A 123,233-nucleotide genomic window follows, 5' to 3' on the forward strand; every position below is an offset into this window, starting at 1 on the left:
GTTCTGACCTCCCTTTGTCTCTTCAGCCTGGTCATCGGACCCTTGTCTGCATAAAAGAGTCCACGAGAATATCCTTGCAGAGTTTTATTCTTAAAAGTCTTTGTGCAAAACACAACTGAATAACTATACACACCAGCACCAACCAACCAACCCAAACACCAGCCTCAGCACCAAACTAACATTTCTCACTATATATATACAACCTGCTGCAAGCCGCTGAGTCATGCTGACCCAGCTTTATTCGCATTAAATAAACAGCGGCCATTTTAGCCATGACAAAATAGTACTGTACTGCGAACAGTCATCAATTAAATTAACTGATTTTTATATTAAAATACAGCCCCTGTCTCTCTGTGTCTATAAACTCAGGGTTGCAGGTTGCTTTGAGTTGCCTTGGGCACGATAAAACAACTAAGAAATTTATTTAATTATAAATTAAACACCTTTAGGCACCAGGCAAAAAGCTTCCTCTTTAACCAGGCCTTTGGGCTGATTGACATCCAAGGCCCTTTTAAAATGTGTCATGGGGGGTTATTGGAATGCTTTTGTTTTAATTTTGATTATGCATTTTGTGTTTTTATATCGTGGTTTTATCTTGTGAACCGCCCTGAGACCTGCGGTACAGGGTGGTATACAAATTTAATAAAGAATAATTATAATTATTGTAATTATGGGAGTGATTGCTACTCCTGCTTGAGTTGCTTGCCAACATCATTTGCTCCCCACTCCCCTTAAAGCTCAGTAACACTCCACTTCCCCATGTAGTTCATTAAAATTTTCGAACTGCACAGACAGCGGGAACCAGGTCACGCGATATCATTGAGATTTCAGCTGATTGACAGGCACATAGCCTGCCCACCTGTCAACATTAGCTTGGGGTGGGTGGAGCAGGTAAGGATCTGGCCCACTGGCTGGTGCTAGTATGGTCCTAAGAATTGCCCTAGGGACCCAAAGGGCACCCATCCTGACCGTGAAAGGGGAGCCTATAGAGGACGCTGGACACCTGCCTTAGTCAGGAAATGAGGAATGAGGCTGGTGTTGCAGGACCTTGGATAGCTCCAAGCAAAGCGCTTGCTGCAAGGAAGTTTGGAGCTCAGTTTGGAGACCTTGCATGGGGAGAGGTGGGCTATCCTTCCCAGGCCCCGCCCCCTTCCAGACCATCAGAAAACCTTAAAGGGGCAGGCCCCTGGGAGTGGAGTCTAGTAGTTGGCTCCTACCTTGTGCACTGCCTGGATACCTTCTCCCACTGTCATGTATCCCACGTAAAGTGATCAAGCAACTCAGGGAAACCTGGGTCCAAAAGTGCAATTTCAAATTCAGTCGCCTCAGGTTCCCGGCTCAAGCTTGGTGTCAGGGCCTCAGTCTGTGTTGAGCAGCTGCCCTGATCTTCCTGATCTGGTTGGTCCGTCCATCCACACACACACACACACACACACCGCTCTGTGTCAGAATCCAAGACCCTGTTTGTGCTGAGGATTGTAATTAGTTCCATGCTGAAATCTATCTTCAACTTTATCAAAAAGTGTTATTCCTCAGTGAAAGAGGCATCCCCTTTTTGTGCCTCATACTTGAGAATTTATTTCAAACATTGGTGGTTTTGTGCTTACCTTATTTTATTTATTTATTTATTTATACATACATACATACCCTGCCCATCTGACTGGGCCTCCCCAGCCACTCTGGGTATCTCTCAACAGAATATTAAAAACATGATAAAACATCAAACATTAAAAACTTCCCTAAACAGGGCTGCCTTCAGATGTCTGCTAAAAGTCAGATAGTTGTTTATTTCCTTGACGTCTGATGGGAGTGGGCACCACAACCAAAAAGGCCTTCTGCCTGGTTCCCTGTAACCTCACTTCTCACAGTGAGGGAACCGCCAGAAGGCCCTCGGAGCTGGACCTCAGTGTCCAGGCTGAACAATGGGCGTGGAGACGCTCCTTCACGTATATTGTTATGAGGTGACAGAGGGAACCTTTTAAGCCTGAGGGCCACATTCCATTCTAGGCAAACTGCCAGGAGCCACACGGCAGTGGCGGGTGGGGCCAGAGGCAAAAGTGAGTGGAGCAATGCATGCAAATTTCACCTCGTGCAGTAGACTAGTTTCTCACACACTCACATCAGCCTCTTTATCCTCCATCCAGGCAAGTGAGAAGCACTATCAGTGCAGGGTATGCCCTGGGGAGAAGGGCCATGACTGGGTAGGGGATATGCCACGAGGAGGATCCCAGGGATCAGAAAGAAAGAACTGGAGGGCTGCATTTGATCCCCATTAAACATTTCTCCAGCACGCTGCAGCCTCCCCAGGTGCCGATTGAAAAAAGCACCCAGGGAGGCTGCAGAGTGTAAACCATGGGTAGGCAAACTAAGGCCCAGGGGCTTGATCCAGCCCAATCACCTTCTAAATCCAGCCTGCGGATGGTCTGGGAATCAGTGTGTTTTTACATGAGTAGAATGTGTCCTTTTATTTAAAATGCATCTCTGGGTTATTTGTGGGGCCTGCCTGGTGTTTTTACATGAGTAGAATGTGTGCTTTTATTTAAAATGCATCTCTGGGTTATTTGTGGGGCATAGAAATTTGTTCATTCCCCCCCTCCAAATATAGTCTGGCCCCCCACAATGTCTGAGGGAGAGTGGACTGGCCCCCTGTTAAAAAGTTTGCTGACCCCTGGTGTAGACCACCAGGGAGATGATTTGTAGAATTAAAAGACCCTCACAAGCACCCAGTCAGCCACCTCAAAAATAAGTGTGACAAAATCCCACTCATGAGAATTTCAGTGAATTTCTCTCTCCCCCCCCCCCTTCATAGTTTTCAAATGGAATGGCAGAATGATGATGAGTGATATGGAAAAAATCCAGGAGAAATATTTGGCACAGCCCTAGACACGATAGCATCTTCTCAAAAGGAACTCTTAAGGGTGGAGTGCTACCCAGAAATTGTACAATGGGGGGGGGGAGGCATTTCCTGGTACTGGGGGACACTTGATCTCACCACTCACCACAGAGGTCTCCCCCCACTCCAGTGACAATAACTCAGTTACTTTGGACTAGGCCAGAAATGATCTGTTTCTGCATCATTTATATGTCCATGGTTTTCAAATTCTCATGACACCAAGATCATGGGAACGGGTGAAACTGTTTATTTTCCTGAAGAGTCATCCCAAAACATTGGCCCCAGCAAATAGCATTGTCAAGTACTGAAAATGGAATCTCCCTGGAGATCCATTCGAACTCTTTAGCCTCAGCTTATCTGGTTTATGACCATTTGGGCTATGAAGCAAATCAGCTTTGCCAAACTTTGGGATAACAACCGTACATTCTTTCCATTACCCAAAATAGCTCCCACTGGTTTTGACTGGTGGAGGGGGGGGGAGAAGCGATTTACCAACTCAGAGAAAAGGGCCGATGGAGGGAACATTTTTAAAGGGGTTATATATATCCTGCAGATATAATCACTCCCTGTAATAGTGAACTCAGCTGAAAGTTGTTTTCCTGTGTGAAGCACCTTCCAAGAATATATTGTAACCTGGCAGGGGGTGATTAAAGCAGCAAACCAGCGTGTGCAGTCCCCTAGTCAGTATTTATTTATTTGAAACATTTATACACCAGCCCTTCATTGGATCAGATTTCAGGGTGGTGTACAACATGATAAATCAGAAATTATAGTACAATAAAATAATAGCAGCAAACATAATACCTGGCAGCAGTTAACACCTCAAAACACACTGTGACTTGCAGTGTATGTTTTCACATGGCGTCTAAAGACTGGGGAAATAGACATCAGGTGCACCTTTTTGAAAAATGCATGAGATACAGCCTTAAAAAAAAACAAAAACTAGTAAAGGGACAACAATCCAAAGCTGTGTTAAGACAGCTGGAAAAATAAACGTTGGGGAGGGGGAGGGGAGATGATCATTGGTAGCTTTGCCAAGAAAAGAAAGGAGATGGCGATTTATTTTCGTTATGAATCACTTCCCATGAGGCATCCTGAAGTGATTTACTATATAATAAAAAACATCTATAAAACAGTTACGCACATAAGACCAGTTTAAACAATTGCATCAAATTAAGTAATTTTCAAGAAAAAATAAACAAACACCAATATACGTACTCCAATGTGCTCTACGTGGGGCTAACTTTGAAGGCGACTCTGAAACTATGACTAATCCAGAATGCGGCTGCCAGACTGGTGATTGGGAGTGGCCGCCGGGACCATATTACACCAGTCTACATTGGCTCTGAGCACAGTTCAATGTATTACTTTTAAAGCCCTAAACAGCGTCGGCCCTGCGTACCTGAAGGAGCGTTTCCGCTGCTGCCCTACAGGCCGCAAATTTGTTAAAGCACCTTGAACTGAGCCCTGAAATAAATAAGCTGCACAGATCTTTTAAAATTGGAGTCGCATGAGCAAACCTGGCTGTACAAGTTCAAATGCCAACATCCCAAAATTCTGCACTACTTGGAGCATTATGGGTGAAATATACTCGGAGTCGAGTGTGGATTTCATGCTCTTTGTTCAGCTCATAGTAGTGAGGAATGGAAGTTCCGCTGAAATGTCTGCTTTATATACATTATTTACACAATGGGCCCCACGTGATTGGCTGGTTCCGGGATTCTTTTGTAGGCCAATCAGGTTGCAGATTCACTTCCACCTGGAGTTGGATTGAGTGGCTCCTGCAGACCAATCAGACTGCTGCAATTTGGATCCTATTCAACTCAATACATAACAATGGGTCACCCCTCGTTGCTCCCCACCCCCATTGCCTCCCCCTTTGCTCTAGGTCTAAGCTAAGCACACGTTTAAAAACAGGTCTGGCATCAGTGTAGTTTGGCCCTGAACTCCACTCAGCTGGAGAAGGCAAGTAGCTTTAAGAGTGCCGTTGCATCTGTATTTACAAGACCTGCAGACATGACTGAAATCATTGGCCACATGCCAGCTGATTTTGATTAGAGGCAGACACGGCCTCTCATCTGTGGCCGCTGTACGCAAGCAAGTTTATTCGACAAGGGGCTTAAGTTCCAAAACATGCCTGTTTTTGCATGCAAGAAATCCATGCTCATGGGAATCTTTTTTTTCTTCACACGTTAGGTAGTTCTTTAAAAATCCAGTGTGTCATCCGTTCTCTAGTATATTAGATAATCATAATATGCGGCCCGTGAGGTCAACAAACATATCCCCAATTCGAGAACAGCTGCAAAGACATTGGGGCAGATGCCAAGAAACAGGGAGGGGATTCCCACCCCCCAAAAAGAAAGGAACAGAAAACCTCTTTTGTTAAAATACGTTTTGAACGGGATGACCTCGTAAAGATGTGTTGCATCATTCCCAGTGGTATTTAGTGTGGCCAACAGCTGCATCTTTGGAAAACAATCACCTCCTGCACATACAGGTCAGGTAAAATATGGCCAAAACGTTCCATGCAAGGTAGGTGAATCACCTTCCAATTGCCAAAGGTCATTTAGGAGCCAAGGGTGCATATGGAGGCTCCAATTTCCTTGCAGATGTTGACCACGCACCCCTTCTTGACACGTTTAGCGTGGGGGTCTGAAGGGAGTTTGGAAGCATGTTTTTGGCTTCCCCTGCATTCTCAGAGTTTCGGGTCACGAAGAGGCTCATCTAGAAGCTCAGTATTCAGCAGTGGCGTAGCGTGGGGGGTGCAGGGGGGACCGGCCGCACCGGGCGCAACATCGGGGGGGGACGCGCTCGCACTCGCAGCTCTCTGCCCCTACCTGGCTCTCTCTCTCATTGCAGTGCTGGCTGTGTGAATCCGATCCGAGCCGCCGGGTCGCCGCCCACTGTGGGGGGGGGGGCCAGGCATGCGGTGTGGTGCGGAGAGAGAGTGAGGGACTATCTGGGGGAGGGACAGTGCAGCGGGGGGGGGGGGCGCAAATTACTTGCCTTGCCCCGGGTTAGGGGGCGCAAATTACTTGCCTTGCCCCGGGTGCTGACAACCCACGCTACGCCACTGGTATTCAGCTAGAAACACTTACATGCTTATTGTTTTTGTATGCCACAACTGCAGCTAGACTTTTATTAGCCAAGAAATGGAAAACACAAGAAGTACCAACAGTGGAGGAATGGCAGATGAAGATGATGGACTTTTCGGAGCTAGCCGACCTGACCGGAAGAGTCCGCGACCAGAAGGAGAAGTACCAGGAGGAATGGAAGAATTTCAAAGACTATTTACTTAAATATGTCAAGATAATTTAAATAGAAATACTTGCAAAAAAACAGATAGGCTAAGGATTTAAATATGTGAAGTTATAGAATGATATGTTTAAAGCAAAGATGAAAAGGAAAGAAAGATGTTAAGTGATTAAGTAAATTTTATGTGAAATTTGTTTTGGAAAACTGTTAGTAAAGGTAAAGGGACTCCTGACCATTAGGTCCAGTCATGGCCGACTCTAGGGTTGCGGTGCTCATCTCGCTTTATTGGCCGAGGGAGCCGACATACAGCTTCCAGGTAATGTGGCCAGCATGACTAAGCTGCTTCTGGCAAACCAGAGCAGCGCACGGAAACACCGTTTACCTTCTCGCCACAGTGGTACCTATTTATCTACTTGCACTTTGACATGCTTTTGAACTGCTATGTTGGCAGGAGCAGGGACCAAGCAATGGGAGCTCACCCCGTCATGGGGATTCGAACTGCTGACCTTCTACAATGATATATATTGAAATTCAGTCAGGGGAATTCGAGGAAGTCACTTAACAATGTTATTAAGATTGGATTAAGTAGAGTTATGATGTTTGTTTGTTTGTTTGTTAATTTTTTTTGGAAAATTAATAAAAAAAATTGAAAAAAGAAGAAAAAAGAAACACTTACATGCTTAGCTCCTGGCAGACCTTTCTGCTCAATGCAGGAACCCCAGGGGAGCAGGGGGCAAGCCAAAATAACTCAGTTGGTTAGAGCATGGTGCTGATAATGCCAAGGTTGCAGGTTTGATCCTGATATGGGACAGCTGCAACCTCGGCCCTCTGGATGTTTTTGGCCTACAACTCCCATGATCCCTAGCTAGCAGGACCAGTGGTCAGGGATGATGGGAATTGTAGTCTCAAAAACATCTGGAGGGCCGAGGTTGAGGAAACCTGAACTAAATGATCCTCAGGGTCCTTTCCAACTCTACAGTTCTATAATAAAATACCATGTGGGGACATTAAAGGCAGAACTAGCAGGGCAGAGGGACGCGGGTGGCGCTGTGGGTAAAAGACTCAGCGCCTAGGGCTTGCCGATCGAAAGGTCGGTGGTTCGAATCCCCGCGGCGGGGTGTGCTCCCGTTGTTCGGTCCCAGCGCCTGCCAACCTAGCAGTTCGAAAGCACTCCCGGGTGCAAGTAGATAAATAGGGACCACTTACTAGCGGGAAGGTAAACGGCGTTTCCGTGTGCGGCTCTGGCTCGCCAGAGCAGCGATGTCACGCTGGCCACGTGACCCGGAAGTGTCTCCGGACAGCGCTGGCCCCCGGCCTCTTGAGTGAGATGGGCGCACAACCCTAGAGTCTGTCAAGACTGGCCCGTACGGGCAGGGGTACCTTTACCTTTACCTTTAGCAGGGCAGAACTAGCTGGAACTCAACAGAACTCAATTTTGGCACCTCTCAGGTGGGCGCTATTGCCATTATATGAAACAAGGGAGGCATTCATGGAGAGTTCCACCACCTCCTTTTCTAGAAAAATAGCACTAAAAACTTGCATATGGCACCTGGCACTCTAAAAATCTTTCGTCCTCACATGTTCAGGGTGAACATCTGTAAAGGGATGGGCTTAATTCAGGACTGATTTCCCCCACTGATTTCAATGGGACCTGACAGCAACAAAATGAAGTATGGATCCTACCCATAATGTCCACCAAAGATTGCACGAAGCAACATACCTTGGAGCAAAATCTCACGTTTGAGAAATTTCAAGGAATGCAAGAAAAATGGTTTTGGGGGAGACAAAACGTTTCTTAAAGAAAGCATTTCTCTTGCTATATTTTGGTTTCTTGTGATAACGTCTTGGTACGTGAGGAGAACAGAAACAGGCATGCTAAGTTTCCATCCACTTCCCAGCATTAAAATGTGAAGCAGTCAGTTTTATTTATTTGAGGAAAGCTGGAGAAGGAACACAACAATCTGGAGTGCAACTTCTGCATGGAATAGTAATTACTGCAAGTTAGAAGGAGCTGTGTGGGAGCAAAGTTACAGAAGATGGAGCCAGGGGATTGTAATCAGCAGAACAGATCGAAGCAATTTATCAGCATGAGAACTTGCTGTCTTTCTCCGTGGCTCTTTACAAAGAGGAATCATATTGATTTAAAAACCATATTAAACGTAAAGGTACCCCATATTAAAAACCATATTACAGCAATGCATTTATTAGGGCAGTCAAAATATCACAAGCTTTTGAGTTCTCCAGGACTTCTCATCACACTACATGGTCAACAAAGCAGATGGCCTGTGTGTGCGTTGATCTTGGCCGATGGTAGCACCATGAGTAGTGCAGTATGCTGCTTTTTGTATGCATTTTCAAGGGACATTAGGGGGCAGGGCTGTAGCTCAGTGGCAGAGCATTGATCTTGCACGCAGAAGGTCCCAGGTGTTATGTACTGAAGTTCTCACCCTGGGCCAGCAGGTGGGATACTGTAGATAGTTCAGGTCCACATATGCAAATAAGGGATCGAAAGTGACGTTCAGTGATTGGATAGTTACAGAAAATGGTTACTGTTGCGTTCTAGTGGAGCTCTATATAAGCACGCTGGCTGAACCCTTCAGTTCAGTTCTGTTCTGGCCTGTGAATAAACAAGAGCTGTTTGAAGAATCGCTGTGTCGTCTGATATGTTCACCCACAACTTAACACCAGGTTCATTCTCTGGCATTTGCAGGCAGGCCTGGGAGAGATTCCCTGTCTGAAACCCTGGAGAGATTCTGCCAGTCAGTGTAGACAAGCTACATGGACCAATGGGCCTACCTGTGTTCCATTAGGGGCTATACACCTTTTGCCGTTCCACATTCATGTAGATGCAATACCACAAAGCTGCAGCCCAATCGGATGCAAGGCATAGATTTGGGGTTCGTCTCTTTCCAACTGAGGCTGAAATCGTGCAATACCTTTAACCTTTGCTGTGACTTCAGCAGAAAACCACAAGCTGACCTGGCTTTCTCTTTGATGTGCCTCTCTTCTAGCTGTGCTCCAAGAACAGAATACAAATGAGGCTCCCTTGACCTTTTCTCTCGCCACGCCAGGCTCGCGCAACAGTGCTGAATCCTTGGACTGTCCCTGCTTCTCGTCAACTGCCTTGAATGCACCGTATGTTCCTCCCTCGAAATGAACTCACAAAGTGGAACGGGGTCAGCAGTTGAAGGCCGCAAATCAGAAAGAGAAGGGGGGGGAATGGTGTGGACTCTGACGCACATCTGTCAGACTTATGGCCGAAGAGCCACCTTCCTTCTCAATGGCTGGGATTAGTAGCACAGAAAACCCCTTTGGCTCCTACCTGAGCTATGCTACCCCTATGCACTCCTTTAGTTTCTCCCTCCTAGATACATAGCTGCCATTCTGTCTCATGAAGAAAATCACTGCAATGGGTCACAGCTTAATGTCAGCTCCTCCAATTGTCCCTAATTTCCAGGGGCAGTCCCGGATTTACAGAAGCCATCCAGGGAACCAGGCAGAGGGCCTTCTTGGTAGTGGCACCCGCCCTGTGGAATGCCCTCCCATCAGATGTCAAAGTGATAAACAACTACCTGACATTTAGAATACATCTGAAGGCAGCTCTGTTCAGGGAAGTTTCTAATTAATGACATTTTAATGTATTTTTAATCTTTGTTGGAAGCCGCCCAGAGTGGCTGGGGAAACTCAGCCAGATGGGCGGGGTACAAATAATAAATTACTATTATTATTAATTATTATCCCAGAATTTCCCACTTTTCCTTAGGATGTCTCTATTTTCAACAGAGATGTTGGTAGGTAAGGAGTTATGTGGCCCCTGAGCCAAGGAGATAAGTAACTATATAACTTATAGAAGACATCTGAAGGCAGCCCTGTATAGGGAAGTTTTTTTAATGTTTAATGTTTTATTATGATCAGATGGGTGGAATATAAATAACAAAATTATTATTATGGAGTAAGTAAAGTACCCCTGCCCGTACGGGCCAGTCGTGTCCGACTCTAGGGTTGTGCGCTCATCTCACTTAAGAGGCCGGAAGCCAGCGCTGTCCGAAGACACTTCCGGGTCACGTGGCCAGCACCAGCGCAGCACACGGAAACACCGTTTACCTTCCTGCTATAAAGCGGTACCTATTTATCTACTTGCACTTTGACGTGCTTTCGAACTGCTAGGTGGGCAGGAGCTGGGACCGAAAGACGGGAGCTCACCCCGCCGCGGGGATTCGAACCGCCGACCATACGATCGGCAAGTCCTAGGCACTGAGGTTTTACCCACAGCGCCACCCGCGTCCCTGTTATTATGGAGTAGGACCTCCCTATTTTCACCGGAAAGATGTTGGAGAGTATGCAATGATGGTACTGCAGAGAGAGACAGTTTTGTGTTCTGCTTAGAGAACTTACCTTCACACACACACCCCTCCAACACTGCCCAGGGAGCCAACTTTGACAGTTGGGTGGGGTTTTCCACCTGTCAATCACCTGATATTGCAATGCAGTCAAGTGGTCTGCTTCCCTTTGTGATTTGCAGTTAAACAGTACTTTACAAGCGCTGCCAATTAGCTGGTTGACAGCAACTGCAAGCCCCAATTTGGGCAATGAGGGAGCTTTCAATCACAAGAACATCCCTACCACTGTGAATTGGTACAGCCCAGGACCAAGTTTATCATCTTAATGAAAACCAGGTGTGAGACATTTGAGGCATAAGGCCTGTTCGTGTTTCCTGTTGGAAGTGCCTTTGGCATTGGCTGTTAGGTGAATTAATGTGACTGTGGCTCTGCTGCTCCAGTGTGTTATCACTAAGTAGCTGACTTGAGGTCAGGCGTAAGGCTGGCAGTTCCTACACTGCAATGGTTCCTTCTTATGAGTTGTTGTCAGCGCCACTCTTGTTGACAAAGATCACCTGCTTTAATAAGGAGAAGAAAGCAAACGGGTGAAACAGAGAGATGGAAGACCCAGCATTTCCTCATTTTGTTCCTATCCTGCTTGCGCCTGTCTAGAGGTCAGTAGGTCAACCAAAGCAGATTAAACCATGCAATAGATAAATCACATATGAGTAACAGAAACATACAACTGTGTGATTCCAAGCAGAAAACGAATTGGTGTCCAACATGATAGGTAGAGCTCCATCTAGTGGCGATGGGCACATTTTTTTCAAGGATAAACACTACAGTACAGTGGTACCTCGGGTTAATAACTTAATTCATTCCGGAGGTCCGTCCTTAACCTGAAACTGCTCTTAACCTGAAGCACCACTTTAGCTGATGGAGCCTCCCACTGCTGCCGTACCACCAGAGCACGATTTCTGTTCTCATCCTGAAGCAAAGTTCTTAACCCAAGGTACTATTTCTGGGTTAGCAGAGTCTGTAACCTGAAGCGTATGTAACCCGAGGTACCACTGTAGTATCACTAGAGCCAGTGTGGTGTAGTAGGTAGATTGTTGGACTAAAACCTGGGATAGGGGAGTTCAAAGCCCCAACAGGTCATGATGCTCACTGGGTGACCTTGGGTGAGTTACAGTCTCTCAGCTTAACCTACCTCACAGGGTTGTTGTGAGGGGAAAAATAGGGAGAACTATGTACACTGCCTTGAGCTGCTTGGGAGGAAAGATGGGGTATAAATGCAGTGAATGAATAAATGATTTTTAATAGGTTTAAAGCAGCCAGATAGGCATGGTTTTTACTATAGCCCAATGTTAATGAGCCTGTTATCTCCTTCCATTTGTGCTTCTGATATTATTTATGACTTTCCTTTGACTATTAGGAGGTTTATATCTCCCCAACTGGATATCATATGGCGGCTTTGCCTACAGGGCAAATTGTAGGCCAATTGCACAGAAAATTAAATTACAAGCCAACTGGTGGGAATAATCAAATCAAACTTTCTTGAGGAGCACACAGCTTGCTCTGCATTACCACTGCTGTTCAGGCTGCGTAGTTTGCACTGTTTACTTCAAGTTTTCCTACAAAGTCAGCTTTGCCGACCTTGGATTTTATTCTTTTCTCTCTCGGAGGCTTCACCACGCCGTTCTCCATAATAGTCAACCCAAGGGCCTTTTAAAAATTTAAGAAGACAGCTCCACTAATTAAGTCAGACACAATTCTCAGATGGCACTTGAAATCAACAAAAATAGATTGCATTTCTCATGAGGCTGAAGCGGGTGGAGGAGGGGGTGCAATTGAAAGGAATTGAAATGTCCTCCCCTTGGGTGAAATAATAGATAAATGGGTAGTGAAAGGTTTAAATGAATCTGTTTACTTATTCACCATGCAATGCTATACATCACTAGACTTCAACTGGCGGGTCTGGGGACCCAACCAGGGGATTGTGGCAAGGTAGGCCATAACCTATGCAAATAAATGGTGAAAGATTAAGAAATGGGCTCCCAAAATGCAGGTTTGAGTTATTTATTTATCCAAGGCTCTCAGGACGGTGGGTCCTAGGTCTTTAAAGGGTGAAGCCATCTGCTATGCTCAGATGTACTTACTCCCATGAAGCTGGGCATAACAGTGCAGCCACAATCATTTAGTTACATTTAGTTACATTTCTCATTTAAAAAAACAACAATCCCCCCCAAAACCCCAATGATCAACCTGACCTAATCAACATACAAAGGTGTTGTGAGAATGTGAATACAGTTCTTTGTGACTTGGGGAAAGTAAAACAAAGACAAAAAAACCTCAGGCCCAGCTGCTTTAGTTGTTGTTGTTTAGTCGTTCAGTCGTGTCCGACTCTTCGTGACCCCATGGACCAGAGCACGCCAGGCACTCCTGTCTTCCACTGCCTCCCTCAGTTTGGTCAGACTCATGTTTGTAGCTTCGAGAACACTGTCCAACCATCTTGTCCTCTGTCGTCCCTTCTCCTTGTGCCCTCCATCTTTCCCAACATCAGGGTCTTTTCCAGTGAGTCTTCTCTTCTCATGAGCTGCTTTAGTATTTTAGTCTATGTACTTGTTATCCTCACAACAACCCTATGATGTAAGTTAGGCTGAGATAAAGCAAGCGGCTCAAGGCTGCTCTGTGAGGTTCAGAGCTGAGCAGGGATTTGACCCTGGGTTCTCTCCAGTCTTACCTTGACCCCCTAACCACCTTTAACTGGTATTTTAATTGCTTTTGCATTTTCTTTTCATGTTAAGCTGCCCTTGAGGATTATTCATGTATTTAGTTTTTTTTAACAACAACAACAACAACAACAACAACAACGTTCCAGCCAGAAAAGATTGCATTTTGAAAGATGAATGAATAAATGGGTTAAAACAAACAATAGATGTCAACCTGTTTTGTTTTTAATGCAAGGAATTGTTCACATAAGAGTATTTCCCCCGCAGCTGTACGCTGAAGTGGTACAGTCCTCCCAACCACATGAGGACCCTATCGCATCCTTCGCTTTGCTGCAACCTGTTGCGTCAGAGTACGTAGGGCGGTGTGCGTCCAATGGGCCCACAGGGACCTGAGGAGGGTCCCTCCCCCTCTTAAAGAAACAGCCTCACAAAAGGAATTAAATTGGGGGGGGGGAGTTTAATACCAACAGTCGCTTTCCTATTTCTTCCACTTTCTTAGCTCCGGGTTTAAAATGATTGCGAGCTATATATATGATATGGGGCTGACAAAGCCAACTTTGCGGGTTCGAATCCCATACCTATCCCTGTTTGGAACATAGGACCCTCGGGGTCCATTCCAACGCTACATTCATATTTCTATAATTCATATTTCTATGATTCATATATATCCCTTCGTCATCTAAAATATATAGATATAGATCTAGAGAGCATGAGCGCCGCTCCATCCCCGAAACTCTGTGGTGTTCTAGGGCGAAACCGGAAGCGTCGCTATGGTTACCTTCGACATGGGCGCGGACTTCCGGCGGAGGCCATTTCTGACGACGTTGCTTCCGGCGCCGGCGCCGTCTCATCCCTCCCTCCTTCCCCTGGCGGCCAGAGTGTTGCGCGTGGCTGTGGGCGAGCGGCGTTTCCCCGGCGTGGCCGCCTTCTCCGTCCCTCCCGCGGCCTCTTTTCTCCCCTCGCCCTTCCTCGCGTCGCCCTCCTCGTCCTCTCCCCCCGCTGCTCCTTTCCTCGCGCCGCCGCCGCCATGGCGATGAGACAGACCCCGCTGACGTGCTCCGGCCACACGCGGCCTGTGGTGGATTTGGCCTTCAGCGGCATCACCCCCTACGGGTACTTCCTCATCAGCGCCTGCAAGGGTGAGGCGAGGGCCCAGCGGGGGCTTCCTTGCGAGGGGCCGGTGGGTGGCAGGCATGGAAATAATACTGCGAAATCTCTCTCGCCTTTTTCAATAATTATAATAATAATCTCAAGTTTTTATGTACAGGTATTCGGAAAATTAGGCTGCGAACCGCCTTGAGATCTATGGCTGAAGAGTGGTGTACAAATTCTATTATTAATAGTAATAAGCAAGTGACTTTTCGGTTTGGTGCGTTATTAACCGAGGGGAATTAAGACTAAGAGAGCTGAGTGGGGGGTGCTCGTGTACAAGTTGTACAAGTGAGAATTTCATTTCATTTCAATCTTCTGCTTTAAGGGAGCCTTCATAGCTGGGAACATAATCTTTCCTAACAAACCTCCTTCATGCCTGAGTGTGTCCACAGTCCTATCTTTCTTTTATGCTGCTTGACTTACCAACCTCCCCCAAAACATCTGTATATACTTACATGAGGCTGTTAATCACAAGATTGTGGGTTTGAGCCTCACACTGGGCAAAAACATTCCTGTGTTGCATTGAGTTGGATTAGTTGACCCTCAAGAGTCCCTTCTGAATACAATTCTGTGAGTCTATAAGTGTTGAATCAAACAATACTGGAACAATACCACAGCGGTTTATACTTTATCTGGGAAAGCTTTTGGAACAGCCTCCTTGCCCAAATGCCATGTTGAGTTAGTATTTAAGAAGTGGGTCTTCCAAGTTATGTTTGTGCTCAAGGTGCATCCTTCGCAGGGAAAGCTGTTAAGCTGGAGTGTGTGCAAATAATAATGCTTCTACCCCCTCTTTGTACCTGCTTTCCCTTTATTCCCTTTACTCTGTTTCTATTTCCAGATTGTAAGGCCCTTGGGAGTAGAGACCTGTTGAAGCCGACGTTTGTAAAAAACGTAGATGGTATTATGGAGACAATAATAAGCAATTTTGTTAGTCACTTTATTTATCTCTTGGGACATAATGTGTCTGTGCCTAACATTTAACTATATGCATACCATGGTTCTGGTTATAGAATCATAGAATTGTAGAGTTGAAGGAATTCCTAGTGTCATCTAGTCCAACCCCCTGTGATGCAGGAATCTCGACTAAATCATTCAGAAACATTGCTGAAGTCAAGCTGGCTAGTGCCTGGATAGGGTAATAGGGTATTGTCTGGGAAAGCTGTGTCTAATGTTTTGAGTCTTTAAAGGTTATTGTTACACTGTTAAATGATGCAAGGGCCACCAGAGCCTTTCAAATATTGTTGATGTATTAGTTCCATTATGGTATAAATTTTTTATATAAAAAGTACATGCATATCCATTATACACTGGGCACTTGAGCCACCATTCAGTGCTGGAATAAACATGCTTAATTGAGCTTGAAACACCCCTAAATCCTGTAATGGATTGTGGCCTTTCAATTAACTTTTTTGCTTGGCGCTCTTGCAAGCAGACAGGCAAAGCCATTGGGATTTGTTGGGGCGGATAGAGCAGAAATTCCTGGTGCCTCCCCTCTCCCCTCTGCACATATAAAACTATGTTGAATCTGTCAACCTGAGAAAAGAGACAAGTTTCCAAACATTTCCATAAACTTATTTGAAGTGCTGCCTTCAAAGATCATATGTGATTCCCCCCTACCCTGGCAACTGAGAGGTAGTAGGTACGATCCATCATCCTGGAATAACCTACCTTCAACCTCTGATTTACCACCTGAACATTTATTTAAATCAGAGGTTGAATATGAATTGTCAGTCCCCCACATGATCTTGCCTTGCTTTTCCCTTCTGTAAATAAGTGGTTGTGTAAAAGCAAGTGTTCTTTGATGGGTGAATTTCATAGAGAAGAATAATGACATATAGATGACCAAGGAAGCCTACAGTGGGTTTGCCCAAACCTCTTGCTGGATAATCTCTATTGAATTCTAATTTCACAGATGCTCTTTGTATGATAATTTGATATAGATTGTTGGTTGATAAACTAAACTCCTATGTTTTACTTCTTTTTTCTTTTTGTCTAGATGGAAAGCCTATGCTTCGCCAGGGTGACACAGGAGATTGGATTGGAACATTTCTGGGTCACAAAGGAGCTGTCTGGGGTGCCACTTTGAATAAAGATGCCACTAAAGCAGCTACAGCAGCTGCAGATTTCACTGCGTAAGTGAAAGTCTTCTCTCTAACACCAAAACCTACCCTGTTCTTTACATTTGCAGCTCACTTAATGCACTTGAATCTTCCCCCACCCCTGGTGTCTCAAATCTTAAGAGCTGTATAAAAGCTTTATTTCAAGTCTGGAATATATCATATCAATAACTATGTTTTTTCTTTCAGCAAAGTGTGGGATGGTGTTTCAGGAGATGAAATAATCACCTTAGCCCACAAGCACATTGTCAAATCTGTGGACTTTACTCAGGTAAAACAGACACTAAATATCTGAATGCCTGCCTTTGTTTGTCTGTGTTTTTCTCAAGGGCATGATACGAACAGCTTCATATTCCTAACTAATACTGATTTTATTAGTATTAAATAAAATAATGATAACTGAAATAGTACTGCTTTTAAAAACCAGTGTCTAAAAGTAGTGATGTTTAATTACTGTTGCACCAATGAAAACAATGGCTTTCGTTTTCTGTTCTAGGACAGCAATTACCTGCTGACAGGTGGGCAAGATAAACTGTTGCGTATCTATGACTTAAGCAAGCCAGAGGCAGGTGGGTTTTTACTGTTAGTAGGTGAAACTGATTATTATAATTTCTTTTTGAAATTCTTTTGCATCCAGTTATACTATTTGAGGGTTGGGAAGCCTTTTCGCAGACCAGCTTTGACAGGTGGGTGGAACAACCCATCTGTCAATCCCATTATTCTAATGTCACATGATTGACAGGTGGGTGTCCCACCCATTTGTCAAAATACTTGTGTGGGGTGTGCAGAAATGATGGGGATGGGAGAAGAGACAAGTCATTTTTGCCAGTAAAGGTAATGGAGGAAACACTTCTCCTTTCCTGAAACGGGAGAGGGAGAAAGCTGCCTTTTGCAAGCTGTTGCCTTTCCTTGCAAAGCACTCCCCTTTTCTCACCCCCCCCCCAAAAAAGTGTGTTTTGGATTTCCAGGCTGCATTAGGGATTGGGGTAGGGTAAGGGCACATCCTTACTTATTAGTCCTCACACCCTGCTGTATGTGGCAGTGAAGGCAGCAAAGAAAGTATACCATGCTTCCATTTCTGGCTCATTATGATGTCCAACAGAGCTTTCCCAGGTAGCTTGGATCCTCTCACAGTATGGTCCGAAGGAGGTGGTGGAACCGACTGTAGCTCACTGTGACTTGTTTGCAAAGCATTTTGAGAACAAACTTGTTGCATCAGCCGGAATCTTGACTATGCTGTTGTAGCAGATGAATCTCAAGAGGTGTCTGGCCCTGTTGTGTTGGGTGAGTTTCAGCTAGTAAGTCTTGAGGATGTGGACAGAAAATAACTCCTCAAGAAACCCTGCTCAGAAAATCACTCCTCAAGAAACCCTGAATTCGGAAAATCTTAAGTAACTACCAGCTCCTCTTCTTGGGCCATGTTCTTGAGCGAATGGTTGGGGACCAGATCCAGCCGCCCTAGGAGGAAACTTGATTTTCTAGATCCATTTCAATTGGGGTATATGCCTGGTTTTGGTACAAACTGCTTTGGTTGCCCTGTATGCTTCTGATCTACTTGTGGTTATGCTGCAGCTACTGCAGTTCATTCCTGTCACACTAAGTTTGGGAATTTGCACTGAAGATCGTTTCTCACAGCCCTTTACAATTACACAATGTAGTTATATGCAGGGAAATAAAATATCTCATGTGTAGTGCTTACCTGTATTGCCACTATTCTCTCAGTAAATCTGCTTGGTATTGATTGTAAGTCATGTAGAGAAAACCACATTGATGATGTGCATGGCTAGAAGAGATCTTTTGAAATAACACAGTATTTCCCCTACTGTTTAGACCCTCAAATCGTCAGCGGCCACACGTCTGGGATTAAAAAGGCTCTGTGGAGCAGTGATGACAGACAGATCCTTTCAGCAGATGACAAAACTGTCAGGTAGGAAGGAACAAATACCTCACTTCACCAGAGCTGCCTTTTGTGTTTCTGGATTTGGTGTTCATTATAAGGACCTCTTTTGAATTCAAATATATATATATATAATTAGCTTTTCAGCTAGTGTGCTCTGTCCTAGAACCATAGAATTGTAGAGTTGAAAGAGTCGTAAGAGTCATCTAGTCCAACCCCCTGCAGTGCAGGATTCTCCCCCCCCCCCCCCCGCCAGTGTGGGGCTCAAACTCACAACCCTGAGATTAAGAGTCTCATGCTCTATTGACTGATCTATTCGGCAGAGTATATGTCTCACAATACAGTACCCTGCACCAGGAAAGGACAGACTTAAATATTGCTGGATTTACATAAGGTATACAATGCTTAAGTTCATAAAAAGCTGCAATTTGTTTGCCAGGCTGAGAAGCAAGAAGAATCACAGAGCTTCTTGGGAGGGAAACCGTGAAATTCTCTTAAGCCATACTGTAAATGTCTTGGGGGAGGTGATGACAGTGCAGGGAAGCATGCGACCCAAAGGGATTTGGAGATCTAACCTATGGCGCTGGTCTTGTGATAAGCTAAACAGATTTTTACCTTTGTATCTCTGATGCAGACTCTGGGACAGAAATACATATACAGAAATAAAGGCAATAAATGTTGCTATGTCTGTCAGCAGTATGGAATATATTCCAGAAGGGGAGATAATCGTAATCACCTATGGAAAAACAATCGCCTTCCACAGTGCAGAAACGTAAGTTGAGTTTTTGATGTGGTTAGTTCTGAAAGAAACAAACTTAATTGGCAACTTTTTGGAGTAGCGTAAACAGATGAGAAGTGTGTGTATATTGCCATACTAGATCTAATATATATCCCTTCAGAAATACTTTGTTTTATCCAACTAAGTTCTTTTCGGAGGAGTCCCATTGAAATTGATCAACCCAGGTTAGTTATGACCATTAATTTCAATGGGTCTGCTCTGAGAACTAGCATCGGATATAATCCTTAGTTCTTTGAATTCTGCAGAAAGTCTCTGTAGTCTTGATTAAGGACGTGCAGTTCATCATTCAGATTGGAAAACTTTCACAACCTTGGTTTTTCTCCTGTGAGTGAAATGGTTTCATCTTACTTAATTTTAAAGCTTACCTTGCTTTTAAATCATAATTTCTGAACCTGCTGCCAAAACATAAACATCGCAAAAACACATCAGTATAAACACAAAGCACTAAAAACACCCAAAATGAGAGTGGCACTAAAGTCAGCCAATTAAAGGCCTGGTAATATACAATGAAATGCAGCCATAAAAATCCAGTTAATCATACAACAACTAGCACAAAATATTACTATTGCTAGAACAGGCAGAAAAATCTGAGAAGACCCTGGCTTAGTAAGTCGGTGAAAGTCCTCTATAGAATTCCCCCTTTTGTGGGTTTGGTTTTTTTAATGCATTGGTATATGGTTCTGTGGAGAGTCCAGTTCTAGCTTTTAATGCCTTTTCCTTCCCTTTTTTTAGTCTGGAACAGATTAAATCCTTTGAGGCTCCTGCAACAATTAATTCTGCATCCCTTCACCCTGAGAAAGAATGTCTAGTTGCGGGTGGCGAGGACTTTAAACTTTATAAGTATGATTATAATACTGGTGAAGAACTAGGTATGTTCCAACAGGTTTCGAAATACCTCCAGAGCATGTTTTTATCATTTGCATTCTTGTTAAAATATAAAACCTGCTTAACTGGTCATTCCAAAGGTTGGAGCCTTCAGGTTTTCTCGCGATCAGTATAATGAAGAGACGGTAACTTCCTAAGCCATTGTTATAAAGACACATTTCATTTTCCTTCTCTTGGTCTGTGTGTATGTGTGTAGGCTCACTTTCACAAACTTCCTCAGATTGTCATTGCACTTCAGTCAGAACAGCAGGCTTTAATAGGATTAGTTAAATTTGACCTTGACTGTAATTGCTGTCCAGATAACCAAAGTTGATCAGTCTTTGTATGGCTAAGATCCCAAAGAGACAAACGTGATGCGCAACCATCTCTTGTTACTTCCCAATCGTTCCCTTGGTGGTCTTTCCCTACACTCACGTCTTTTATTCAGTGCTGGCTGCTGGAAGAAATGAGGTGCAAGAAGAATGGGGGGAACCCTATGCATACTATTTAGTGGGGAGGTAAGGGAAACCCAAAAGAAGTACTGTATTTTTCGCTCCATAGGGCGCACCGGACCATAGGGCGCACCTAAAGAAGCCATAGCCCCGTGCAGCCTCTCCCTGCCGGAGGGGTTGTGCGCAGCTATGGAACAAGCCAAGGCAGCGAGCGGGACGGATCCTGCTTGCTGTTTTGGCTTCCTCTTTAGCCCCGTGCAGCCTCTCCCTGCCGGGGAGAAACAATCTGAGGAAGTTTGTGAAAGTGAGCCTAAAGAAGCCATAGCCAGCCCCGTGCAGCCTCTCCCTGCCGGAGGGGCTGTGCGTGGCTATCCCTGAAGCCTGGAGAGTGAGAGGGGTCGGTGCGCACCGACGCCTCTCGCTCTCCAGCCTTCAGCGAAAGCAACGCGAAGCCTCCGGAGCACGGAGGGAGCGCTTCCTCTACGCTTCGGAGGCTTAGTGTTGCTATCGCTGAAGCCAAGGAGCCTGCATTCGCTCCATAGGACGCACACATTTCCCCTCAATTTTTGGAGGGGTAAAGTGCGTCCTATAGAGCGAAAAATACGGTACATTCCCTGGCAACAACTTCTGACCAGTAGGAGGCATGTAGCCAGGCCAAGGGGAAATGAAATCTAAGAGCTTGCAAAGTGGCTCAAGTGTTGACTAAGAATTATTCATGTTCTGGGAACTTTTTAGCCTTCTAATGTTTGGCCCTGCAGGTTGTCTTCTGTGCATAGCTGTTGGGTGAGGAATATCTCAAGCTAAGCAAGTGCCCAGATTGAAGCTTGAGTTTCTGATTCTGGTGACCCTCTGACAGCTGCAGGCAGTTCTTTTTGATGTTTCCATGCTGAGAGTAAAATGTTCAAGGAAACTTTGTGGTTGCTGCAGTATCACATCCACGTTTGGGTGGCAATCCATACTCATAGTTGTGGAGGACCTCTCCATATCACACAAAGTAGGTGGGGGCTTCTTCATGTGGTAAATAGTTGGGGCCTCATTACTGTCCTCCTATGACTTGGACCCGTAAATTCATTTACAAAGCCCAACCGCTAAGGAACCAAGACATTATTTTTCTTCCTGAACTCCTAAGCCTACATGTTAAAGCACATGCATTCCCTGTTGCCTGGAAATTCATTGATTTGTCATTTCTCTGCAGAATCTTACAAGGGGCACTTTGGGCCTATTCACTGTGTCAGATTTAGCCCAGACGGAGAGTTGTATTCTAGTGGCTCTGAGGATGGAACGCTAAGACTGTGGCAGACGACAGTCGGGAAAACATACGGTCTCTGGAAATGTGTGATCCCTGGTAAGAACTGGTGGAAAAAAAGTGCACTGTAAAATCCAAGAAGCTAATATTGTCAGTGCAGTTTTATAGTAATAATAATCTTACTCCGTTACTTGAATAGCTTGTTGCCACCTTACTGAATTGCATACCAGCAGAACATCTTTTAACTGTTATCAGTTAAAGCCTAGGTGGTAAACCTCTGGACTGTCCCTGTTTATAGAGCAAGTGTGGGCTCACATGGTGTGCGCTCCTCTACACCAAAGAATGAAACAAATTTGCCCACACAACAGACTTGTGGGTGAGAAGTCTAGATAGAGCTTAATCTTCCTGCTTAACATTTAGTTTTCTCTTTGGTTGGTTTTTGTGTGTGTTATGGATCAGCCCTTATTACTGTGTGAGCCTACACAAGCCATCTTGAGGAAGAGGGTGCAGGCTGGACAAAGCTTTACTACCTTAGACGTATACATATTTCACTTTAGTTCCTGATTTTTTAAAAATTTATTTTTGCTGCTGTTGGCCTTCCAAAATAGGCAGAGGACACCAAGCCACCTTTTGATCACGTCAATGAGTTGCTTGAAATTGGCTCCTAAAGTATAGTATTCGTATAATGGAAAAGCACACTGGTGAATTCAACAAATACGGAAAAGCAGTGATGCCATTTGCTTGGTGAATTGCAGAATTCCTGCAGTTCCGCAGCAGACATTTACGCTTTTTACAACAAAGTTTGGCATGTTTGAGGATACGAAAAGAGGACTCTTGTTTTCTTTCCCTGTAGAAGAAGAAGGTGTAGAGCTGGCGAAATCAAAGGCCAACCTTCCAGGAACTGCAGAGGAAGACCTAGGTAATGAGCTGACAGCTGTGCTGGGGTCCGGCCAGAGTAATTAAGATAATGGCCTCAACATACGTTTTTATGGTGTAGTGTGTTAAGTCAGTTGGGGGGAAGCGGGTTGTGGGTGTGGAATAGGAACCAGTGTGAAATGTTAGAACACTACAAAGTAGTGGTCCATACCCCCTACCCCATGCTTAGCCATGTAGTTTCAGGAACTTCAAAAACCAAGTGAAAGAGTGCAAGGAAGACCCTTTTGGGGAAGCGAGTGGTGGCCGAGAAGCAGCTAGCTCCTTGTGATCTGAGATGGCTCCAAGGGCTGTCTAGAAGTCATAGCAGGGTAGTTTCCCTCCATTTTAACAGTGAACAGAGACAAGTATGTACCAGATGCTGCTATTGTGGCCAAAACAGCATTGCTAGAGCCATGATTGGGCTGCACACTTAATGAGTGCAATGCTGTTTGTTAAGTATAGATAAGAGTACCTGAAATAATTGCGTGACAGAATGCTTGAATAAAGTAGATGAATTTATCTGCCTGCTGAAAATTAATTATGTCGGTGTTTCCTTTCTTGACTCGGCAGAAGACCTTGGCTCTGAAAACTCAGATTCCATCTACAGCACAACTCCTGAAGTTAAGGCTTAAGTTCGCAGCTGTCAATGGCAACATATGGACATTTTGAGACTAAATCAAGGAAGCAGTGGAATGCAGCAGCGTCCCAGGGTGCACACTGTACCCCAAGGCAAAGATGGGCAGTAATTGATGAGAATGTATTGGAACTGGCTGTCTTTCAAGAGAGCTGAGAGTATTGAATGAGATGAGCAGTAACGGTTTTTCGCTATCTTCTAGCGCCACTGCCTGTTGTATGTCTGAATGTAACATGGCAGCCGAGACCCAGTTTCTCCAACTGTGGCTAACTCAGTATAGTGTTAATAATTGAGGAGAAATGTAATGGCTTCTAGTAGAGTGTTCTCTGAAAGTGGAAAGAATTGGCAAAAAAGATAGGGTTATGTGGGAAAACAGCGGATTTGGTTTTTTCCCCTTTTGTTGTACACCACATCTAAATAATCTGTTTTCAACCATCTAAATAAATAAAATGCCTCTACAACAACCCTCTTTAGAGAGCTTATAAATTGTACACGCTAACTCATCTGTTCACTAACAGCACTGAGCATTTTTGAGGTTTTAATGAGATCAGTCTGCTATAACTGGTGGTAGTTTTTGCATGTAGGTGGCTGAATTCGCTTCTGCTTCGGGCTTTTATTTTCCCCACTCCACCTTGGCGAATTTATTTAATCAACCTTCTCTCTAAAATAACAACATTGGGCCAATCTTCCATCTTAATTTCTCCCAGTAGCATCCGCTTTCTACACCAGAAATAAGTTTTGTTTCCCCCCGATTTAAATTTGGTCCTTTGTGTGTCATCAGATTATACATATGGTGTATAGGAATAAAGTTGTGGTTTTGAGGGGGCCATCTGTATTAACTGGAGAATAAATATAAATGAGCCTTTCGTATATATATATATATACAGGTGAGACTCAACTTATATGGGGTTATGTTCCAGGGTTAGTGTGTGAAGCCAAAATTGTGTATAGTCACACTGTGTTCAATTGGGGGGGGGGGATTGCCCAAGTCTTCTTTTTCCTCTATGCCCACCCCTTTTCTGCTTCGTTTTTATTTTTGTTTTTTATTGCCAAGTGCATAAAACTGAGTGTGCACAAGTTAAATGTGCATACATGCAATTATACAAGCAACTTGCAAATATCCTAATGTGTTTGGAATGCTTCATGTATTTGTGGCCAAAGCTGTACATTCCAAGAAGACCCTGATCTTCTAGATAACGACAGTTCTGTTTTGATAAGGTTTCCGAAAAGCGTTTTTAAAGGAATGAACGGGTGGTGGGAAGCCAAAAAAATCAAAGGATAGTATCGGGTAGGAGTATTTAAATACTTATCACTTTATGGGAAAGGTGTGAAAAAGATTGAAAAGGACGAAAACGCAGTTTGAGAACATAGAATTAATGGAACTCTGGGTTTGGGGGCCTGTTCAAGAGCATCTAGAATGTAGAATTATCTCGGGTAATTCAGAGGGTGTAGCTGTTCTTTAACTTGTACCACTGTGCCAATGGATGACGAACAGTAGAAAACAACAATCAAGGGTAGTACTGAAATTCTGCAGTTCCAAATCAAAATAACCAAACATGAGCTGTTACTTTGTGATAACGTCACTTAGGTCTAGACCAAGCTGTTTTTCAATACTAACCTTCCTCAGCTGTTGTGTAGCACAGCCGCTGCACATTGCTCCTGCCTCATTCTCCCTTCCAGTTTTTATATCTCAGTATGAGTTCTGCATGAGTGGTGGTATCTGTGTCCCACTGGGGCAGAGGTGGAATTGCATTTCAGATGATGTTGGATTCCCAACTCCCATTATTCCCAGGTAACTTGGTCGGGTAGCAAAAAACAAACCAAACAAACAAACAAAAACAGCTGAAAGGTCACCAGTTCCCCAATACTCCACTAAGGAAAAGGTTCTCAGTAAAATACTATTGAGCTATACTTGCTTTCTAAAAGTTGAAACATCCATGGAAAAGCTGTTCATCAGCTTCATTGTAGAGTATGGTTCAAAGGAAATGTATACAGCAATGTTCTCATGTATCTTACATTTTTAAAATATTGTGTCTGGCTCACCCTATCCATCATTGGTCTGCTACACCAAATGTGTGTTGGCAATAGGATGGTGCCTATACTTTTGGCTGAAACTCACTGTAGGCAATGGGGACAAAACTGCAAGCTTAGCGCTGTGTGATGTTACCTTGCCTATCATCTGTGTGTCTGAGGTCTCCCAACTGGATTCAGATAGTGAACTCTGTCTGGAAGCCCTGCACAAGGGTTCTTGTAAAGGTAAAGGACAGTTAAGCCCAGTCAAATTTGGCTATGGGGTGCAGCACTCATCTCCCCTTTCAGGCTAAGGGAATGGGTGTTTGTCTGCAGACAGCTTTTCCAGGTCATGTGGCCAGCATGACCAAACCACTTCTGGCGCACGGGACTCTGACAAGTTGCCAGAGCGCATGGAAATGCCTTTTACCTTCCTGTTGCAGCAGTACCTATTTACTCGTGCTGGTTTGCTTTTGAACTGCTAGGTTGGCAGAAGCTGGGACAGAGCAATGGGAGCTCACCCCATTGCAGGGATTTGAACAGTCAACCTTCTGATTGGCAAGCCCAAGAGGCTGGGTGGTTTCCCCCCAACTCCCCATGTTCCCCCTGAAATTGGCTCGAGGTGGGGGTGGGATGGAAACCCAGAACCCTGTTCCATCTGCTATGCACACCGCCTTGAGCTCCTTGGAGGAATGCAATGCAGGAATCTTCTCGGCAAAGACAGGGCTTACAGACTTCAGTTTGAAACAAATTGCACTAAAGTGGATCCTAAAAAAAACAACACACACATATATCAAGTGCCAAATGCCAGGTTAAAGAGGTGCGAATTCAGCATACGATTGAAGCTGAAGCTGTACGTGGTGCCAAACACACTTCTGCAGAGAGAATCCCCACAATTTAGGGACTGCCACATTTGCAGATTGCTTGCATACAGAAGGTCCAAAATTCAAGCCCAGGCTGGCATCTCCAGATAGGACTAAGGGGAAGACCTTTGCCTGTGTGTGTGTGTGTGTGTGTGTGTGTGTGTGTGTGTGGCTGCTGCCAGTCAGTGCATACATGACTGAGAAAGGAGAACCGATGGTTTTGACTCTTAGCCAAAGGCAGCCTCCTAGGTTCCCATGGCAAATGAGGGGCATGTGTTCCAGAGTCAAGTCTGCCTGGGATCCCGCTGCAGGGCGAACAGATCCTGCTGCAAACGTCAGATTCAAACAAGCAATGGGAAACATTGCTTGTTGTTTAGTCGTGTCCGACTCTTTGTGACCCCATGGACCAGAGCACGCCAGGCACTCCTGTCTTCCACTGCCTCCCGCAGTTTGGTCAAATTCATGCTGATAGCTTCGAGAACACTGTCCAACCATCTCATCCTCCCTCGTCCCCTTCTCCTTGTGCCCTCCATCTGTCCCAACATCAGGGTCTTTCCCCAGGAGTCTTCTCATGAGGTGGCCAAAGTATTGGAGCCTCAGCTTCACGATCTGTCCTTCCAGTGAGCACTCAGGGCTGATTTCCTTCAGAATGGAGAGGTTTGATCTTCTTGCAGTCCATGGGACTCTCAAGAGTCTCCTCCAGCACCATAATTCAAAAGCATCAATTCTTCGGCGATCAGCTCTCACTTCCACACATCACTACTGGGAAAACCATAGCTTTAACTACGGACCTTTGTCGCCAAGGTGATGTCTCTGCTTTTTAAGATGCTGGGAAACGTTGCACTTGAAAGCAAAACAGCGAAAGTTTGAGGCCGGCGTGCAAGCGCAGCAAAACGAAAAGCCTGCTTTGCATTGCCCAATCCACCACTCGGCGCGGACTTTGCAAAGACTCTTTTGCACCGGGGGGGGGGGGGTGGGAGGCGGGTTGAGGCAGCAGGAAGAGGAGGAGGAAACGCAGAGCAGGAAGTGCGGGAAGCTTGGAAGGAGAGGCGGGTTTGCCACGATCATGGCTGCTAGGAACCAGGGCACGGCGCTAGGTAAGGCTGGCTCGGATGCTGCCGAGCGGGAGGGGGCAGGCAGGCAGGCGCCAGGGTCGTTGCAAGCCCCGCGCGTGCTTACTCACAAGCAATCCCAGCTGTGCCCGTTTAGACGCAAGCCCTGCTCAATTCAGCGTGGCTTACTTCCAGGTCAATGGGGGGCTGGGATTGCAGGAGAAGCCCCACCGGGACATTCTGTGCCTGATTAAGGATACGCATCGGTGCTGTCAGTGGGCGCATTCATTAGGGGTGACCCCTCCCCAGATGCAACAGGACTGGCTTATTTTTTTTGGGGGGGGGGTGTCCCACTTTTCAACTGGCTTGGCAAGACCCCGCATTCCAGAATCCAAAAATATTTTAAGTATTCCACTGTGTACATACAGTATCCAACAGTGCAATTTTCTGTATATGTCCTTAAATTCTGCTAATAAGATTTGCTATCCAGTGAGAGCATGCTGTGCAATCCTAATCACTAGCATATTAAGTATTATTATTATTTATTAGTATCCTGTCCTTCCTCAGAGGGGCAGCTCAAAGCAGCACTCTTTGTCTTATCCTCACAACAGCCAGACAAGGTAGGTCAGATTGAGAGCTGGCAAATGGCCCAGTAAGCTTTGTTTGATTTGATTTGAACCCTGGTCTCCCAAGTCTTAAGGGCAGCATGCTAACTGCAGATGAGACATATTTATGGAGAAGCAGCACTGCTGAGGTCAGTGGCACTTTCACCTTAGTCAATGTGCTTTATTTACTGCCCAAGCTTGCTGGTGACTCCAGGAGGAAAAGAATTCTGCATTTTGTAATAGTTGGGGGAGAGAAGAGAAACTTTCGTAGCTGCAGCTTGTGAAGGGCGGTTGTGGGAATCCACTTATCTAAACTCCTTCTGCCACGCAGGTATTGTGGAGGTAGCCGCCTTCCTTTTCCCTTTGGTCATCCTTGGCAAAATTCCTCTTGTTATGAAAGGGTTTAAAGTCCACACCAGGGGAGCAGATCTATCTGAATCGCACGTGGGTTTAGTACATTGGTGGAAATTTGGTGCATGGATCCTCTTGCAAAAGCTGCAAGTTATTATTATTATTATTATTATTATTATTATTATTATTATTATTACATATACAGTGGTACCTCAGGTCAAGTACTTAATTCGTTCCGGAGGTCCGTTCTTAACCTGAAGCTGTCCTTAACCTGAAGCACCACTTTAGCTAATGGGGCCTCCTGCTGCTGCCGCGCCGCCGGAGCACAATTTCTGCTCTCATCCTGAAGCAAAGATCTTAACCCGAGGTACTATTTCTGGGTTAGCGGAGTCTGTAACCCGAAGCGTATGTAACCTGAATGCATATGTAACCTGAGGTAAAGGTAAAGGTACCCCTGCCTGTACGGGCCAGTCTTGACAGACTCTAGGGTTGTGTACCCATCTCACTCAAGAGGCTGGGGGCCAGCGCTGTCCGGAGACACTTCCGGGTCATGTGGCTAGCGTGACATCGCTGCTCTGGCGAGCCAGAGCCGCACACAGAAACACCGTTTACTTTCCCGCTAGTAAGCGGTCCCTATTTATCTACTTGCACCCGGGAGTGCTTTCGAACTGCTAGGTTGGCAGGCGCTGGGACCAAACAACGGGAGCACACCCCGCCGCGGGGATTCGAACCGCCGACCTTTCGATTGGCAAGCCCTAGGCGCTGAGGCTTTTACCCACAGCGCCACCCGCGTCCCCAGTAACCTGAGGTACCACTGTACATATACACCCTGCCTGTTTCGAGAGACAGTGCCTCTGAGGGTGAAATCAAATTGCTGCATTAGCAGCTCCAAAGTGACCTCCTTGGGGTGTGAGGCAGAGCAGTGTGTCTGGAGGTCCTCAGCTGCCAGGACATCAAGAACACGCACCCCACCCTGGGGGCCTTGCTGATGTGGTCCAAAGGAAAGTAGAGCAGCACATCTGGCACCAGAATGCAAGGCATCATCTAATCATTACGGAGGCAGGTGCCAAACATATTGCTCTACTTTCCTCTCGACCACATCAGCTTGGCTGCAGGAGTTGCCAGAAGGAGGCGTCCAAGGTGCCGTCCAAACTGTCCTAGGGACTCCATTCCAGATTTCTGTGGGGTTTTACTCCTGAGCCTTTTCATCTCCTGAAGATACCCCACAGGGCAGCAGAGGTTTAGGATCAGAGTTTTCCTTCTCCTAGGTGGGCTACCTTCCCGGGTTGATGAGCCGCATTTGCCCCTCACTTCCCTCTACGCAGCCTTTCTCAACCTGTGGGGCCCCAGATGTCATTGGAACTACAACTCCCATCACCCCTGGGCTAGCAAGGCCAGAGCTCAGGGATGATGGGAGTTGTAGTCCAGCAACACCTGGGGACCCACAGGTTGAGAAATGCTGCGTCTACAGCATGTGCAGAAAATGCCTTCTTGACCGTTTGACCCACTATTAGTCTCATTTTCTCAATCTGCTGGAGGGGAAGTCCCTAACTCACTGAGGGTTTTAGACCCATCGGCTACCCTCACCTGGTTTAACCAGCCAGTCAAAGCCGTTCTCAGGGTGTGGCCACTGTCACTTGCTGACACTTTCTAGGAGCTCAGTCTACAAAAGGTGAACATATTACACCAGAAGGAACACCCTGCCAGAGCTACTACCACTCCCCTACCACCCCAGACACTCCAAGGGTTTATACAAATACCATATTTTTCACTGTATAACATGCACCCGACCATAACACGCATGTAGTTTTTAGAGGAGGAAAATCCGTAGGCATGCCACCCGTAGGCATTCCCTCCATAGCACGCACAGACATTTCCCCTTACTTTTTAGGAGGAAAAAAGTGAGTGTTATGGTGCAAAAAATATGGTAAATAATTATAATAATAATCTCTTATCAGCCCTAGCCAGCATGAGCAGCGGTCACGGGAGTTTTAGTCCAGAAGCATCTTGAGTGCACCAGATTTGGTACGTGTATTTGGTACACCTTGAGTATATAGGGATAGTAAAAGAAGCTTGCAAGTTCAAAGATCGAGTAATGGAAAAGGCAGTAATAGGTTTAGTGCAGGCATAGGCAAACTCCGGCCCTCCAGGCGTTTGGGACTACAACTCCCATCATCCCTGACCACTGGTCCTGTTAGCTAGAGATGATGGGAGTTGTAGTCCCAAACATCTGGAGTGCTGGAGTTTGCTTATGCCTGGTTTAATGCCTTGTTATGCACTACAAAGGAATTATAACTCTAATCAGGATACAGTGGTACCTTGGGTTACATATGCTTCAGGTTACATACGCTTCAGGTTACAGACTCTGCTAACCCAGAAATATTACCTCGCGTTAAGAACTTTGCTTCAGGGTGAGAACAGAAATCGTGCAGTGGTGGTGCGGCAGCAGCTGGAGGCCCCATTAGCTAAAGTGGTGCTTCAGGTTAAGAACAGTTTCAGGTTAAGAATGGACCTCCAGAACGAATTAAGTACTTAACCCAAGGTACCACTGTATATGTATCTGAAAAACAACGTCCCAAAAATGTAGAGATTGCAAGGCAAAACCATCACATATATAGGTTAGCAGTCCAGGCTCACTCAGGTAAGCTAACGAGTCCTAAGAGCTTTTTAAAAAGGTAACCAAAAAAGCAAACAAAAACTCAATGCATTTAAAAAAATCAAAGATCAAATTCTAAGAACGCTCACGACTGCGAATGGAACAGAAAGTCACCATTCATCTACAATTGCAAAATATCACTGAAGAACTGTCTGAGGGTAGAAATCCAGCCCTAGATTTTGGGGGTCCTCAAAAGACAAAGTGTGTTGGGGCCACAACTGAGGAGGCCCTGTGAATAAATCCTGAGTATTGTAGGGAACATGGTAAGCTGCCTTACACCAGATCAGATGAGTTGACCCTCCAGCCCATTCTTGTCTACTTTGACTGGCAGGAGCCAGAGTCTCGGGATTAGGGGTGAGCCCATTTCCTATTATCTGCTACCTGATCTTTCTAAGTGGAGGTGCTAGGCCAGGGATGGGGACCTCTGACTTCCAGGTGGTGTTGAACTCCAACTCCCACGATCCCTGTCTACTGGGCCAAGCTGACTGGCGCTAATGGGAGTTGGCGTCCAACATCTTTTTAAGGCTGTCAGTGTGTCCTAGATGTCTAAAATGGGTATCTCTGGATGCTTGTAGAAATCTCGCCTCTACCAAGACAGGCTTTGGGTCCCCCTTGCTCAGTAGTGTAACTTGAAGTCATCCGTTCTACCCTCCGGAGCAGGAGAAAACAAGCTGGCTCCATCTTCCATGTGTCAGCCCTTGAGATCCGTGAAGACGGCTATCATCTCTCCTCTCATAAAGTATAGCCCTTCATTGCCAGCCATTTGGGCAGATATTCCACTACCCGCCGCTTCGTGGGTTGGCACCGTTTTATACCAATTAAAGAGAATTCGCCTGTACTCTGCAGCCATCCAGTTCAAAGCTATCTTATTAACGTCCTTTTCTCTTTGGCGCAACACCAGCTATGCTGCCGTACCCTGAGGCATAATGGGCCAAGCTGCCTACAGTCACAGGCCCTCAAGTTAAAAAAGAAAAGAAAACAAGAAAGATTGACTCTCCTATGAAACTTCTAAATACAGTTTTGAAGATTGTTTCCCCCCCCCCCACTCTCTCTTCTTTTTTGGACACATCTTCAGAGGGAGTAAAACATTCTCTCTTTTTTTTCCAGAGGAGGATTAAAAGAAAGTTGGCTAATTAGCTGTAGTTTAACTGCTTTAATTACTTTTATCCCTGAAGCCCCATGAATATTTAGATGGAGCAGATGACATATAAAAAATGGTACTATTCACGCTCCATGTTTAATGAATATCTAAGCTGCTTCCCTGCTCCTCCTTTGGCAGGTACTTGAGATGATTCACACATAATTCCCCCCTCCCCAATATATCCAGTTTTCTGACCTGCATTTGCCTGGAAAGCTGGACTCTGAAACAGCAGTTCCTAACGGAGGGTTGCACATATTTCCCAGGCCTTGTATACCTGAAATGCATATTTTTTTAGGAGCCACTCTTTTCTATTGAGTGCATTTTTTTTTTAAAAAAAGAGGTTTTAATACTCTATTTTTAAATTGATGTGAGCTGTCCTGGGACCCTGGGATGGTGACCGGCAAGTAAGAAATCTAATTAATAATAACATGTGCTTCTCCTGCTTACCTAGGAATAATCTGTGTATAGTATATGGGGGGGACGCGGATGGCGCTGTGGGTTAAATCACAGAGCCTAGGACTTGCTGATCAGAAGGTCGGCGGTTCGAATGCCCGCGACGGGGTGAGCTCCTGTTGCTCGGTCCCTGCTCCTGCCAACCTAGCAGTTCGAAAGCACGTCAAAGTGCAAGTAGATAAATAGGTACCGCTGTGGTGGGAAGGTAAACAATGTTTCCATGCGCTGCTCTGGTTCGCCAGAAGCAGCTTAGTCATGCTGGCCACATGACCCGGAAGCTGTATGCCAATAAAGTGAGATGAGCACCGCAACACCAGTGTTGGCCACGACTGGACCTAGTGGTCAGGGTTCTCTTTACCTTTTTTACTATTGGGGGGGGGGACTTTATTTGTGAAGCAGTTCTCAAAAGAGGGCATAGGTCCCCAGCTTTTCCAGTCCCCGGGTGACACATTTTGAAATCTGAGAAACTGGCATGGACATCACACTGCAAAACGGCTCGGGGATTGAAATTGTGGTTTTCTTCCTTGCAGAATTTAATTCTGATTAAACTTGCATGTGGATAAGAAAGGCTACTGAATTTGGGGGATGTGTGCAAAAGTGGCCAGAGTGGCTCAGTTAGATGGGCAGCTTACAAATGATGAGGATAATCATCATCATCATCACAATCACTGCAGAGTTTTGCCTTTCATCCTTTGCAGTTTGGGGAATGTTCTTGTGCATGGATCTGTCCACCCTGCCAGCTGCTGCCCAGGGTAAAAAGGGGGGGGGACAGGACCCCAAACAATCCGAAATATAATTTCAAAAGGAAAAAATAAAGAGTGGGGCAAAGGGCACCAAGCAGCAGATCTGGGGGTGCCATGTTGCTTATTGATTTGGTTTGGTTTAGTTTTTATGTCTTTGTTCTGCTTTATTATTTGGGTTACATAGATGCGATGCAATAAGAATACATTCAAAATAATAATAATAATAATAATAATAATAATAATAATAATAATAATAAAAAAAAATGTACTAAACGGACCTAGGCGCTTTTCCTCACAGACCTCAGCTGGCTTGCGAGAGTCCGGGTGAACCAGCCGGCGGTCCTGAGGCGGGCAGCTCAAATTCAGACACAGCGGGCTGTGAAAAAGAATTGGCAGGTAAGTGGCTCCCAGGAGAGGGTCGTGTCCGAGGGGTAGGGAACATGCTTTGCGTGTCAAAGGTCTTGAGGGTGATCCCTGGAATCTCCAGGTAGGAGCTGGGAGAATCCCCTGCTTGAAACTCTGGCTGCTGGTCAGTGTAGGCAGTGGGCCAGTGATATGATTCTGTATCAGGCAACGTCCTTTTGCTCCTTGAGTATTCTGCTCTCGTGTTCCACATACACCTGTTATACCTCCATGGGCTTTAATACATTAATACCTTGGAAGTTGAACGGAATCCATTCCGGAAGTCCATTCGGTTTCCAAAACGTTCAGAAACCAAAGCGCGGCTTCTGATTGGAAGCTCCTGCAGCCAATCGGAGGCCCCGTTGGACGTTCAGGTTCCAAAGAACATTCACAAACCGGAACACTCACTTCCGGGTTTGCGGCGTACGGGAGCCAAAACGTCCGAGAACCAAGGCGTTCAGGATCCAAGGTACGACTCTACTGATTTTTGTTCCAGTTGCCTATAGGCATAAAAGATGGTGCTTGCCTTTTTTAATAATTCATTTTTGAGGACCATGGTAATGAGGCTGGTAAAAAGATTCTTTTTGTGTACATGTGTGGTGGGTGCTGAGGCACCTCAGAGAGGGGCAAAACCACAAATAAGCTTTAAATATGCTGATTCCTGAGTGGGTAGGAGTGTGCATTTTCTAAGCCACCTCTTGGACAATTCTTTTATTATTATCAATTCTATTATTATTATCAATATTATTACAGTGGTGCCCCGCAAGACGAATGCCTCGCAAGACGGAAAACCCGCTAGACGAAAGGGTTTTCCGTTTTGGAGGTGCTTCGCAAAACGAATTTGCTATGGGCTTGCTTCGCAAGACGAAAATGTCTTGCGATTCCTGGGGTTTTTTCCCCCCTCCCAGCCTTTTCCCCAAGCCCCTAAACCGCTTAACAGCTGTTCGCTAAGCCACTGAACAGCTGATCTAAGCCGCTTATCAGCTGATCTAAGCCGCTAATAGCCTTTTAGCAGCTAATCCGCTAATCCCTTAAGCCTTTAATAGCTGCTAATAGCCGCTAAACCGCTAATAGCGCTAATAACGCTAATCCGCTAATGGGCTTGCTTCGCAAGACGGAAAAAACCGCAAGACGAAGAGACTCATGGAACGGATTCTTTTCGTCTTGCGAGGCACCACTGTATTATTATTTAAGAAATGTTTCGGGGTACTCTCATTTTGACTCAAGAAAAATCACCATTTTATAGTTCAGATCGGGAAATATAAATACAGGAAATGGACAAAAGTACAAAGATTCGCAAAATGTTTAGGGGTATGCATCCCCTCAGAAAAAAGCACTGATGATGATGATGATGATACTTGGAAACTCCTGGTCAGCCCTGGAGGCCTGGCAACCTTAAGTGGGGCTGGTGGGACTTCAAGTTCAAAACTTACTGAGCTTATTTTCCAGACCCTGAATTATTTTGGTCGCCCTCCTCTGCGCACATTCCAGCTTGTCAACATCCTTCTTAAACTGTGTTGCCTATACCTGCACACATTATTCCAGGTGTGGTCTGACCAGGGCAGAATAGAGAGGTGCTATTATTTCTTTTAGGGACGCAGGTTGCGCTGTGGGTAAAACCTCAGCGCCTAGGACTTGCCGATCACATGGTCGCCGGTTCGAATCCCCGTGGCGGGGTGCGCTCCCGTCCTTTGGTCCCAGCGCCTGCCAACCTAGCAGTTCGAAAGCACTCCCGGGTGCAAGTAGATAAATAGGGACCGCTTACCAGCGGGAAGGTAAACGGCGTTCCGTGTGCTGCGCTGGCTCGCCAGAGCAGCGATGTCACGCTGGCCACGTGACCCGGAAGTGTCTGCGGACAGCGCTGGCTCCCGGCCTATAGAGTGAGATGGGCGCACAACCCTAGAGTCTGGCAAGACTGGCCTGTACGGGCAGGGGTACCTTTACCTTTACCTTTATTACTTCTTTTGGTCTGGACACTAGACTTCTGTTGCAGCCTTTAGAATGTTGGACGTTCCCTTTTCATCATTGGTTGATATTCTGTGTGGTTTTCATGGGTTTTGCGTATTTGTTTTTACCTAAATAAAGAAAAATTACTTAAATGAAACATCCACATTAGAGCAATGACTTTATATTACTGACTGAAATACCACAAAATCCTGTTTTGCTGCTCAACTAAAGGCATTGCCCTAATATGGATATTTGAATGTCTCTGCTTAAAAACTGATAATAGTGGGTTTTAATGTCAGCTTGGATTAGACTGACATATTTCTTTGAAATATCGTGAGTGTTGGCGAAGGTTTGGCTATGGAATTTGTAGTCAGACTCTCATAGCTCGGCCTCTTCTGTAAAAATAGCTTCTCGGTTAAACAGCAACCAAAAAAAAAAAAAGCCCCCCTACAAGTTCACACCAATTCTTGGAACCGTTTTTGCTACATCTGTCTTCACAACTCGTTTTTCAACTGCGGAGGCCAGAATCTCTTTCCTGGGAGCTGATTATACATTCAATTTTCATTCCATTTATTTTAACTGGAATAGGAATTCCAACAACAATAAAAGTGCACTTGGTCTCTTCTCTACACGTACAGAAAGCAAAGCAAAGTGCTTCAGAGCAAAAAGAAATCCTTTGTATCTACCCCTGCTTTCTCCATGAGACAGGGAATCTAAATGATTCTCAAGGAGAGCTTGATTCATAACATCCGTTCTCAATACAGCACAGTCTGTTTTTCAGCACTTTACACTGGGGTGCGAAAAGATCTGGGGATGTTCTAGGAGGGTCTAGAATAAGAAGCAAGGGGTGCTAAAACAGCTAAGTGCCACATTTCAAAACAGTTGGGTCCAGAACTAGAGCAATAGTCAGCCATGCAGTTCCATTAGCGTGAGGACTTATGGCTGTGCAGTGGAAATTTCTCCTCTATGTGCCCTGGAAATCTCTTCCGGATTTCCCCACAAACCTCTGGAGCAGATCTGGGGAGGCCATGAGGGGTTTGTGGGGAGGCGAGGTTCCACTAACCAAATAGGAAAAAGCAACCACCATTACCATTGTTGAGTAAGCCGTTAATTTTTCAGTCTTGTGCTTTTCAGAAGCAACAGCCCCAAGACTCTGAACTGGGGTTCCCAGGGCAAGGCTTGGCAGGTTGCATTCCTCCGTGAAGTTCGGGAAGCTTAGGAAAGTCTGCCTGAAGTGAGCTGAAGTGAGCTGATTTCACAGTCCTTTTTTAAAAAACCCAAACAAACAAAAGCAAGATTTGATTTTGATGGCCGATGAATTTTGGATGGAAACGAATTCTTCTAGCGTTACAGTGGTACCTCGGTTTTTGAACGTAATCTGTCCCAGAAGACCATCCCAGTTCCAAAACGTTCAAAAACTGAAAACTCAGTACGGAAGCCTCCGTACAGAAAACTCAATATGGAAGCCGCATGGCATGTTCGACTTCCGAGGCACGTTCAGAAACCAAAGCATTAAAAAACATATTTGAAGATGGCTATCACATTACCTCTCAGTATTCCTTTCTCTAGGTTATAATACTTTAAATGCAAGGCAATGGGTCCAGTGCAATCTGGACAGATTTATCCCCTTCTAATTCCCATACACATCAGAGGGAACAGCATTAGGGGCGTGTGGGTGACCTTTCCATTGTAATCAGGGAGATTTTAAATTGCCTAACTTTAGATGGATCATACCTGGTTTTTTGTTTCCTTTTAAATACATTTATTTCCTTCTCTCCCCAGTATGCATGAAATGTGCCAGTTGACAGATACAGTGCGCAAAATATTGTCTGCTTAATCACCCTGATCTCACAGCTGTTTAAATTAAACCACGAGCTACAGGAAGGAGGGGGAATAGGATCTCGACCGGTGAGAAGGATCCCTATTGAAAGCAGGGTTTGGTCAGCTGTGGTTGGGAGCATTTTCAGCAAACTGGTTTGTTGAAAAATCTCCAGTAGCTTCTGATCTTCTCCTGGCACAGAAAATAGATGAGAGGAGGGAAAGTGAGAGTCTGTGGTTCATTGTGGCTTGCTTATGTACCAGCGCTCTTATCTGTCCTGGCCTCCTAAGTCCCAGATGTTCTCTAGGCATGCAGTTATATGATAAGGCCTTTTCCTAATGTATATGTATATTTCTATATGATAAAAGGCAGCTTGGCACCTGAGGGCCGTCACCTGCATCGACCTCACCACCCTTTCGGGCGATGACACCCCTTCCAACGTCTGCAGGTTGTGCTACAAAGCCAAGCATCCCATCCGAGGGGATCTGTTGCAAGCTATGAGCGTGGACGGCAAAGGTAGGTCTTTCTGTGCAAATCAGGAACAGAACCTTGGTTCTGTTAAGGTCATGCTGACCTTTAAAGCCCTAAACGCCCTCAGTCCAGTATACCTGAAGGAGCATCTCTACCCCCATCTTTCAGCCCGGACGCTGAGGTCCAGCTCTGAGGGCCTTCTGGCTACGATAAGCCAAGTTACAGGGAACCAGGCAGAGGGCCTCCTCAGTAGTGGCACCCACCCTGTGGAACGCCCTCCCACCAGATGTCAAAGAGAAAAGTAACTACAGTGGTACCTCAGGTTAAGAACGTAATTCATTCCGGACCTCTATTCTTAACCTGAAACTGTTCTTAACCTGAAGCACCACTTTAGCAAATGGGGCCTCCTGCTGCTGCCGCCCCGCCGCTGCACGATTTCTGTTCTCATCCTGAAGCAAAGTTCTTAACCCGAGGTAATCTTTCTGGGTTAGCGGAGTGTGTAACCTGAAGCGTCTGTAACCTGAGGTACCACTATACCAAACTTTTAGAAGACGTCTGAAGGCAGCCCTGTTTAGGGAAGCTTATAATGTTTAATATTGTATTTTAGTGTTCTGTTGGAAGCCGCCCAGAGTGGCTGGGGAAACCCAGCCAGATGGGTGGGGTATAAATAATAAATTACTATTATTATTATTATTATTATTATTATTATTATTATTATCTGTATCTGGAAAAGATACATGGGCTGTTTGTGTGCCAACTCCCTCGGATCGATCCTCTGGTGCGTGCTGGTTTCTGTCCCGCTCAGAAGGACAATCTGGATTCCAGGGCTTCAGCTGAAGAAGTGAGAACTGCAACGAAATGTTGCAGTGTTTAGCACTCCTGTTGAGGGTGCTAACCTCTTTTAGAATTCTCCATTGCATTTCCTCTCCCTTTCTGGTTTTCCATTCCCATCCCACCGCCCCAATAGCCTTAACCATTCTTTGGCCACAGAGCATGCAAGCACTCACAGTTCTGTTTTTGGGGTTCCCTTCCACTTCAGAGTCCCCCCTACCCCTTGTACTTCTGTAGACATTCCCCCACTCCTGCTTATACCTCCTTATTTTACTTACTTAAGGTAAAGGGACCCCTGACCATTAGGTCCAGTCCTGGCCGACCCTGGGGTTGCGGCGCTCATCTCACTTTATTGGCCGAGAGAGCCGGCGTACAGCTTCCGGGTCATGTGGCCAGCATGACTAAGCCTCTTCTGGCGAACCAGAGCAGCGCACGGAAACGCCGTTTACCTTCCCGCCGGAGCAGTACCTATTTATCTACTTGCACTTTGACGTGCTTTCGAACTGCTAGGTTGGCAAGAGCTGGGACCGAGCAACGGGAGCTCACGCTGTTGCGGGGATTCGAACCGCCGACCTTCTGATTGGAAAGTCCTAGGCTCTGTGGTTTAACCCACAGTGCCACACGCGTCCCATTTTACTTACTTATATTTGTACAAATATTTATATATGGCCCACTTGTATAAAACATTAAGGTGGTACATACAAATCCAATGACGCACAGAAACAAACTGTCATAAAAATGATTTGCGGTGGGGGTTAATTAAAGAACGGAATAGGCTTTTCGGCATAAGGAAAAAGTTTGAGAGGCGCCTGAAATTTAGCAGTGAAGATGCCTGGCAAATCTCTGCTGGAAGAGCTATACTAAATGCCTAACTTCAGGCTGAAGACAGTCATGTTTCTGAGACACGGGAAAGAACTAGTAGGGTTCTCTTGTTTGGTAATAATAATGATTTATTACTTATTCCCTGTCCATCTGACTGGGTTCCACCAGCCATTCTGGGGAGCGGGTATGATCTCTCTCATCAAGCTGGGATGTAAGGGCCTGGACTGTCCTTTTTTTATAAAAAAATTTATTCATTTTTCTTTTTCATTCATTACATACACCTGAAATTCTTAACATTTACTATATATTCCTCCCTCCCTCCCCTCCAAGACTTCCCCCAACTTCCGCTTCTGGTTTGTTTCTATTTTCACCCATTTTGCTATCTCTTAACAAAAAAAGTTATTAATAACATAACATCAAACCTAAAAAAAAAAAGTAAATACATCATCATATTTCACTATCTTCTAAACATTTTCTGATGCTGATAATGTGAATGTTTATTTAAATCCTGCCATCAAGTCTTTGACTTTCTTTGTTTCTGCAAATATAATATGAATGGTTCCCAATCTTTTCCAAAGTCTCTGTTGTCTTTTTCTCTTAGTCTGTCTGTCATTTTTGCCAGTTCTGCGTAGTTCATCAACTTCTCTTGCCATTGTTCTTTAGTTGGTAGTCTTCCAATTTTGTGCAATCAACATTCAATCAACATCCGAAATGTTGCCCCCCTTTTGGTGCATTGTTATATTTGCTAACATTTTGTTATGGAATTTTACTCGTGGTGGTTGGTTTTGAGACGCATTCTGGTTTTTATTTGTTGTAAATCACTTTGTGAGTGAATGTTTTCATGGGAAAGTGGCATAAATATGACCCATAGATCTCCTGTTGCCCGGATCATGGAAAGAGTAAGCCCAATAATCTTCAAACAGTCTCCCTGCCTCCCATCACCACCCATTTATAAGGTTTTGGTGAGTAGTGGGGCGTGTGTCTGCCTGCCTTTTCGAGGCACCTGCTTTTTCTGCAAAAGGTCCCACGTTCAGTCTCCTGCTAAACAAATCTCCGTCAGAGACAATAAAATAGCTAGGTGGCAGTATAATGCAGGTTTTTCAGCCGTGTTGCCTCGCTTTTTCAGTGAGTATCTCCCATGCTACAAATAAGGCTATTCTCACACTGTATAGTTTTTGTTAAATAAAGGTTCTTCTACAAAATGAAGAATTCTATTTTATTTACAACATTTTTATACCACCCATAAGCAAAAGGTTTTCTGGGAGGTCTACAGATTCGCAGCAAAGGCGTACGAAATATGGCTCGGGACATTCTTTTTTTTAAAAAAAGGCGTCAGAGTAAAAAGCAAAAACCCGCGAAAGAGAACTTCTGTAAGTTCTAAAGGGGGATCTTCGTCTCCAGTTGTGACCTGACTTCATACTGGCAAATAAAGCTAGTATTACAGAAACGCAGTAGCTGTCTGGTGTGTTGCGGGGATACAAAACTCTGGAACTTCTCAATGCTCAAGAGAAGCGGGAAGTACATAATAAGATGTGGCTTTGTTCTGCATCCATTATCAGAGGCGCCGTGCCCCCAAATGCCAGTTTTGGGGACTCAGAAGTGGATAGAAGGCTGATGGCCACTGTGGGAATAGGATGCTGGACTAGATGGGCCTTTGGCCTGAACCAGCAGAACACAGTTCTTACGTTCTTAATATATCCAATATCTAAGTTCTCAACACTGAATTCTTGCTTTGGGGAATGGGAGAGAGGGGCCCTTGGGGTCACCGTTTGTGAAACAGGAAAGCAAAATGATGCCCCACCATGGAAATTATATATAGAAAATCTACTCATTTGGCAATTTGCCGCCCTCTGATGGTGGAGAGGGGCCTTGCCCTGCCTTGTGGCAAGGCTGGCCCTGAAAGTGAGTCGGAAACTAAAGTGGACCATATTCTCGATCTGTTTGCAGGCATTACTACTGCTGCCGTTTGCGTCTATCCAGCAAGAGTCGCTGATGCAGTGAAAGCACTGAAGGCTGCTGGCTGTGACATCCCAGTAGCTTCAGGTAAACTTTCCTCCTGTGCTTATGTGGATCCTGACTTGACTGCATACATTCCCATTATGCGGCCCTTGGAGGATTACGAGGGATGAATGTGGCCCCCAGGCCAAAGAAGATTAGTCACCCCTGGTATAGGGGCTGCGGCAACAATGTGTTCCACTGTTTGGGGTTTTTGTTGTTGTTGTGCGTTTGCTTTTTGTGTTTTAATTTATATTTTGTTGTGAAATTTACGTGGAAATTGGTCAGTTTGGTTTTGTATTTTTAAATAGTTTGTTTATCGTTTATGACTACTTTTGTTATGTTGTAGTTATGTGGGGGTTTTTTTATCTAGTAAGCCACCCTGAGCATGGTTTGAGCTGTGGAAAAGTGGCATACAAATAAGATTATGTATGCATGTGATGCTGATCATAGTGCTGTCAACTTTTCCCTTTTCTTGCGAGGAATCCTATTCAGAATACGGGAATTTTCCTTAAAAAAAGGGAAACGTTGACAGCTATGACACTGCTGATGAAAGTTAATTTGCTTGTTGCAGCTCTGTTTTCCTCAATTACATGAGGGCAGAATGCTTGAAAATCATTGATGTGTGAACCAGGGATTGCCAGCTCCCATCAAACCCAGCCTGCGCAACCTAACAGCAAGGAATTATGGGAGTTGTAGTCCATCAGACCTGAAGGGCACCATGATGGCCTCTTCTGTTTTAGAGTCTCATGTGTGGTGCTAGTTTAACCTCTTACTTTCACACTTCCTCCTTTTGTTGAGGGAAAAGAAAGACTGGAAATTTGGGAGGGATTGTGGATGGTTGGATTGTGGGAAGTACCTGACTGTGGTGAACAAGTTCTATAGATTTGGCAGGCTCATGCCTGTTGCCCCCCTGCTATCTCTCTGCTCGCACCAAGACTAATAACTTCCACTGTGTGTGTTTTTCTCTTAGTGGCAACTGGATTTCCAGCAGGACAGACGGCTCTGAAAACCCGCTTGGAGGAGATCCGCCTCGCCGTGGAAGATGGCGCCAGAGAGATAGACATCGTCATTAACAGAACTTTAGTCCTGACAGGCCAGTGGGAAGGTGAGCATTAAGGGAGTCCTGACAGAAAAATGGTTGCAGGTCCAGCGTCCTGATCTCACATTGGCCAACTGGTTGCCCAGGAAATGTACACAATAGCACGTGCCCATGGTGACCCCCAGCAACTGGTATTTATTTAGAGGCATATGCAGTACTGCCTCTGATACTGGAGATAATATAGCCATCATGACCCGTGGATATCCTCCATGAATCTGTCTGATCTCCTTTGAAAGCCATCCAAAATGGCAGCCATCACTACATCTTAAGGTAGCAAATGCCACAATTTAACAATGCACCAAATGAAAAACTGCTTCCTTTGGACAGTCCTGAATCTCCGGTCTTCCAGCTTCCTTGGGTTACCTCAGGCTCTGGATATTATGAGCCAAAAATTACCCAATGTTGTTTAACTATTTGTATTTCAACTTTTTTATAGTTGAGCACAACTGATAATAATGATAACAGTCGTAATCATAATAATTTTATTATTTGTACCATGCCAGCACTTCGATTTGAGCCCAGAATCAGCACAGGTCTTTTTCCTGATTCTTTTCCCTGGCTATGTGGGTTTTGAACCTGAGAGCCTCTGTTCTCTTTTTGCACAGTTTGCTGCCGCCTGCCTGGTGGTGGCGGGGGAAAGCCCGTTACCCCAATGCATTTGTCGCTGACAACGATCAGGCCTGTGTATCGGCAAGATTTCCTTTTCTTTTTCACAAAGCTTTCCTTCCGCAAAGGAATATTGTGAAAAATAAATTTTCCCCCTCTTTTGTCTTAACTTCATGTGAAATGGGGAGGGGAAAGGAAACTAACATGGGTGCCAGCGCTCTAATTATTTCCAAACAGAATTGTTAAAAAGAACTCGAGGGGTTGTTGGCCTAGCATTACTTTTAAAAAAGGAAAAAAAGAAGGAAAGTGTGTTTGGTTCCTGACAACAAAATCTCTGTGTTTTCTAATTGGTGTTCGCAGAATCTCAGTGCATCCTCAGTACCCTTTAGATTGCTGTTGCGAGTTGTCTCCCCGGAATGCTATTAATTAGCAAGCTTTTTAATACAGTAGGAGAAGGCATTTCTCTGTAATTGGTTTTCTCTTAATGTACCTTGAATGGTTTGCCTTTAAATGCTGACAGTGCTCCAGTAACTAAGCTCTGTGTTCGTACAATTAGCATCCTTCCATTACAATGCAACATTTCTTTAGCTGGAGGATGTGGTGCTAAAGGGCCTCTTTTACCAAGTAGCTTCGTCGTAGACAATGTTCTGCTGAACTCACACAGGCTATTTTTTTTATTTCCACCCTCCCTTCCTCCGGGGAGCTCAAGGGACGAGCGCACACAGTTATCTCCCCGACCCGCACCATTTTATCGTTGTGGGGTAGGTTACACTGAGAGGTAGCAGCTCACCTAGAATCATAGAATCATAGAGTTGGAAGAGACCACAAGGGCCATCGAGTCCAACCCCCTGCCAAGCAGGAAACACCATCCTGACATATGGTTGTCAAGCCTCTGCTTAAAGACCTCCAAAGAAGGAGACTCCACCACACTCCTTGGCAGCAAATTCCACTGTCGAACAGCTCTTACTGTCAGGAAGTTCTTCCTAATGTTTAGGTGGAATCTTCTTTCTTGTAGTTTGGATCCATTGCTCCGTGTCCGCTTCTCTGGAGCAGCAGAAAACAACCTTTCTCCCTCCTCTATGTGACATCCTTTTATATATTTGAACATGGCTATCATATCACCCCTTAACCTCCTCTTCTCCAGGCTAAACATGCCCAGCTCCCTTAGCCGTTCCTCATAAGGCATCGTTTCCAGGCCTTTGACCATTTTGGTTGCCCTCCTCTGGACACGTTCCAGTTTGTCAGTGTCCTTCTTGAACTGTGGTGCCCAGAACTGGGCACAGTACTCCAGGTGAGGTCTGACCAGAGCAGAATACAGTGGCACTATTACTTTCCTTGATCTAGATGCTATACTCCTATTGACGCAGCCCAGAATTGCATTGGCTTTTTTAGCTGCCGTGTCACACTGTCGGCTCATGTCAAGTTTGTGGTCAACCAAGACTCCTAGATCCTTTTCACATGTACTGCTCTCAAGCCAAGTTTCACCTGGGTCACCTGAGGTCACCCAGTCAGCTTCAAGACCTGGCAACTCCTAGTCCAATGCTCTAACTACCATACCATGCAGATTTGACATTGGCCGTGTGTTGCACATCATGATAAGCTAGGGTTTCTCTTCTGGTATCTTTGCACAAGTGGTGTGCTGGTGCAAGTGCCCCCATTGCTCTCACTGTGTGCTCCTCCTCTGGCACAAGTGAGAAAGCCCTGCTGCTGTTAAGCTTGGCTTCATATAGTGCCCAAACCTGGGATCGTGGCCTGTTTCTCCTTAAGAAGCTCACCTTCAAAGGCTGACGCCAAGCTGTGTTTTAAAGCTGGCAAATGATCCTGGCTTGTTACCAGGATCCTGGGCTGCTGATGTTATGGGACACCAAGCTTAACTTGTGGTTTCATAGGTTGTTTGCCCCACTTACGCCCAGCCGAGGAGTGAAGCAGGAGCAGTTTTTTAAAACTCATTTCATTTCGAGCATTTGTATCCTGTTCTTCAGGGCTCCCAGAGCATCTTGTTGTTGTTGTTGTTTAGTCGTTTAGTCGTGTCCGACTCTTCGTGACCCCATGGACCAGAGCATGCCAGGCACTCCTGTCTTCCACTGCCTCCCGCAGTTTGGTCAAACTCATGCTGGTAGCTTCGAGAACACTGTCCAAACATCTCATCCTCTGTCGTCCCCTTCTCCTTGTACCCTCCATCTTTCCCAACATCAGGGTCTTTTCCAGGGAGTCTTCTCTTCTCATGAGGTGGCCAAAATATTGGAGCCTCAGCTTCAGGATCTGTCCTTCCAGTGAGCACTCAGGACTGATTTCCTTCAGAATGGAGAGGTTTGATCTTCTTGCAGTCCATGGGACTCTCAAGAGTCTCCTTCAGCACCATAATTCAAAAGCATCAATTCTTCGGCCATCAGCCTACTTGATGGTCCAGCTCTCACTTCCATACACCACTACTGGGAAAACCATAGCTTTCACTATACGGACCTTTGTTGGCACGGTGATGTCTCTGCTTTTTAAGATGCCAATATCCTTCTTAAATGTGCTGCCCAGAATTCAACTCACTGTTGACTCATGTGAAGCTTGTGATCTACGTAGACCCCTAGATCCTTTTCATATGAACTACTGGCAAGCCAGGTGTCCCCCATCTTGTATTTGCGCATCCAGTTCTTCCTGCCTAAGTGCAGAACCTTACATGCCTCTCTATTGAAATTATTTTTGTTGGTTGTGGCCCAGTTCTCCAATGTGTTAGGTTATTTTGGGAGAGGCTGCACTCTTCCATATCCAGAGGCTAGATGTTCAAAGCTTGGATCCTAAGATGTGGTGGTAAAAGTGTCGGGCTAGGACCTTGGATGCCAGAGTTCAAATCCCCACTCAGCCACAACGTTTACGGGATGACCTGGGGCCAGTTACCATCTCTCAGCAGACCTACTGCACAGGAGTAGGGTAAAAAGGGCGGGGGGGTCGAACTATGTACGCCATCTTGAGCACCTTGGAGAACAGGTGAGATAGATTTGCAATAATAAAGAATTATCACCACTGGGTGACCTTCAGCTACTTCCTGCCTCTCACCTAACCTACTGTGGAGATTAAATGAGGAGGGGAAGAATCACAACCACCACCTTGAGCTCCTTGAGGAAAACACAGGCCAAGCATAGGCAAACTCGGCCCTCCAGATGTTTTGAGACTACAATTCCCATCATCCCTGACCACTGGTCCTGTTAGCTAGGGATGATGGGAGTTGTAGTCCCAAAGCATCTGGAGGGCCGAGTTTGCCTATGCCTGACGTAGGGTGCAGACACAAAAAATAAATAAACAGGAAATTCAGAAGAGGAAAACTTCCCGTCCCCTGCTCCCCTGATAACACATCCTACATCATTCAAGCCACTCTACAGAAGTGATGGTGGCTGCTCCTTAAGCTAACATTTTAGGACTGAAGCCCATGTTCAGAGCTACATCACGTTCTTTGTCCCTTGGTCGTGGTATATTAGTGGGGATGGGGGGAAGTAAATGCAAGAGAGAAAAATTGTGTGTGTTTTTAACATTTTCTTTGCACTAATGGAAAATTGTTAGGGGAAAGTCATCTATCAGAAAGGAGTTCGGTAACTCCAGTGCAAGGACTCAGCTCCTAAACTCAAAGAGCGAGCCGACACAAAGCAGTTGCTTTTATATTCCAATCCATTAGAGAGCACTTAAAATAATTGTTAAAAGACCAGGCTTAGACAAATTATAGTTCAAGTGGCGCGAAGATACTCAACAATAGGTAACAGCAGATTTAACTTAAGGCTTGGCGTAATTGGACGTACACTAAAGTACTTAACATTTTCAGCAATTTTTGAAATGTATTAAGAACGTGGAAACTTGTTCCGAACGGCCACCAGCCATCCATCAAGCACGACCCTCAACTTTGCCATGGGCTTTTTAAAAAGCTCTAAAAAGGGGGAAAGGAAAGAAAGGAGAAACTGAGGGTGCTGCTGCTGGGGAGAATCAAGAACGTTTTTCACCCACATTACGAATTTTACGAATACAGAGTGCGTCATAGAATTTCAAAGCAAGTGTGCTGTCTAATAGCAGGAGGAAGAGGCAATTAACACACTCACAGCATTGGGGGGGGATGGGTATTTACAAATTGCTAGCCAGCCAATAAATAAACAGGGGCTAGTCTCGCTAGGGGTTGGCAGAAGAGGGAATCCAGCTACTTGCTGTCCTTCTGTGTTAAGAACACAAGAAGAGCCTGTTGTTATTGTTGTTATTGGTTTCTATTGGTTGGTTTGTTGCTCGTATAGGATATTTTGATTTTTAACATTCAATGCTTAGTTGTGTTTTTATATAAGTTGTAAGCCACCCAAAATGACTGGGGAAACCCAGCAAGATGGTTAGGCTATAAATTTAAAATTATTATTATTATTATTATTAACCAAAAGAAATTCCTTTCTGCTAGGTCTCTATGAAGAAATACGTCAGTGTCGTCAGGCTTGTGGAGAAGCTCATATGAAAACTATTTTGGGGACAGGAGAGCTGGGATCGCTTACTAATGTCTACAAAGCAAGTCTTGTAGCCATGATGGCAGGTAACTTCCATTATTTATTATTATTATTATTATTTAATAAATACAATTGCTAGTTGCTTTTTATCCCCCACCCTGCATCATCTGCACTTTCCTCGGGACTGCGATCTTGCGCAGGTCATTTGACTCACACAGTCTTTGGCCTGGACATGATGGAGGGTAAAGGTAAAGGGACCCCTGACCATTAGGTCCAGTCGTGGCCGACTCTGGGGTTGCGGTGCTCATCTCGCTTTACTGGTCGAGGGAGCCGGCGTACAGCTTCCGGGTCATGTAGCCAGCATGACTAAGCCGCTTCTGGCGAACCAGAGCAGCACACGGAAACACCGTTTACCTTCCTGCCACAGCGGTACCTATTTATCTACTTGCACTTTGACATGCTTTTGAACTTCTAGGTTGGCAGGAGCAGGGACAGAGCAACGGGAGCTCACCCCATCATGGGGATTCGAACTGCCAACCTTCTGATCGGCAAGTCCTAGGCTCTGTGGTTTAACGCACAGTGCCACCCGCGTCCCATGTTGGAGGGTATGATATAATAAATGGCTGTTATGACCGACTGTTTTTGGGCAACAAGGCCCACTGCAGCCCAGATTGTGGGAGTGCGCCAAGGCAAGATGAAAGAGAGGCCATATGAAGAGCAGTCAGATCTACTATAGCAGGACTAGGGGACACTGTAGGAATACTTGAACCAAAAAGCTTGAACATCCATGATACCAGGTACCATGACCCAGTTCCCAGGCAGACCCGATGATGTACCTCTCCACCCTCCCCTTTGACTCCTAAAATAAAGGGTGGTATTCAGCTTAGCTTTACTCAGAGTAGACGTATTAAAATTTATGAGCCTAGCTTCATCATGTTCATTAATTTCAGTGGGTTTACTTTGAATAACTCCTGGTTAAACACTACCCATAGATATTCAGGACCCACCCTATTCTTCCAGTTCCTAATTTTTGAAACTAGTTTTAATGTATTTTTATATTGTTGTAACCCTCACTCGGACCTTACGGTGAAGGGTAGGGAACAAATTCAGAAAATAACCGTTAAGTGGGCAGTTAGCCCTGCAGAATTAGCAGCCTTTCCTACATAACTTCTAGAGCGGGGCTGCTGGTTAATTTAACACTGCGGGGTTCTCAAAATCTTTGTTTTGATTTTTCCTTAAATAAAAATAAGTTCTGAAGTTCACCTCTCCTTTCCACCCTGTGTTTTTTGAAATGCAGTTTCATTGCAGTACAGCAGATGGCTCTGCTGTTAACACTATCCCCCCTCCCTCCTCAGCCCGCATTGTTATAGCAGCACCGTGGCAGCTTCCCATTTTTAAATATACACAATAGCTTTCATCGATCTGCGGCTTTGTTAGCGGCTAAGCGTGTTTTTGTTTCCGTTTGAATCGAGTGCAGCGGCCAAACACATCAGACCACACTGTGAAAGCGGAGCGTTTCCTTCTCCTCAGAAATTCTGAGAAACGAGCCCTTGGTTGGAAGCCAGTATGGCGTAATGGTTAGAGTATTGGAATAGGACCCGGGAGGCCAGGGTTCGAATCCCCACTCAGCCATGAAGCTCGCTGGGTGACCTTGGACCTGTCATCATCTCTTAGCCTTAATCTACCTCATGGGCTTGTTGGGAGGATTGGAATGGAATGGGGAGGGAGAGAACCACCACCACGAGGTCCTTGGAAGATAAAAGTAGTGTATAAATGCAGTAAATAGTAATAATAAGCCAGCACTAATGGAAGGACATTAAAAAGAGGCTGGTTGCTGAACCAGCACCTTGGACAAGGAAAGCCTCTGGTGGAGGTAAAGTCCACCAGGGATCAGCAAACTTTTTCAGCAGGGGGCCGGTCCACTATCCCTCAGACCTTGTGGGAGGCCGGACTATATTTGTTTTTGTGGGGGGATGAATGAATTCCGATGCCTCACAAATAACCCAGAGATTCATTTTAAATAAAAGGACGCATTCTACTCATGCAAAAACATGCTGATTCCTGGGCCGTCCGCGGGCCGGATTTAGAAGGCGATTGGGCTGGATCCGGCCCCTGGGCCTTAGTTTGCTTACCCATGCAATAGATCATGCGCTGTGAGAAGAATAACTACTTATTTCTTTTCTGGCTACATCTGCACCATAAATTTAAAGCCCTGTTAAACCGCCTCATGGCTTCTCTCAAAGCATTCTGGGAACTGTATTTTTTAAGGGTCCTGAGAGGTGCCAGGAGACCTTTATTTCTCTCAGAGGGGCAGCATTCCCAGAGTGGTTTAATGATCAAGCCCTCTTCCCGGGAATCATAGAGTTGGAAGGGACCCCAAGAGTCATCGAGTCCAGCCCTCTGCAGTGCAGGAATTTTTTACATGGGGCTCAAACCCACGACCCTTAGGTTAATAATCTCATGCTCTGCTGACTGAGTTGCCCCAGGAACTCTGAGAGTTGTAGCTCTGCGTGTGGAATAGGTAACAACTCTCAGCTCCGTTGACAAACTTCGGTTCCCAGGATGCTTTGGGGGGAAGCCTTAACTGTTTAAAGTGGTATAATAGTGCTTTAGAAGTGTGGTACAGATTTTGCCTCTGTCCTGAACCACTCTATTCAGCTTCATTGGAAGTCCTCAGGTACTAGTAGCACAAGAGAGGATGAAAACCTCTCCCAATCCACTTTAATCAATTCCATGCCTCATTTTTATACAGCCTTGAATAAGGCCTACAGTCCCATGCCAGGCTTCCCAAGTAAGTGAGGTTGGGCTGGGAAGGCTGTTTCGCTGTGGATTGCTGTGCAATTTCCAAGAAGGAGGTCTGTTGTTGTTGTTAACATTTGTATGTCACTCTATGCCCGCAGGTCTCAGGGCAGTTACAAGACGAAACAACATTATAAAAATACAAAATACACAACCAAAATAAAAACAACCCAATAACCCCTCCCCACCCCCCGAAAAAATTCCCCACATTTTAAAAGGGCATTAAAAGGATGGTGCTTTGGCAGCAGCTGCTACTGAGGTCCAACTCTCTTTAGAAGGAAAACTCCCGCATCTCTGTATTTAGACACTGGAGCTGAATTTAAAGCACAGTTATATAAAACACTTGAAACCCATTCAGAAAACAAGCGGACAATGCTTGTGGTGAATAGGGAAACCAGCAAGACGGGCAGGGGGAGAGGAAGGTCCAAAACCCTTGAAAAGGTGCAATGAAAACCAAAGTCAGATATCACGCAGCCTGCTTTGTGAAGGGAGGAAAAGACTTGCAGAGTTGGCACCTCTCTGTGTGTGTTTTTATTATTTATAGATGCAGCTTTTGATACGGTATCTGAGCTTTCAGAGCTTCTCTTGTATTGAAAATTGGTTGGGTCAGTGCATGAATTGCGGGCTGCTCAGTCCAATGGAAGAGGTCTTGGCTTGTCTTCCCTCCAGAGGTAGTTTTGGGTTCTCTTCCTCTCTTGGGTTCCTGAGCCACCCCCCTCGCTGCGGCTGCGGCTGCGCTTGTGTCTGTTTTAATTTGCTGGTGAATAATTTAAAGGGGCCTGTTTATTTTTTAATAAAAGGGAAAGATATAAATCGTCTTGAGTGTGGGTAATGTTACTTACAGCTGCCACCAAACAGATGCTTGGCGTTTCCAAATGGATATTTTAGTCCGCAAATCAGTTGCAGGAGAAAAGAACAAACTCCCCCCCCCCTTTTGAAAAGAAATTATCACTCCCACCCATTCTTTTAAACTTTATTTTCCGACAAGATTCCCGCCCGCCCCCTATCTCCAGAGAGATATATAAGAGTTGTATTTGATATAAATATTTAATTCCCTTGTGCTAATTTCTTTCTTTTTTTTTTTTTTTGGAGTGGGCTTTTTTATTCTTTTGAGGGACAGGGGTTGCATGTTAATGCTTATGATGGACTATTTTAATATAAAGCTATTTAAATAAGTTTCATTTGTCCTCCGGAGCCCAAACTCTCCCGGACGAAGTCAGCTGGATGTTAGGAGGCGGGAAAAGGTACAAATGAGAGCTGTGTTTTGAAGTCGCAAAAGACTTGATCTGGGCCACTCGTTGATCAAACGGCTCCTGCCTTTCAAAGAACAAGGGCAAGAAGAAGCAGAAGCAGGTGAGGCACAAGAGCCAAGGATCTCCCAGGGCACTTCAAATGCCTTGAGAAAGGCAGGGTGTGGATTCTCTGAAGTGCTTGATCGAATGCTGTTTCTTCAGTTCCCTCATGCTACAAAGCTGCTGGCAGGGGTGGGCAGGTTTGAAGAGAGTTGCTTTTTAAATGCTTTGAGAACTTGGGACCCAAGTTTCCTCAAGAAACGTCAGCTACCCGGCGGAACATCTTTGGTGGTCATCTTTGGTGACCTGGACGCCCTCGCCGCCATCTTGCTTGCCGGATTTCTTTGCTGACCATTGACGTGGAATGGAAAACCCATTATCGGCATCACGTGTGCAAGAGGGCAGTCTGACCATATAAAACCAGTAAGAACCAGTTTAGGAGGAATCGAACGCTGACTGTTAGAGTGAAGAACAACTCCAGATAAGGCACGAGGAGGTGTCTGCATGTTCAGTGAAAGAAAATGGGCTGAGTGTATGTTGGATGGAGGAAGACAATAGTGAGGGCAAACAGCCGACGTGACGTTTATTTTTCCTGTGTCGCAATGGAAAGTTCCCTCAGGCTCTTTGGACTCTGTCCTACAATGCATTGCTGAATAAAGCCTGGCCTTCTGGGAACTTGGCATGAGCCTCCGTACTCGAAAGCCCAAGGGGAATTTTCCCTACGCCTTCCCTACCAAAGGAGCCCAGGCTCACAAACAGCAAAGCAGCCAAACGGTGCCCTTTAAAAAATAGAAAAGACATAAAGAAGCCACATTCGAAACATCTATGAACATTTAAAACTTTGATAATAAGATTGATAAGTTAGGCAAGCAAATGGTGATTGAAGAGAAAATAGGAACTTGTCTTGTTAGGCCATTGGTCCATGTAGCTGAATAGTGTATACACTTGGCCGAAAACAGCTGTCCAGGGTTTCAGGCAGGAGTCTCTCCTCAGCCCTCCCTGGAGATGCTGTGGGGTTGAATTTGGGACCAAACCAGATGCTTTTCTACTGAGCTGCATCCCTTTCCCCCAAAGACAGAGCCTTCTTGGTCATGGCCCCCTGCCTGCGAAATGCCCTCTGAAGTCATTTTGGCACCTGGTGAAGAAGCTTTCTAGGCCCTCTGTCATCTAGTATAGAATTATGCTTACGATTCACCAATTAGTCTCAGTACTGTTTCACCCAGGGGTTAGAGACTTGCAACCTGCCTCTCATTGCTGGGGCTCCAGCCCCAGCCAGCATGGCCAAAAGTCTGGGATGACGGAAGTTGTAGTCCAGCCATATCTGGAGTGCTCCTGGTTCCCCATCTCTGATCTCAAACAAGCTGGCTGTGAAGTTCTGTTTTTCACACTGAATTGTTGGGTTGTGTCTTCTCCGCTGCCGTTTTTCCCGATTTTGATTTATTGTTTGTTTGTCCATATTTGTTGGGTTTTTATGTTTCTTTGTTTTTATTGCCTTGTAGTAAACCACCCTGGGAGGTGTCTGTTGTTTTAGCGAAGGGCTGGCATAACATTATTTTAAATAAACTTGCAGCCAGGAATGCTAAATGCAGCCTCCCTCCTGTGTTTACAGCGATCACTCAGCAGTGCTCTGATTTTGTGTGTGGCGATTGTGCTTCAGCAGAACTGCATATGGTGGTTTCCTGTATATGCAACACAGACACAGAAGGAGGAAACGGTAGATGTTCTAGTGCAGAGTGTCTAGGACTGACTGGATGAGGAAGAGGGGTGGGAGCCGCCTGCCCAAAAGCCCCCCAAGGAGGGCACAGAAGAAGAAGACTTTAGGTCCTGGAGCCTGGTGGTGGGAAAGGGCAGTCTGCAGAAGGAAGGAGCTGGGAGGTGCTGGAAGCAGGGGGTTTGAGCAATCAAGGGGGGTCAGGAGTAGGAGGACCATACAGGACAGGGTCAGAGGCTGAGAGTCACAGTGTGAGTGCAGACTCAGATAGAGAGAAGTCAGATTGCCCTAGCTACGCAGCACCAGAGCAGTCCCAGTCCTGCTTGCTCACCTCCCACTCTGACACCTCAATTGAGGCGAGTCCTGCACATTGTGGAGCAATAGGCCAGACAGGCCCAGAGGAGGAGCTCACCCACTCGATGCAGCCTTCGTCTGCTTGGGAGGAATCCAGAGTGATAAGCTAGAAGGGGAGGGTGGAGCTAGTAGTCAGTTTCAGCAGCATAAAAAAGGTAAAGGGATGCGGGTGGCGCTGTGGTCTAAACCACTGAGCCTCTTGGGCTTGCCGATCAGAAGGTTGGAGGTTTGAATCCCCACGACGGGGTGAGTTCCCGTTGCTCTGTCCCAGCCAACCTAGCAGTTTGAAAGCACGCCAGTGCAAGTAAATAAATAGGTGCCACTGTGGCGGGAAGGTAAACAGTGTTTCCATGCGCTCTGGTTTCCGTCACAGTGTTCCGTTGTGCCAGAAGCGGTTTAGTCCTGCTGGCCACAGGACCCGGAAAGCTGTCTGTGGACAAACGCCAGCTCCCTTGGCCTGGAAGCGAGATGAGCGCTGCAACCCCATAGTCGCCTTTGACTGGACTTAACCATCCAGGGGTCCTTTACATTTTACCTTGTCAGTGGCATCTTAGCTGGAGTATGGCGAACCAGAGTGTTGTTATTTTCTGTTGATAAAGACCTAATTGCATTAGATATCCTTAAGAACCACTGAAATTCCTTACAGATATATTCTATATAGAATATTCTATATTCCTTATAGATATGGGGGTAGATACTGAAATGTCCATGGACACAGTCCCCCTGCCTCTCCCACCCACCTTTCCATGTTCTCCCTCCCTCATTATGAAAAGACAGCCTGTACGCTCTTTGGGGCAGGCACTTGTCCCACGATATCCGATTCTGTAGAATGCCATGTATGCTCATGGCGATGTGGAAATGGATAGCTAACAAGGACAAACATTTGCTTTTGTAAGTTTCATCACTTCTATCCCTTGCAAATAATTTTTTTAATGTCTTTGGTGCAGACTTTGTGTGTGTGGAAGGGAGGGTTGATGCAGTCGAGGCATTTATACTTAAAGCCTAAAGGTTTCAAAGCAAAGATAACTTCTGCCTTCCTTCAAGGCATGAACTTTTATTGCAAGTCGAGTGCTTTTATCAGAAACCATTGAAAAATACACTCAAGTTGACATTGAAGTGTGGTGATCTTGGTTGCGCGTGTGTGTTTTTTTAAAAAAATATATATATCTGCCTTTAAAAAAAAAGTTATGTTTAAAATTCATAGCACTTTCAGAGCCTGATAAAGGAGCCTAATTTCCCGGCTTGCTTTGTTCAGTGTAATATATTTTTTCTAAATCCATTTCAAGCAGCTCATTTTTCCATTTCAGCAACTTTCCCCCAAGTTTGGTAGACAATAGGCTTTTATTAATAAAATTAGTTAACAACTTCCTGCTGACACTGGAAAGCATCAAAGTTAAATCGAGTTGCTGGAGATGTTCCGTAGCTCCGTGCAATATGAGTTGAAGGGAATCGTCTGGGAACATCCGGCATTGTCGATTTGTTGAAGCTGAGCTGGTATGGACTCGATTGGGAGAGACTGCCAGAGAGCCCCATATAAGTTCCTCAGAGCTATTCAAGGAAGGCTAGGTTACGAGCAAATGAATACATTTGGAAGATGGGCTTAAAAATAAAAAGTTGTTCAATGCAGTGTATCATATACACCGAATCTCAGAAACATAACAAGCTGCCTTGTCAGATCACTGATCCATCTAGTTTAGCATTGTCGGCACCTACGCTGATTAGGAGTGGCTCCTAATTAGGATTTTCAGCCAGGACATTCCTGGTCCCACCTGGAAATGCCAGGGATTGAACCTAGGACCTGAGAGCCAGTGTGGTGTAGTGGTTAGGAGCGGTAGACTCGTAATCTGGGGATTTGGTGTTGACCCTATCATGAGGTTAAGCGAGGTGTCCATCTTAGGGTAAGACCGTACAAGTAATTTGACCCTGGCTATATGTCAGGAAGATTTTGGGCACCACATGGCAGGACAGTCTCAAACAAAGATGTGCTCTCCCAAAGCGCATGTTCCCAGCATGATCGCAATGCTGTCTCAGCGATGTCTACGCTGGCTTCGTCATGTCCACAGAATGGACGAGGGCAGGATCCCTTAAGAATGTGCTCTATGGAGAGCTGGCTTTAGGCACCAAGCCCAATGGCAGACCAACTCTGTGTAATTAAGGTGTCCAGATATGACATGAAGACTGGTGACAGTAACCCCTGTTGGCGTTTCGCAGTGTAGTAACGCTGCAGAGAGCTTGCTGGGGAGACCATGCATTAGAAAAAGTAAAGGACTCAAAAGTAACTTAAACAAGTTTTTAATAAGGAAAACAAAAACTCCTTAAAAACTAAATACTTCTACAAACAAACACGACCCAACCACCAACCCATCCCCAGGGTGAATGGCAGAGCTAGGTGCTGCTCCTTATATACTGCAGCCAATTCCCGACACAGCTTAATCAATGCAACTCAGCAGCACCTGCTATGCTTCACAGCTGTAAAGCTGGATCTCGTTAGTTTGCTCTGGCCCTTGCTCTGGCCCCTTAAAGGTATACACATTGGGTGAAACAATGATGAACCTTTAGATTTAAAGAAACAATTCAACTACTCCGCCATGTGGGAATCCCTTGCAGACGACGTCAAACTGCCTGGAGACACACGGTCAAGGTTGTGTATCCACAGCAGTGACCAGAGGAGGAATGACGGCTGGGAGGAGCACGGAGAGAAGAAATGCCCTGGTGCATCTGCAGCAGCACAACCGGATGCCTTCATCTGCCCCAGCTGCAACAAAACATGTCTCTCCCGTATCTGTCTCTACAGCCACAGCAGGCGCTGTAACTCTCCAACTGTATGACTTCCCCCCTGATGCCACACTCTTCCACTCCCTGCTGATACTGCTGTTGTGTTACTCTGTTTCGTTATGGGTGTTTTGTGCCGTTTCATTAATATTTTAAGTCAAGTTTCTTGTTCTGTTGTTGCATATACTATATTTTAGTTAGCTGCCCTGAGCTCCCTTTAGGAGAATGCGTGGTGTGGGTGTGTGATATCTCATATCTTTGGCCTTTTGGTAATATGAGGCAGACAGCAAAGTGGCTAGTGTTTGTTTTTTTAAAAAACGATCCGAATTAAAATAGTCAGTGCCAATTCTGTGCAAGCTCAGGAGTTCCATGTACCTTAACTCACGAGGATGTGTCTATGCATGGGGGTGGGGGAGTGTTTCCTGTTCCAGGTCAGCCAATGAAACGTATCAGGCCGGCCTTGGTTGGGTTGAAACAGCATTGAGGAATCTCCAGCTTGCACGCCTCAGGGCCATGCCAGACTACCCCATTGGACCCAAGAGGCCATTTCAGCCAAGCCAGGGCAGCCCGCCCCTACACTTGGCATCGTATATGATCTCAGATGTGGGGCAGTTTAAAATGCAGTTGGGCTGAAAGGGTGGGGGGGTTGCAGGCCCTGCTGGTCAGTGGAGCCTGCAAAGCCCCGTGTGAAGTGCTGTGCAAGGGGCTTTGAAACCGCAAGGAGCCTTAAGAACCTAAGAAGGACCCTGATGGATTTATTTAGTCCTCACAGTGGCCAAACAGATGCCTGCGGAAAGTCTGCAAGCAGGACGGGAGCGCAGCAGCCCTTGTGCCCTCTGCAGGCTTTCTTGCGAGACTTGATTCACATAGGTTGGGGGATATAAGATCCCCAAGAGGATCCCCACCCCTTACACTCACGGGGGGAGGGAGGAGTGTGTTGCTTTTGGTTAACACTCCGTCGCGGGGCCATCCAATTTGGACTTTCATTAGTGCGGTTGAAAGGATTGCAGTGAAAACTGTGATACAAAAGATTATGCATCAGCCAGATTGCTCTGCATTATTTTAAATTGCAGACTGTGTCCTTATTCTTTATTAAGAGTAAAGTAACTTTAAGCAGTCTGAGGTTATCAGGAGATAATCACGTCCCCAGGGTCTTTATGGCACTTTGAAACGTAAAGATTGTGATTACTCTGTGATTGCTATGCTGCTTATTATTCTTTACTGCTTAATAATGGGACCATAATATTGTTTTTGGATATAGCTAGCTGAAAACCACTCTCCCAGTTTTAATCATGTAAATGGTTACCGTTTTTACAAATGCAAAAGGGGCCATTGTTTGAACTGAGTGGCGTAGTGGTGAGTTCACATTGTAGTCTTCCTTCTCTTTCTAGACATAGGCCAGGAAGGATTTAAAAGAAACCACAAAAACACGTTGCCCAGTATGACGTTTCCAAACGGTTGTGTGCATTTTCCTTCTGCTTGCTCCCCAATTTCTCTTATGGCAAACCCACCCTGGGGGATTTATATTTTCTCACCCAAGGTGGTAGGATTCATCAGCTGGAACTTAAATACTTAAAGTCTTCCAAAACTGCATCCTTAAACTGCGGTCCGGACATTCCTTGGCCTGGCCTGCTTCTCCTTCATTTCTTGCTCCAATTTGTGCACCCAGATGTTGACCCGGTATGTGTGGCAGCTGTGAAAAAGATAAAAGTCTATGCTTGGGATCACTACGAAAGGAAAACTGCTGATAACCGTAATGGCATTATACAAATCTATGGTGGAACCATGTTTGGAATACTGTGTGCAGTTCCGGGTGCCTTGCCTCAGAAATGATATTGTAGAATTGGGAGAGGTTCAGAAACGTGCAACCAAGATGTTCAGGAGGACAGAGTGACTCAACTATGGGATCTTCTCCAGGAGGTAGTGATGACCACCAACTTGGATGTCTTCAGAAGAAGATTAGTAATGGCTGCTAACCCAGATGACTCTTCTCCACCAGCTGTTGGAGGCAACATGCCTCTGAATACCATTTGATGGGAATTGAGTGGAACACTGGAAATTGCCTGATGCTGAGTCAAATCCATTGGTTCATCCACCTCTACAGTGGCTCTCCTGATTGAAGTGCAGAGTGTTTGAGGACCGGGACATTCACAGGGAAACCAAAGCATTTGTTTACAAAGCTGTTGTACTATCAACCTTACTGTATGCTTGTGAAACATGGACAACTGGGAAACACTGGCCTGCAAGCGCTCCAGTTGGAGAACAGCCTTTCCCTAAGGTGCCATGGGCTTTGAAGACATTCAAACTCAGGACAAGAGGGAGAAATGCGCTAAGAGGAAGGCACACTTGGCAAACCCTCACCATGATCAACTCCTGCCCGGAAACTTATGTTCCCACTGTGGAAGGACGTGTGGATCCAGAATTGGCCTCCACAGTCACCTATGGACTCACTTTTAAAGCCATGTTTATGGAAGATAGTCTTACTTGGCTATGAGTGATTGCCAAAGAAGAAGAAGATGACAGTGGCCAGCAGAGGCTGTCTGGGATTTCACGCAAGGTTCTCCACTAGCCCTACCTGGAGATGCCAGGCATTCAACTTGGGACCTTCTGCATGCAAGGGAGAAGGTGCTGTATCACAGAAGAACAGTCCTTCCATAAAGCCATGGAATCAGATTCTCAACCTTTTCTCTTTTCCTAAACTTTGCCCTTTATATTACCACTCTTAAAAAAAAAAGGCACTGACAGCTGAACAATATGACCAGAAATACGTTATTTATAAAGCTAGTGTGAATTATGTTTAATGGCCTCCATTTTAAAGCAAGCCATTTGCTTCTCTCCCTCCTTCCCCCCTCCGCCTTTTTCCAAAGTCTCTGTTTTCATTAGTGGAATATAAAATGTTAATAATACCTTTATACTGTAGTGCTCGGGAGCAACATTTATCTTCCATGTTCTTTATGGAATCCTGCTAGCAAGCTCTCACTCGTATCATAAATAGAATTTGTTCCACGAAATAAAAAAATGTATTGTTTTCTTTGTTAGAAGATGCTGCTAAATTGGCTGTATGTTTGATAATCACATCTCAAGCTGATTATTCTGCTAATAGCCTTAAGATATTATTATTTTTTTAAAAAAAATAAAAAAATAAGTGCATCACTATAGTCCTAATACTAGTATTTTTTTTTTGTGAAAAAAAATCCCTTCTTGTTTCTGCAAAGTCTGAATGAGATTTTCAGAATTGAATAATAATTTGATCCGTTAATCTTTTGAAGCTAGTAATTTTATTTTCCCTTCTTTGCAGTCTCCAAGGCTCGCAAATGAATAGAGCTTCATTACTGGAGCCTCCGTTTAATAACCATTATCCATTATCTTGTAATTAAGACTCCCTGTAACGAATCATGAGGACAATGCAAAAATACATAGTACATTTCTTTAATGAACTGGAAAATGTTCATCTTGTTCTATTTAGTAATGAGTTGCTGAATAGTCGTTAAATCCACTGGAGAATGGAGCGAGATGGATTTTGAAGACTATCTTTGAGTTTGTGGTTAATCTATTAGAATTAAAATTTCATCTTCTATTTTTATCAACAGCCGATTAGAAGGCCTTCTGTTTGACCAAATTGATTAGGGGACCCTATACAAGGGCAGATGCTGTTTAATGAAAGTTTTTAATGAAACTGTACCATAGAGGCTTCTAATTACCAGACTTATAAAAGCTTTGACTTACCTTACCCTGCAAAGAGGAGGAGGGGTGGTGCTGGTGGTGGAAGTATTGTGCTAAAGGGCTTAAATGCCACAATTAAATGAAATACAGGGAAAAGCAGGAGTTGGTGTGAGGAAGTTTGGCTTACCTGTCTGACGAAGAGGTCATCAACTAAAGAGAGGGCTCAGTGAGAGGCAGTAGTTTGGTGGTAGATGGCACCCAACTGAAGGCTGTTAGTTTGACCTTCCCTTCATTCAGTTCCAGCCAGCATGGCCAATGGCCAGGATGATGGTAGCCCAAAACATCTGGAGGGCATCTGCTTGGGCACTGCTTCTTTTTACATGCAGAAGCTGTCCTTCGCCACTGAGCCAGAGTCTCATGTGGACCTTTGGAATAGGTTGTCCTAGTAATAAGACAGCTTTCTATGTTCTTCTCTTGAAATTCATTTCTGACACTGTATCGTTATGCTAGCCAAGAAGGAAATACTGGAAAAATTTGCAGGAACCCAAAGGTTTTCAGAATTAAAATTTTTAAAAAGTGTTTAGGATAATATACTGAAATTGGGATCGGGAATCCAAAAACAGCCCTGAAGGATTGCCAAGGGCCGGGGTGGAATGGAGTATCCTGAAAAAGGTGTGGCTGGCTGGCTGGGATCCTGAACAGGAGCACTCCACAGTGTAAAATTTAAGTATGTAAGACAAGTCTGCTGGATGAGACCAGTGGCCTATCTAGTCCGGCATCCTCTTCTCACATTGGCCAACTAGATGCCTGTGGGAAATCCACAAAAGGGAACATTCCAATTCCTACTTCTTTCTTTTTCTAGTTTGTTAAGGTGCTAAATTCATATGACAAATCTAAAGCTTATTGTACACAGACTTGGAGAAGAGGAGGTTAAGGGGTGATATGATAGCCATGTTCAAATATATAAAAGGATGTCATATAGAGGAGGGAGAAAGGTTGTTTTCTGCTGCTCCAGAGAAGCGGACACGGAGCAATGGATCCAAACTACAAGAAAGAAGATTCCACCTAAACATTAGGAAGAACTTCCTGACAGTAAGGGCTGTTCGACAGTGGAATTTGCTGCCAAGCAGTGTGGTGGAGTCTCCTTCTTTGGAGGTCTTTAAGCAGAGGCTTGACAACCATATGTCAGGAGTGCTCTGATGGTGTTTCCTGCTTGGCAGGGGGTTGGACTCGATGGCTCTTGTGGTCTATTCCAACTCTATGATTCTATGATTCTCGCTTTCTGAACACAGGAAATTGTTTCTTAGGTCAGCGTTTGCACAAAGAGCCCTCAATTTCCACCATTTCCTATGGGGGCATTTCTAATCTGTGGTCTCCCTCCATGGTTTCATCTGAAAAATGGCTGCAGCCAACCAGCAAAAGAGAGAAAATTGATTTGTCCAATCTCTCCTGCTCTCTGATTTGTCTGATCTCTCTCCCTGTTCCCTCTCTCTGTGGTTCCTGCCCGAAAATGTCGGCTGTCAACCAGCTAACAAGTAAGGAAGTAGGCAAACTCCAGCTGTTCAGATATCTGAATCATCTGTGTGCCCAGCGAGGTTTGGGCGTAATTCTTTATGTTTGGATAACTGAATTTTCAGCTAAGGAGCATTCTGATAGCTGCCACATACTCAGAACCAGAATGATAATTTTGCTGACACATCTGTTTATTACTTTTTCTTTTTTTATTCTCACCCTTGCAGGTTCTGATTTTATCAAGACTTCCACAGGAAAAGAAAACGTTAATGCTACCTTTCCCGTTGGGCTCGTCATGGTGAGAGCGATTAGAGACTTCTTCTGGAAAACTGGCTATAAGGTAACTTCATACCATCTCCATCTTTTCATTGTAGACTGCATTCTCGAAAGCAATGTTGGTGTGATGCGCAGGCTTTGGACCATGGGTGGGGAATTATTGTAATTATTATAATTAATTATTATTATAATTATTATTGTTGCCACCCATCTGACTGGGTTGCCCCAGCCACTCTGGGTGGCTTCCAACAATAAGCACAGCAAAACATCAAACATTAAAAGCTTTCCTGTGGCCCTCCAGACTTCGTTGGACTCCAAGTCCCATGAGCCCAAACCAGCATGGCTAGCAGTCGGGAATTGTGAGAATTGTGATCTAGCAACATTTAGAAGGCTACAGGTTCCTCTATCCGTGCTTTAGGGTCTTTGAACTGCCAGACTTATGTATTAACTACATTTTTATCCTGCCGCTCCACCAAGGTGCTATGGGTGGCATAAACTGTTTCTCCCCCCATTGTTTTCCTCATGACAACCCTGTAAGCAAGGTTAGACTGAAAGATGGTGACTAGACCCAGGTCACCCAAGTGAGCTTCCTGGCAGAGTGGGGAATTTGAACTGGTGTCTCCTCACCAGTGTGGTGTAGTGGTTAAGAGCGGTGGACTCGTAATCTGGTGAACCGGGTTCATTTCCCCGCTCCTCCACATGCAGCTGCTAGGTGACCTTGGGCTAGTCACACTTCTCTGAAGTCTCTCAGCCCCACTCACCTCGCAAGAGTGTGGGGGAGGAAGGGAAAGAAGATTGTTAGCTGCTTTGAGACTCCTCAAGTAATAAAGCGGGATATCAAATCCAAACTCCTCCTCCTCCTCCTCCTCCTCCTCCTCCTCCTCCTCCTCCTCCTCTTCTTCTTCTTCTTCTTCTTCTTCTTCTTCTTCAATCTTGGGTCCCCAGCTGTTGTTGGACTACAACTCCCACCATCCCAGACCACTGGTTGTGCTAGCTAGAGATTTGTAGTTGTAATCCAACAACAGCTCAGGACCCAGGTTTGAGCTACACTCCTTACACCACACTGACCGTCTGTGACACAGGGCTGTAGTAATTTCTCCTTCTGAACGAAAGCCCAGAGACAGACAGTTCATAGGGAATAGGAAGAATGAGAAGCAAATATCTCCAATCTTGTATTCTAATAGAAAACTCATTCTCTTGACTTATGTAGCCAAAGCAGCACGATCTGGCCACAAGGGGGTGGTATTAGTAGCTTTGGGAGAACCCAGAGGCTTGCAGAAGTACAAATACATTTGGAGGAAAAATACTACAACAACGAAGGTTGTGAACCCTGAAAACACCCCGGTGAGGACTGTGTGTGCTTGGTGGCCACTGAACGCTGACTGACTGATGGGGTGGAAAAGTAGTCAGGAGCGGGGATAGAATGGGAAATAGCATGATTGCAGAGTTTGTAGAAGAGGGTTCTATGCAGCAACATTTTGTTGCTGGTGCGGCTTGTTTTCTGGTCATGTGTATGTGGAATGTGTGTGTGTGAATTTGGCAGTGGGTATAACCTGGCTGTGTCATCCTGTACTTCCTTTCTGATTCTTGCAAGAGAACCACCTCTTAGAATCATAGAGTTGGAAGAGACCACAAGGGCCATCGAGTCCAACCCCCTGCCAAGCAGGAAACACCATCAGACCACTCCTGACATATGGTTGTCAAGCCTCTGCTTAAAGACCTCCAAAGAAGGAGACTCCACCACACTCCTTGGCAGCAAATTCCACTGTCGAACAGCTCTTACCGTCTTCACTAGGGACATCACACCCCATTCCTTCAGCCTTTTATTCAATGGCCACTGCTCTGAGTTTCACTTGAAACATGTTCTGGGGTGGTGGTGGAGAAATGTTCTCACAATTCTTCAGTCAGCATGGTGAGAGCACCACCACCTTGATATCTGACACTGGGTTTGAGGGAATCTCTGTGCAAGATGTCCTCGGTACGCCAGGCTCTTGGAACAGGCCTGCGTCCTCCTCAGTGCTGCTGAAGGAGAGGGTGTGGCAGGCTCCTCTTTGCTCCTGTCGCTGTGCTCTTACTTGGAGAAATAGCAGGTGAACAGGCTGGGGCAGCCAAGAGGTGGAGCAGAAGGGGCAGGGGACTCCAGATGTCTGCTTTGGGGCTGTTCTTCCTTGTTGAACAATGGGCTCAGCAGTGCAGAAGCGAGGCTTCATTGGTACCCTGGACAGCTCCATGCAGGGCTCAGTAATGAGCAGAGCAGGAATGTTGTTTCAGCAGCAGTCACTGTCTGACCGAACCTCAAATAAGAGGAGCAGATCTGCCTCAGTCGAATCCTTGGTCTCCCCCCCCCTGAAGATGGGAAATGTGACCCCAGGGTCATGACCCAGCCCTTCCGCTTGGGGATGGACCTCATCACATGCCAATAATGCTGACTCCTGCTGCTGCCAGCATTGGCATATAAACACGCACCTGGCTCCTTTGACAGATACTTGGGCGCCTCATAGAAGGCCCCATCTTTTGTATTGTGCTGCTGTGGCAACTATTGTGTATTGTCTCAAGGCTCTGTGGTAATTTGGTGGTGGTAGCACATGTAATTTGGTCCTTTGCCTTGCCTCCGTGGAGGTTTTGCATGTCATTAAAATAACTGTTTAATTTATCGTTCATTTAAGCAGACTTTATGATGTGTGTGTGTGTGCTTAAAGTTCTATTAACCAAAAGTGTGTGGTGCGTGCACCTGCTCAGGAAATAATAATAAAAAAATTAGATGTAAACTGAGTTTATATCCTTTTTATTAAACGAAGACAATTTTATCACTGACGAGAGATTTCTAAATGGTTTCCTTAACAAACCAATTTGGCTGCCGTACAGATGCTTTTCCAACAAGGCGTTGGCCAATAAAAACAGGTTAATGTAGAAATTAAACTTCTTCCGACGACAGAAGCGGGTTGCAGGGTAACATTTATTGAATGATAAGCTGCGGCGGTGATATGAAAAGTGTGCAGCATAATGGGAAATAATCTTTTCCTGTCATTATTGAAGGACACACACAAATTGGTTTTTCTGTTGGGAAATCCCCCAGTCCAGAGAAACTTATTACTTTTAATAATATAAGGTGACGAGAAAAAATTCTCAAGGAGATGAACTTATTAAACAAAATAATGAAATGCTGTGAAACAGCAGGGGGAAAGTAGCCCGACTTTTTCAGCTCTTGAATGAAACATTTATTATATATAGATATATATGTGTGTGTGTGTGGTGCATTCTGGCAGTCAGATGGATTCTGTAGAAAGTCGGCAAACAGAATGAGAGACAGGATAGTAATAGGTAGCTTTGGGTGAAAATAAATGTAATTATTTGTGGGGGAACATGAATGTTTTAACTAAAAGAAACCAAACCCAAGATGGCAGCCAGAATCCAGAGGGTCGCAGACAGAGCTACTGTTTGTATATCGGTGCTTCTGAGGCCCACTTCTCGGTGCATTCCTGAAAGTTGTGGGAACATGAGGAGGAGTCTCCTGTACATTATATGAAACTGCCTGACACAGAGTCAGACCATTGGTCCATCTAGCTCAGTGCATACACTGAATCATAGAATCATAGAATCATAGATTTGGAAGAGACCACAAGGGCCATCGAGTCCAACCCCCTGCCAAGCAGGAAACACCATCAGAGCACTCCTGACATATGGTTGTCAAGCCTCTGCTTAAAGACCTCCAAAGAAGGAGACTCCACCACACTCCTTGGCAGCAAATTCCACTGTCGGACAGCTCTTACTGTCAGGAAGTTCTTCCTAATGTTTAGGTGGAATCTTCTTTCTTGTAGTTTGGATCCATTGCTCCGTGTCCGCTTCTCTGGAGCAGCAGAAAACAACCTTTCTCCCTCCTCTATGTGACATCCTTTTATATATTTGAACATGGCTATCATATCACCCCTTAACCTCCTCTTCTCCAGGCTAAACATACCCAGCTCCCTTAGCCGTTCCTCATAAGGCATTGTTTCCAGGCCTTTGACCATTTTGGTTGCCTCCTCTGGACACGTTCCAGTTTGTCAGTGTCCTTCTTGAACTGTGGTGCCCAGAACTGGACACAGTACTCCAGGTGAGGTCTGACCAGAGCAGAATACAGTGGCACTATTCCTTCCCTTGATCTAGATGCTATACTCCTATTGATGTATAGCATTTCCTGATTTGCAGGAACTCTGGGGTTTCATGTAGGGGATTGAACCTGGAACCTTGTGCATGTAAAACAGAAGTTTGCCCACTGAGCCTATGGCCCTCCCCTTGAGGAAAGGTCACAGAGAGGAGCTATGTTTGGGGAAAAGTAAGGCGGACAAGCTAGAGAGCTGTTGCGGCCCTGTGTATAGCAGAGACAGGGAGTCTGTGATCCCCCAGATGCTGAAATACCAAATTATGAACGCGGTACTATCCATTTTCTGTTTCTTTTTAAATACAGTCGTACCTTGGATCCAGAACGCCTTGCATGACAAAAGTTTTGGCTCCCGAACTCTGCAAACCCAGAAGTGATTGTTCTGGTTTGCAAACGTTCTTTGGAACCCAAACGTCCGCTGCGTCTTCCGATTGGCTGCTGGAGCTTCCTGCAGCCAATCGGAAGGCGCGCCTTGATTCTCGAACGTTTTGGAAGTCAAACGGACTTCCAGAATGGATTCCATTCGACTTCCAAGGTATGTGTTACGCTTTTTCAGAGCTGAATAAAAATCATAGGATACAAATGCCTGAACCAAAAGGGCTAAGTAGGGAATTCATATAGAAGCGAGTTCCATAAATGAGAGCCCACCACAGATGAGGCCACATCTCTTGAGCTTGTCAGCCTTCTAAATATTACTGGGGGGCATGTAGACAGAGTCTCCAGTGGGGGCAGGATAGCATCATACAGATATTGTATACAGATATGCAGATTCCTATCTAGGCCAACTTCCTGTATTTTTAAATTTCCTGCTTCCTGTTCTTCTTTCTCCAATCAAGGTTGGCTTTAAGCCTGCGGGAGGCATTCGCACGGCCAAAGATGCCCTGATCTGGCTCTCGCTGATGAAGGAAGAACTAGGAGATGATTGGCTGAAGCCAGAACTCTTTCGCCTGGGGGCCAGCACTTTGCTGGGAGATATTGAGAGACAGGTTAGTATTTCTACTTCTTCTTCTTTGGAGAAAACTTGTAGCTGAGTAAGATTGTCTTCCATGAACACAGTTTTAACAGAAAGTCTGTAAGTGATCGTGATTCTGGATCCACACGTCCTTCCACAGTGGGGAAATAAGTTTCTGGGCGGGAGTTGATCATGATGAGGGTTTGCCCAGCATGTCTTCCTCCTCTTAGCATGTTTTTCTCTTGGATCCTGAGTTTGAGCGTCTTCAAAGCCCATGACACCTTTGGGAAAGTCTGTTCTCCAATTGGAGAGCTCACAGGCCAGTGTTTCCCAGCTGTTGGCATTTACCCTACATTTTTAAGGTTGTTATTCCTCCTAATGGTGTATTATCCCCCCCCCCCATAAAAAACGATGTGGTTTTGACTTTTGTAGTAATGTGGTACCTCTGGTTGCGAACGGGATCTGTTCCGGAGCCCCGTTCGCAACATGAGCAGAACGCAACCCGCGTCTGCGCATGCAAAGGTTGCGATTCGCTGCTTCTGGCCATGCGCGTGATGTCATTTTGAGAGTCTGCGCATGTGCAAGTGGCGAATCCCGGAAGTAACCCTTTGCGGTACTTTCGGGTTGCCGCAGGACACAGCCTGAAAAGGTTTAACCTGAAGCAAACGCAACAAGAGGTATGACTGTACAGACTTTTAAAATTGCCTTTTGAGAGCTTTCATTTTCTTACACTGCTGCTTATAACGGAGCCTTGCTTTTTAATTGGCGGTGTTTACCAATTAGTTCTGATCCACCTCATTTGGGGAGGCAAGGTGGTTCTGCACAGAAGTAATATGTTCATTTTGTACCATGTTAGCAATCGTATAGGAATAACCCATGGGTAGATCTTGCGCTGCGCATTTGTGATGCCACAGGTTCAGTTCCCACCATCTGCTTTTCAAGAGACCCCAGACAAGCAGCATAAGTCTTGGCCTCTCTTGCCATCTCCTCCCCCCCTTTCCTCTATCCACAGCTTTATTAATTTATTTCAAGTGCTGGAAGGCTTTTAATGGAGAAGACCGAGAGCTCGAAGGGAGAGCACTTGCATTGCATGCAGAAGGTCCCAGGTTTAATCCCGGACATCTCCATTAAAAAAACCCCAGGTAGCAGATGATGGAATAGCAGAAGCCATCAAACCCAATATTGTCGACTCTGGCTGGTAGCAGCTCTCACAGATCTTAGGTTTAGGGAAGCTTTTAATGTTTGGGGCATGACTCTATTTTAATACTGTGTTGGAAGCCGCCCAGAGTGGCTGGGGAAACCCAGCCAGATGGGCGGGGTATAAAAAATAAATTATTATATTATTATTATTAGGTCTATTCCCCACCAACCACCACCTGATCTTTTAAAATGGAGATAGGGGAGATGGAACCTGAACTTTTCTGCATACCAAGCCCCACACACTCTCCAGCTAAGCAATGGGAAAGGCCCCCGCTCAGCATCCCGGAGAGCCATTGCCAGTCAAAGTTGACAACTCTAGGCTTGATGGACAAGCAGCCTGACTCAGTGTAGGGCACTTTCCTATTTTCCTTTTTAAAAAATAAAAATCTGTTTCCAAATGTGTGTGTGGATCATAGAATTGCAGAGTTGGAAGAGACCCCAAGGATCACCTTCCTGCAATGCAGAAATATGCAGCTGTTCCATATGGGGATCGAACCTAGAACCGTGGGCTCTATCAGCACCAAACTCTACCCGACTAAGGCCACCATTTAAAGCAGTATCGTGCCACTTTTAAGAGCCATAACCTCCCCCAAACAATCCTGGGAAGTATTATTTTGTTAAGTGTGTTGTTCATAGGTAAAGGGACCCCTGACCATTAGGTCCAGTCGTAGCCGACTCTGGGGTTGTGGCACTCATCTCGCTTTACTGGCCGAGGGAGCCGGCGTACAGCTTCCAGGTCATGTGGCCAGCATGACTAAGCCGCTTCTGGCAACCAGAGCAGTGCACGGAAAAGTCGTTTACCTTCCCGCCGGAGCGGTACCTATTTATCTACTTGCACTTTGAGGTGCTTTTGAACTGCTAGGTTGGCAGGAGCTGGGACCAAGCAATGGGAGCTCACCCCGTCACGGGGATTCAAACCGCTGACCTTCTGATCAGCAAGTCCTAGGCTCTGTGGTTTAACTCACAGTGCCACCCTTAAGTGTGTTGTTAGGAGACCCCTATTTCCTCTCACAAAGCTACGATTCCCAGTGTTCCCTGGGAAGAGAGGGATTGATTTGCTAAACCATTCTGGAGATTGTAGCTCTCTGAGAGAAATAAGGGGTTTTTTTTTGCAACCACCACTGGAAGCATGTAATGTGCGAAGCGGAAGACTTCCTGTGGTAGGGGGGCAAGCCCCAGGACTGACTGCGATGGCTGATCCTTCACACCCCACATGCTTTGCGATATTTCGGGTTTGAGTAAGTGCATCAGCCCCAAGTAACTTTGCCACTGCTTGGGCTTATCATATTGATGGCACAGTTACGAGAGTTGCTCTGGGAGAAGGATTCGGATGTGCAAAAAATGTAAACGGGAAGGCAACAGTCACATAAAGGGGAAAGGAGAGAAGCTCTCGGGACACAGATGTATTAGGCCCAATGCAGTTTTTGGAATAAGTCAAGGTGGAGCAGTGGTTTCAGATCAAGCTTGAAAAATTGTGCTTATTCCAAAATGCATTGGGCCCAATACTCCAATTCGGCCCAATGCATTTTGGAATAAGCACAATATTGGAGTACTACAATATATCCAAAACAATGGGAGAAATTGGAAGGATCTCAAAAGAGAAGGCAGACAGGGACTGGAAGGTGTTTAAAAGATACTTGCAAAACTATATCGAAAAATCAGAACTCCTATTAGAATAAACAAGTTTCGTTTCAAATATTGGAATACTAAATAAGATGTATAACAATGTGTAATAGAAAAAGAAGTATGAAATTAGGTTAAAGGTGTGCGAAAGAAAGTAACAGAAGTGGAAAGAAATTGCAATTGAGTAGATTGGAAGTCTAACACAAAGGGTGAGGGGTGGTGGATGGTGATGGGAATTATCTGTGGGACTGAGTGTAGGTATGTTGTAGGTATGTTGTATATATGTAGGTATGTTGTATGAAATGTATGTTTGTATGTGTATTAATGTTGAATTATTTTAACAATAAAAATTTATTTAAAAAACAACAACACAAAATGCATTGGGCCCAATGAAAGGTGATTCACCCCCCAATTTGGCTGGACCCTGACACAAATGGCACTTTCCACATCTTTCTCCCTGGAAAGAGCCAGTGAGGTGGAGTGGCTAGACCCACTTGGCCACAAAGCCCTCCTATGTGGTTTCAGGTAAGCCACATATTCTTGGCTTGGCCTGCATTGCAGGGCAATGTTAAATGAGCCCCACGTGTGCTTCTGTTTTTTGGAGAGGAGCGGCGCACAAAATTTGCCAAATAAATAAAATACGGAGCAAAGAACAGGACAGAATGAGATCATCTTGTGTATTTTGTGCTCAAAGGAGATGTCTTCAGAAAACTTGTGCTATTTTTATCGGCGCGAGTAATTAAAAGTTTATAAATGGCATCCGCCTTCTTGTTAACCTGCCCTTAATTTGTCGGCTTTGTTACACCTGTTTAATTTCATCTTTTCCATTGCTGCTCCGGTAAACTCGTTTCCTCTCCAACTGCCCTCCTCCCACTCTGCAGATTTACCACCATGTGACCGGCAGATACGCGGCTTCCTATGACCTGCCTATGGCTTAGACCAGTGACTCATTCGTGATATGAAAGAGAGAGAAGGAAAAAGAAGAAAAAGGGGATACACAGAAGAGGCGAAAGCAAGCAACGTCCTCGAATCCTTTCCTGCAAACAAGTCCAAGATGTGCTTGGGAAAGGGTTAAAGGGCAAGGGGCTTCTGACTCACTTTTTCACCAAGCTGGACAAGTCCTCATGATTCTAAGAGAAATTCTGGATTTTGAAGGTTTTTCCAGGTCAATTTTGCTGTGCCTCATTCACTGCAACATTAATACCAGCAGGAGGGGAGGGGGCAAAGAGATGATCAAATAATTGATTTAGTGTGAATTTTGTGTTAATGGGTTTGCTTTTTGTACTGGTGTTTCCCACCCACCCACCCCTTCCCCATTACATCGGCTGCCTTAAGGTGGCACCAAAATAAACTATAACATGGTCTCCAGTATCAGGATGGACACTGTTGCAGGCTCTTTTGAGAGCCAGATGTCTTAGACTGCCTGCCCCTTCTCTAAAGCTGGGCTGCAGGCTTCAGGTCTGCTCACAAAATAATGCAAAAAGCAGGCATTGAAAAGAAGAAGCTCTTATTTACGGCCACCTGCCACCTCAACTGAATTGCAAGTGATATCTGAAAGTCTCCAGAGTCTCAGAAGCAACTTTTGATGTATTCAGTGGGAACCAGGGAGGTGTTGTTAGTCTAAGCAAGAACAAAAGCAGATTCATTTATATGGATCTAAATCAGCCTCAGGTCCTCCAAGTGCCTTGGACTACAACTCCCATCATCCTTCACCATTGGCCATGCATGCTGGGAATGATGGGAGTTGGAGTCTTAGAACATTTGGAGAGCACTGGGTTGGGGAAGGCTGCTGTGTCCCATGATGTGCTGAAAAACAGAGCCATGGATGGTTGAATTATTGTCATCTTGAGCTTGTTAGGGCTTCAACAATTTGCCTCACTCCCCTACACAGACACAGACATGCATCTTGCAATGTGTCCTTCCTTCCTTCCTTCCTTCCTTCCTTCCTTCCTCTCTCTCTCTCTCTGTGTGTGTGTGTCTGTCTGTCTGTCTGGATTGCAACCTACTGTACTGCACATTGTATAGGATACACTACTTTTTTGAGATCCAGCAGGGTGGTTGGCATTTGCAGGCTGCTAAAACCATAGCTAAACCTCAGCTGCACCCTTATGCAAGAGTCTACAAGCACATGCCTTGGAGCTGAGCCCAGTGATTCTGGAGCACAGGTAAAGGGCTGCAGCTTCCCCATTCATTGAGATATTTGGGAGATTTTTCTGAATGAGCGATCCTGACAGGCATGCAAGCGACACCACCTTCTCTTGAGCTGGAAACCTCTCCTGCTTCTGCAGAGAGCTTTGCACACACAGGAAATCAACAGAACTCTGAAATGCAGTACACAGACCTGTCCACAAATTTCCCATTTGCTTTTAAAGTCCTTTTAATTTTTTGTAGGCTGGCAGAGGGAGGAATAGTGTACAAATACGGTATAGAATTGTTACACATGCCTTAAATCTGAGCCTCTGGTGGGTTGTTGTTTTTTTTAAAGGATGGGATTATACTTTATGAAATCTTGTCTCAACTTCTAACTTTGCAGAAATAAATTGCTTGACATTTTAAGAACATATGTTTAAATAAAAAAAATATTCTGTGCAGGATTGTTCTCCCGTTTCGCTTGAGATTAATTACCGTGCGCACGCGATTTAACTAAAAATAATCACTGTCTTTCTAAAGATCAGGCCACCACGAGCTTTGTGCCTTATTTTGTTGCTGCCTTCTGCCTGGGAAGGAAGTGGGGCTTAGGCGCTGGGCAGACTTCAGTTTTTTTCCATTTTCTCTCTTAGACTTCCAGTTCCCACTGCCACCATTGAATGGAACTACCAACTCAAAAATAAATGTTTGGCTTGCTTTTTTAAAAAAGAGGGGTGCAGGATTGCAGTACTGCCTACAACAGTGTTTCTCAAAACTTGGGTCTCCAGCTATTGTTGGACTACAACTCCCATCAAACCTAGCTAATGTTGGAATATTCTAGAAGAAACTTGTAAATGGCCTTGGACAAGTTGCTAGGCAATGGAAATTTCCCCCAGCAACAGGTGTCCTTATCAGGGCATGCAATCAACTAAGTCTGGGTCAGTGTAAATGAGTACAGTGGTACCTCGGGTTACATATGCTTCAGGTTACAGACGCTTCAGGTTACAGACTCCGCTAACCCAGAAATAGTGCTTCAGGTTAAGAACTTTGCTTCAGGATGAGAACAGAAATAGTGCTCCGGCGGCACGGCAGCAGCAAGAGACCCCATTAGCTAAAGTGGTGCTTCGGGTTAAGAACAGTTTCAGGTTAAGTACAGACCTCCGGAACGAATTAAGTACTTAACCCGAGGTACCACTGTATGTGAATGAGTCTCTGGCTGGATGGCTAAAAAAAGAAAAAGATGATGTTTCTTTATTTGCTTTCTCCTCCCTTTATTAATGACCAATGCAAAGTTCTGTAAATAAAAAAGACTCTGAGAAACCGAACCGAATGGTGTTTATTCCTGTAGTGGGAATTTCACTAAGAGATAGCTGGAATGCTGCTGCTGATGTAAAGAAGTAAAAGATGCAGGGAAACTGCTGTTAAAAAATCTTCTGCAGACAGAAATGAAAATCTAAGAGTAGGAAACTCCGACGAAAGAAGAATGGCAGACAAAATTAATGGACTATGCAGAATTAGACAAAATGACTGGAAGGGTTTGAAACTGGTGGGACTAGAGATTTGAAGAAGATTGGAAGAACCATACGAACTATTTGAAGAGCAATTGTAATCAACAAATTACACTAGTAGGGCTACAAGAAGTTTTGTAAGGAGAAATATATGAAATATTGCAAATAGAGGAAGAAGAGAGATTAGTTATGAGATTTAAAGGTAATAGTGGAAGTAAGAGATGTATATTAAGTGATTAGATTGGAAAATTTTCAGATGTGATTGATGGAAGTCAAAAAAACTGTATAAGATGTAAAAGTATGTTTGATTATTTGAAAATGATATGTAAAAAAAACTAATAAAAATTATATATATAAAGAAAATCTAAGAGTAGATGCTCATGCACCAACAACTAGCAGCCCCAGTGGTCAGGGATGATGGGAGTTGTAGTCCAGCTGGAGACCCAAATTTGAGATGAAGATGGGTAGATCTGGGGTACAGATCTTGAGCGATCTGTAGTAGCTTGACAAGGATTTCTGACTCCCAGTTTAACAGGAACAGTAAAAGGACTTCCTGCATCTAAATAATTCTGCTGGCATGAATAAAGCTAATCAGGAGCAGACTAGTGTCTGAAAGCTTTCTGAGCTCAGTTTTGCGCTGGTATGGAAAACAAATTCCTAGGCTTCAGAAAGCACTTGGAGGCATCCTGGTCTTTGTTTTATTATTGTTGTTGTTGTTTAGTCGTTCAGTCGTGTCCGACTCTTCGTGACCCCATGGACCAGAGCACGCCAGGCACTCCGGTCTTCCACTGCCTCCCGCAGTTTGGTCAGACTCATGTTTGTAGCTTCGAGAACACTGTCTAACCACCTCGTCCTCTGTCGTCCCCTTCTCCTTGTGCCCTCCATCTTTCCCAGCATCAGGGTCTTTTCCAGGGAGTCTTCTCTTCTCTTCAGGTGGCCAAAGTATTGGAGCCTCAGCTTCAGGATCTGTCCTTCCAGTGAGCACTCAGGGCTGATTTCCTTAAGAATGGATGCGTTTGATCTTCTTGCAGTCCATGGGACTCTCAAGAGTCTCCTCCAGCACCATAATTCAAAAGCGTCAATTCTTCGGCAATCAGCCTTCTTTATGGTCCAGCTCTCACTTATTATTATTTTAGCTATTTGCCTTTTGTATCTGGCCCTGAATGGTAGTTCTTGGGGTTCTAGTGAAAACCAGAGTAGATCAGACAAGCTGGAAATCTGCCACCCTAACCGAGAAGCAGCAGCCCCTAATATCAGGCTCATGGGCTTCAGCTGGGCTCTGACATTCTTAGTAGATAAATCTCAGTTTGGGGGGTAATAACTTTCCTTCTCCCCAAGTATTGCTTCTCGCCCCCCCCCCCATCCACTCATGTCAGCCAAGTTGATCCATAAAGCCTGGCTCTTCATAACTTTGAGGAGGACCAGAACAGAAGAAGCTACCTCCATAACTTAATTTGCTCAGTTGTAACTTTGGTTTCCTCCCCCCCCCCTTCAGAGAATAGAAGTAAGTTTTATCCTGCTGATTCTGTGCTGAAATGATCAGTGGTAACATCTGGATGATAGATAAAATGTCAGGGGTAGGATTAAAAGGAAGAATCATTTTTAATTAAATACAACCTGTGCAGAAAAAAAAGATGAGGATTTGCTGGGGGGTGGGGGAGGAAAATCTCCATCTGGTCAATTCTTTAATAGGGCAGATGAGAACCAAGAGGATTCTAACTGTACAAAAGGACACCGTGTTTAAAATGCCTAATGGCCATTTGAGCTAATATCCTGGCTGCTCTAAACTCGCATAGAAGGAGAAAAATTATTCTGTTTGAGATTTTAGGCTAGCTGTTACTGTTTGGTACATTAGCTGGGAGAAAGGCAGATTCATTGCTAGGGATTATTAGAAGAGAGGATTGGAACAGTTATGGGATGCGGGTGGCGCTGTGGGTTAAACCACAGAGCCTAGGGCTTGCCGATCAGAAGGTCGGTGGTTCGAATCCCCATGACGGGGTGAGCTCCCGTTGTTCTGTCCCAGCTCCTGCCAACCTAGCAGTTTGGAAACACATCAAAGTGCAAATAGATAAACAGGTACTGCTCCGGCGGGAAGGTAAACGGCGTTTTCGTGCGCTGCTCTGGTTCTCCAGAAGCGGCTTAGTCATGCTGGACACATGACCCAGAAGCTGTATGCCGGCTCCTCAGCCAGTAAAGTGAGATGAGCGCCCCAACCCCAGAGTCGTCCGTGACTGGACCTAATGGTCAGGGGTCCCTTTACCTTTACTTATACACAGTTATGGTCATTCCACCTCAAAGACGGGGGTTGTCAAGCTTGAAAAGGACAAGGAAAGTGATCGGGAGGTTGGAGAAAGCTTTTGAATGACAGCCGCAGAATTTGGGACTTTGGGCTTTAGAGGCGGTGGGGAAAAGGGTCATCAAAGATGTTTGTGGGGAGACACAGGATGGAGTTTTATAGAAGTACTCATGGCATGGAGAAAATGGGTAGAGGTTTCTGCTCCCTCTTTGAGGTCCTCCAAAGAAGCTGACTGGACAGTAGATTCAGGGCCGACAAACTGGAGAACTTTTTCACACACCCCATAAGAAAACCCATGGCGTCTTGCACACATAGTGAACAAGTTAGACCACAGCCCCCATTCCTGCCCCATAGCTCATGGTCAGGGAGGATGGGCATTGTAGTTTGGCAACATCTGGAGGGACCCTGTTTCCCAAGAAGACGTCTTATCAAAAACTGGCCGTAACAGCTATATTGAACCTCCATATTCATATGCTGTATACTAGTTGGGACCTTTCCCTACATGGATTGATTTGGAGCATCAAAGAGCCCAGGGATAGACAAATCTGCCATTTTTTTGTTTCTCTCGGCACATAGGAGCCAACTCCAAGGGGGTGGCGGGGGACTCCCTAAAGTTGGTGGGTGTCGCCCTTTAAATAGTGAGTCCGTGCTGCGTCATGTGATCGATTATGCAGGGTGGGGCTTACCCCCCCCCCATTTTTTATTCAAGTTGGCACCCTTGTGTTTTCCCAAGCTAAAGTCCAGCTTCCCGCATTTCCACATCAGGTTGTGATCAGTCTTAACCTCAAGAACATCCTCACATAAATTATCAGCATTTTTGTTTGCAACTTACACAAATACAATGCAATTGTGTGTTTGTTACACTGCATTCATTTTTATGCACAATTTCCCTTCAGTTTATGCATTTTTGTACACAACTTCTGGATGGTGAACTGCATCACAGCCTTTGGAGAACTGAATTTGCAAACAAACCCCAATGTCTCCCCCAGCCCTTGTGGAGGCATCTGGTCGGCTACTGCTCAGAACAAGATGCTTAGATTTGACAGATCTTCTGTCTGATTCTCCAAGGCTTTATATAGCAGGTTGTGTGCATTATCACACACCCTCTCATCAGCAACTCCACTTTTTACAATTTCATATGGTGCACTGCTGTGGGGCATTGTGGGGAATTTGAAATGGCAGTTTGTAGCAGCCCGTTACAGCTGCTAGGTAAACTCGTGAACGTCCATGAATCTAGAGATGGTCCACTGAGGGCACTTTGTGAAGGCCACATTAAATCTGGAGTTGGCCTCAGATGAAAAGTCCTAGGCAGTGCTTTCCCCCCAAGAAAAATAGGTGCCGGAACTCTCCTACATGGGAGACGTATTGAAGAAATGGAAATATGAATTGGTCCTGCTCCATAGTTTGGTCAATTGTGGCTAGGAGCTAGGTGGAGTCAAAGATCTGAAAACAAAGTGAAGCCTCACACATGTTGGCCGGCTTCCATTTTGACTTGAAATGTTTGTTTTGGGCTTTTTGGAAGTACATAAAGGCAAGAAGCCAGGTGGGGGAGTGCCCAGGGGTGTACGAAGGGGGGCAGGGGGTGATCCGTCCCAGGTGCCACCCTGGGGGTGTGACAAGATGGCCCGCTGCCTCCCCCCCAGCTGTAGAGCGGCCGAGGGCATGCACATCATCTTACAGCCTGCTACACATGCACAGTCCATATGGGCGCCACACATGTGCCATCCATACGGGCACCTCTGGGCAGTTCGCCCCGCCCCTCAGCACCCCCCAAGTGCCGGAGAGGCTTCTTCCGTCACTGGGAGCACCGGCCTTCAATGGCACCCACCTGAGAGGTGCATTCTGGGATGCACTGGCTGAAAGAAAGCATTTGTCCTAGGAAAGGAGAGTTGGATCTAGTGAAGTAAGGAAAAGACCGCAGGAAGGATTTTGATTGGGGAAGAAAGAGACAATAGCGTACATGAAAGGTTTACAGAGGCAAGAGAGGCTGAAGTTCACATATTTATTTGAAATAACTTGTCAAATCCAGGGTTGCAGGCCTCTCTCACTGTCTGACAGAAGCACAGAGAATGACTGGCTCTGAGCCTTTTGTGAAGTGCATATATTGAAACTGCATTGTTGAACCACTTTTAAAACTCTGAACTAATGGGTACTTTGGCAACAGTTTCCAAGTCTGAAATCATTATTAATTCCTTTAGTACTGTAATAACATTGATGGAGATGAACTCTTCTAACATTGAAATTGTATAGTATTTAGCAGTAATTAACGTCCCCTAATTAGGAAATGTTGCCAAGTAGTTTTCTCTGCTGGCTCCATCAGTAGTTAAATGCAGCTGGATGAAAATTAACCACAAAGGGAACAGCTTGCGTTTTATGTGGAGTTTGCTTTTGATTGATTCAAAAAGATATTCCTCAATGCTCCATCTTATTATCAAAAAAGGGTACATGGAATTATCAGTGTTAGAGAGAGCAAAGAAATCCACATGTCACAACAGATGAAGCCGGTGGGGGTGGGAGCGAGAGAATTCACCAGCTGACCTTGGAATTCGGTCACAATTCCAACGTGGAGGCAATTAGATTTTAATGTGGCCACCACTAGCATCGACGGAGGTGGTCAGTTTGGTGGGTGAAGAGGTCATTCACCCCATTTTCAGGCTATCCTGAGGGTCTGAAGTCTTCACAAATCACTGCAGTTCTTCTCAGGTGTTCCTTGAACAGGTGGAAGAGGGAGAATGAGGATTGTGCAGGAGAAGCAGGGCCAACAGGGATTAGACCCACCAGCCTCAGCCAGTTCCCGCCTGCCTACCTTCTTACTGCCTCTGGTCTCTGTGGATGCCTTTGCATCGGGGAAGAGGATGGGGACAAAGTTATAACGAGTTGGCTCTGACTCCACCTGTTATTGACCTTCCTGACCTAACAGTCCCAATGGGCATCAGCCAAGCCATCAGTGAGATTCCAACTGCGTCATGGACTGGTTGGACGCAGAGGAATGGTGGGAGGAACCAGTTGGGGAAGCACCAAGGGAAGAAGGCTCAGAGCCCAGGAATGGTGGTGGGATGATGATGAGTGGCCAGAGGGAGAAAAGGGAGCAGACTGGGAAGAGGAGGTGTCAGAAGCTGAAGAGGTAACGGGGCTTAGTGAGCTGGGAGAGTCAGTGTCAGAGGGAAGTCCAGAATCAGAGGCAAAAGCTGAAGCAGGAGAGTGGAAAGAGGGAAAGCAAGAGGCAGAGATGATTCAGGCTGGTGAAGAGCCCCGGGTGTCTCCTTCTCCTACTGCTACAAGCTCCCCTCCACCTTGGCCTCCCAGAAGCTGAAGAGGCATGAAAAGGGCGGAATGGGAAATTAAAGATGAAGAAGTGAAATCAGTAATGATTAAATGGGCACAGGGGGTAGGGCAGAGGTAGGCAACTTAAGCCCCGGGGGCCAGATCCAGCCTAATCGCCTTCTCAATCCGGCCCACATTTACAACTGCATCTTCTTCTACACTCTAACTCATGGGTAGGCAAACTAAGGCTCAGAGGCCGGATCCGGCCCAATTGCCTTCTAAATCTGGCCCACGGACGGTCCGGGAATCAGCATGTTTTCACATGAGTAGAATGTGTCCTTTTATTTGAAATGCATCTCTGGGTTATTTGTGGGGCATAGGAATTTGTTCATTTCCCTCCCCCCCCCCCCAAAAAAAATATATAGTCTGGCCTACCACATGGTCTGAGGGACGGTGGACTGGCCCATGGCTGAAAAAGGTTGCTGATCCCTGGTGTAGGGCATAGCATGCAAATTGAAGATTGGGGGAAACTGTGAAAAGTGAATTTGAAATTCACGGACTGCATATTGTTGGAAGAGAATTACATGAAAATGATGTATGGATGGTATATTACACTGGTAAAAATGCCCAAAATGTATAGAACAGAATCAAAGACCTGTTGGAGATGTAAAGAAAAGGAAGGTACCTTTTACCATATGTGGTAGACATATAAAAAAAAAATTGGGAAATGATATACAATGAATTGAAAAAAATGTTTAAAATCGAATACCTTTTAGATAGGTATTCTAGGTCAAGAATTACCAAAGGGGAAATGCAAGCTATTTTTATATGCCACAACTGTGGCAAGAACTTTAAAAATTGGAAGTCTGGAGAAATACCAACGAAAGAACAATGGCAAGAAAAAATGATGAACTACGCAGAGTTAGCAAAGTTAACAGACAAATTACATGAAAATGATAACAGTGACTTCAAAAAGGAATGGAAACTGTTTACAACCTATTTGCAGAAACAACAAAAATAAATTGACTCATTGGCAGGATTTGAATAAACTTTCACAATTTTATTGAGTTTAAACATGGAGGACGACATTGTAACAACACAAAATAGTATATATACATGCAGAATATAACAAGTAATGTAATAAACCAGAAGAGGAAGTTGAGGGAAGTCAGGTGGGGAGGGAGAAGATTGTAAATGTAATGTTAAGGTGGGATTGGATATTGGTATGTGATATATGGAATTTGCAATTATAAAACCGCAATAAAAATGTATTTTAAAAAAAGAAAAGGGTGGAAGAGAGGTTGGCTTCATGCAGGCACAGTCCCCAATTGCTTGAGAAAACCCCCGGACAGGAGGGGACTTAGACAGTACAGAGGAAGTGGGAGCTTTCATTCTCAGCAACTGATTCATGGGGAAAGACGTACCAGGGATGAACTGCTGTGCTCATTAGGCCTGACACTCTGCCAAGTCTGTGCTGACCATGTTCTTGCTGATAAAGAGTTAACTCCAACTTGCACAGTCTGATTTACTGCCGGCTCTCTCCTGACAATCTTCTGCCCTGATCACTCCATGTTCTTCCGATTGTTCTAAGCCATTAACCCTGCCCAGGTGTTTAAGTTCCAAATGTGTGGAGGGAGAGAGGATGAGCAAGCTTCTTCTACTTCCATCACCCTTCGTGAAGAGGAGGAATAGCGTCTGAAGCAGGGAGCCTTTTGGGCTCAAGTGGATTTGCCATGCAATTTAGAAACCTGATCTTCCAGGGTTCTAGATTCCCCTGCCGCCATCTCATAGAGGCCTATAGCCAGTGTGGTTAGAGTAAGGGTGGAAACATTCGCCCTCCAGGTGTTGGACTACAATTCCCATCAACCCTGATCATTGCCCATGCTGGCAGTGGCTGATGGGAGCTGTAGTCCAGCAGCATCCACACCTTTCCCACTTCTGGATTAGCGAGTCAGAGTGGACCGGGGAGATCCAGGTTCAAATGCTCACTGGGTAACCTTGGGCCAGTCACCATCTTCCAGCCTAACCTACCTCACAAAATGGGAAGGGAGGGTATCATGTATGCCACCTGGAGCTCCTTGGATGAAAGGCAAGTTATAAACGTAGTAATAAATAAACATAGAGCAACTAGGCATGGAGGGAGGGTAGAGTTAATGTCCTCACCCCCATTTTCATCGTATGTGTTTGGGGGATTAGAGACTACATGGAGGTCAGGAACATGGTCACAGTTCTAATTCTACCCTTCTATAGGTTGGCTGAACATCTGGAAAGAGATTTTGTTGTCAGTGTGCACCTAAAAATACACTGCACGGATGAGAAAGCAACAGTGGTTTAGAAAACAGGCACTGTACAAGTCAGCACTCATCAGAAAAAGAGCCAGCATTGAGTCGACTTTTAACTTCCTGTGGCTTCTACTCTCATTTGAGATCCTGGGTTTGCAGCCCCAAAACAAAGCTTAAGGAACCAGGGCAAAATTCTATACTTGCATTCATCACTCTTCCACTTTTGACGCTGGCTATGATGCGTAGGAGTTGTTCCTTCAAACATTCACATTCCTCAAAGTTCAAGACTGCCCCACAATATTTATCTCTCTCCATATGAGGGCAATATCTTTTATTAAACCAAGCAACCTGTTACAGAATAATCTGCAAGCTTTCAAGTTGCTCGAAATCCTTCATCAGGCTCAATCTTGAACAGGGAGCACTTTGTTGGGATTCGCAGGATACTGAGTAGGTCTGCAGGCTTCAACAGGATGATGCAATACTCTGTGAAGTGCTGGGTCAGAGTGACTCAGCAGGAGTGTGATTAATGTGATTGGCTATCACCTGTTTTAAAAGGAAAGCCTGTTCAACAGTAATGGTGGTTGTGGTGGTTGTGCTGTGTTATGGTGGTGCTGTGGTGGAGAGTATTTGTTTGCCTTAAGGAGCAGGTACTCTGTATGGACTGTTTTTGTAAATACCTGTATATAGCTCACATTAAAAAGACTGCACTGGAAAAACCTGGGACTCAGAGCGTTTCTGCTAAAAGCGACGCGAGGAAATTCGCGACACACTTCACACCTGAAACATTTTTGTAGAAGCTCCCATCCTTTATCCTAAATAAGAAAACAGGCCTATGTATTAGGGATGCATGCCAAAGGCATAAATCCTTTCCCCCACCTCTTTTTATTTAAGGGTGACTATCTGATAACACCGCTATAATTACTGGAATACTTATATACAAAATTCACAGCTAATGCTTATGCACACGTCCATGCACAATATTCACAGCTATTGCTCTTAAATAATAATTATTTTTTGGCACTCTAACCTGAACACTGGATCTTGCACAATCTTACCCCCCTCCTCTAAAACCTTTCTCCCGCTCCTAAATGGCACCTGTGTGGTGCAATTGTGCAGCCCAGAAGCAGTATAAAATGGAGTTGGAGCAGGGGAAGGAGATGCTCTAACATTTTGCTAGCATGGGATATATAACCCTAAGCAAAGAGGCCTTTGTTGGTAGCAAAGGATGCTATCTTTGGGAATTTTGTTCAAACGCTATATGGAATGCTCCTGTTGGTGCGTCGTGAAACTTCAGAGCATATGGTGCTTCTGTTGGTAGGTGTTATCTGAAAGTTTTCAAATCACACTATGAGAGGGTCCCTCTGGTGAGCTCTTGGAACGCTTAGCAACTGTGAATTAGAAGTGACAGAACAGAGAAAGGGGGACTAAAAAAAAAAGCAAATGCAAAAAAAGCAACCACATACATTCTGTCTTCAAGACAAGAGTACAAAATAAAATCTATAAATTGAGACATCTTTACAAGGGAAAAAATGAGGCCAACACTCCAAAGCGAAAAGAGATCTAGAGAGCTCCCCCCACCTTCTTCTCCCCTCCTAGCAAAGGGGGGGGGGACACCCTGCAAAAAGTCATCTAAATTGTTAAAATAAAAATATGGTCACTTTCTCATGTTGACACAGTGTGTTGACGAGTAAATTCAAACAACTGGCGGATAAAATGTAGAGCAGCTTAAGATGGCTCTCAGGGGTCGGGCCAGGTTGCTCTGCGGGACAATGAAAAGATTGTCTTTCTGTCAGGTGTCCAAGTCAACACTTTCCCTTCTGTTTGCAGAAAAACTGCTCTTATCCAGTAATTCTCAACTGCCCTGTATTGCTTTCCTCCTTCAGAGGCCCGAAGGTTTCAAATGCAAGAATAAATGTGAGTAAGAATAGAAGCATTGTTTTGCAGGATCAAAACAAAAACTCATTAACAATGCAAACTTATATATTTCTCCTCAGAAGAAAGAAAAACAAAGAGTTCAATTGAAATTACTCTCAGGTAAGCGTGCGTAGGATTGGAGCCTTAATCCAGCAGTTTGTTTAGTCTAGCAGCCAGTTTCCAGCAGTAATTGGATGCCTCTATTAAATGGGGACATGAGACTCCTGGGTTGTCTGCAGCACCTTTTTAGTGACACTGGAAAATCCACCAGAGCTTTGCTTGAAAACTTCAGAACTTCATAGAATCATAGAATTGTGGAGTTTGAAGGGACCCTGAGGATCAACTAGTTCAATGCAGGAATATGCAGCTGTCCCATATGGCTATCGAACCTGCAACCTTGGTGTTAAAGCCCACTTCGAAAGGAACAGCAAACTTTCAAGCTGAAGCTTCTTTCCCCACCAAATCATTTTCCGGCTCAGATCAAAATCCAAGCCATAGAAGAATTCCCTGTTTCTTCCTCTCTGACTCTGCAAGCCCTCCTCATGCCCCAAAGCACCCAACCAGCCCTTCCGTTTACTTCTTGGCATCTGTGGAGGTGGGAGCAAGGACATTTCCTTCCTCTTCTTGCCTCTATATTGCTCTGAGATGCTGGACAGCACAGCAGCTCTGAAAGAGCAGCAGAAGTGGGGACTTGCAATCTTTCCCAAGGTCAGTCGCTACTGCACCATTGCTACTTGCCAGTTATGTAGAGGTGGCACATCACAACCACCACAACTGAGTGGCAGGAGTTTTTATCTGATAGGCTCCCCATGCGAATTCCTTTGGGGCCTTCAAGAAAGCAGCGGAGACTTTGAGAACGGAAGCGTTTTTGAGTAGGCTGGCTGCACTATTTTTTTGTTAAAGCTAATTTAAAACTGATAGCCAATTCTTATGCAAAGTGAATTCTTCAGTTCGGTCCCAACGGAAAGTGGCAAGCAAATAAAATAATTGATCCTAATGAAACCACTTGCGCTGAATGCGTAAGTGCCATTTAATATATAGCACTGAAAGAGTACATCAAATCATCGCTAATCCCCAACACAAAAGTGCATAATCCAGTCTACTCAGGAGGAGGGCTTTTCAGTTACCACTAATATGGAACAATAGCTGGTTTCTCAAGAGAAAGCCGCACAGATTTGTCAGTCATACGCCTGACAGCCATTAAGTGCTTGGGTGGCTTGTCACTGATAACTCAAGGTAATTCAAAAATTAGCAGTTTGCAATTTTACCTAAATGGGCGAAAACTTGCAAAGTGGTCTTTATACTGTGAGCTTAACTTCAGATCCGTTTCTCAGAAGAAAGCCAGTTTGCTGAGACCCCACACTGCTCATGTGTCTTCCAGTCTAATACCTTTGCTTGAAAACCTATAAAATTTTGTATGGCATGATAAACCACAAGCATGCTAGATTTGGATTCCTAAACGCCTGGTTCTTGCACCCTTAGCAGTTCGACCTGCAGATATCAGTGGGTGTGGTTTTTTTGCAGCATGGAGCAATCTCTCTTGCTCCCCACCTCAACAATGCCTCCTGATGGCTTCGATCCAGCACACACACAGTGTCCTGAACAAAAATAGATCTGCAATGTCTCTTAGGATCGGCTGAGCAAACTAGCCACTCCAGGAACCACTTTCAAATGTCCATATCTCTCTCTCTCCCCCCCCCTGCTTCCCTGCTTCTCTGCTCCCCAGGGACCCCTTTCCATCAGTTCTCACCTCCTTCACGCCTCCATACCAGATGCTGAGCTTTGATGGCAGCTGGGCTGTTTTAAAGTTTTATCTCTAATTAAGAAATGGAATCTTAAGCAACAGTTAAAATTTTAACACAGGCCAGCTGTGTCTACAAAGGAGCTGCTATTTCAGATGCACGGTCCTCTCCGTCTCTTACCCCCCCTCCCCACCCCGCATGTTTCTTAATTGAAATGATATTGTAATTCAAGGAGATTCCAACTACTGCTCCAGCAATTACGGGAAGGTAAGCTTGTCAGCTCCCAACCAGCCATGAGCGTCTGGTTCTTTAAGAGCTCTGCTTGATGGCGTATCAAAGAGGTCTGTCTTCCACCGTTCAGGCCTGCGGTCATCTGGCTTCTTCATAGGGACATTGCTAGATACTTAAAGGGCTCAGAGCAGAGACCTGTGGCACCAATGTGCCTCTGGGGACGTTAAGATGGCGGCTAGTTAGGTCTTGCTGCCATTGCACAAAACCTGGAGCCTTGTTTTCTTTCTTCTCTACTACAGTGGTACCTCTGGTTACATACTTAATTCATTCAGGAGGTCTGTTCTTAACCTGATACTGTTCTTAACCTGAGGTACCACTTTAGCTAATGGGGCCACCCGCTGCCGCCATGCGATTTCTGTTCTCATCCTGAAGCAAAGTTCTTAACCCGAGGTACTATTTCTGGGTTAGCAGAGTCTGTAACCTGAAGCGTCTGTAACCTGAAGCGTATGTAACCCGAGGCACCACTGTATAGCGAAGGGCCAAAGCTCAGTGCTGGGGTACCAATTTGAATAAAATATTGGGAGGAGCAGGTAAGTGCTGTCCCACCTAATCCATCGCAAGTCATGGTGCACACACCCCATTTGAATGACAATGTCCACCAACTTTGGGGGGCCCTGGCCCCCCCCCCAATATTTTATTGGGGGCCCCAAAGTGTAAGGCTTCGGGGATTTGGCTTTCTCCCTCCTGGCCATAAATGAGCAGATCAAACGAAACGGAATTCTTACCAGTTAGTTTCTTTAATAAACACAGTGAAGGACAAAAGAAAGCCTCTAACCAGAATGGTGGTGCTCCCAATTAAGGTTTTCCCCCCATCCCTATTAATCCATGTCACTCCTATGTTTTGTAATCTGAGTTTGTACCCTCTGAGCTTTCTGTTCTGACACATCAGAGGGAGGGTGTGGCTCCCACCATTCTTCCTCAGTGCAGACCTCCTCAGCATGGTCCCTGACACAAAGGGACCTTGGCCCCTAGGAGTTGGCTCCTACGGCTCAGTGGTAGGAGCAAGGGTGGACTTTGGTCTTTCAGATATCAACAGCGCCCTGTGCAAGACCAGAATTCTGTCACCCACCTCTTGCCTTCTGTCCTGCTCAATTCACTATGTCATAGTTATGGCGCCCCCTAACCTTGGTGCCCAGTGTGGCAGAACTAGTCACTCTAAACCTGCCTCTGAGTAGGAGCACCCAAAACCCACCCTGCTTTTCCACAAGAGCAACAGAGCAAGAAACCAAACAAACACGAAAGAGAAAGGGGATGGTCTCCTTGTGGAGACTCCCCAAAGTGAAGAGAGAGGGCCTTTTCTGTGGTGGCACCTTCCTTTTGGAACGCCCCTATAGAGAAGTTTGCATGATGCCATTACTGCCATACTAATACATTACACATTACAATAATAATAATAATAATAATAATAATAATAATAATAATAATAATAATACCCCACCATCTGGCTGGGTTTCCCCAGCCACTTTGTGTGGCTTCCAACTGAATATTAAAAACAATACAGCATCAAACATTAAAAACTTCCCTAAACAGGGCCGCCTTCAGTTGTCTTTTAAAAGTAAAATAGTTGTTTATTGCCTTGACATCGGCTGGAAGGGCGTTCCACAGGGCAGGCGCCACTACCGAGAAGGCCCTCTGCCCAGTTCCCTGTAACCTCACTTCTCGCAGCGAGGGAACCGCCAGAAGGACGTCGGCGCTGGATCATCTAAGCATAAGGCTAAGACAGTCCTATTTCTTCAATCCTTTAATTACCAACAATTGCCATTAAATAAAAAAATAGTACTCTTTGGAACTCTGTCCTTCCCTTTCTCTTGCAAGTTCCCCTGACAAAGTGGCTTCCCTTTTGACAATCTCATTCTCAGGGCTTTTGGGTTGGTTTTGAGCTCACCTTGTAGTTGGTTAAAGGTGCCGAGAACTGTAGCTCTGTGAACGGTCTTCTAATAAGTCACAGGACCTTTAATAAGACTACATTTCCCAGAATTCTTTGGCCAGGCAAGTTGAAGAGGCATGAGAGCGCTTGAAATGAATATTGTAGTGAGGATGGGACCAGCGTTTTGTGGGAGCAGGAGCATGGAACGGCATCTGTTGCCAGATGTGTGTGTTTCTTATTTTGGAGGTGTCCATGGATTAAGGTGTGAGTCCACATGTGTCAGAGGCATGGGGGGGAGACTGGAGAAAAGGAAGACCTCCCCACATGCTTATGATATTGAATCACATGTATCAGGGAATACAGGCATGAGATGCAAGCATTAAGAATTTGCGGGGGGGGGGGGTCTAGGTAACCAAGGCAACCTTTTTCGCCTCAAGCCACACTTTCTGGATGCCTGTCTAGTGCAGTGCCAGTAATTGTAGCTGAAGAGGCTGTTTGTTATGAAAGGCAATTAGCACTTGAAATAAAAGAACAGATTTAAATAAATTGGGGTAAATTGAATGATGTGATTCTTTAGAAAAAACACCACACACACAACCTGGCAGTGAGGGATTTGGGGGTCCAGTGGGGACCATCAAGTTTTTGGTTTTAGTGCCAGATCACCCTATCCTACTCTACCCTAGGCTGCAATCCTAAATACACCATGATTGCAATCCTATAAGAAGAGTCTTCCAGGGGCCGCATGTCAGTGGTGGGTTTGGCCAGAGGGAAAAGTGGGTGGAGCAACAGGTGCGATTCTTACCATGGTGCAGTCTTGAAAAAGGCAGAGATTTCTTCACACACCTTTCTCCACCCTGTCAAGGAACAGGCATTATCTATATCCAGTCCAGGGTATGGCACAGCTGATTAGCTTCTTGATCCTTCACCTCACACACCATCACAAGCACATTGTTTTGTCAAGAAGTAAAAGTAATGTTTACTTACATAATCCAGGCCTTGAAGCAGCAGTTACAGCAGCAAAATGAAGGCAGGTTTATAACTACCATCTAAGTTGCTTAATTACAAAATCTAAGTTCAAAATGGTGTCTGAGCTGCAGAGCTCAAGCATGCACATGTGCTCAGCTTGGAGGCATGATGGAGAAAGAGAGAAGTGCCCAGGCAGGAAGGAAGTATGTATGTACTGTTACAGCTTCCTGCAAAGGCAGACAAAGAAAGTGATCTCACAGAGTTCTCTCTAGCAAATTTTACGGGAAAGCTCTGTGAGCCTCAACCCTTTTACGTGCCTATCTGGCAAAACATGAATTGTTGGCTTGACTGCAATAATGTCCCACATACTCAAAGGTTTCCAACAGCAGCGCAAAAAGTAGGTGGCTGGTTCATTCTAATGCAGAGAGTGGGCAAGTTGCAGAGGCTAATTTAGGGGAGAGCAACCAGTTTGGTCGCACGGGGTGTGAAGACAAAACAGTGTTGCAGGGGGCGCCACAACTAGGATGCAGAAAGGAAGGAGAGAGGACGGGGTGCCCCATGCAAATTTTGGCATCACACAGGGTGCCACTGAAATTTGAGACCTCAAGGTCTGCCACTGCAAGTTGGCTCTCTCTCATTCATGCCTTCCAACATTTCTCCGATGAAAATAGGAACATCCTGAGGAAAAGTGGGACATTCTGGGATCAAACCAGAAACCAGGACTGCTTCTGTAAATCTGGGACTGTCCCTGAAAAATAGGGACGCTTAGAGGGTCTCCAGTGACAAATTACCCAGACCGTTCAGCCTGGACACTGAGATCCAGCGCCGAGGGCCTTCTGGCGGTTCCCTCATTGCGAGAAGTGAGGTTACAGGGAACCAGACAGAGGGCCTTCTTGGTAGTGGCACCCACCCTGTGGAACGCCCTCCCTTCAGATGTGAAGGAAATAAGCAGCTATCTTATCTTTCAAAGACATCTGAAGGCAGCCCTGTTTAGGGAAGTTTTTAATATTTAATGCTGTATTGTTTTTAACAGTCAATTGGAAGCCGCCCAGAGTGGCTGGGGAAACTCAGCCAGATGGGCGGGGTATAAATAATAAATTATTATTATTGTTATTATTACTTCCCATGTCACTTATGGGAGGAGGGCTTTGGGCTGCTATAGGAGTGCCCTGACCTGCCGTCCGCCTGGCCAAGCAATAGGGAGCCAGGATGCCATTCATACAGATCCTGGCTTGCAAGTCCAACAGACCTCCCAGCTCCTGATAGTTTTTTCCGCCAAGCCTTTCCCTGAACTGAATAAGTTGGTCAGCCTTACCTTAGCCTGCAAAAACTGCCTTGCTATTTATACCATCTTGGACGCCTCTCTTTTCGAATTGCATCTCTCTAGCTCGTAAAAACGACCTGCTTATTTCTGAGAGCGGCTCGCGCTAAGTGGATGCCGCTTATTGATTGTCAAAATCAACATCTTTCCAAAGCTGTAATGGTAACTGTCCCTCCAAATATGCCTCTGCCTCCCTGTGCCCCCCCTTGCTCATGCTCAGCAGGCGAGACTTTGCATTTATAGCCTCCCAGAATAGTCAATGCCCGCAAGTCTCCACTCCTGTACGCCTACAGCTAAATCATGGTACCCAGCAGATGGTGCATATGTGTTTCCTAATGCAACGTCTTGTATGTGTGTAGTTGACATAATTAAATAATTGTCCCCCACGCCATCTCATGTAACAACTGAACCAGAACTATATCTCTCAAAGGGAAAGAGCCAGGCGCTTCTAACGTGTGCCACAGGAATTGCGCACGCAAAGGAAGCATCCTCCCATAAATAAAACATGTTTTCTGCCTCCCTGTCGGTTTTATTGTTTAATCTGAACCTAAAGATCATGATGAGGCTATGAGAGCACAAGAACATAAGATAGAACCAAGCTAGATCAGGTCAAGGGACGTGGGTGGCGCTGTGGTCTAAACCACAGAGCCTAGGACTTGCCAATCAGAAGGTCGGCGGTTCGAATCCCCACGACGGGGTGAGCTCCCGTTGCTCGGTCCTGGCTCCTGCCAACCTAGCACTTCTGAAAGCACATCAAGTGCAAGTAGATAAATAGGTACCGCTCCAGTGCGCTGCTCTGGTTTGCCAGAAGTGGCTTAGTCATGCTGGCCACATGACCCGAAAGCTGTACGCCGGCTCCGTTGGCCAGTAAAGCGAGATGAGCGCCGCAACCCCAGAGTTGTCCGTGACTGGACCTAATGGTCAGGGGTCCCTTTACCTAGGTCAGGTCAAAGGCCCATCTCATACTCTCCAACATTTCTCTGATGAAAATAGGGACGTCCTAAGGAAAAAGGAACATTCTAGGATCAAATCAGAAACTGGGACAGCCTCTGTAAATCTGGGACTGTCCCTGGAAAATAGAGACACTTTGAGGGTCATCGTGGCCCACAATCCTCCTCCCATCAGTGGGTCTCCTATTTGCCCAGCATCCTCTTTTCAGGGGCCAACCAGGTGCCTGTGGGGAAACCTGCAAGCAGAACCCAAGCCAAAGAGCACTCTCCCCCTCCTGTGGATTGCAGCAACAGGTTTTTGGGAAGCATTATTGCCTCTGACCACAGAGGCAGAGCATAGTCAGCATGGCTAAAGGTAAAGGTAAAGGTACCCCTGCCCGTACGGGCCAGTCTTGACAGACTCTAGGGTTGTGCGCTCATCTCACTCTATAGGCCGGGAGCCAGCGCTGTCCGGAGACACTTCCGGGTCACGTGGCCAGCGTGACAAGCTGCATCTGGCGAGCCAGCGCAGTACACGGAACGCCGTTTACCTTCCTGCTGGTAAGCGGTCCCTATTTATCTACTTGCACCCGGGGGTGCTTTCGAACTGCTAGGTTGGCAGGCGCTGGGACCGAACGACGGGAGCGCACCCCGCCGCGGGGATTCGAACTGCCGACCATGCGATCGGCAACTCCTAGGCGCTGAGGCTTTTACCCACAGCGCCACCCACGTCCTCTGTCAGTATGGCTAGTAGCCATTGAAAGCCTTTTCCTCTATGAATTTGTCCATCCTCTTTTCAAGACCTGAATGTTGGTGGCCCTCACTGCCTCCTGCAGAAGTGCGTACCCTCGTTTAACTGCCGTGTGAAGAAGTCATTTCTGTTATATGCCCTGAATCTTCCAACGTTCAGCTGGATGCCTGTGAGTTTTAAGAGCGTCCATGAGGCAGTGCAAACTTTTGTAGGGTGTAGTCACAAGTGCAGGGGTTGAACTCAGATCTGAAGTGATAGTCCCTCCTTCGCTATCTTCTTGATAAACCCTGTAGAGCACACGTGCTGCTCTCCAGGTGTTGTTGGACTTCAACTCTCATCATTCTCAACCACTGACCATACCAGCAGGGGCTGATGGGATTTGTAGTCCAACAAGATCTGAAGTGCACCACCTTGTGCTGTAGAGCTTGGGACCCAAAGGTGACCCCCCCCCCTATTGTAGGTCAGTGCTGGATCTAGGCTGAGACAAGGGAAGACCAGAGCACAGGTAGCTAAGGCAGGGGAGAGGTTTCTAAAGTGACCCCCCCACAACCCCACTCTATAGGCAAATCAGCATACACATGTTTATTTAACAAGTATTTGCCCAGTTTGGCCTAAATCCTAGCCTCTGCCTGGGTTCGTTGGCTAACCCTCAACCCCATTCCATAGTAAGGTTGTTTCCCATGTGGTAAATTGCTGCTATTAGCGGAAAACTCAAGGATGTTTAAAAAAAATGCTATCATGGGCCATTTGTCACTGATCATTGTCTCTTGTCCCATCGGGCAATTACCAAACAATAGGAGACAAGCTGGCATGAGAGAAGCTCTTATTTGAATGGAGCACACTCTGACACTCATTTAACTTCCTTTCCCCCCTTATATTCTTTAGAATAATCTGGATCTTTTGTCATTCTTAATCTCTCTCCCCCTTGAGAGCCCTTTTCAATTTGTCAACACTCGGCTTCGGCGGTGGCGGTCAGACTGTGGTACTCCGTCAGCTCAGGTCTCATGAGTGCTGAATGGAGAAATTCTATTTCTCCTTGGTTCTGTTTTCCCCACCTCTCCATTTTACAGTCCAGTCTGCCTCTTGACCTTTGAGCACCTGCAGCTCAGGTGTCCAATCTCCTGCACAGGTACTACCTGGGGCAGGTGGGGTTTGCAGTATTAGCACCAAGCCTATAAGCTAAGGATGTGTGTGTGTGTGTGTGTGTGTGTGTGCGCGCGTGTGTGATGCCTCAATGCCTTCCACAGGAAGATTTTAGGCATCACATGGCAGGACCGAGTCTCAAACAAAGATGTGCTCTCCCAAGCCCACATTCCCAGGATGTTTGCACACTCCTGTCTCAGTGATGTCTACGCTGGCTTGGTCATGCCCATGGAATGGAAGATGGCAGGACGCCCAAGGATGTGCTCTAGGGGGAGCTGGCTTCAGACATCAGGCCCGTTGGCAGCCCATCTCTGTGTTACACAGAGCTGTGTTACACAGACACCGAGGTCCAGCTCCGAGGGCCTTCTGGTGGTCCCCTCACTGCGAGAGGCCAAGTTACAGGGAACCAGGCAGAGGGCCTTCTAGGTAGTGGCACCCACCCTGTGGAACGCCCTCCCATCAGATGTCAAAGCGATAAACAACTACCTGACATTCAGAAGACATCTGAAGGCAGCCCTGTTCAGGGAAGTTTTTAATATGTGACATTTTAGTGTGTTTTTCATCTTTGTTGGAAGCTGCCCAGAGTGGCTGGGGAAACCCAGCCAGATGGGCGGGGTACAAATAAATTATTATTATTATTATTATTATTATAATTATTATTATTACAAAGATGTCTGCAAATGTGACACAAAGGCTGGCAGCGTTAAACCCGCCGTCCAGAGTGGCTGGGGAAGCCCAGCCAGATGGGTGGGGTATAAATAAATTATTATTATTATTATTATTATTATTATTATCCGTTGCAGACAACCACAGCACCTGGAGACAATCAAATTAGGTTGTGTCTCCACAGCTGTGAACATAGGAGGAATGAACACTGGGAGGAATGCCATGGCACACCCGCATCAGCACAACCGGATACCTTCAACAAAACGTGTCTCTCCCATATTGTTCTCTACGACCACAGCGGGTGCTGTAAGCTTGAACGCAAAGCTGCACTCCTCCCTTGACTCCAAAAAAACATGAATGTCAACAACAACAGCTATCCAACATCCAGGGATATAGGAAGCTGCCTTATACTAAGTCAAACCATCTGGCCCATCTCATTCAATATTATCCGCACCAATGCTCCAAGGAATAAGGAAGAGGATGTTCTCAGCCATACCTGGAGATGCCAGGGATTGACCCTGGGACCTCCTGCGTGCAAATTTGATGCTCTTCCAATGAGCTACGGCCTTCCCAAACATTTCCACCTCAGCAACTCCATGCCACTGCCAACAGTCAAAACAGAGGGCCATGGAGCACTTCCTGTGCACCTGCTATTGCCATTTCCCACAGTACAGTGGTACCTCAGGTTACAAACACCTCGGGTTACAAACACTTCAGGTTACAGACTCCGCTACCTCAGGTTAAGAACTTTACCTCAGGATGAGAACAGAAATCTTGTGGTGGCAGCAGGAGAGACCCCATTAGCTAAAGTGGTACCTCAGGTTAAGAATGGTTTCAGGTTAAGAACGGACCTCCGAAACGAATTAAGTTCATAACCAGAGGTACCACTGTACCATCACGACAACAGTGTTGTGCCAAAGCTCTCTCTGCCCCAGTTTCAAAGGTTGCTTAGCATGTGGCATTGGAAGTGGCAGAAAGAGTCCGGTGTCTCAGATACAGAAATTGAAAGCCTCTGCCCGTCGGTGGGTGCAAAATAAGCTGCTAAGTTCTGGCCCACTTTTGCAAATACCCCAAACCACCACAATGATGATAAAGATGCCAGCAACGCCTTGTTGTGAAAATAGACTTGCTAATTCCTTGTTGTTGTGTTTTCCAGAAGTGTGTTTCCATAAGTATGCATAATGCATTCTCCCCATCACTTTGTAACTTCTGGAGCAAAGACTGTAATCTGTTTAAGAAGAACATGAATCAGACTGATAAAAAGTAATTGGCTGTTGTTGTTGTTTTTTAAAAAAACCAAAACCCTGTTTTTTTATATATATAAAAAAACCACCCCAAAATAAAAAAATAAAGCTGTCAAAAAGTTCTTATGGTAATGAAGAGCTTTGTTGTTATGACAATTGCACAGTCTCTCCTTCTCTTTTGAAGAAGCCTGCAATGTGAAATTTGATAGGCAAAAACATCAGGAATAATTAAAACAAATGGTAAGCGAAGGGGAGGGAAAAGGAAAAAAAAACATCTGCAAGTACAGATCCCCGCCAGAAAGCTTTAAAATCACACTTGTTAAGTGACAAACTTCAAATGGGATGCATATATATATAAAAAGTGACACAGACCGATTCGCCAGCTGCCAGGGGCTAGGATAATCACACACTCAGAGTCCCAACGCTTTGGGTAGAGCAAGGATGCCTTCCCTCGCTGCTTTCTCATTCAATCCATCACACGAGGCATAATGTGCCACATGTACTTCTGGTGACTGAAACAGGAGGAGTTTTTCATAGCGCGTTATGCTCTTTCAAGGAGCGCAATTATTCATGCTTCTCCCGTCGCATGAAACATCACAGTTGGGAACAAGGAATCTAGACACCTCACTCTCCACAGGACAGCGGGGTTGGGGGGGATTTTGGAGCCGGAGGGCCGCATTCTTCCCTGAGGAACCTTCTGAGTGCCGGTGGTGGGCGGGGCCAGAGGGAAAAGTGGGAGGAGCAGAGGGAGCGATCCTCACCTGTGTACAGCAGGCTACGTTCCAGGCAGAGGTTTCTGCACAGAGATACTTCTCTATCCAAGCAATGTGAGAAGCAACGCCGCTCCTCAAGGATGCTTGAGGTTCCGCACCTGAGCCTTACAGACTGCCATCTTGATATGCTAGTTAGAGAAGAATTAGAATGGAGAGGGACAGGGTGGGGCCTGAAGAGGTTTGGTCCTTGAAGGAACCCGTAGCCACCACTGTTTTGGAAGCTGCAGCTGGTGCAAAAATGTGGTCCATTATACAGGCTGCCAGCCAGTTCTAGGGACAATTTGTAATTGCCTTGTGCTTGGGAAACAGTATTTAGGGGAGGCAAGGAAGCAGAAGACCTCAAAGGAGTGGAAGACACCCACACCCACTCACCCACTGCTCACTGCCAGGGAGAGCAGGTCTGTTTCTGCTCATGAGAAGTTGCCATGCACAGCCCATTGATTTTCTCCCACAGGAATGAATGGTGACCGTTGTATGTACGGTGGAGCCAAAATGTCTCCAGTGAGAACTTTGGGGTGAAAGAACTTGGCAGGCATGATGAAGCCTGATCTTTTCTTGGGGGTGGGAGGAGATATCTTATTTGACAGGCTGTTGGGGGATGGTACAATTCCCAGAGTTCCCTGGGAGGAAGAATTGATTGTTACGCCATTCTGGGAATTGCAGTTCTGTGCGGGGTCTCCCAGCAACTCTCCACACCTTTCACAAACTGCAGTTCCCAGGACTCTTTGTGGGAAGCAGTCATGCTGTTTAAAGAGGTACGATTCTGCCTTAAAGGTACAGTGCAGATGGGGGCCTAGGAATGCAAACTTAACACACAACAGAAACAAACTAATCTGATTGCCCCTATTTGCCTTCTGTTATCATCCCACTGTTCAAAATGAAGTTTGGGTGGTGCTGAGTCCTGCTTTCCCTCATACTGTTCCCTCATACCCCTTTCCCTCATACTGTTATATAAAGTACAGTGAGTCCACCATTATTTATTAATTCCATTTCATAAGATTTATGTACTTGCTTGGTTGTAGGGTGGAGAAGAAACCTCACAGCGGTTTAACAAATCAGGTAAAACAATAAAATTATCACTGAAAGACTTATAACCATGATTTAAAACATATAGAAAGTTAAAATTGCAATAGAATAGATGTTTTTTTTTTTAAAGAATGTCTCTGGCAGGCCGTATTGATAGCTCAGTAGCAGAGCATTTGCAATGAGTCTTGCCTAAATATTATCTCGCTTGCATTGATGAGTGGATGAAATGATCGTCTTGGACGCTAGGTGGTGCTGTAACAGTTGTTTGCTGAGCAGGTGAGAGGAACAGAGGCAAAGCAGGGAAGCTTACTTGGCAATTAAGGCTGCCTACGCACTAAGCCATTGGTGGCACAAAGATGCAGCTTTGCTCCACCTGGCATAGTTCATGAGAACGGAAGAAAAGCCTGCTTGATCAGGCCAGTGGCCCATCTAGCCCTGTATCCTGTTCTTGCCCAGAGGTGGACTGAGAGTGGCGTGATGGGCTCTGTCGCATCTGATGCCAAGCCTAGGGGGCGCTGCAGGGCATTGCAACTATGACATAGTGAGTTGAACAGAACAGAAGGTGAGAGGTGGGGAGTTGCTGACTTTTGGCCTTGCACTGGGCGCTGCTGAAATTTGAAAGACCAAAGCCTGCCAGTGACAGCCTTGTTTTCCACGCTTGTCCTCAGCAGCTTCGATCTCCAATGGATTGGGTGCAGACACAGTCTCTGACTGCTTGGGGCAGGGGGTGGAACCCTGGAGAGGTTTTAGGCAGCTGTGGGAAGGCAGGGACCTGCGGTCCTTGCAACTGCCACATTGGGGCAAGTCCTACTGAGAAGTGTTGCTGGGATCACTAGGCCTGAGCTGTTTTGGTTTCTTTGAACAAAGGGTTAACTTCCCTGACCCTGGTGTTCCTTCATTGCTGACCTGCTCCTGTGATCTAGGGTAGCTTATGGTGTTTCTGGTGAAACATCCGAACAGAGCCGTAATGCATTTAGCTCTCGCCACACAACTGTGGACTCTTGCATGTGTGCAATGAGCATCCGTACAGACCTTCTGCTGTTTGGGCTTGTAGCCACAAAGCTGATCTCCCCTTCTAAGCATTCAGTGTTTCTTTTTCTTCATTTGTATAAGGATTAGGATGTTGTGTGGGCGTGTAGAATGAGAGACAGACAGACAGACTCAGGAGACTTTGTATGTTGCATGGTGATATATATGCTTTCCTGAGACAGGGATGCAGAACTTTGTGGTCTTCCAGTTGTTGTTAGAATACAACTCCCATAATCTGTGACCATCAGCTGTGGAGCTTTTGGGAACTGGAAACCATAAGCATCCAGAGATACTACTGGTTCTCTCTTTCTCTCTCTCTCTGAAGGAATCTTCCCAGGGAGATTTTCAATTTGAGGAAAACCAAAACAGAGGGTTAAGCTGATGCTTGGGGCATATGAATGACGCACTGCCAGAATACAAGGTTGCTGCCTGATGATGAGTTATACTTTGCCACTGGGCTGTACCTAAACTAGATGGCACCTCAACTTTTGAAGAGAAAAGACGAGAAGAAAAGGGTCGGGCAAAAGAAAAGAAGAGAGAATTTGGCAAATCTAGCCAGAAAAGAAAGGGAGTGGGAGCATAATGTAAAGATAAAATAATGCATAAAGCAAAATGAAACGTGTCTCCCGGGTCGCAGTTTGGTGTTAAAGATGGTTCGTGGGTTTGGAAATACCAAAGACCCTTGAATTAGTTTACCTGTGGGGGTCCCTTTCCCAGTTTTTGCAAAGTGGTGCCCTTTTGCAAATGGGAAAGGCTTACTGTCTGATAATGATGATTACCAAGTCCCCCCCAGGAATAACACCCGCAAGCTTTCTAGAGACGGTGTGCTCAAATCTTTGTTCTTTCCCTTGTAGTTGCATTAAAGACAGTTTGTACTCCAAAGGTTAACACCGTCACCGAACACTCCAGACTCTGACAGCCTGCTAAGAGGCCTGACAAAGCTATAAATGGGTGTGTGCGGCTGCGGCTGCTGGCAGAAGCAGCTTTTTCTCTCTCTCTCCCTGTTCCCACAGGTGTGAGTGGTTCTGGTGACAAGAGGGGCGAGGAGGAACACTTAAGAGACCAATTAGTGCGGAAACTATTCCTTTATCTAATCTGTGCTTTGCGCCAACACTAAAGTGTTTCCCCCAGGGGCTTACCTAACAGTGTGTTAACCCCAGAGCAAGCATGGCTAACATCTGTGATTTCAGGGGTCATTCAAGACACGAGTTTTGTGCAGGAGCAGAGCAACTTGGGCCCCCAACACAGGTGGCCGGAATAATAAAGAGATGAAACACTGGTTTCTCCGACCTGAATGGAAGAACTTAAGAGACACAGGATCAGGTCAATGGCCCACCGGGTCCACCATCATATTCTGACATTGGCTGATCTGTGGGGAATCCACAAGCTCTCTCCCTCTGCTCTCTGTTTTCCAGCAACAGTGAGTTCCGTAGTTTAACTGTGCGATGAATGCAGAAGTTCTTTTTTAAAAACTGCCCCAAATCCTCCAACATTCAGCTTAATTGGATGTCTACAATGTCTAGTGTTATGAGAGAGGGAGGGAAAAAAAAATCTCTATCCAGTTTCTTCATGCCAAGATCCCCTGAGGAATATGCATACAAGTGGGACCTGTAACATAATGTGTGGAGTGCTCTCTGTTCTGGATTTGAATCACTCCTTTCCATGCCAGTCGTTCAATTCCATTCCATTTCCAATACTACTACTACTACTACTACTACTACTACTACTACTACTAATTTATTATTTATACCCCTCCCATCTGGCTGGGTTTCCCCAGCCACTCTGGGCGGCTTCCAACAGAACACTAAAATACAACAATCTATTAAACATTAGAAGCTTCCCTAAACAGGGCTGCCTTCAGATGTCTTCTAAAAGTCTGGTAGTTGTTTTTCTCTTTGACATCTGGTGGGAGGGTGTTCCACAGGGTGGGTGCCACTACCAAGAAGGCCCTCTGCTGGTTCCCTGTAACTGGGCTTCTCGCAGCGAGGGAACCGCCAGAAGGCCCTCGGCGCTGGACCTCAGTGTCCGGGTAGAACGATGGGGGTGGAGACGCTCCTTCAGGTATACTGGACCGAGGCCGTTTAGGGCTTTAAAGGTCAGCACCAACACTTTAACAACACACACTTTTCTGCACCCCCCAGCAGTCAACATTCCATGCTTACTGAGCATGCCCAGCTTTCATTGGGATGTTATCTGTCCATTTAGCCCCTTCCCTCCAAAAATATATTTGTTGTACTTCTGTGAATCTTCACGGTTCTCTCAAGCCCACAGATATCTTCCTCTTCTGTGATGGTGGAGCCATTTAAACATTGGAAAAATGGGTATTATGGGATATCCTGTGGAGGTTTCCTGCATCTTTTCTTTCAGAGTGAAATATTTTGCCACAACTTGATTAAAATATGGCCAGATAGATCTATACCAGGAGCCCAAACTGGCCAACAGGGCAAGCCCCCCCCCATCTGTAAAGAGACAAATGATGTCCCTAGAAAGACTTGTCTTTGTGGCAATTTCAGGTGGGAGATAATTTGGTCATGGCATTGCCAGATTGCAACTGAAAACACCCTCCTAGATACAGTGGTACCTCGGGTTACAGACACTTCAGGTTACAGATGCTTCAGGTTACAGACTCTGCTAACCCAGAAATATTACCTCGGATTAAGAACTTTGCTTCAGGATGAGAACAAAAATCGTGCGGTGGCAGCACGGCAGCAGTGGGAGACCCCATTAGCTAAAGTGGTACCTCAGGTTAAGAACAGTTTCAGGTTAAGAACAGACCTCCAGAATGAATTAAGTTATTAACCCGAGGTACCACTGTATTTATCAGCCTGCAGCCATGAAGGAGATTGTAGACTCTGCCTTGCTAATCCCACTGTCCCCCCCTGCCTGTGGTGGAGCAAAATCACCAGGAAGAAAACCTCCTGTCTAGCAAGTCATTTGCAGTTTTGTTCCTGTGCAACATTGCATTGCCTAAAACTTTCAAAATTAACCATGTTGCTATTTGTTCTTTGGAAAAAATTTTTTAAAGCCTTTCCTTCAAACTGTTACTGACTGGGTTGCCTCAGCCGTTCTTGGTGGCTTCCAACAAAATATTAAAACACGAAAAACCTCAAACATTAAAAACCTCCCTACAGCGTTTGTGTCGCCCATTAGACTCTGCTGCATATTCAGTCTCCTGGTTGATTCCTGAAGCCATTCTTGGCACCAGAGCTAGGCTGAGTTCTTGAAGAACCTTGCAAGACCACCTTTAGCCCACCCAGTTCCAACCTCTTTCTCTTTAACGTCTGCAGTTTTGAGACTTACGTCTCTGGGGTTCATGTGCCTTTGGTTCCACTCCTAAACTGTATCTGTAAACCTAATTAAGGCAAGGGAGAAGGGAGAGGATAACAATGTACGATAGAGTATCGGAGCGCGCACACACACAACAGAAAACCACCTATTAAATTAGCACTAAACCCACAGCTGGGTTTTACAAACGTCTGCTGCACAGAGTAAGGAAGAGTCACATCAGCACACAGCACAGGTGGTGTTTGTGACAATTCCCACCCACCCCATGTCTTGGAGGACCCTTGATGCAGATGCTGCTGTTATTTATAGCACCCCCGCTTCCCTGCCTCTCCAATTTATTTAGCAACTTGCCACGATCAAGTTAGATAATCACACTTCTTCCCTGATGCATGCAGACTCCAGTTGCGCTGGAGTTTGGGGGACAGGGACGCAGGTAAAACATGCCTCCCACTTATTTGCATTAGAAGCTAAGGCAGCAGGTGCTGGGATGGGGTGTGGCAATGTCAAAGGGGGCCTCCCAGGTCTCTGCAGACAGGTAGGGATGGATGAATCTTTAAATCTCCATTTCTCTCAGGTCACACCTGCAGCATGCAGATACAACACTGTGGTACCACTTTAACAGTGATGGAGAATCCTGGGAACTGTAGTTTGCCAAGGGTGCTAACCTCACAGATCTACACCTCCCAGCACCCTTAGCTATACCTGAAGGAGCATCTCCACCTCCATCGTTCTGCCCGGACGCTGATGTCCAGCGCCAAGGGCCTTTTGGTGGTTCCCTCGCTACGAAAAGCCAAGTTACAGGGAGCCAGGCAGAGGGCCTTCTCGGTAGTGGCACCCGCCCTGTGGAACACCCTCCCAATATTTATTCTTGCCATCTCATTTTTGACCACATCCAACTTACCAAGGTTCATGGTTCCTACATTCCAGGTTCCTATGCAATATTTTTCTTTACAGCATTGGACTTTCCTTTCGCTTCCAGGCATATCCGCAACTGAGCGTCCTTTCGGCTTTGGCCCAGCTGCTTCATCAGCTCTGAATCTACTTGTACTTGTCCTCCGCTCTTCCTCAGCAGCATGTTGGATGCCTTCCGACCTGAGGGGCTCATCTTCCAGCGTCATAACTTTTATATGCCTTTTGTCTTTGTCCATGGAGTTTTCTTGGCAGGGATACTGGAGTGGCTTGCCGGTTCCTCCTCCAAGTGGATCACGTTTGGTCAAAACTCTCTACTATGACCTGTCCATCTTGGGTGGCCCTGCACGGCATAGCTCATAGCTTCTCTGAGTTATTCAAGCCCCTTCGCCGCGGCAAGGCAGTGAGGGCAAGGGGGCATTTTAATTTACCTTTCAACTAATATATGCTTTCTTGCTAACAATTTCCCCATACACAATGCATATTTGTATGCTGGTTTCAGCAATGCATTCATGCATTTAATTCATATCCCACCTTTTTTTGCACACTTCCTCTTAAGACTTGATTTTTTATTATTTTTGGTTGGAGAACTGCATCACAAAATTCAGGGAAGTGTGAATTTGCGAAGGACAGCTGTGTTTCACTTCACGTATTCTGTCAGGAAGTCTTGATTATGCAGGTTCACGTTAAAACGAATGGCAGAATTAAGCGGCAATGATGTGTATGTATGTAGATGTGGTAGAGCCCAGAATGGGCTACTTTGGACTACTATGGCGTGGGGTAATATCATTCCTTCTGATAGGTTAATGCCATTCAAAAAGGCTATTCCCTACCTGTGGTCCATGGTTAGGCCTGTTGTCTGATTTTAATTTAATAATAATTGCAACTGTTACTGGAATTTTTATAAAGTTTGTTCCCAGTTAAACGGGACACTGCATCCACAGACCATCCCCCAAAACAGCACCATTCAATGTTGTAAATATCCCCATAAAAACCCACCTTGTTCAAGGTTACATAGTATTCACCTCCCCTCATGCAGCAAAACCTTCAAATATTCATATAAAATCAGCCCTACGTCGGATCGACACCATTCCAACTTCATTTTACTCAGGGGAAAGATGGCTACTAAAGGGGAAATGGGTAAAGACAGTGATCCCAGGTTTCAGGGATTATGGCTTCTTTGTCCTGACTAAGAACTTAATCCATTCCTGGGTGGTCTGCTATTGTCTACCTGTTTGGCACCCATTTTTGCCAGGCTGCCAATGATTATCTCTTGTGCTAAGTTTGCAACACAGGGGTTTGTTGTTCTGTATTAGTGATTATCTCTTGTGCAAGAGGTTAGGTTCTGCTTCAGGACAAAGAAGTGTGATTACCTGACCAGGAAACCCAGGAACTTGTAACTATTTCCTTTGTATCACTTGATGGGTGTGAGGTAAAAGGCAAGGGAGAGATGGGGGCAAACCTGAGGATCAGGTTTCTGCCAGAAACCCCCCGCCATTGCTGGCCAGCACTCCCCCTGCCCCCTTCTTGCCTTTATATACTTCCAGTGGTGTGGCGTGGGGGGTGCAGGGGGTGCCACGCTCGCACTCACAGCTCTCTGCCCCTACCTGGCTCCACGGGTTAGGGGGCGAAAATTACTTGCCTTGCCCCGGGTGCTGACAACCCACGCTACGCCACTGTATACTTCTGATAAGCCCAAAACGAACATTTCAAGTCAAAATGGAAGCTGACCACTGTGCGTGAGTCTACACTTTTTAAATCAACGACTCCACCTAGCTCCTAGCCACCCCTAGCCATGATTGGTCAAGCTACGGGGAGGAGCAATTCATATCCCCCCCCAATCCATCTCTCATGTAATGGTGGCGGGCCTTACGGTTTCCAGGCAGGTCTCTACTGTTGCATGTGTGTGCATTTGCGCAAGGGCCCTTCTGAGCTGCCTTAGCCATCCACCCAAATCCAAGAGAATGATGGAGGTGGCGGTGCATTTATTTGACTTGCAGCAGAACCAGGGGCTGTCAGGAGCTCGTCCTACACTCGAGTAGAACCCTGGCAGAGACACATGCCCAACTGGCATGTTCCCTCCCTCCTGGACGATCATTCGGGAGCTTCAAAAGCTTTCTTCTGCCTGAACATCACAGTGACCGATGCCAACAGACATCGGCACACTTAGGGATCTGCAGAGTCTTCGCAGCTTGCGTAACAGACCTCAGCAACTCAGCATTTTGGCTAATCTATTTTATTTACATATAAACACACACGGAGCACTGCAACATGGCTCCCTCTCTCTCTAGCATCAGATAGCAAAGAGAAAAAGAACAAAGGACAATAGTCCCACTTCATGGAACACAGTAGCACAAACATCCTGTCTCCGTCACTTCCCACTTTGTGGAGTCAAAACATACACTGCCATGTGATAGACAAAAATCCCATGACTCCAATCACGGAGCAGGAATTCTAACAGGGTGACCCCAAACCAGCCAGTAAGGCAGCTCGCTGTAGTTTTTAGCACCTCTGCGGGCAGTGAAACATGGCTGTTGCCAGACTGCCATCTGTTCAGGGCTGCTCCGAGTCGCTCGGCTACTTACTGTAACAACTTCGTGGTGAGTTCCGGCACCTATTTTCTTGGCAGTGGGGTGGGGGGAAGGCACTGTGTAAACGCAATGAAAACTGGGTGTGAGTGGGATCAGGAAATGCTGGAGCACATTGCCAGGCCATTTTGTACTCCTGCCCCACCCCCACCCCAAATTCTTGTGTTCTATTAATGCAATAAATAGTTCACTGGGAGAGGAAGGGGCAGTAGGGCAGCTGCATTCAGACATTGCCCCACTGCTTGGCAAGACCACCCCACAAGTAAGCTGAGATCTTTTCAGCCAAAAGCATCATTGATTTGTAAGATGTTGCAAACAATTGGGGAGGGTGGGCAAGGGAGGTGGGCTATCTGCTGGGAAGATTTGCTTTAGCATTTTGGTGGAGGAGATGAGAGCTAACAAGCTGGTTTGTGCTGTGTGTGTTGCTCCCGCCTCCCCAATAGCCAGTGGCTAAGCAGGAAAGATGAGCGCAGAGTTCACCCACTAGAATGGCATGCACAGCCCCTAGACCAAAGCACAGCAGAAGGGAATATTCTCAGATCCTTCCTCCCCGTGAGTAAGCTGTGATAAATATTACATTCCTTTGCAACACAGGAGAAAGAGTAGGGCTGTTTGATCCCTTCCACCCAGAGTAGAAGCCTGTCCGGTCTGCCTATTTATTTATCCAGTTATTTATCTATCTTTCTATCTACACTGGAAGGAGAGAGAGAGAGAGAGAGAGAGAGAGAGAGAGAGAGAGAGAGAGAGAGATGCTTGTCAAAGGACAGCAAGACCACCCAGAAGAGAGAAATCAGCTCACTTAAAACACCATCTCTTGCTCATTTCGGCGGGGTGGGGTGGGAGTTCTCAAATAAAAGCGAAAATAAAACAGCATACAACAACAAACCTAAAAGATGCTGGGAGCGAAAGATGAAAAGAAGAAAGAGAAGGAGAGAAACAGATGAAAACGCATCTAGAAATTGGAGGTGATTATCTGCTATTGTGGGAATGGCAAGTCTTATGATTATCCTTTGTAAAGTGTTTATTGCTTTTGAGGTGGGGTCTTCCAGGGCGTTAAAAAAAAGAGAGAAAGAGAGAGATGAGGAGCTCATGAAGGAATTTAGTAGCATGTGGTTCAGGCCACCGTGGAAATTTGAAAAAGTGGGTCTTTTGGTTGAATCAGGAGGCTTTTCAGCCTACTTGAGCAAATTACTTTATTGACTCATCCCAGTTTATAGCTCACTGTCCTTCGGAGGAGCTCAGAGTCATTTACATTACGATTTATCATCTTTGCATCCCACCGCCTCTCCAAGGAGACCAAGAAAGCTCACATGGTCCTTTACTCCCATTAAACCCTCAAAACAACCCTGTGAGATAGGTTAGGCTGAGAGTGAGCGGTCCAGGGTCACTCACTAACCTGAATGGATTTGAATCCAGCTGTTACTGGGCTTAGCTCCAGCCCTCTAACCACTATACCATACTGCCTCTCTCTCTTGTTTATGGCACCTATGCGGTCTCTCACCCAGGCAGTTACCAGAGATCAGCTGGAAAACAGCCTCTTTTGCCTTCAGATCACTGTCTGGGCAAAAAGAGCCCAGACTCCTACTGGCTCCTTCTGTCTCTAGGATCAATGTAGCTGGTTATTATGATGCTTTAAACCTCCCAGCCTTCCTGGCTGTGTACAAGGAACTCTGGGCAAATAGGGAAGCATATGCCTCATAGTCTCTCTTAGGACAGTTAAAATAAAGTATTTCTTTATGCAGAATATTGTTAAACTATGGAACTCGCTCCCACAAGATGGGATTAAAAGAGGTTTAACAAGTTCATGGAGGAAAAGGCTATCAATGGCAACTTATGTCAGGCGGCAGAGGAGCCAACCCCATGGCAGGTTGTCCGGAACAGACAAGACAAGGAAAAGTCCTTACCATCCGCTTTTATTCAATATTCACAGAGAGAGGCTTGGGAATGTGGCCTCTTGGAATAATGGAGTTGCTCCGAGTGAATCTCCACCCCCTCGGTTTCTCCCACTTCCATACGAGTCATCATTATGGGTAACATCTGCCTTTGAGCTCTTTGCTCTTCTACTTTCAAGGCCCACCGTGTTCTGGGAGAGGGGGTCTGGGTCTGGAATGCTTTCTAAAGACATTGGTGCTTATTCTTCTTCCTCCTCCTCCTCCCCTTCCATTATTTCCCAGCTTTCCCCCTCATCTGCCTCTGAGCTGTGACCTCCCTCAAACCCCTGTTGTAATTCTGAACTGTCTCCTTCTTCTCTGGAAGGGTCAGGCTGGGGAAGCGGTCTCCACCATTCCTCCTCTGCCCAGTCCCTGACAACTAGCCAATGTGGCTCTGTTTTGCCTCCACAGTCGGAGGACCTTAAGGTCCATAAATAGTAACACCCTAGAGGTCCCGGGCCCTAAGGAAGTCAGATTAGCCTCAACCAGAGCCAGGGCCTTTTTAACACTGGCTCCGGCCTGGTGGAACTCTCTGTCTCATGAGACCAGGGCCCTGCAGGATCTGATTTCTTTCCACAGTGCCTGTAAGACAGAGTTGTTCCACCTAGCCTTTGGCTTGGAATCAAATTGATCCCCTCCCCCTCTTTTTCCTTTTTCCTTCTGTGATGGAGCTCCTATTTGGGGACTTCCCTGGCTTTTTTCTGGCCATGTAGGATCAGTCTGGATAGTTGGCCTTGGTGAAGACTTGCTGTTTTTATCTCCCCCAAAGTTTTTGATTTGAGTTCCTGCTGTAACGAGGCTGTATTTTAATCTTGTTTTTAAGTTGTATTTCAATCAGTTGTTTATACTGGTGTTAGCCACCCTGAGCCCAGTCTCGCTGGGGAGGGTGGGGTATAAATAAAATATAATAATAATAATAATAATAATAATAATAATAATAATAATAGCTTAGCAGTACAGTGGTACCTCGGGTTAAGTACTTAATTCATTCCAGAGGTGCATACTTAACCTGAAACTGTTCTTAACCTGAAGCACCACTTTAACTAATGGGGCCTCCCGCTGCTGCCGCTATGCCAGAGCACAATTTCTGTTCTCATCCTGAAGCAAAGTTCTTAACCCGAGGTATTATTTCTGGGTTAGCAGAGTCTGTAACCTGAAGCGTTTGTAACCTGAAGCGTATGTAACCCGAGGTACCACTGTACAAACACTGTGTTCTAGAAAGGGCCTCTTTGGAACATTTCATGCAGTACTCTGACACAGCTGTCGATCGGCTCAGCAAATCTCACAAGTTGCAGACAGCTAGGTACACCTTTGTGTCCCTGTCCACTGTTGCCTCTAACCCTACTCACCACTGATCGTGTGATGCCTCTGGAAAGGTGCTGGGAGGGAGGCAACGGTAGGTGGCATCAGAGCCAGTGAAAAACAGTTTTCTCCTCCTCCTCCTCCTCCTCCTCCTTCTCCTCCTCCTTGCTGAGTTCTACAGGGGGTAATACTGAGACAAAGGAAGAGGAAACAGACAAGTAGGGCTGCTCCTTGGACTGGGTGGAAGTAAGGAGTGGGGCTAGTTGAGGGGCAGACGGAGGTTGCGGGGCACTGATCCATTCATCGTAGAAGACCCACATCCATTGACTGCTCTATGTGTATAACAAATCTTGTAGGTAAGGTCAAAGAATGGGAAAGAATTTCCCTCTCAGCTCAAGGGCAACAGAACACTTTTATAAGGTCCTGCATTTGTTTGCTGGAGAGAAGGGAACTATTTCCCCTTCTTCTTCTTCTTCTTCTTCTTCTTCTTCTTCTTCTTCTTCTTCTTCTTCTTCTTCTTCTTCTTCCTCCCCTTTTCATTTTTCCTCAAGCCTTAAAAAAAAGATCACTGGCAAAATTCTTAAAATAAAATATGATAGGTGCCCAAAATGTGTGCATTAATCAAAGCGATGCTGCAAAATTGATCAACCTTCTTCTTCAAAAGTATCTCTTTTCTCACTCTTCCTTTTGGCTTTTCTCACCCCCTTCTTCTGTTGAGTAAGGAAGGATCCCAAAGGATTTCCCTTTAGGAATCTTGATCTCAGCATGAAACCGAGTTACGCGATTTATGTTGACACCACCAACTCTTCCCTTTTCAGACCAAAAAAATATAAAATGGCTTCATCTCATCAGGTAACGCCGTCACGGAATGCTACAGTGGAAACGGCGTCTCTCCGATGGGCTTGTGGAGACAGTTAGCTGTATATTTATATAATCCTACAGCCTGTTTCAAAGATTATGCCGTCCGTAGAGCAAGGGAAATTAAAATAACAAAGCAACTCTAAGCATAGAATTGTGGGTTGGGAGAGATATGTCTCTGCCTGTGTCTCTGCATCTTTGTATGTTTGTGAAGGCTGGAGCAACTCTCCTATGAGGAAAAGTTACAATGTTTGGTGGTTTATTATTATTATTACAGTGGTATCTTGGGTTACATATGCTTCAGGTTACATACGCTTCAGGTTACAGACTCCCCTAACCCAGAAATAGTACCTCGGGTTAAGAACTTTGCTTCAGGATGAGAACAGAAATTGTGTGGCGGCAGCGCACCGGCAGCAGGAGGCCCCATTAGCTAAAGTGGTGCTTCAGGTTAAGTACAGTTTCAGGTTAAGAACGGACCTCCAGAACAAATTAAGTTCTTAACCCGAGGTACCACTGTATTATTTAGAAAAAAGTGGGAGACATGGGGTGGTATTCAACTAAATCAGACTGAGAGCAGACCCACTGAAATTTTATAGGCCCAACTTCATTTATTTCAGTGAGTAAAGGTAAAGGGACCCCTGACCATTAGGTTCAGCCGTGGACGACTCTGGGGTTGCGTCGCTCATCTCGCTTTATTGGCTGAGGGAGCCGGCATACAGCTTCCGCGTCATGTGGCCAGCATGACTAAGCCGCTTCTGGCGAACCAGAGCAGCGCATGGAAACGCCATTTACCTTCCAGTCGGAGCAGTACCTATTTATCTACTTTTACATGCTTTGGAACTGCTAGGTTGGCAGGAGCAGGGTCCAAGCAAGAGGAGCTCACCCTGTCGCAGGGATTCGAACCACCGACCTTTTGATCAGCAAGTCCTAGACTCTGTGGTTTAACCCACAGTGCCACTCGGGTAGACTCATTGAAATTTTATAGGCCCAACTTCATTCATTTCAGTAAGTAGACCCACTGAAATGAAGGAATATGACTAATTTGGGCCTGTAAATTTCAATGGGTCTACTCTGGATAAAGTTTAGCTGGATACAGATCCATGCAGAAACAGGGTGCAAGGGACTTCTGCCCCTGCCTGCACTACAGGGGCGGCGTGTCCCATTTTACCACTTGAGGCTAAACAAGAAGTGCCACCCTGCTCTGCCGCTGCTGCCTGTGCCCTCTCTGCTGCCAGCCGTGGAGCGGCACTGGAATTGGCACTGATTTCTGGTGAGACCCCTCATGATCTTGCACGATTTTGCAAGAGGTCAGTGCTGCTTCTCTGCCAGCGAAGGACACAGTGGGGTGGGTGGGTGGGCAGTCAGCCCATGGGGACACCGCGAAAGGGGCTTCTGCCGCTTGAGGCAGCATCTTCCCCTCCCCACTTAATGACCGACAGGCCCTGCTGTACTACAAGCTACCCCCCCCATTTACTTGGGGGTTACGTTCCGAGGCACCGCACATTTAAATGAAATTGTGTGCATTCAAAACACCATTGAAAAAAGTCTGTAAACACCACAGGCCACCCCCCACCCCATTCTGCCCCCTTTGGTGACATCTTTGGGTCACCTCTGTGTTTGGCACGAAGTGTGCATGTGCAGATGTGCACAAGGCAGACATGCCCAAAATGGTTGCTAGCAGAGGAAGAGGGCACCATGATCCCAGTGGGGTGCCATCACGGCTGCCCCCCCCGCACTGGGCGCCATGCCCCGCAGGTGGCGCATCATGCCCCCAGGACGTGCACCACACCACACCCCCAGGATGCCGCCGGCCACGCCCCCACCTGCTCTCCACCCCCTGTGCCAGAGCATGAAGCTGCGCCACTGCCTGTATACATTTAAAGCAGTATCATGCCGATTTAAATAGTCATGGCTTTTTCTGCAGAATTCACAGAAGAAGAGTTTGGATTTGATATCCCGCTTTATCACTTTCCTAAGGAGTCTCAAAGCAGCTAACCTTCTCCTTTCCCTTCCTCCCCCACAACAAACACTCTGTGAGGTGAGTGGGGCTGAGAGACTTCAGAGAAGTGTGACTAGCCCAAGGTCACCCAGCAGCTGCATGTGGAGGAGCAGGGAAGCGAACCCGGTTCACCAGATTACGAGTCCACCGCTCTTTACCACTACACCACACTGGCTCTTACAGACCAGGTGAGGCCTGGTGAAGATGCATGTTCTAGGGAAGAGTCCCAAAAGCCAGACAGAGAAGTTTGGAGGCACACATTTGACTCCCAGACCTACCCATTACATAAATGGTAGCAGAGAAGCTCAAAGGTGATTTAAGATGCTTGTAAACCCTCCGAGCTTGTAAAAGTAAGGGATTGAAACCCTCCAACTCAGTGATTCTGGTAGGTCTGTTTCTTACACACAGGAAGGCCAGGCCCTGGGTCACCAGCCGGTACTTACCTGCCGAATGGCCCACAAAATAGTCACATCCCATTTTTTTCACATGAGATCTCAGCAGCTATTTTGGGTGCCGCCATCTTGTGTGCTGTTGCCCTGGAAAAAAAGCACTCTTTCTGGGCCTCACGTGGCACCCCAAAATGTGTGATTTTTTGAGCACCATGCAAGATATGGCCCCAATAAAGCGCTTTTCCAGGGCAAGAGCGAGGTGCAGGTCAAATGACTCGCAGTGGAGCACATCCAGGAAGATAAATGCCCTGGCTTTGGGTCTGGAAAGAATTGTTGATATGCAGGCCTCCCCAGGCAGTTGCCAGCACCCCCTGAACGTATCACCCCGCCATGGTCCCTCTTATCCTTGGGATCAGCTGTGAGGACTATCCCGATCTTTTATCAATAAGATACGCAAAATTGTTCACTACTTGCCTTTCATCTCCTTCCGGAGACTCTCTCTCTGCCCCAGTTTGCGAAACACGCTTCTTGCCTCACAAAAATACAAGTGCATTTTTCAATGAATATAAGTGATGCTGGCATCTCCGGCTCTTTTATACAGTTGTTTGTTGCTGTTCTTTCCTTTGTATTTCAACATTCATGAATACATCTAATCATCCTAAGCCACATAAACACATAAATTCATGAAGCAGTCCACCCGAATCCTTTTATTTTTAGGAGAACGTGTGAAATATTTATCACCTTCTATGCCCTTCTGATCCATGTCTCTTCTTCTTCTTTTCTGATCCAAAATATAGATGAGAAGCGATGAAAAATTTACCATGCTACAAAACAATGCAGTTAACTTATACATCACCACCTACCCCTTTGTGTAGCATGTTCCTCATGACATCAGTTACACAAGTTGTAAGTTCCAGGAGTTCAATGCGGTTTTACTCTTGCCACCTGGGCCAAAATGGTATTATGATATATTAGGAGAGCTAGTGGACTTTTTGCCCTTTCCAAAACCTAAATGAAGCATGGGGTGAGGGCTAAGTTGACTGGGGGAAGCAGCACCTTCCCTTCAAGATGCTATTTGCTGTAGGTTGTTTGGCACCACTGACCCATGACAGGGCCTTTTCAGTGGTGGCTTCTCATTTTTGGAATGTCCTCTCTAGTTTTAACGTAGGTTGTGAAGTGCTTTGAACCCCCCCCCCCAAATAAAACATTAAGTGATATGGAAATGAAATAAATATTGTTGGCATCCGTCCATCTTGAAAGACAATTATTATTATTACAATGGAGTGTGCCTCCGGGGGTGAAATCAAACTGCTGAAGAATCACAGCACTTGCTGTGGCTGCAGAAACTGGTAAACCGCTGCCTGTTGCCTCCTGTGTTGCTTTTGCTGCATCAGCAGCACCAAAGTGACTTCCCTGGGTTACAGGCCTGGGCATTGTGTATGGAAGTCCTGGGCTGCCCAGACGACAAGAACTCCCTCTTAGCTTCACTGATGTGTCCAAAGGAAGGCAGAGCATGACGTTTGGCACCAGCTTGACTCCACTCCTGATCTGTGTCATGTTTACTTCTTAACCTTTTCTTCTCCCAAAGATGTCCCACAGGGCAGCAGGAGTAATTTAAAATGGGTCCTGTTTGCCCCTGGCATATGATGGCTGAAATATACTGTGTTTCACATCCTTGGAATTATTAGCTGTGAGGATATGTGCCTGTTCTTTAATGTTTCCTGAAATGATTGATAGATGATAGATAGATACATAGATAGATACATGATAGATAGATAGATAGATGATAGATAGATAGATGATAGATAAATGATGATAGATGATGATGATAGATATATAGATAGATGATATAGATAGATGATACATACATACATACATACATACATTAGATAGAGAGATTTTATATGTGCTTAATGTTTTATTGAAATTTGTACAGTTAAACCTTGGTTTTCGAACTTCTCGGCTGCTGAACATTTTGGAAGCTGAATGCCGAAAACCCGGAAGTGAATGCTTCCATTTTCGAATGTGCCTCAGAAGTTTCCACGGTGCATTTCTCAATTTCCCCCATTGAACTTGCTGACGTCCCTTTGATCCTTGGTTTCCAAACGTTTCAGAAGTCGAACGGACTTCCAGAACGGATTACGTTTGAAAACCGAGGTTCCACTGCATTTATTTTGTTGTTTGCTGTCCTGGACTCCTTTTGGAGGAAGGGAGGATAGAAAATAAAATTTAAAAAATTCTTAACACAAGTTTTGCATGCGATGAAATCTTCTTGTTTAAGCTTCAACATTGCAGATGGGGCTATCCAGCATGTATGATATGGATAAGTATCGTAGCTGTGCTTACAGTATCAAAGCTTTGCCTGCGAAAGGTCCCAACATCTCCATGTAGGGCTGGGAAAAACCCATGTCTGAAACCCTGGAAAACTGCTACCAGCCAGTGTAGAACATATTGGGCTAGATGGGCCAGTGGACTAGCTCTGTATAAGGCAGCTTCTTATATTCTGTATTGGGTGAGGAGCCAGGAATGGCTGCACATGCTTCCAATCTAGCCCACTTTTCCTTGAGTAATATGCAAAGGGTTTAGTAGCTCTTGAATCCATGCATTAATTTTGATCCTGTTTCCATTGTCAAACACCCGCCTGCTGTGTGTTCTCAGAAGGAGGTAATTGAGGGCCTGAATTTGAAAAATGATGAGGGTCCTCACAAGCTAAATCAGGGCTTGTAGGAACAGAATAGCGCTTTTGCAGGGACCGTTTGAACTAATGACTGCTTTCAAACAAACAATTTAACATCAGCACTTGAAATGATTCCACCAATATTTCCCCTCCAACCCATTTACAATTAAAATTCAAATAGGTTCAGGAATCATTAGCTGCTTACGGGGGGGAAAAGAATCTTAAATTAAACATTTTTTTGCTTTGTCAACAAGCCAGGTAACCAAAGAGACCCTCAATTTCTTTTAACTGCAGGGGGGGGGGGGAGAATAAAAAAGTTTTAATACTCCAGGTGGATAAAATAATGAAACAACCACTATGCATTTGGGTGCCATTATTACACACAAAAACAAGGTGCTCGCTCCATTCCCCAAGATATTTCTTTCTAATCCCATAAAAGCATCTGTCTTTGATTTCAAGTGGAATACCTGCTGTGGAGGTTGCAATGCAAATCCAATTTGTGTGTAACAAAACCAAATGGGTTGAAATGAACTCTGCATTCTAAAGATGTTTTTGTTTAATCATTCCCTTCCCTTGTCTTTATAATGAATGCACAATCAAGTTATACTTCAAGGGGGGAAAATAAGGGAAGCAAAAGGGAGGAAATGGAATGATGAGGTGGGGGTAGAAATGATACCTTAGTGAGTATCTGCTACTGGTGATTGTTGCTACTGTCTTGGAAGACAGGAAGGAAGGAAGGAAGGAAGGAAGGAAGGAAGGAAGGAAGGAAGGAAGGAAGGAAACAGAAGAACATCAGAGCACAGAGTTGTGTGTCATTTGGAAATATCTAATAAGAGCATCAGCTTCTTTGAAACATGGTACAATTTTGGGGCCAGTAGTGATGTATGGAAGTGAGAGCTGGACCGTAAAGAAGGCTGATCCCCGAAGAATTGATGCTTTTGAATTATGGTGCTGGAGGAGACTCTTGAGAGTCCCATGGACTGCAAGAAGATCAAACCTATCCATTCTGAAGGAAATCAGCCCTGAGTGCTCACTGGAAGGACAGATCCTGAAGCTGAGACTCCAATACTTTGGCCACCTCATGAGAAAAGAAGACTCCCTGGAAAAGACCCTGATGTTGGGAAAGATGGAGGGCACAAGGAGAAGGGGATGACAGAGGACGAGATGGTGGGACAGTGTTCTGGAAGCTACCAGCATGAGTTTGACCAAACTGCGGAAGGCAGTGGAAGACAGGAGTGCCTGGCGTGCTCTGGTCCATGGGGTCACGAAGAGTCGGACACGACTAAATGACTAAACAACAACAACAACACAATTTGGGGGAGAGGAGTAAGGTGCAAGAATAAGTAGCCATATCACTGATGGTGTCATTGAAGGATGCTTGGACCCCAGGGTTTTGTTCATCAGCTCTCCAGCATCCTATAGCTTGAGACTTAAGTGATGGGCAGTGTCATGCGGCAGCAGGGAGGCCAGACGACAGAAGCGGGCAGGGTTCCTGCGTCTCTTGGCTCCCACCCTCAGACAAAGAACGTGGACTCTCAGCTCAAGGAAACCCAAAAAGCTGTGTTCGGGAAATCGGAATATTCACACTCTGGAAAAATAAGGACAAAAATGGATCGAGTTGTCCATCACTAGAACTTTCTCAAATGAGATGTGGGACTCAGGAAGCTGTCTTATATGGTACAAGATTTGCACTATTTTATTTCACTTTTAATTTGTATAGCTCCATTCTAAATTACTACGCGCAAGGCGGTTTACAGCAACAAAATACGCAACGAAGAACACACACCTTATAATAATCGGACCCAATACATAAAGTCATAATAAAACATAACTTTAAAACGGAACGACTTAAATAAAGTAATATTCAATAATATAATAGTACACAATAAAATTAACTCTCAAAGCATCAGCAAATAATAATTAAACAGAAATTCACTCTTAACAGTTAGAATAAATAACTACTGAACTATGACTGATAAAAATAACTGCGTCACAATGCATAAAACACCACAGGGCATTACAAAACCACATAAGAGGATCAAACTGAGAAACAAAGATTCACAACTTATAAATGGTTGTGGGCCATGGCCCAACACTATCAATCTCTGGGACCCTGTTTAGGCACCAAATTCTTGTTCCCTATCTAAACTGGTTAGCTTATTTCTGCTGTTCCTGGAGCCAGCAAGGCAGAGAAGATTCTTACCAAATATGTCCTTGTTCATCAGTCATCCAGACATCCAGACTTACATGGCACTAAGTCTCTTTTGCCCCCCCCCCACATTGGGGTGCAAAGAACCTCACCAGAGTCAACCAAACAGGTTAGCTTCCAAAGCTTGTCATTTGATCAGACAGATGACAGCATGTGCCAATTTGGAAGATGATTTTTAGCACCACAAACTCATTCTAAATAAGCTGTCACATAGCCCGGAGGCAGAAACTTGTACCTACCAAATGTCCCTATTTTTTGATTATTTTTTTTAGAAGCATATCTCACACACCAGCATAGGGTGGAGAGGTGGAGGCAGGGGTAGAAAACTATTGTTTTCTCCACAGTCTCTCTCTCTCTCTCTCTCTCTCAGTTCCCAGCATTTACAGTGAAAATACAAACTGAGAGAAAATACAAGGTTTTATTTAGTGGTTGCAAATATGTCTAGGCAAACAGACACACCGAAAGCCCAGCAACGCTTCACGGCATGGTGACTGGATAAAAGATACACCCCTTGGAAAACGATGTATCGTGACACTGAGGAACTCAGCTGTAATTAATTAAACCATGTGACCACTGGATGTCCCCACAGTTCCTCCAATGCAGTTTAGCTCTCCTTGTAGTCTTGGCAGATAGAAACCGAACGCGTTCTTTCAAAATCTGTGGAGAGGCAGATGACTGAATATCCCTGGATTTTCAGTAATCTGTAGATGCCGGTGCTGATATGGAGCGCCTTGTGACCTCCATTGCTTACTATGGAGCTCCTGCACACATGGGCTTCCTCATTCGGTCAAGGCTGATGGCTCACGGCAGGTATCTCTTTCTGTCGTTGAAGCACAAGGGGAAACCACAAATGAGGAAGCCCAGCTTATACACAAACCCACAAAGAAGCAGCCATATTGGGATGCTTGGCTCTAGCTGACAGGAGAAGTGCTCTGGCATTTGGGCTGGAGGGATCGATTAAGCTGTCATGAAGGAGACATTCAGTGGACTCCTCCAATCTGTGCATCTCAGGTTGAGTTCCCTAGAAGAAGGACTGAAGGTAAAGACTAATGCACAGGGATTATTGTTAAATCAAGGTCTCCTTCACATTATACAGTGGGAGCTTCTTCTCAGTGATGATGATCATGACCAGTTGTGGTTTTTTTTTGGGGGGGGGGTGGTAAAAAATGAGGTGCCAGTATTTGTGTGCATTATGGTGCTGGAGGAGACTCTTGAGAGTCCCATGGACTGCAAGAAGATCAAACCTATCCATTCTGAAGGAAATCAGCCCTGAGTGCTCACTGGAAGGACAGATCGTGAAGCTGAGGCTCCAATACTTTGGCCACCTCATGAGAAGAGAAGACTCCCTGGAAAAGACCCTGATGTTGGGAAAGATGGAGGGCACAAGGAGAAGGGGACGACAGAGGACGAGATGGTTGAACAGTGTTCTTGAAGCTACTAACATGAGTTTGACCAAACTGCGGGAGGCAGTGGAAGACGGGAGTGCCTAGTGAGCTCTGGTCCATGGGGTCACGAAGAGTCGGACTCGACTAAACGACTAAACAACAACAAACATTTATGTGGGTGCTAGCACACAATGCTGCGGGAAGCAAAAAGGCGAGTTGACGTTACTCGATACTGGTTTCATAGGAAATCACGTCTTCATATTATTAATTATGCCGATGATTAAGTTTATGATTTACCCTTCACCGGCAGGCCCTAGGGCAAGTTGCAACAATTTAAAATCCAGAACAAAAAACAAATCACAGTAACAGGAATAGTGGAGATGCGAGGGATTGAAAGTGGGGGCCGTCCACATGTAAAGCATCAACTCCTGCCATGAAGCAATGGCCATTCCTTCCCTTCCTCAGAGGTCCAACTCCATATGACCTCCCTGCCTCATACATGGTGAGTGGCTACATTGGTAGAACCTTCTTAGCAGTGGTGTTGGAGTAGAGGACGTGCCTCCCTCAGAATATGCACCTCACTCCTTCCTCTCTGTCTTTCAAGCCAACCTCTGTCCGCCTGATGCATTCCAGCTCTTTTGGACCACAGCGCCCATCAGCCCTTGCCAGCTCACCCCACCTTTCCTCCAAAAGTAGTCCAGGTCGGCAAACAACAAAATGCGAAAACAACACAATTTAAAGCAAAAATTAAAATTAAAATATTCAGGTTCTCCATTCCCTTGGTTCTCCCTTTCCCACCACATTCATAAGAGTACTCAAACCCAAATTTATAACCACTTTTATAAACATATTAATAAGGAAGCATTTAATCTATTAATAATCATTCTGGATCCAGACTCATTGGAATCTCCAAGTTTTTATAGTGAGAAACCTGCTACTCGAATGATCTTAATATATCTAAGAAATATTGTATGGTTTTCAACAAATACAGTAGATTCTTTATCTGTCTCCAGGACCACTCTAACTCCCCCAATTGTTTTCTATTCTTTTCTTTCTTCTCCTCCTCTCTCTCTCTTTAGGTTTTCTTTTCTTGTTGATAATTAAATAGCTACAATATTATAATATCTCAATCAGAAATGTTCCTTATTTGTTTCTATATTATCTAGATTGAGAATGTATAACATTGTTAAAGTGTTAAAAACTGAATTAGAATGATAAAAAATGAAAACATATTCAGGCATCTAAAAGCAATTTTTAAAAACCATTTAGAAACTTTTAAAGACATCCAAAAAACCCAAAAACCTTTTAAAGGCTGATAAAGAAGACAATTGTATGTTTGATGCTGATGGAAACATGGTGTGTAAATGTTAAAATTATAAATAGAGAAGAATTAAAATTCAATGCTAAAACATTGCTTTTATTCATAAAATGTATTAATAATGAAAATGATGATGATAGAAGAAAAATGTATGTTTCACGCTGAAACCTGAATAGTTTTTCAGAAACAAACAACTCCATCTTGTTCGTCTAAACTCTCTTCCCCACCTCTAGGTAAAAGGAAAAGGTATAGAACCCCATGACAGTCAAAGGTGACTCTGAGGTGTGACGCTCATCTCTCTTCAGGGCAAGGGAGCCAGCATTTGTCCACAGCAAAGCTTTTGAGTTCAACAGCTTGGTGTCTAGAAGAATATTTGGAACCAAGTCCTTCTTCTGTCCCACATCAGCTGCTTTGATTTACCCATCTGATGGCTATTAAATTCAACCAAGTTAAGTCAACAGGGAGTTTGGTGCTAAAAATTTACAGAAGATTAGATTAGCGATCTACAGGAAATAGATTGCCTGCTTTGCAGGAGAAAAAGAAAAAAGAGGGGAGCCCTCTGCACCTGAAATGTATTGACAGAGCTGTTTTTACCTAATCAACTCAATCGGGCAGTGGAAAACATTTGGTTGCAAATTCAGCCCTGCCTCGGCATAAACAGATTGCATTTTGGGTTGTGTTATTATTAGTGCAGGCTGGACAGCTTGAATGTGAGGATAATTTATTCCCTGTACACTTCTAATTACAGCAAAGGAGGTTCGATCAGTGACACACTTGTCCATCTCGTTCTTTCTTGTCTTTCAGGCATGGCTGCATGCAGTTAAGGAGACAGACCAGCGCAAAGCATATGAGAAACACAACTCTGTCAGGAAAGGACTGAAGTGTTACCATTAATTATTCTGGACCATGTGCTCGTTTACAACCCATCTAACATGAGAAATTGTCTCCGAGGTGTCAAACAGCATCACTTACGTAAGTGCAGGGGAAGCAATCGCAAAATGTTTGAGTGACTGGATTTGGGTGACCTGCCAGAGACCCTCACCAGAAGCTTTGAGATTTAGCTCCCAATTTGTGCGTCTTCAAGTTCGACGCAGAATTTAAATTGGGACTCACTCTTGAAGTGTCTCTTTAAAAACACACATGCACACACACGCACACACACGCCCAATTCACTGTTGGGAGAGGAGGGAAAGGGGAGAAATTTGATTCCATTAAGATTTAAAGGCGAACCTACATAATTTCCAAAATAACGCATGGGCCGATTTCTTTTTATGCTGCCACCCTTCAAAATCGGCAGCACGGTTCTCCAGTCAAGTAGTTTGCACATAAATGCACATACTAGCATATAAAAATGTAGATATTAGTGGAAATAACAAAACTAGGGGGAAATTGCTTTGCAAAATGTACATATTAGGCAAAATTGCATACAAGCATGTGTATATGAGGAGAAATCTGCTGACAAATTTTCATGAGGATTTTAAAATATCATAAACTGTGGAAACACAACCTGACTGTCTGTCTCCAGGCATGGTGGTCATCCACAAGGGATTCTCATGTGGAGGGGTTGATGGTGCCAGCCTTCGCGTCATGTTTGCAGACATTTTTGTAAGGCAGAATTGGCCTGTCAATGGGCCTGGTGCCTGAAGCTAGCTCCCCACAGAACACATCCTTGGGTGTCCTGCCACATTCCATTCTGCAGACATGGCCAAACCAGCATGGATGTCACTGAGACAGGAGTGCAAACATGTTGATATGTATAGTATAGGTAGGTACTATATAGAGTAATGTAGGTATGTTTTATGTTATGAAAATTAGGTAGTGTGTTGTGTACGTGTATTGTGTAAATGTATATGTATGTGTTTTATATGTCAATAAAAAACAAAAACAAAAAAGAGACAGGAGTGCAAACATGCTGGCAACATGGGTTTGGGAGAGCACATCATCGTCATCATCATCACTTTATTTGTATGCCGGCTTTCCATATTTAAAACAGTGCTCAAGGCAGCTTACAACATGACAAGATTTACATAATCACCAACGTAACAAAAGTCATAAGCAATAAATAAAACACGTCAAAAAGGGCACAACCAAATGGAAAACCATTTCCACATAAATCATAAAATCTAAAACTAAGAATACAGTGGTACCTCAGGTTACAGACACTTCAAGTTACAGACGCTACAGGTTACAGACTCCGCTAAGCCAGAAATAGTACCTCGGGTTAAGAACTTTGCTTCAGGATGAGAACAGAAATCGCGTGGCGGCAGTGGGAGGCCCTTTATCTAAAGTGGTACCTCAGGTTAAGAACAGTTTCAGGTTAAGAACGGACCTCCGGAATGAGTTAAGTTCTTAACCTGAGGTACCACTGTACAGCATTAATATCACAGTTTAAAATGACATAGATAAAAAATAAAAGCAATTTAAAAAACAAAAACGGAGCCCTCTCTGCCAAGCAGCAGCAGTCCTTTATGGAGCCTGTCAGGCCCCGTTCCAAGCCAGGTGGAGAGAAGCAGGGCAGGGCCCTTCAGGCTCCCAGCAGGTCAGTCCTGGGCCCATCTTTGTTTGGAATTCTGTCCTGCCATGTGACAGACTATTGGCCCATCCAGTTGTCAACATGGTCAAGCAGTGGCTCTCCTGAGTGCCAGGCAGGGACCTAATGTGGAGATGCCAGGGTTTGAACCGGGAGCCTTCTGTATGCAAAGCAACTGCTCTGCCAATGAGCAACAGCCCTGAACTACCCAGTCATTGCACTTCCATTGTTAGCTACAAAAGGGCTTGTAATTTTCCACCCATGCTATCAGAAGCATCACCATGCCTCCCTGTGTACCTTCTGCAATGTTCTGTTCACACCAATGGGCATGGCATAACTTCCGACTATAATCCTTGTGATGGCTGATAATATTATGACCCCTTTATTTTATATCATTTAAGAAATGAACCCTTTAATTATTTCTAAAACAGTTTTCCAGCTTGCTTTTTTAAAAAAATTAAAGAGATGCACTGCTATAGCACTATGCTGCTTTAATGTCCCTCTATTATGGCACCACATTGCTACGGCGCCACCCTACAATAATGCTGTAGCGTTATGTTGTTATAATGCTGAACCTCTCTTTCATTAAAGAAAATTATAACTGGGGAATTAAAGGATTGTTAATTAATTCAATGCCAGATTAGAAATAATTAATTAAAAGATAATTAGCAGATTGGTTAAGGAACAGTAATGGGGTCATAAAATGGTGCTAACCCCAAATTATAATGAACGTGTGCTCAGTTGCTGTGGATTCGTCGCTGCCTACACAACAGGCACATAGAAAGTTGCCTTATATTGTCTCAATATTGTCTGCAGCGGCAATGGCTCTCCGGGATTTCAGGAAGAGATTTCTCCCAGTTCTACTTAGATACGTTGGGAATAGAACCTGGGACCTTCTGCATGCAAGGCAAATGCTCTAGTGCTGAGCTATGGCCCTCAGCTATGGAATTATGAAGCTCTGAGCTCTGAATGATTGGGCTGCCAGTGGCGACCAGCCTTGACGGCTATGTTCTTCCTCCACTGTTGGAGGCTGTTGCCCTCAGGTCTTGACTTTGGGCTTCCTGGAGACATAACACTGGTCTTGAAAGACCTACACTGGCTCCCGGTACGTTTCCGAAGCACAATTCAAAGTGTTGGTGCTGACCTTTAAAGCCCTAAACGGCCTCGGTCCTGTATACCTGAAGGAGAGTCTCCATCCCCATCGTTCTGCCTGGACACTGAGGTCCAGCGCCAAGGGCCTTCTGGCGGTTCGCTCCCTGCGAGAAGTGAAATTACAGGGAGCCAGGCAGAAGGCCTTCTCGGTAGTGGCACCCACCCTATGGAGCTCCCTCCCACCAGATGTCAAAGAGAACAAAAACTACCAAACTTTTAGAAGACATCTGAAGGCAGCCCTGTTTAGGGAAGCTTTTAATGTTTAATAGGTTATTGTATTTTAATATTCTGCTGGAAGCCGCCCAGAGTGGCTGGAGAAACCCAGCCAGATGGGCAGGGAATGAATGAATGAATGAATGAATGAATTATTATTATTATTATTATTATTATTATTATTATTATTATTATTATTTGATTGGGCACTGTGAGAACAGGATGCTGGACTAGATGGGCCTTTGGTCTGATCCAGCAGGGCTCTTATGTCCCTCATATCAAGACCTTGTATGAAGTTGGAAGAGGAGCAGCTATGGAGATTGTGCTGCTCTTACATTCTTCTGAAAAGCTTTTTGGTCTAAGAAAAGGCCAAAATACTTAAGTCTCCAAAGCACCCTAGGTACAGAATAGAAGCTGCATCAGGTAAGAGTACACAGCAACATTCATCTCAGTAGTATCATGCTACAGTTATTTTCCAATTGACACCCAGTGGTGAAACATGGGGTGCCAATGCCCTGGGCCACGCTGAGGGTGGTGGATGGGAGGGAGGGAAATAGACACATTCAACTGCCTAACAGCATCTGTGTCACCCAGCAGATCACAGTCGCAGAGATCAGAAAAGTCATTCTGTTGCCCAGTGGTCAGTTTCTGGTTTCATGGAAAAGCCATTTTCAGCGACATCCAGCAACGGAAGCCTGCAGCTGTATTGAGGCAGCACCGGGTGTTGAAAATTTGCACTCCTAACAATTTTGTGCAACCGCCCCTGTGCTACACTGCTGCTGTCACCCATTCAGACTGACCTTCATGTGCTAGCGTGTGCCTTCATAATGAAATAGCAAAGGCACTACAGCCCTTGTAGTGCAACACATCTGCTTTCTAAAAAGGAAGAGGATATTTTGCTGAAAGAAAAATGATGGCATATCCAAGTGGGAGACATGTGAAGTAACCAACATTTGAAACTAGCATTGCATAACCTCTGCAGAAATTTTGTGCGAACGAATTGGGACGGACGCTCACGAAGCAGAGAGACTTTGCTGACATGAATATAGCCATAGCATTGGTGGAGAGACACAAAGGATCCTCTCCTTTTGGCCTAGGGTCATTTGAGAAGCCTCGGGTCACCTCTCCGAGCTTCCTCCGCAAACTTTCAGCAACACCAGGCGCTGTCTGCGAGCAATCCTTTCAATAAAGAGACCCATCTACCCTCTCCAAAAACAACAGACATCAAGAAAGCATTCCTTTCCGCTAATTGGTATGACGACGAGACTACCCTGTTCTTATTTACAAAACTACAGATTTATGTCAAGCAAAGCCAATTATGCTTAATGCTTAAACTATTGCAGGTGCTGAATGACTTTGTTGCTAGGCAGTGGAAATGAAAAATGCTCTCTGAACGCATCTCATTGCAATGGAGAGCATGTGCTCCATCATCAGTGCAAACTCAACAGAT

At 45.4% G+C, this 123,233-nt stretch overlaps 2 protein-coding genes and 2 long non-coding RNA genes across 4 annotated transcripts; 3 read left to right on the plus strand and 1 right to left on the minus strand.

The window, feature by feature from the left end:
• Positions 1-8,105: 8,105 nt before the first annotated feature.
• Positions 8,106-8,794, plus strand: LOC310658547. The gene is made up of 2 exons (XR_014502366.1): positions 8,106-8,307; positions 8,342-8,794. It is a non-coding gene; the product is annotated as an uncharacterized lncRNA (long non-coding RNA).
• Positions 8,795-10,834: 2,040 nt separating this feature from the next.
• On the minus strand, positions 10,835-14,106 carry LOC310659305. The gene is made up of 2 exons (XR_014502739.1): positions 13,978-14,106; positions 10,835-11,045 (listed from the first exon to the last, which is right to left on the minus strand). It is a non-coding gene; the product is annotated as an uncharacterized lncRNA (long non-coding RNA).
• On the plus strand, positions 13,557-23,739 carry STRAP (serine/threonine kinase receptor associated protein). Its single transcript, XM_083402277.1, has 10 exons — positions 13,557-14,338; positions 16,348-16,483; positions 16,658-16,739; positions 16,965-17,037; positions 18,299-18,395; positions 19,000-19,137; positions 19,897-20,033; positions 21,676-21,825; positions 22,580-22,645; positions 23,212-23,739. Exons 1-10 carry the CDS (start codon positions 13,909-13,911, stop codon positions 23,271-23,273), a joined length of 1,371 nt encoding a protein of 456 aa, XP_083258403.1. The 5' UTR covers positions 13,557-13,908; the 3' UTR covers positions 23,274-23,739.
• Positions 23,740-27,126: 3,387 nt separating this feature from the next.
• Positions 27,127-73,351, plus strand: DERA (deoxyribose-phosphate aldolase). Its single transcript, XM_083402391.1, has 9 exons — positions 27,127-27,245; positions 33,448-33,545; positions 37,686-37,833; positions 41,389-41,484; positions 42,410-42,544; positions 47,562-47,690; positions 61,935-62,047; positions 66,961-67,110; positions 70,781-73,351. The coding sequence occupies exons 1-9, from the start codon at positions 27,215-27,217 to the stop codon at positions 70,835-70,837; spliced, it is 957 nt and encodes a 318-aa protein (XP_083258517.1). The 5' UTR covers positions 27,127-27,214; the 3' UTR covers positions 70,838-73,351.
• The last annotated feature ends 49,882 nt before the right edge of the window (positions 73,352-123,233 follow it).

Source organism: Podarcis tiliguerta (assembly GCF_965153285.1).
Source record: "Podarcis tiliguerta genome assembly, chromosome: 10".
Lineage (NCBI taxonomy): Eukaryota > Metazoa > Chordata > Lepidosauria > Squamata > Lacertidae > Podarcis > Podarcis tiliguerta.

What these genes read in the sequence shown, in the direction of transcription:
- STRAP (XM_083402277.1), top strand. Translation starts at nt 13,909, where the DNA reads ATGAGCGCCGCTCCATCCCCGAAACTCTGTGGTGTTCTAGGGCGAAAC. An exon ending in GCAGATGACAAAACTGTCAG is followed by an intron (nt 18,396 to 18,999) that starts GTAGGAAGGAAC and finishes TCTCTGATGCAG; the next exon opens with ACTCTGGGACAGAAATACAT. An exon ending in AACTGCAGAGGAAGACCTAG is followed by an intron (nt 22,646 to 23,211) that starts GTAATGAGCTGA and finishes TTGACTCGGCAG; the next exon opens with AAGACCTTGGCTCTGAAAAC.
- DERA (XM_083402391.1), top strand. Translation starts at nt 27,215, where the DNA reads ATGGCTGCTAGGAACCAGGGCACGGCGCTAG. An exon ending in GAACCAGGGCACGGCGCTAG is followed by an intron (nt 27,246 to 33,447) that starts GTAAGGCTGGCT and finishes TTTTCCTCACAG; the next exon opens with ACCTCAGCTGGCTTGCGAGA. An exon ending in TATGAGCGTGGACGGCAAAG is followed by an intron (nt 37,834 to 41,388) that starts GTAGGTCTTTCT and finishes ATCTGTTTGCAG; the next exon opens with GCATTACTACTGCTGCCGTT.